The 144,179-nt window shown below is 34.8% G+C and overlaps 3 protein-coding genes across 4 annotated transcripts in view; all 3 read left to right on the top strand.

The window, feature by feature from the left end:
- Positions 1–51,502, top strand: part of LOC308497159 (UDP-glucuronosyltransferase 2A1) — a 56,290-nt gene extending 4,788 nt beyond the window's left edge. The window contains exons 1-6 of one of the 2 annotated variants that reach the window (XM_081047486.1): positions 27,550–28,288; positions 40,866–41,014; positions 43,496–43,627; positions 46,192–46,279; positions 46,747–46,966; positions 49,813–51,502. In XM_081047486.1, the coding sequence (XP_080903612.1) occupies positions 27,565–28,288; positions 40,866–41,014; positions 43,496–43,627; positions 46,192–46,279; positions 46,747–46,966; positions 49,813–50,092 (1,593 nt within the window). In that variant the 5' untranslated portion in view covers positions 27,550–27,564 and the 3' untranslated portion in view covers positions 50,093–51,502. Of the gene's footprint in view, positions 1–27,549; positions 28,289–40,865; positions 41,015–43,495; positions 43,628–46,191; positions 46,280–46,746; positions 46,967–49,812 lie in introns of those variants that run through there. The other variant, XM_081047485.1, reaches the window with a different exon arrangement.
- Positions 51,503–57,579: 6,077 nt separating this feature from the next.
- LOC308499278 (UDP-glucuronosyltransferase 2A3-like) lies at positions 57,580–92,688 on the top strand (the record flags this gene model as incomplete). Its single annotated transcript, XM_081052376.1, has 7 exons — positions 57,580–57,611; positions 65,464–66,203; positions 69,605–69,753; positions 89,836–89,967; positions 91,263–91,350; positions 91,771–91,990; positions 92,409–92,688. The coding sequence occupies 7 exons, from the start codon at positions 57,580–57,582 to the stop codon at positions 92,686–92,688; spliced, it is 1,641 nt and encodes a 546-aa protein (XP_080908502.1).
- A 6,677-nt stretch (positions 92,689–99,365) lies between these two features.
- Positions 99,366–125,719, top strand: LOC308497117 (UDP-glucuronosyltransferase 2A3-like). The gene is made up of 6 exons (XM_081047358.1): positions 99,366–100,137; positions 102,396–102,544; positions 121,768–121,899; positions 123,307–123,394; positions 123,812–124,031; positions 124,457–125,719. The coding sequence occupies exons 1-6, from the start codon at positions 99,417–99,419 to the stop codon at positions 124,734–124,736; spliced, it is 1,590 nt and encodes a 529-aa protein (XP_080903484.1). The 5' UTR covers positions 99,366–99,416; the 3' UTR covers positions 124,737–125,719.
- The last annotated feature ends 18,460 nt before the right edge of the window (positions 125,720–144,179 follow it).

Below are 144,179 nucleotides of genomic sequence, written 5' to 3'. Positions count from 1 at the left end.
CCATTTTATCTGGCAATAAAGCTATTAATATCGGCAAAAACTGTCTCATCTCCTCATGCATACTGTAAACTAACAGTGACATCTGAATATGCGCAGCATCCCAGTTCTTGGAATAGAGGAATGAACATGGAGGATTCCTTGTTCACAATATATGTCTCTCATCATTTATGTCTTTATCAACTACATCTTCTCAACCTTGGAATAATAATTATTATGATTACAATTCTCCTTATTCATATTGGTGAGATTACCCCCAGATAAAACTTCCCTATGCTGGCAGTTCAAATCACACATCCATTGTATTTTGCTTGTAAATTAATGCTTGTAATAAAAACCACACTATTCTTTCAGTCTTAATACAGGAGACTAATATTTCTTAACAATTTGTTCATGGGAATGTAATGAAGATTTCTAAAAATGCTCTTACCGTCTGATTTTGATAATATCATGTTTCTAACCGAATTATACTCTTCTAACTTAGAATGACTATTTAAGTTTGCTTTACTAAAACATGATATTCTTACTGATGTCCAGGGACATGTACACTCACATTCAGGAGACCAGGTAAGAAGTGAAAGTAGTTACGTGACAGAGTAATTTATTTTGTGTTTAAATCTTTGTACATGTGATAAATGAGAATGACAAATGGAACTGACTTGTAAAAATTACTTATTTCCAGTTTGTAATTTGAATTTATCTTTATCTTTAGCTTCAATGCTTTAATCAAAGTCATTGCAATAAATCCATATACACTCAGGTCTCAAATTGTCACACCTGAGTAAATAAATAGTACAGCTTTCTGTAAGATTACTTTTCTACAGTGCAATGCAATAAGAATCTCAGAGTGAGTCCTTAATCTTTGTTAATTGCTAGAAATTGGATATTATATTGTCAAAATCCTTTTTCTTTTTCTTTTTTTTTTTAATTTCAGGCCATGAGTATTTTGTTCAAACTCATGGATATCATTATAGTAATAGCAGTTAACATTTGCTAATCTCCTATGACTAGACACTGTGAAAAGTGCTTCTCATATATTATCTCTTAATCCTTGCAATCAATTTGTAAAGGAAAAACTACTATCACAAAGGAGAATACTGAAGCTTAGAAATATGAAGCATGTTAAAATAAAATCATATAGCTACTAGTTTGAGAAAATGGTTTTCTAACTGAAGTCTTTCTGACACCAAAGCCTCTAGAAAATTTGTTTCTCCTTTTAAAATTTCAGGTACAAATCCAAAAATTATTTAGAATATTTTAGGTTTAAACTTTCTTGGGTGCTTTCTTCTTCCTTTCAATGTATTTTGCTTTTGAAATCTGCTGTTCTATTTGTCACCTATTTCAGTTTGCTGAATGGTGTTTAATTGGGCTATGTTATAACTAGGGAACTTGCTATTCCTATAGGCACAAGTCTCATAGTGACTGTTGCCTGAGGTGATTTGTCTGAGGATAGTTTTCTGGTCCGCAGAGAGCTTCTCTTTAACTAAAAGAAAGAAAAGTCTTCTGCGGATTTCAAATATATTTGTTTCACTTTGAATCTGGTAAAGTTTATTTTTATGTTCATATTAGAAACAAAAAAAGCCACCCAAATTGGGGAAACATTTAAGGAAAGAATAATGTAGCATTTTAATGCCACTAAAAATATTTGTAATCCATAAACATTACCTATTGCTACCAAGTTTTACTCTTTGGCCACTGAAAACAAACAGGTTCTTTTTTGTGAGTAATCTTTATATATTAGATGTATATAAATATAAAGTATTATTATAAATAATTAGGTGAATAATTCCTAAGAAATAATGCCATCTATAATAACAATAGACTATCTTGCAAATATATTAAATTAAATAGCAAAAGACAACAGGTCTTCAAAAAAAGAAAGATTATGACCATAATATTTAGATCTTCCCATGAACTAGGTACTCACAGAACACAGGTAATTAATGTAAAATAAAACGATAGAAATGAAACAAATTTGAGTGTGTATATCTCCATAGTGCTTGATTTACAGTAGACATTTTAAAGGAGGAAAATATGTATTGGAGTCTTTTCCCTGAAGAGTAATATATTTTGGCTTGGATATGTTTTTTTTCTTCCTTTCTTCCTAGTCTTTCCTTTGCTTCCCTCCTTCCTTCCTTCCTTCCTTCCTTCATTCCATCCTTCTTTTCTTCCTTCCACTTTTAAATTTAATTTAATGTTCTTTTGTTAGAACCTTTCAAATCACTGCTGGTAGCATTTCCTTTCCACAATGACTCATAAGCCATGTGACAGCCATAGCATGTCATCCAAGGTGGAATTTGTTGTGGGACATGCACAGTTCCCAGAGAAGGCTATCACACTTTTTTGCTCCCATTCAATGAAAGAGAATGGAGGTTATAATTTTTATGAGTATAATCTTGAGTTTTATATTGTTCACCTAAAAATAAAAGGCCAAAGTGAGAGGCAACAAGCATTTACCATTATTTGTGAAAATGAATAGCTATTTGGCAAGCACTGATTCAGACAGAAACCCAAGCCAAGTAGTGTTCCAATTAGAAGACAAAGGCAAGGGGTATTTATGAGAAAGGGAACGGGAACAATTACATTAGTAGAAGGAAGGCATTTTTTTGGTGTTTTTGTTTGTTTGTTTGTTTACTTTCTTTTGTTTAATTTTTGTTTTTTATTATCTTTTTTTAGTATTATTTTTAATTTTCTGTTTTATTTTAGAAGGAAGACATTTCTGTTGGTGCAGATAAGCTAACATAGGGACAATCTTCTAAGCAATGTTTTTAATTTTCAGTTCAGTGCTTTCTTGCAAACAGTTCTTTGGAACACAATGTTTTTTAGGCCCAGTCCAAAGGTTATTTTGCCCTGTTTTAACATCCCAAAGGTCTGAAACATGTATTGTGCAAGACAGTTCCTTTGGGATGGCAGCTCTGACTCTACTTTAAAGTGGCTCTGTTTATATACATACCTAGATATAGATGATATAGAGATAGATAGATATATTTTTTACAATATTTGTGTATTTCTTAAAATATGTCATTTGTGAACTTTAGTACTAAATACATTGTTAGAAATAGATCATTTGTGACATGACTGGAGACTGAGCATGACTGGTGCTTGAAAAGGAAATTGCAGTGTTTGGGACCATCTGCACTGTGGGTGCAGAAAAATAAATTTTCCTCCTATCCTTCTAAGTTCTTCTGGTTGAACTAATAATCATATTAACATGAGGCAGATTAACAGGAGAAAACAACCAAATTTATTATGTATGTACATACATGGGTTCCATACAATAGGAGAGCTAGGACAGATCTGGCTTATATGCCATCTTTAGCTAAGGAGAAGTGGGGTTAGTGTGGTTTGGGACTTCAAAGGGCAAGAAGGTAATTCACATGGAGACAGAAAAGTGTTTGGTAAATTAATGTTTGCCGAGTCATCTTTAACAATGAGACACAGAGAGCACTTAGATCAAATGGGCCTTGCCAGGTGCCTCCCTGTCGACCACACATTAGTTCGTATTAAACTATACTTTTCTGTGATGATAGCTCCCTACTTGAAACAGGTCTTCTATTTTAATTCTTTTAAGCAGTTAGAGGTGAGATCAAAGTTTTTTCCTTTGAGTTTCCATTTCTTAAAAACAGCCAGCTTAAAATAATCAATATCTCAAAAGGCATATTTTACAGTGGTAAACTGCTTCCCCACAATGGGCCATTGTCGGAGGAGTAAAAGAGAGGAGGTGATGCAATCTGGTTAAACTGGTCATTTTTAAAGTAAGATTTTCTCCCTACAATATCATATATTGCTAACATTTATTGAGTACAGATGCTATCCTAAATAATTAGCATATATTGTTTCATTCAGTCCTCACAGCTATAGGAAATAGGCACCATCATTCTTCCTTATTTTGTAATGAGGAGGCTGAGTAACTTGCCTGAGATTACAATCCAGAAAGTGATGAATCATTTGATGCCACACCCAGGGCTAAAAAGAAAGCTCTAGAAAGATACTCAGTTCATATACAACAAAACAAAGAGGAAAAAATTTGTCTAAATTTAAGCTTTCTAAAGAATTAACTAAATGCCATCAAGAAACTCAAAATTGAAGCACCAATGCAAGGCTAAAACTTGAAGTTACTCAGGATTTGATTACTCATGTTCCTGAGACAGTGTGAAGGCTGGTTCCTAGGCTTTTGTGGCAACTGGCACTGCTTCCAATCTGAGAGACAATGAGAAATGAATCAGCACAATTATATCCTACCCATCCTGTGCAATGTTCAGGGAGCACACAGGAAAAAGAGACCTTCAAGCCAGGGCATGTCTTTGGGGATAAAAAATATATAAGGAAGAACTTCCATGCACAAATGTTGTTTTAAGGATTACTAATTCAAGTTAATAGCGTTACACGTTTTAAAAAACTTTATTCTAATTTAACTTTATACAGATGAACTAGACATTCTTCAGCAATTATTACATACAAAAATCTTATTAAATATGATTCTGAGAACTTTATATCTGTTTTGTTACCCTTTTGAAGTAAACGGATTGAAATAAAAATGAGAACTTGATTCAAAGTACAAGGACAATATTCTAATTAGTGCAAATTTTCTATGACTAATCTATTTTTAACTCATGGTACTCATATATTGATGTTTCAAAGGCACATGTTTTTAAAATTATTTTCTAGGCTCTTTAGTTGTGTTTAAGATGTCAGTTATTAAATAGTCACATATTCAAACAAAATTATTCACAATTATGAAATATAATGTTTTCTCATTTTTACTATTATAAAATGTATCGTAACTATTGGATTTAAAAAGTAGAATACACCAGAAAGAACCAACTTTTCAACTCTGAGTTGTTTACCTCTAGCAACAAGGCGTGTCTTCCAGGTGTAGAAAGGACACCTTTCACAGGAGGGATTTGCGTCCTGCATTTAAAAATACAAAGGAGGATCAAGATACACTTCTAACACTGGCTGCTTGTCAAGTAATTTTAATTCAAAGTAATCAGTATGCCATTGTGGGATATTTGAGATGGCCTATCTTGGGTCACTGGCACTAGCATTGTGACTTTGAGATTATTCAAACCTCTCTTGATCTGTTATCTTACATGTGAAATAGTGGAGTTGCACAAGCTAGACCCAGGATGTCTGCAGAATGACAATCCCACTATCCTGTTTATTCAACCCTTATTTAGAATATCTATTAGTGAACTCATAAAACAAACAAATACATTAGAATTTTAAATTACTGAACTTCATTTTTGTCATGAAATTAAGTATATTTGGTAAGAGTTATTATTTTTTCTGTTGATGGAAATTTAAATCTAAGGTTGTACCTACATAAATCCCCAAACATAATTTATTTTCCATCTTTTTATAGTTTTTGAATTTGCAATAATGAAATATTTCAGGCATACAAGAAACCAGTGAATAAATGTAACAGACACCAATGAGATTAAACACTTTAATATCCAAGAATAATTTGAAAACAAAAAATATGTATTTCAGTTATTAATATAATTATATTATCTCTATTGTTCTTCACTAATTTAGATAATTGTATTATTGTCCTGAAGAGACCACTCAGTGGCAAATTGATTCCTTGAACTCTTCAATTTTTTATTTTTATTTTATTTTATTTTATTATTCAGGGTAATTTAGGGTTGCTGACATCTATTTGATTCTGGGATATATTTCAATAAGCTTTTAAGGGATATTATAGCTATTGCTAGTCAGAAATCCCTAATTAATTATTATATTTTACTCAATAATTAGACAAAGCTAAGTATTTTATAGATAAACTTTCAGTTATGCTTTGTTGTTTTTGTACCCTTATTAGTGGAAGGTCATGACAGCAACCGATTTCTTTATGAAGATATTTCAAATTATTTTCACTAGGCCTATTTTAATGACCATAAAGATTTTTCACACTCTTCTTTTGTTCTTTTGTTTCAAAATCTAATTAAATTTAAAGGCACTGCCTCTACATCCAAATTAAGGCTAACTCTTGAAAGGACACAAATACAATAATTCTAAAAGCATTGTTTCTCTCTCCCCTCTTCCCTTTTTCTGCCTTCCTGGTCCTTTTGTTACTCAAGGGCTTGAAATTACACAATTCAAAGGCAATTGACTGAAGAAAAACCTACCATTTTATTTCTATTCTCAATTCCTGATTTCCATCCCTCTAATCATTTTATTTGTTCTTATTTTCTCTTTTTAATGGTAGCCTCTAATGATTTCAACTTTTAAAATAACATTATTATATGGCTGCCGTTGTTCAGTTTGTCATGCACTAAGAATCTCAAATGATAGATATTATATCCATGTGTATGCAGACAATCTGTAGTTAGCCCGCGGATTTATTCACCAATCTTGAGGCAAATTTATTAAACTGCTAATGTTACTAAACTCTTGCTGTGAACTACGCACTTTGCAAAGATGCTTTGCAGACATTCTTGTTAATCCACAAGGTCATATAACAAAGTAGTATGAGTATCTCTCATCTATACATGACAAAACCAAAGATTAGAGTGTTTAGGGTCACAGAGCTTATAAAAGGAGTGTTTTGAATCTGGGGCTATTGAACTCTAGTACACCTAATTTAATCTACTTACTACACAGTTCTGAGTGAAAAAGCATATGGTTCCTTGGTATCCATGCCATATCTCCTTTGTTTGTGTATGAAGATGTCATATGGAGGAAAATGAAAAATTCCCTACCTCAGGAAGACAATAATCAATTGGCTTTACCAGAGAAGAAAATTATCCTCTATCAAATATGTAGTAATTTACTCTATAATTCAATTAATCTAAAACCATCTTAAAGTGTTTGAGCAAATTGTCCTCTAAGTGAAGCTCGTTTCAAATTGTTTTTCTAAATATGCACCCTGGGAAATGATAATCATGCTGGTCATTGTGCATTGCCAAAATTCCTAAAATGTATAAAGTTAAGGTGTAATATTGTAGAAATCCAGCAACAAGTCAAATGATGTTATGATTATAATCCGAATTCTACTATCTTGTCATATGTTTTTGAGTGTACAACTCAACGTTAGTTTCATTATTCATCAAATGGAGTATATAACTTCTGCCACATAAGATTGTAAAAATAATCAGGCAATGCATGTAAAAATGCCTTGTAATAAAGGCATACAACCTGAGGGTATTATGAGTTTTGGCAAAGCGGCTTTAGCAGTAAGAACCATTATTTTTCGTTTAACTTAATTTTGGAAAGATATGTCAAATTGAAGACATATTTTGTAAATCATAGTTATCATCATAGAGTACACAGATGTCAGGTTAATGACCTGCTTGCTTCTTTTTCTTTAAAATAGGACTGATCATATTCCATTTTTGTTGTTGAAATAATCATATTAATGCACATACGAATTTTAATTATATTGTTTTCCTTTTAATCTATAGATCAATTGACCTATGAGTGAGTGTAGCCATTACATTAAATATTATTTTATTTGAAAAAAAAACCTACCTAATTATACTTTAAAAGTTTCTTTTCATCTGAAAAGAGCTACAGTAGAATAGTTTCCATAATGGATATCATCATGCCTAAGAAGTTTGTCCATTTGCTGGTTTTTAATTTGACTCTGACTGAAATTGTTCTAAGTGGGAACGTGCTAATTTGGCCAACGGATGGTAGTCATTGGTTAAATATCAAGATCATTCTGGATGAGTTGATTCAAAGAAATCACAATGTGACCATACTGGCTTCATCATCAACTCTATTCATCAACTCCAGTCCCGATTCTCCTGTGAATTTTGAAGTGATACCTGTTTCCTTCAAGAAGAGCAATATAGATTCCTTAATTGAACATATGATAATGCTGTGGATGGACCACAGACCAACTCCTCTCACAATCTGGACTTTCTACAAAGAACTAGGAAAACTTCTAGATACCTTTTTTCGAATTAATATACAAATCTGTGATGGAGCATTAAACAACCCCAAGGTAATGTCAAGACTTCAGAAAGGTGGTTTTGATGTGTTGGTAGCTGACCCCGTAACAATTTGTGGGGACCTGGTTGCTCTGAAATTAGGAATTCCATTTATGTACACATTGAAGTTCTCTCCAGCCTCAACAGTAGAGAGACACTGTGGGAAAATCCCAGCACCAGCCTCCTATGTACCTGCAGCCTTGTCAGAGCTCACTGACCAGATGACCTTTGGTGAAAGGGTTAAAAATACCATATCTTATGCTCTGCAAGACTATATATTTCAATCCTACTGGGGAGAATGGAATTTGTACTACAGCAAAGTTCTGGGTAAGTCTAAAATATTATCTTCTTAATGACTCCAGATACCTTATTTATTATATATATGTATATTTTTACCTTATTTATTCTTATTGTTAATACCACAAAATGTTCCCACCCTACTGCATATGCCAAACTGAAGTAAATTATGTCTTCATACAAGTCCTTGATCATTATCTTTGTATAAATTCCTAGAAATGGAATGGTGGTATTAATATGTATGCTATTAATGCAACTAATTTTGTGCCTATTTAAGTAATAGTTTTTCAATATGGAAATCAATGCTCAAATATAAATGGAAGTACCTTTACTAGGATAAATTATGACCCTGCCAAAATATACTTTGCCTAACATGTTGAAGTCATACATGATTTACTTTCCCTTCTTGGTTCTTCATTCTTTTCTTTGTCTGGAGAAAACTTTTAAAAGTCCTGAGTTTATACCATCCTCTACCTCTCACTATCTCTCCATCCTTAGGCTCCTCTGTGCATTTGGGCTAGCACTGTCTCCTACTCAATTTCGTTTTTCTTTTGCTTTTGCTTTTTCAAAGCACTTTGTTAAAATATGATTGACACATAAAAAGCTGTATATATCTAATGTTTACAATTCAGTGACTTTGCGATAAGTATAGATCCATGAAATCATTACCATCATCCAGGCCATATACATATTCATCATCTCCCAAAGTTTCTTGCTGTCGCTATTATTATTATATTTAAGAATGCTTAACATAAGATCTACCCTCTTAGCGAATTTAAGTATAAAGTATAGTGTTGTTAGCTAAAGGCACTATGCTGTGTGGTAGATCTCTCCAGAATTTATTTATCTTGTATAATTAAAACTTTGTAACCTTTGACCATCACCTCTCCATTTCCCCCTACCTCCAGCTCCTGGCAATGACCATTCTCCTCTCTGCTTGATATCCTTTGGCAAGCCTCAAGTTTCCCGGCCTTGCAGATTCCTTATGAGGATCAAACAAAATAATGCAAACTATCAAGGCCAGTTCTGGTTGGCTATTTATATTACCCCACTTAGTGACCTCCATGAGCCTTCTTTCCTTTATTTTTCTTTTTTTTTCTCCTCATTTTTTCCTCCATATCTGTTAGTAGTAACAAGGGTATTGACTAACAGCGGGAATTAATAATTGAGGCTATCAATGGTACTTTCTTACAAAGGCAATATTCAAAATACTGTTTTTTTATATACCTTTTGTTCCCGAACTGAAGGGGTTTGTTTTTCCTGCATACATCAAAGCCAAAGGAGACAGGAACAAGAGCTTGCAGCAAAGAAAGTAGAGAGGTTTTTTTTGTTTGGTTTTGATTTTTGTTTCAGGAAATGGCACCAAGCCTAGAGACACAGGTGAGCTAGCCCTCAAAGACCTGGCTCTCAGACAGTATGTAAGTTAGGAATTGTAAAATACAAGGCAAACTCATAAGACACCGTGGGTTAGGGATTCAAGGTTGTATTGGGAGCTGATTGGTCAGAGCTGAGGTAAGGGTAATGAATCATTTCTTCAGGTCTTGAGGACAGTTCTGAGGTCTTTTCTAGAGTCCTTCTCTCCAGTCTCATGGGAAAGCAGCCAGGGGGGTCATTCAACTTAGGGCTCAGGATCTGAAATATAACTTGTCAAGATGTTATCTTTAGTCTACAGAGGTTCAGAAGGTGTGACCGTTAGTCAGGTTTGGGCTACTGTCTTCTGCTGCCTTGGTGGTTGTTGATTATCTGGGGAAAATGCTAGATCTCTGAGGGATATACAGAGAGAGAGGGATACGATTTCTACAACTAGGATTTAAAGCTAAATTTAATCAGTCATAAGCCCTTTGGTTTCATGTTCGTCCCTCCTCTCCTTTCACTTGCTTTCCTTCCTTTCTCCCTGTGTTCCTTCAGTTATGTTTTTTCATTCATTCCTTCTTCCTTCCCTCCTTCCCTCCTCCCTGCCTTCTCTTCCTTCCATTTTGCTTTTTTGTGCAAAAAAATATTTATTGATCTCCAACCCAGTATCTACAGCTTTCCTAGTTACTGAGAATAGAACAGTTAGCAAAACAGATCAAAATCTCTACTCTATCCCCATAGAGCTTACATTCTAGTAAGAGGAGACAGACAATAAATAAAATAAATATGTAAAATATATAGGATGTTAGACTGTGATGTGTGCTATGTAGTAAAGAAGACTGGATAGTTCTGGGAATAGGGTTACACTTTTAAATAGGATGGCCAGGGAAGGTCTCAAATGAAAGGGTGACATTAGAACAAAAACCTGAGGGCAGTCAGGGTGAAAGCTGAGGGCAGTGAAGTCTCCCTAAAGGAAAAACATTTCAAGCATAGATAAGAGTAAGGCAAAAACCTGTGGCAAGCCAAAGATGCAGGAATATTCTTACTATAACTTGACATTAATCTTACTTTTCACAAGTAGGAATTGCATATATATTTTTTCTTTCCTTGATTTTGGAATATTCTTCATCTAATTTTCAATCACTTAACTTTTAAACTTCTTCATAGAATTTGTCTAGAGAGAAGATATTAAATATATCACACATATAAATAAAACATATACAAAGTAATTAAAATTTGCATATACTTTTGAAGATATGATCATTAGAATTTTGAAAGTAAAATTCTATGTTTTTATACTCTTTGTAATGCAACTTAACTATATTTTCTTTATTTCTGAATTCTAAATTTCCTATGCCTCAAAAACTTTTTGCTATATATTTAGATGTTAGTCACATGATTATTTTCTAATATATCTGAAATGTGTTCAACAATAATTTTCACTGCTCATATACGTACCACATACTGACTATTGCAGGTACTCAATGAAATAACAGTCTAGATGCCTTAAATAAGGGAATTACAAAAAGTAAGATGGTGAAGTGTCTTGAAAAACACAAAAGATTCTGAGTTCAAGTTCCACCTACTAACCGTGTGATCTCAGGCAAGTAACTAAAACTCTGAGTCACAGTGTGTGCTGCTTTTGAAAATGGGTAATTATTTCACCGTACTCCTTAGGAGGATCATATGATACCAGATGTGTGGATATGCTATGTCAATTATAAAGAATTATACTTATGTTGAGTGTTATTTACACAAAACTATACAAGAACTTTGCAGTGGCAAAGCCCTGATTACACTACCATGAAGTTCTGTACATAGAAAGTAGTCAAGTATCTACAGAAAATAAATGGCCTCTGCGATGTACTAAATCTCTTTTTCTTCCCCTGAAAGGAAGCCATGACAAATTATATAATATGTGAAAAAGCCTTTATGAAACTGAATGTTTGCAGCTTCTCATTTTCACAGGATAATAATCTGTTTCAGAAATCCCACATATTGAGAAATTCAGTGTATTATTTACTTAAATTCTTTATGCTCCTCATGTTACTAAACATATCTGAACAACAAATAGTTATCTTGGATATTTTATTTCAAATTGAAATATATTGTCAGGAAGAAATGGTATAATCCAAAATGTCTTTTGTTTGCAATTACATTTTTAAAGTATTAGGGACACCTGGTAACTGTAAGCTAATACTGAAATAGGGCAGGTATCTTATACTTGATATTATCTTTGAACACAAGAGGTTTAATAATGTGTCAAATTTCTGTGGAGTTTCCATTTCAATGACTGTTCTTCAGTTCTGTGGGAAAAAAATAGACCAGAAAAATAGCATGTTTAACAGTGGTAAAGAAAAAAACCCAAATATCTATATTGAAGGAAATAGATGTAAGTAACAAAGAAATATTGAACTGCAATATCCTGTTTTATTTATCAGGGGTGAAAACTTAAATCTTACGGATGAAGCAAATAAAAATGATCATTAGTTCAATTTTAAATATGCTTCTACCACTTAATGAAACAGGCATTTTTGGAAATACAACAATCGTTGCTATTCACATCCAGGAGTGAATCTATTAACAAATGTTGCCCAGGCCAAGAGTTCTGCAGGTCACCTTCAAACTGCACTGAGCTTGATCTCTACCCCAACCCTTGAGAGATCTGCTGTGCCACATGTAGATAATTCTCATTATGGGTAGGATTTGGGACTAGCCTTCGCAGCAGCTATAGGAAAGCATGGGCTTGAACGCTATAGTGAAAATAGTTAAACCGGTTAGGCCATTTGGATGGCCCCATTTTTCCTGTCTTTTGGTTTCCCAGTCTGTCTCCATCTTTCCCAGTACACTGCAGATGAGTAGAGTGAAAAGCTCAGTACTAATCGATGCACCACTTGGCCAGTGTAGCCTACTTTTACCTGTCAGTACCATGTTTGTCTCTCTTTCCCTGCTGCTAAATATTAGATGGATTTCTTAGAACTAAGGCTACCTTTTTCCAGCTCATGAAAAGAAATAAGCCTCTAAACATTTCCCCTCTATCCCACTTGCCTAGACCTAGGTTAGATTACTCACATTACTTATATTTGATCTCTGGCTCCCTTTCTGGGCACAGTATTTTGTTTGTTTTTCTGTGTCCCACTCCCATTCTAATCCCCATTCCCAACCTTCCATTCTCCCCCCCCCCTTTTTTTAAAATTTTTCTTCAATTACAGTTGACATTCAATATTATATTAGTTTCAGGTGTATAGTATACTTGGCCCTCTGATAATCTTCTGTCACATGTGTCTTCTAATTCCTGTCACATGCAGCTTTCCTATGGTCAGTGCTGAGATGTTTTCTTAAATTTTGTGTAATCTTTCTTTTGAAGTAAAACAAAAATCAAAGATTTACAGCTCATTGAAATTTCATAACATGAACTCACCCATGCAATCAGCACCCAAATCCAGAAACAGATTATTACAACCCATAGTAGTCCCTATAACTCTCATCTAAGGGTTAACACTTTCTTGACTTCTAACACCATAGATTTTTCCTGACTTTAAACTTTATATAAATGAACCACACATTATGTACTCTTTTATATGTTGCTTCTTTTACTTAACATTACGGTTTTTATTTTTGTCCAAGTTGTTTCATGTAGGTATAATTTGTTCATTCTCATAGTTATATAGATTCTATTGAATTAATATACCACATTTGGCTTATCCAGTTTGCTGTTGATGAACATGTAGACTATCTTGGTTTTGGTTATTTATGATAAACACTGCTATAAACATTATTTTACGTGTTTTTTAATAAAAATACATGCACCATAGACTTGGATATATACATAAGATTGCAATTGCTAGGTCATAGGACATGCTTAGTTTTAGTGGGTATTATTAAAATCTAGTTTCCAAAGTATTTGTAACAATTAATAATCCCATCAACTATTTACTAGAATTCCAGTTGATCTCCATTCTTACCAACACTTGGAGTGTTCTTTTGCACTTTTTTTTATTTATTATAACCATGTTGTTTATATGTAGCATTACCCCAGTTTTTAAAACTACTACTTAATTATCATTCTTCATTCTTATTCACTTCTATTTTTTTCTTTGTGGTCTTTTTAATTCATCCGGTGATCATTTTAATTGTACAAGTAAGATTATTACATTCCCACTCCAGTTTGTGATCCATCAAGAATCTCTGGTCTATTCTCTATTCAGTGATTCTGCAGCTAATTAATGTCTTTGCTAATTGAACCTCTTATTCTCCGTCACCTTCATCCCCCTTTAAAATTTTTTTCAATGACAGTTGACATTCAATATTATGTTATATTAATTTCAGGTGTACAGCATAGTGGTTAGACATTTATATAATTTAAGAAGTGATCCACATGACTAGTATAGTACTCACCTGGCACTATACATATTTATTACCATATATTGACTATATACTCTATGCTTTATTTTATATTCCTCTGCCTATTTTGTAACTAGAAATTTGTACTTCTTAATCCCTTCACCCTTTTCACCCTGTCCTCCAACCCCTCTCCTATCTGGCAACCATCAAATAGTTCTCTGTATCTATGACTTTGTTTCTGTTTTGTTTATTATTGTTTAGATTCCACATATAAGTGAAATCATATTGCATCTGTCTTGCTCTGTCTGACCACTTATTGAAGGCTTTTTTCTCCATTGAGTATTCTTGGCTTGCTTATCAGATATTAGTTGACTGTATGTGCATGGGTTTAGTTCTGGGCTTTCAATTCTATTCCATTTGTCTGTGTCTGTTTTTATGCCAGTATCATACTGTTTTGATTACTATAGCTTTGTGATATAATTTGAAATTAGAAAGTGTAATGCCTTCAGCTTTGATCTTTTTTCTCAGGATTGCTTTGGCTATTCAAGGTGTTTTGTGGTTTCATACACATTTTAGAATTGGTTTTTCTATTTTTGTAACAATGCCAATTAAATCAAATCTTATAAAGATTTCATTGTACATATAAATTGTTCTGAGTACGATGAACATTGTAACAATTCTTACAATCCATGAACACAGAATATCTTTCTATTTATTTGTGTCTTCTTTAATTTTATTCATCAATGTTTTACAGTTTCCTATGTACAGATTTTTCACTCCCTTGGTTAAATTTATTCCCAAATGTTTTATTGTTTTTGGTACAACTGTAAATGGGAAAAAGTTATTTTTCAGCTGTTTGATTTTTAGTGTATACAAGTAGAAATACAACTCGTTTTTTGTATCCTGCAACTTTATTAAATTCATTTATTAGTTCTAACCGTATTTTGGTGGAGTCTTTATGATTTTCCACAGATAAGATCATGTCATCTGAAAACAGATAATTTTACTTCTTCCTTTCTAATTCAGGTTACTTTTTACTCCCTTTTATTGCCTGATTTCCCCAGCTAGGAATTCCAGTACTATGTGGAATAGGAGTGGTGAGAGTGGGTACTCTTGTGTTGTTTTGATCTTAGAGGAAACACTTTCAACCTTTCACCATTGAGTGTATTAGCTGTGGGCTTTTTGGTATTCTTTCTCCTAAAATATCTAGGGCTGAGAAATTTATTGCAGGAGATTCTTTGGCAATTTCTATACTTCCTGAAATGTAGAAGTATTCTCTCTCTACTCATGTCAATTTGTTTAACGTTAGATAGAATAGATGATTGATAGATAGATAGATGATAGATAGATAGATAGATAGATAGATAGATAGATAGATAGATAGATAGATAGACAGACAGACAGATAATATTATGTTACCCATCATTATCTAAGTTGTCAAGTGTATTTTCTTAGAGTTCTGTGAACTAGCTTCTTAAGTGTCATCGTATCTACTCTTTTTACATTTTTTAAAGTTATTTTTATTATGAATTTTTCTGCTTTCTTATATCTACTCATATGTACAGTCATTTCCCACACTGACTCTAGTCTTGGCTATTTATCTTGCTTTGGCCAATGTAACTTGTAATACAAGGGGTCTCTTAAAAATTGAAGCATATTCTCACTGCTTTGTGAATGTTTGTTTTGTGATCTAACTTATCTAGCAGGCTGAATGGTGAGGGACTCACAGTTCCAAGAGATTCACCCACAAAGTGTTAGCCAGACAATTGCAAAACATATGATGGCCTCTTGGATCAGCTCCTCTCCTGCTGACCCATATTCACATGAACATGAACTAGACCAGCCCAGACAGCTCTGCTTAGCCTAAATCAGAATGGTGAGCAAAATTATGAGCTAAATAGGAAGTTATTGTTTTGAGACACTAAGACTTTGGGTAGTTTATCATTCAACAATGGAAAATAAAAAGACATAGCTTTGATTTACTCCATTTGTTACTCCCTAGAATTCTATCTTGCTTTTTACACATGCGTACTCTTTCCTACATTTCAGTATCCAGTGACATGCCATAAAAATTTAACAACTGGCTTTCCGTGATGAAAGAATAAAAAGAAAAACCAAGTACTTTTGTAGCATTTACTAATATCTGTCATGTAAATTTTCCCACTTTTACTAACTTTATGCTATTGGTGATATAACAGTTAGCATGAAAAAAACTCCTAAATATTAACAATTAACTCTCATGAGCTATGATAACCAGATCCAGATAACTTTTGGAAGATCCATTTATGACATCAGCCTTGATTCATTCACATGTCAAAGTTCATGAACACTAGTTTTATTATACAGAAAAGTGTTATTCTCTTATTCTCTTCAACACATTTTGAAGACTAAGTGGGCCTATATAAATATTAGGCCCAGATATTTCTTCAAATAATGAATATAAGCATATAGAAATTATTTGCTTGGCAAAGCAGAAGCTTCTCTTTTTGGGGGGAATAAGTACCTTCCTCTGTGGTTCACTTTTATAGCTACAGCATACTTTATGTCCACTGCGTATATCATCAATATATGCATTTTCAGCATATATCATTTTTCACTTTTCAGGAAAACTATTACTTTTTAAAATGTTTCTGAAAAGTCAAATGGATAGAATATTTCTATTTTGCCAACATCTTCCCAAGTACTTTTCAAAAGAGTACCTTCTAGGAAAGATGTTTTACTAGGGGGAAAAAATATGTCATCTAACAATCCTCCAGTAAAGAAGTATTGCTTTAGCAATCGACTAATATTGAACACTGCAACAGGCTTGACATTTTAATAAAATGTTTCCAATGTTCTGGATACTTAGAGAAATAAAAGAGAAAAAAAGAAAAGTGACAACTGATTGTTTATCTTATATAATAGTGTTAATTTCTTTTATTTAAATATTAGTAATTCCTTTTAGAATTTAGGATTTTTGAATCAGGCCAATTCTCCAGAATGTCACAGGAATTTTACTACTTATATATTTCACTGACAATGTAAATGTTCATTAAACCTGAAAGTACAGACCATCTGGACACCATCAAAAATGGAAAACATGAAGGCCAGCATGCTTTTTATTAACATTTGACCATAGGGAATCCAAGGAAATACTAGATCCCTGATGTGTCACATTTTTCTAGCCCTGAGTAAAGATAATAGGAATTAGATACCTGACCATGCTCTATATTTCATGAAGGTAATATTCCAAACAGAAGTTTGAAAATATTTTGACTGACATTGTTAATTTAATGGCACAACATTAGAATGATGTTTATAGATTAGAATGGAATTTCCTCCAATTACAAAAAAAAAAAAATTACTACAGTTTAAAATGCAGGTGCTTTATTACCCTGACAAATTCAGTTGTTTTTTTTAACTTTGTAAAATTATGTTGTCTTTCCCTCTTGGATATAATCCATGAAAGAAATTTTTAAGCTGTACTTCATTAAATTTAAAATCTCCTGTGAAAGACAATGTCAAGAAAATGAGACGACAAGCCGCAGAATGGACATAATACTTGCAAAAGACATGTCTAATAAATGACTGTTATCTAAAATATAAAAAGAACTATTAAATCTCAACAGTAAGAAAACATAGAACCTGATTAAAATATGGGCCAAAATTATAACAGACACCTTACAATAGAAGACATACAAATGACAAATAGCATGTAAAATGATGTTCCACATCATTTGTCATGGGGGAAGTGCAAATTAAAACAACAATGAGATACTATTACATACCTACTAGAATGGCCAAAGTCTGGAACACTGACACCACCAAATCCTGATGAGGATGTGGAGCAATGGGAACTCTCGCACATTGCTAGTAGGAATGCAAAATGGTATAGTCACTTTGGAAAACACCTGGCAGTTCCTTACAAAACTAAACATGCTGTTACCATAGGACCCAACAATTAGGCTCCTGACTCTTTAGCAAAGGAAATTTAAAACTATGTCTACACATACAAGTAAATCTTCACATGTATGTTTATGGTAGCTTTATGCATAATTGCCAAAACTTGGAAGCAACCAAGATGCATATACTGTGGTAGATTCAGATAATGGAATATTATTTAGTGTTATAAAAATATGACCTATCAAACCATGAACACATATGAAGGAACTTTAAATGCATATTACTAAGTGAAAAAATCCAATCTGAAAAAGTTACATTCAGTATTATTCAATTATATGACAGTCTGGAATAAGCAAAACTATGGAAACAGTAAAAAGATCAGTGGTTGCCAAGGGTTGGAAGTGAGAGGATACATGAATAGATGGAGTATAGAAGATTATTTGTCCAGAGAAAATACTCTGTCTGATAATATAATGAGGGATTCATACCATTATACATTTGTCCAAACTCATAGAATGTATACACTGAAAATGAGCTCTAAGATAAACCATGGACTTTGGTTGATTATGATGTGTCGATGTAAGTTCATCAGTTGTAACAAATGTACCACTCTGGTGCAGGTTGTTGATAATTGGGCAGACTATGCACGTATGGAGGCAGGGGTTGTTTGAGAAATCTCTTTACCTTCTTCTCAATTGCGCTATGAACTTCAAATTTCTTTAAAAATAGTCTTAAAAAAATGAAAATGGTATCCTTATCTTGGATTAGGAATTGAATTCAACCAATCTTTGTTTTGAGTTCAATTATTATTTCATCCAATACTTCAATCCCAGCATCAGTATGAGCCTACTAGCATGTCAACACTCTTCAACCCCCTGAAAACTTCCTGAGACAGTGACTACACTTATCCTCATGTACAAGTCCTCAAAGTGTAATACCTTCAGTATGGCCAGCTGGGAGAATTAGTGGGCATCCATCAATGCCTATATTCACAATTTTCCTCCCCTTGCTTAATGGGTTGGAAGACACGTCAATGTGACTCATTTGGGGTTAACGCTCTTCACTTCATAAAATACTCTGCATTTCTTAGGAAGCTTTTAGTCATGCCTTTTACCACATTCATGGTTTTATAATGGACATGTTGTTTTCTAAACCTCATCCTCCTTGCACCACATCTTGAATGCCTTCTAACTATCTGGTGCTATTATATGTATTCAACATTTATTGTTATAATCACCTTATTTCTTTTAAACTACTCTATAAGAAACATGTTCTTATTCATAGAAAACTAAGTTTCTCCTTATTTTCTGTATATTCTTTGAAAATATATCTTTCTGATTCAAAAAACATTTCTCTTTCTACAGTGCCACAGAGATTCTCTAGTTTCATTTAACTCAGTACAAACTCTGACTCTCATGGCATAGAGAGAAGAATTTTCATTTCAAAAAATCAAATTTATTGTACCTTTTAAAATCTACTTCTTTGTGTATTCTTCTAGATACTCCATATCTTTCTAAACTCAGCCAACTAAATAAAAGTCAACTTTTAATCTTCATTCTTAATTTAAAATCCCATACTAAGCATTATATTTTTCTTGTCTGTCAATTTTTGTTGATCTTATGATAATATGAATAATATTGTTCAAAATAGTATTATGAACTCTGTTATATTTGGGGATATGGAAATGTCACCACACGATTTCTCAATATTGATGTCTAAGCAATTAATCTGTGGATGACCTACCTTCTTATGGTACAATCTTCAGTATTGTATTAAAATCTATGATGACTTAACCCTCCACTGAAGCATTTTTCTAAATATTAGGATTATTATTATGATTTTTCACAATATGCTAATAAAATGTTATCATTAACTCCATTTTCATGGATGATGAAATAAAAGCTGAGAAAAATTAAGTAACTCTCCCAATCACAAACATCATTTTGTAAACAATATAAGAACATAAGTCTATTTATCTCCAAAGACCACCCATCTAATTTCATTAAATACCTTATAGAGACCCCTGTAGTTCTAGGATTAACTCAAGTTTTAGCTCCCTGCTTTTAGAAAAATAAATCAATGAAAAGAGAAAAGACATCACTTAATACTGAGTCTGGTAACACCGATTTCATTTTTCAAAATAAAAAGTTCCATTATATTCTTTCAAAAGGGAACAGTAGAAACTATGTCAATGTTAATCTATATCTAAAAAGTGGAGACATCCCATACAGAGAGCAGATACCAGTTATTAATAGAATTTAGGTAATATTATTAACTCTGTCAGTCATGCATTCTTTAGTAAACACAACAATGTAATAATTTTTGCACGTACATTTGTGTATATATATATATTAATATATATGTACAGCTGATATATAATGTATGTATGTGCTGCAGTATCAATTCACCAGTGATTTCTGCAGCTATATTTTTGCATTCATGGCTTTGTCCTCAGTACCTCAGTGATACTGTAGTACTAACATAATAAAATATTTGAGATTTACAATTTTCATATGTCCTTATAATCAATGGTTTTAATTTTAACCAGTTTAACTACTGGAAACCCATCTTGTTTTATTTGCATTTCTCTTTTTCTTTTTTCAGATACTTATTTCATAATTCCCAGTTTATAACATTTTTTTACTTGGAGTGAGGGGGATCAATACTGGCTTGTAGAAAACTAGAATAAAAACTGTAAATATCATAAAACCTGCAGAACTCTATTGAAGGTTGCAAAAAGTAGAAGATGATATAGTAAGGATGCAAGTAAACCATGGCTTGTGGTGGATTGGAAAATGGAAAATGTAGCTTTGGCATAGTCATGATAAAACTGTAACACAGAGGGAGTGGGGATGGAGAATTATGGGGACTAAAGACGACCCAAAGCACACCTGGGAAGAAGAAAACTGTGTAAGGGTCTTGAAACATGTGATCCCACTCAAGTTGCCTCAGATATATAGAAGAAAAAATACTGGAAAAATGACCAAGTATAGATGGAGCTATTACTATTGGTAAATCCTCTTTAAAACAAAAAGAACAACAAATGTCTCCAAAAATAGCTGCAACTCTTTAGACTGGATTTGAGCTATGAATTTAATTTTATATAATCCTCAATATCTATGAGAAGTCTCATTTAAATCTGGAAAATAAATTAAAATGAAAGTTTCCATGCTGTATTTGGAATATCTACTGTACTTGCATGTTCAAGATTCAGGGTATGGGGAAAATATTTTACATTGCAATTATGAATCAAACTTTGTTTTGCTACACTATGGTTTACTTATTTTTCTTAAGGTCTTCTGATTCCAAAATCATCAATATTATATACATGTGTGTGTCTATGCTGACATTGATGATGTTTTTTAAAGTTGAACATCTATATATATATATATATATATATATATATATAAAATGGTATATAATACTATATGTACTATATATTATATTCAACTTATAAAACATTACATATGTATAATATGTATATGTATTATGACATGTATATTATATATGTCAATATGTATATGCATACACAATATTTATGTGTAAATATGTTCAAATTTGAAAAATATATATATTAAACATATCTCTATATAATAATATTATGTAATTTATTTTTTATATATGTGTGGGTATATAAAAACTGAAAGTTGTCTCCCTCAGTACAGAGCTGTAATTTGGCTATAGGTTTCTTTCCATTTCAATATAATCAATTTTATTATTTGAAAGTTATGGCCATCTTATATTCTTTTTAATTCCTAGGTATTAATATATATGTATATATGTGTGTGTGTGTTTGTGTGTGTGTGTGTGTGTATATATATATGTGTATATATATATATATATATATATATATATATATATATATACATATATATATATAGTGCTTACTGAGACTTTCCATTTAATATTAAATAGAAGTGGGTAGTCTAGGTCTTTCTCATGTTTGAGTTTAAAGGGAATGTTTTTAATTTTTTCTTTCATTTAAAATGATGTTAAATATATAACCATTCATATTAGTTCTAAGAAGTTTTCTTCTCAAATTTGTAAAAAATTATTTTGTTGAAAATGGAAGATTATGCCAAATGCTTTTTAATCCATTAATGATATTAACAATTTTTTCTCCTTTTATTTTAAACTGCTAATATTGTATATGACATTAAATGTTTTCTATGAAGCCCTCCTTCTACCCTTGAACTAATCTTAATGCAATACTCATATTTTATGTTTTCTTGTTCATCATTGAATCCATTTTGCTCATATTTTGAAGGAGATACTTGCCTTTGTATTCATGAGTGATTACGGATCTTAAATATGTTTCTCCTTCAGTCCTTTTCTCATAAGCTTGTAGTGCTTTTTGGGAGTGAATGAAGTGAGTCTCTCTCTCTCTCTCTCTCTCTCTCTCTCTCTCTCTCTCTCTCTCTCTCTCTCTCCTTCTTTTCCTCCCTCCCTTCCTATCTCTCGCCCTCTGTTCCATTCTCTTTTTCATAGCCTATGGAAGGAAGAAAGATTACTTGGAATTTTGCTAAAATACACCTATAAAATCATATGCATGTAATATTTGTTGTTTTTGTTGTTGTTAAAAAGGTATTTAACTGTTGTCTCAATTCTATTGAGACATATTTATAAGGCAAATACTGTAGTCTAGTTTGCAAATTTAGTTTTTACAGGTCTAGGGGCTAGCAATTCTATCTCATGTGTTTACTAAGAGTCACCAAATAAGTAAATGTATGGTGTTGTTAGGAGACGTGTTTCTCAATGTTGAAGAAAAAACTTAGAAGAAACAGAGAAAGCTAGATAGAAATACTGTGAATATGCATTTATATGAGTATTAGTATGTGCAAGTATATTTACCAGCTTTGTCCACTGAATAAGACTAAACCCCGTGGCAACGAACACACTTAGCATACTCATCTTGATTTTTAAATGCCATTCTCTAACATAATTAACCAGTATTCTTTGGAGAGATATTTAATTTAAAGGTTGGGGCAGTGAAAATAATAGATAATAAATAATAAAATAATAGATCTTGAACATCTTATAGAATCAAAAAAGTAAAAAGTACTTAAAAATGAGGGGACCATATCAAAAAGGCATAGAAACCAATACATAAAAATGTTCCCAAAATCCGTGACCGTTTGAACAATAAAATAATTATAATTTAATAGAATGTATAAAATAAAATAAATTTATGAGTTATACTGATATAAGGTAATAAATTGAATAAACAGGCAATTCCTTAAATTCCAATTAATAAATACAGAAGAAAAATGAACATTTTTAAATTGACCTAGTTTTTAATATTAACATTTTACATAATCATAACAAAATTATCAAAACGAGGAATTCTTATTAAAACATTGTCAAATATCCTGCTAATGTCCTTCTATTTTTCCTAATATGCAATCCAGTTTCTCCCCTTGCATTTACTTGCCCAGTCTCATTACTCTCCTCCAATTTGTGACAGTTCCTAATATTCCTTTGTCTTGCATTTATGAAGAATACTGGTTAGTTATTTTTTGGAATATTCTTCAATTTGGGTTTTACTGATATTTTCTCATGATTAGAATGAGAATATGCATTTTTGGTAAGAATACTAGAGAAGCGATCTTGCGTCCTTCACAGTATGGCTCATCCGGAGGTACATAATTAGATAGGTTATTACTAATAACAATTATTTTGATAATTTAGTTAAGATGGTGTCTGCCAGGAATCTCCCTATTGTATCTTTGTAATTAATATGTATCTTAAAGACAGGTATCATGAGACTATGCAAATCATACTAATCATATTTTTGCACATATTTTTGCAACGCTTTGCAGTAAAATTCTAATAAACAACTGCAAAAGGAATAATGAAATAAAAACTTTATGCAAACACCACAGTAATAATGTCTGCAGGGTATACAGAAATCTCTATACTTCATTTGCAACATTTTTATGTCAAAAATGATTGTTAAAAAAATTAAAAGTAATTAGAAGATTGGGTTAAAATAACATAAATGTAGGGCTTAGTTGTGCAGTCTGGTTTGTAAAAAAGGAGCAAACTTTAAAGAGTGGAAAGAGTTGAGAGAAGAGGTAACAAAGGCAAAATGAACTAGGTTCAGACAACTTAGTCTACTCTCCAGGTCTCTTAACCATTCTATATTTCCTCCTGCATATTTTGTTTATTCAAAACTTAATTCTAAACAATATCTTCAGATTTCCGTTTCAGTCACCGTTTATTTCTACAGCTGTGTCTAATCTACTCATTAATCTATCCACTGAGTTTTACATTAGTTTACTAGAATTTTTAATTTCTAGACATTCTCTTTGGATCTTTAGCAAATTTTCACAACTATTTTAATCTCTTGCTTCATCCTCATATTTTCAGGTTTCTCTTTCATACCCTTAAACATGTTGTATAAAATAAGTTTATATTTTACATTACGTAATAATATTTCAAGTCATTGTCTTATTATTTTTGGTCTCTTGCTTTTGTGGGTTCTCAGTGATGAAGCCTTGTAAAAGGGAGCTGCTTATTTACCTTGGAATTTTATCTGTGGGAAGCCTTTGAAGCTAGGATCAAAGTTTCTATGAAGAAGCTTTTATAGTTTGAACTGAAAATCCATATGAAGGCTGACTGTGTTAAGAATTCCAAGGAAATATTGCCAAGTGAAAACCAGCAATTTTTCTTGCTGTAAAACTTCTGTATAAAGGAATTCATTTGAACAAGTGAGGACAGATCTTGGGAGTCTGGCATTACATGAAAGTATTGTGGGGTGGGGCATCTTGGGCAAAACTTCAGACTTTCCTACTCCCCCACTTCTGCCACATACTGTGTATTCTTCAAGGAAACATCTCAAGTTTTGGTGGAAACTGTACATCAAAATTCCTGGTTTTACTTAGTGTAAGGAGTCTGCTGACTTTTTATTGCCTTGACAAATCAAAAAGGGAGGGGGCAATTTTATATTTCATCCAGAATTTAAATATTTCAATTTGACATAAATGAAATTATGCTATACTTCCAAATGTACTATGCAAAAGAATCCTTCTACATAACCTGAGTTCTACCTTAGTTTTCTCATATAATAAAATAACTTGGAGATATTTCTCTAATAAGAAATGCTTTGAGGTCAATATCTGAGCTACATTATATATCATTGTTCTTTCTTTAGCTTTGTTTAAATTGTTTATAGTGTATCATAAACCTTGTCATAGTGAGGAGATAAATTTATCAGTCTTTTTTTCTTATCACTTCTGGGTTATTTATTCTGTATCAAAGGACTTTCATCCTCTAAGATTATATATAATGTTACCTCAGTTTTGTTCTAGTGGATTTATGGCCCTGTCTTATCTTCCTGTTTCTGACTCTTGTTTGGCCCTGCTTTCTACCACTTACCACCAGAACTTATGCAAAGTCTAATTACTCAACACAGTATAACTCTCCAATCCTTGACCATGGATTCATCTTTGCATCTTCTAAACAAATCTACTCTGAGTTTTCTTTTTAAAACGGAAACACTCTCAAAGGATTTAAAATTTCAATAATGTGTCTGTTTCAAATTATTGAAATGAATATAATTTTATAATAATATAACACTGGATATAACTATGTCACACGTAGAACACAGATACATTAATATTTTCTTTTACTTCCAAACGATACTTTTCAACCAGCTAAATATAAAGACTTAGTTAAAGTATTATTTCTTCATTTCCTTCCTCCACCAAGCAACCTCCTTCATGGGCATAGCCCCTCCTCAATTCATCCTTACCACTTAAGATCCCTACCGTGCAATAAGCATTGATTTAACTGACTTTTCTGCAATAATCTGTGAACTCATTTTGAATTGGAATTGTTATCTTGTCTCTTTATGCCCTGTGTATAGTATAGAATCTGGCACATACTAAATTCTAAAAATTGCTTATTGAAGGTATGAAATATTAAAGGATTTAGAGATGGATGATTGGATTGAATAGACAGATAATTGGACACAAAATCTGTAGTACTAAATTTTACCCCTGCCTAGAGATTTAAGTGGTCGCGGCCAAACCAATATTTCCACAGACTTGTTTAATCATTAACTCATACACTGCAAGTCAAAAGATGTTTCCATAGCTACTTCTTCTTTAACGTGTCATGATTCTGCTAGAGTCATTATCATATTTTCATTGCTCAAACTACATAAACTGAGTACTTCTTTTGTTTTTTAACTACTGGTCACCTCTCATTTCTCATCGGTCATAGATTCTCATTCTGTACTTTCCATTCACAAACCAATATTATATTATCTCTGACACTCTCATCAAATCTTGCTTTCCTAATATTTATTTTTAACCCATTAACCTAAAAATAAAAAGCCAAACTAAGAAGCAACAGCCATTTATTGGAGATTTTAAAAAATGCAATCTGGTGGCATAGATTCAGGCACAAACACAAACTATGTCCCAATTATGGGGTGAAGAAAAGGGGTTTTTATGAGAAAGGAGAGAGAAATAATTGCATAAATAAAAGAAAGGAATATCTATTGATGTTAATAAGCTAAATTGCTCTTTAGCTATATACATGCTGGTTACTGATTAAAAATGTGCATAATTCATCAGTCCTTGTGGTCAGGAAGTCTGCTTTTCTGTTCGCTTTACAAACAGTTGTTTACAAGACAATGTTGGTTTGGCTCAATCCAAAGGCTATTTTGCTCAGTTCAAACGTTTCAAAGGATTTGAAGAGCAAGACATGCAAGGCGTTTCCTCTGGGATGACTCTCCATTTCCATTTTGAGATGTCTCTGTTTATATCAACTTTCTCATGCCTTAGACATTTTTTCTCTATATATAACTCATATCCCATTTAGAGGACAGAATTGTTTTATTAAAGGATACATATGACCATATTCTGAACTTGATTTGAAAATCTGAGTAAACATCTTCTCATGGAGATTAAAACTGAACCCAGACTCAAGTTTCTATGTAACATCTTATTTTAACTAATATTTTCCTTTTCTACACTGTTATGTGTTAACCTCTGCTCTATGCATACTGCATTGATAACAATGTACTTAAATGACCATGATTTCCATATATTTGTTCTTGTTCTCCTTTTCTTCCATTCATTGTCAGAACACTCCTTCTGTCACTTTTGCTTCTGGGCTCATCTGAAATGCCCCCAACCTGAAGCTGTGTCTAATTTTCCTCACATTGTAGTGACAGCATCTTATGGGGTCCTGAAACACTATACCTGTGTATAATATTTAGGATATTCCTCTTGTTATTATGTGATGTATGCGTCTTATCCATATACTAGCATGTAACCAACCTTATGAGAAGACCTACATTATTATATTTCCCCGAATTATCAATCATCTTGTTCCATAAGCTATACCATATTATTTACTAGACCCACTTAAATGGGTTCTTTCATGATATTTAAAAATTTTCAATTAAAAAGTACTATTTTCTATTTGAACATATTTAAAACAAACTCCTTTATAGCATTTATAAATGTTTATAAATAGAATAGAATAGAAAAAACATTTATAAATGTTTGCAGCATTTATAGGAATGCTGCAAACATTTCCTATAAAATCTTTAAATATTTCATATTGCCTCCTGCACAAGTGCTGTGCCCAATCTACAACAATGACAAAGTTCTCTGCATGTAAGTATCACTTACTAACTCTAGAAATTAATTTTTAACTAATCTGTGTATAAACTGCCACTTCACTTCCATGTCCAGCAAATATTCAACCACTGCAGAGCACCGTGTGAAAGAACTCTGTCATGGTATCTGAGAAATGGATTTCAGCAATTCTGCTGCTGCAGCTCTGCTACACTGGCTGTGGGTTCTGTGGGAAGGTCCTGGTGTGGCCCTGTGACATGAGCCACTGGCTCAATCTAAAGATTATCCTGGAGGAACTCACAGAAAGGGGTCATGAGGTGACTGTGCTGGTTTCTCCAAACTCTTTTATCATTGACTACAGCACACCTTCCTCACTGAACTTTGAGGTGGTCCCTGAGCCTCAAGACAGAGAGACTGCTGCAAATACACTAAATGGCTTTTTAGACCTAGCTACTAACGTCATACCAACATTGTCGCGCTGGCAGGCAGCAAGAAAACTGCAAGATTTTCTTCTTCAAGTAACTGGAAATTTCAAACTTCTGTGTGAGAGTGTAGTCTACAACCAGACAATCATGAAGAAGCTCCAGGAAACCAACTACAATGTAATGGTTATAGACCCTATGATGCCCTGTGGAGAGCTGGTGGCTGAGTTGCTGGAAGTCCCTTTTGTGTACACACTAAGGTTCTTTTTGGGTGGCACTATGGAGAAATACTGTGGGCAACTTCCATCTGTGCCTTCCTATGTGCCTGTTGCCATGGGAGGACTAACAGACAGAATGACCTTCTTGGAAAGGGTAAAAAACTTAATGCTTTCCATTTTCTTTGACTTCTGGCTCCAACAATATGACATTCAGCTTTGGGACCAGTTTTACAGTGAAGCATTAGGTAAGAGACTCTGCTTTTCGTTCCAAAGTAGTTACTAAAAGAAACCTAGGAGATTTAAGAAACATCTAGGAAAATTAAAGAAATGTACTTCAAAACTTTCATTTTCACATAAAACTTTACAAATGATAGCAATAAACTGTTATCAATATTAATTGGGGAGGGGAAGCAAGAAATACCTTGCCATGGATATTCTTTCTTTTCAGTCACCTATTTTGTGAGATACCTTGATACTCAGTAGATTGTTATCAAAACAAAACAAAATATAAAACACACTAATAAATGTCAATCCAATGGAAGTTGTATTTTTTTGTCAGATGCAGGATACCACAAATAAGAATATACACTGAGTTTTCATAGTGGAGGAGGTTTGACTTCTTACTGGTACAAAGAGTATAATGTTCCTTGTAAGAGTAAGACCTTCTCCCTGACTGATTCCAGTAATAAACTGAAACCTGACCTATATTAACAATGAAGTTAAATTTGGAATACAATTGACTTTGCCTGGATTTGTTCCACAAATATTGAGAATTAAGGATTATTGCATTCAAAATGTATACCATGTTCCTGTTGGACTAGAGTACCTATCATTCTAGTCTCTCATAAATTTACGATGAAACTTCAATAAGTCTTATGTGAACTGTATCATGATGGCTAGTTATACTGAAAAGTTTCCTAGGATTCTTATACTGCTTCAGGGAGTATTGTACAGAAGCCTGAACAATTAAATAGAAAACTCTAAAAGAGTTTATATTTGAGTTTTGAGGTTTCGAAAGATAGCATACTTTTTTATTTCATGAATTACATATATTCTGTCTACTTTTCATTGCTTGTCCTTCTTAACAAAAAATGGTTTTGCTTTGCAATTTTCACATATATTACTCTCATCTGATTCCATCAACTGAGGCTGGCTGCCACTCCAACTATTTTTGAGCATTGTTAAGGAACATGAACTAAGAAACAAAATATCATATTGAGTATTAGAAATATTAACTAATTTAAGTCCCTGTTTATATTAGTGTTCTAGGGCTGCCATAACTAAATACCATAAATTAGGTGGCATCAAAAACAGAAATTCATTTTCTCACAGTTCTGGAAACTAGAAGTCCAAGACTACAGTGTAGTCTGGCTGGTTTCTCTTGCAGCCTGTCTCCCTGGCTTGTAGACAATGACCTTCTTGTTATATCCTCTCATATTCTTTCTTGTGTATATACACATACACTTCTTATAGGAAACCAGTCATCTTGAATTAGGTCCCACTCTTCTGACCTCACTTAACCTTATTTACTTCTTTAAAAGACCTATCTCTAACTACAGTCAGATGTCAACATATGAATGGTAGAGGAACACAGTTCAGTCCATTACACTGATTTTCCATTAGATGCAAGTTTCTCTGAATTAACATTCAAAGAAACCCATTTAAAAAATCCTTAGCTGTATACATAATTTGAATTTATTCTGCATTGATTTAACAGCAAATAATTAAACAGCCAGTAAGCACCTGTGTATAGATGTGTGTCATAAAACTTGACACTTTTTGTAGAATTTTACATGTGGTTTCAAAATCAATATAGAAGAGCAAAGAGCTAAGAATAATCAATGTACTCTAGAAGAAGAGTTACCAGAGGAGAGGGTGTTATCCTTTTAGATATCAAGAACCAATTGTTAGCAAGATACCAAATAAGGTGACCCTCATGTAATCCTCCCAACAAAAATAATTTAGAATCTATCCACAGTCAAGTGTACCTTTGTGTGAGCTTTGAGATCTAGGTAGGAGACTGAAAGCTCAGGGTAGTCCAAGACTGAGGAAAGACCTCTTTGAAGGCAGGCTTGCAGCCAGGTGGCTCACTCACTGTTTAAAAACATGTTTAAAATTTTTAAAATATTAAAAAAACATAAAATAAGTATGTAAAGAAAATTTGTTTGTACAGCTGTACAATGTGTTTTAAGCTAAGTGTTATTACAAAAGAATTGAAAAAACTGAAAATATTTTAAAAACTTATAAAGTAAGAGAAGTTACAGTAGGCTAAGGTCAATTTATTATTAAAAAAGACATTTTTATACATTTAACATAGCCTAAGTGTACAGTGCTTATAAAGTCAACAGCAGTGGACAGTCATGTTCCAGGCCTTCACATTCACTCACCACTCACTCACTGACTCACCCAGAGCAACTCCCAGTCCTGCAAGTTTCAGTCACAGCAAGAGCCTTATACAGGCATACCATAAAAAAACCCTCTTATCCTGTATTATTACAGTGCCTTTTCTATGCTTAGATTAATTTAGATACACAAATACTATTGTTGCAACTACCTATTCATTACAGTAACATGAAAAATAGGTTTGTAGCCTAGAAACAATAAGCTATACCATATAGCCTAGGTGTGTAGTAGGCTATAACATCTAGGTTTGTGTAAGTATACTCTATGATGTTTGCACAATGAAATTGCCTAACAAAACATTTCTAAGATTATTTATCCATCATTAAGCAAAATATGTAGAAAATCTGAAAGGATAACAACAAAAAACAACAAAAAACAAACAAAAAAACAAAAACCTTCCTGGAACTAATAAGCAATTATAGCGAGGTGACAGTATACACAATTCATATAGAAAACTCAATCACTTTCGTGTATACTAGTAATGAACGAATGGAATTTGAAATTAAAATACAATGTCATTTATATTAGCACCTCCAAAAATGAGTACTTAGATATAAATCTAACAAAATATATGCAAGATTTTTTTTAATTTATTTATTTTTTTTATTTTATTTTTACATCCCTCACACTGTGAACCCCCCTCCCCCTATCCACCACCACCCCGACCTCACACCGAGCCATCACATTATACACATAAAATTATAGCTGGCATTCATTAATGTCCAGCTTCTGGTGTACAATGCCATGACCAGGCATCCACAGCATCCCTGAGGTGGTCTCCCAAACAGGACACATGTCCATCGGACACCCAACAAAATCCCCAAACACTATTGAATAAGTTCCCCAAAGTAATTCTCAAAAAACCCTGAGGCCATCCTGTGGTCACCAGCCGCCCCCCAATCCCTTCACCCTTCCCCCCATCCCCAACTCCCTCCCCCCCGCCCATCTAACAACTCTCGGTTTTTTGTGTCCCCAAAACTGTTTCTGATTAGTTCATACACATATTCTTTTCTTTAGATTCCGCATATAAGTGAGATCATATGGTACTTGTCTTTCTCTTTCTGACTTATTTCACTTAACATAATGTTCTCTAGATCCATCCATGTTGTTGCAAATGATAAGATTTCTTTTTTTTTATGGCTGCATAGTACTCCATTGTATAAATGTACCACAGCTTCTTAATCCAGTCATCGACCGATGGGCATTTCGGTTGTTTCCATATCTTGGCTATTGTGTAAAGTGCTGCAATAAACATAGGAGTGCATACAGATTTTTGAATTGGAGTGTTGGATTTCTCCGGGTAGATGCCTAGGAGTGGAATTACTGGATCATAGGGTAGTTCTATCTTCAGATTCCTGAGATACCTCCATACTGTTTTCCATAGTGGCTGCACTAATCTGCAATCCCACCAACAGTGCACTAGCGTTCCCTTTTCTCCACACCCCTGCCAGCATTTGTTGTTTGTTGATTTATTGATGATACCATTTTGACTGGGGTGAGGTGGTATCTCATTGTGGTTTTTATTTGCATTTCTCTGATGGTTAGTGAGGTTGAGCATTTCTTCATATGTCTGCTTGCCTTCTGTATGTCCTTTTTAGAAAAATGTCTCCTCAAGTCCTCTGCCCATTTTTTAATTGGGTTGTTTGTTTTTTTGGAGTTGAGTTGAGTAAGTTTTTTATAGATTTGTGATATTAATCCCTTATCAGATATATCATTGGCAAATATCTTTTCCCATTCAGTAGGATCCCTTTTTGTTTTATTGATGGTTTCCTTTGCTGTGAAAAAACTTTTTAGTTTGATGTAATCCCACATGTTTATTTTTTCTCTTACTTCCCTCGCGCGAGGGGATATATCAGTGAAAATCTTACTCCGGGTAATGTCCATGAAGTTTCTTCCTATATTTTCTTCAAGATATTTTATGGTTTCAGATCTTACATTTAAGTCTTTAAGCCATTTTGAATTTATTTTTGTATATGGTGTGAGGAGGTGGTCCAGCTTCATTTTCTTGCATGTGTCTGTCCAGGTTTCCCAACAGCACTTATTGAACAGACTGTCTTTACCCCATCATACATTCTTGCTTCCATTGTCGTAGATTAGATTGGCAGATAGGCATGGATTTACTTCTGGACTCTCTATTCTGTTCCATTGATCTATGTGTCTATTTTTATGCCAGTACCATGCTGTTTTGATTACTGTAGCCTTGTAGTATAGTTTGAAATCAGGTATCATTATACCTCCCACTTTGTTCTTATTTCTCAAGATTGCTGAGGCTATCCGGGGTCTTTTATGGTCCCATATAAATTTCAGGATTATATGCTCTATTTCTGTGAAAAACGTCGTTGGTAGTTTGATAGGAATTGCATTGAATATGTATATTGCCTTAGGCAGTATGGACATTTTAACTATATTAATTCTCCCTATCCATGAACATGGAATGTGTTTCCATCTATTTATGTCTTCTTTCATTTCTTTCTTCAGTGTCGTATAATTTTCTGAGTACAGATCTTTTACATCTTTGGTTAGATTTATTCCCAGATATTTTATAGTCTTTGGAGCAATTGTAAATGGAATTGTTTGTTTAATTTCTCCTTCTGATATTTTATCATTGGTATATACGAATGCAACTGATTTCCGAATATTAATTTTATATCCTGCTACTTTACTAAATTCATCTATCAGTTCTAATAGTTTCTTGGTGGAGTCTTTAGGGTTCTCTCTATATAGTATCATATCATCTGCATATAGTGATAATTTTACTTCCTCCTTACCAATTTGGATGCCTTTTATTTCTTTCTCTTGTCTGATTGCTGTGGCTAGAACTTCCAGCACTATGTTGAATAAAAGTGGAGAAAGTGGGCAACCTTGTCTTGTTCCTGATCTTAGGGGGAATGGTTTTAGCTTTTCCCCATTGAGTATGATGTTAGCTGTGGGTTTGTCATATATGGCCTTTATTATGTTAAGATATGATCCCTCTATTCCCACTTTCTTAAGGGTTTTTATCATAAAAGGTTGCTGTATTTTATCAAATGCTTTTTCTGCATCTATTGATATGATCATGTGATTTTTATTTTTCATTTTGTTAATGTGGTGTATCACATTAATTGATTTGCAGATGTTGAACCACCCCTGCATACCAGGGATGAATCCCACTTGATCTTGGTGTATGATCTTTTTAATGTATTGCTGAATTCTGTTTGCTAATATTTTGTTGAGAATTTTTGCATCTATGTTCATTAGAGATATCGGCCTGTAGTTTTCTTTTTTTGTGGTGTCTTTGTCTGCTTTTGGGATCGGGGTGATAGTGGCTTCGTAAAAAGTGTTTGGGAATCTTCCTTCCTTCTGGATTTTTTGGAAGAGCTTGAGGAGAATAGGTGATAATTCTTTTTTGAATGTTTTGAAAAATTCACCTGTAAAGCCATCTGGTCCAGGGCTTTTGTTTGTTGGGAAATTATTGATTACTGATTCAATTTCCCTGGTGGTAATCTGACTGTTCAGGCTTTCTGTTTCTTCTTGAGTTAGCCTTGGAAGGTTGTGCGCCTCTAGGAAATTGTCCATTTTTTCCAGATTGTCAAATTTGTTGGCATATAGTTGCTCATAGTAATTTCTTAAAATTTTTTGTATTTCTGTGGTGTCTGTTGTCACTTCTCCTCTTTCATTTCTGATTTTATTAATTTGGGTCCTCTCTCTCCCTTTTTTAATGAGTCTGGCTAAAGGTTTGTCAATTTTGTTTATCTTCTCTAAGAACCAGCTCTTGGATTCATTGATCTTTTGTATTGTTTTTCTGGTTTCTATTTCATTTATTTCTGCTCTGATCCTTATTATCTCCTTCCTTGTGCTCCCTTTGGGCTTATTTTGCTGTTCTTTTTCCAGATCCCTTAAGTGTGAAGATAAACTGTCAATTAGTGATGTTTCTTGTTTCTTTAGGTAGGCCTGCAGTGCTATGAACTTCCCTCTTAGGACTGCTTTCGCAGCATCCCATAGATTTTGGGTCGTCGTGTTCTCATTCTCATTTGTCTCAAGACATCTTTTGATTTCTTCTTTGATCTGCTGCTTGACCCATTCATTATTTAGTAACATGTTATTCAGCTTCCATGAATTGGTGTGTCTTCCTGGTTTTTTTTCCCTGTAGTTCATTTCTAATTTCATAGCATTGTGGTCAGAGAAGACAATTGGCATGATTTCAATTTTCTTAAATTTATCAAGGCTTGCTTTGTGTCCTAACATATGATCTATCTTGGAAAATGTTGATGTGCACTTGAGAAGAACGTGTATTCTGCAGCATTGGGGTGAAATGCTCTGAAAATATCAATTAAATCCAACTGCTCCAAAGTATCATTTAAGGCTGTTGTTTCCATATTGATTTTCTGTCTAGAGGACCTGTCCCTTGTTGTCAGAGGTGTGTTGAAGTCCCCTACTATGATAGTGTTGCTGTTGATCTCTGTCTTTATGTCCATCATTACCTGTTTTATATATTTAGGTGTGCCTATGTTAGGTGCATAGATATTTACTAGGGTTATGTCCTCTTGTCAGATTGATCCCTTTAATATTATATAGTGCCCATCTTTGTCTTTTAATACGTTCTTCATTTTAAAGTCTATTTTGTCAGATATAAGTATTGCAACTCCAGCTTTTTTCTCGCTTCCATTTGCATGAAATATCTTACTCCAATCTTTCACTTTCAGCCTGTGTGCTTCTTTTGATCTGAGATGAGTCTCTTGTATACAGCATATACAAGGGTCTTGCTTCCTTATCCACTCAGCCACCCTATGTCTCTTGATTGGAGCATTTAATCCGCTTATATTTAAAGTGATTATTGTTAGGTACATAGTTATTGCCATTTTTAAATTTGTAGTAAATTGTTTTCATCTTTCTTCTATTTACAGAAGTCCTTTTAGTATTTCTTGCAATGCTGGCTTGGTTGTAATAAATTCTTTCAGTTCGTTCTTTTCTGGGAAGCTCTTTATCTCTCCATCAACTTTAAATGATAGCCTTAGCAAGGACTTTTTAGATACAACACCAAACCAAAGACACAACCCATGAAAGACATAATGGATAAGATGGACTTTATTAAAATTCTATTTTGTTAAAGACAAGGCCATGAGAATGAAAAGATAAGACAAACACTGGGAAACAATATTTGCAAAAGCCATGTTTGATAAAGAACCATTACCAAAAATATTTTTTAAAAAAATTCTTAAAACTCAAAAATACCATGAAACCTGATTTTAAAAATAGGTCAAAGACATCAACAGAAATCTCACCAAAGAAGATATACAGTTGGCAAATATATAAGCATAAAACACAATTCTGCCTATCATTTGTCATGAGGGAAATGCAAATTTAAACAACAAAATACCACTACACATCTATTAGAATGACCAAAATATGGAACACAGACAACACCAAATGCTGGTGAGTTGTGGAACAGGAACTCTCATTTATTGAAAATGGAAATACAAAATGGTACAGCCACTTTAGAATACACTTTAACAGTTTCTTACAAAAGTAAACATACTCTTACCATATATTGTGCTCCTTGGTATTTACCCAAAGGAGTTGAAAAGATGCCCACACAAAAATGTGCATGTGGATGGTTAGAACAACTTTATGCATAATTGCCAAAACAAGAGTATATGGGAAATATCTCAACCTCCCCTCAGTTTTGCTGTGATTAGAAAATAGGTTTAGAAGACGGCAAAGTAGGTAAATGTTGTGCTTGCCTCCTCTCATGACCACATCAAAATTATAACTAAACTACAGAACAGCCATTTTTGATAATCACTTAAAGTCTAGCTGAATAGTAGTCCTACAACTAACGACATATAGAAGAAGCCACCTTGAGACTGGTAGGAGGGGTGGAAACACGGAACAAGCTGGTCCCACACCCTAGTGTGGCAGTTAAAAATTGGGAGATCTATGTCAGCTGCAGAGGTCCTGCTGGTGGGGTGAGGGGTCCCAGCCCCACGCCAGGCTCCCCAGTCTGGAATTCCCCAGGGAAAGAAGTTCCCATAAGTACTGGCTATGGAAACCAGCAAAAATCGTGGTTGAGTGAGACAGAGGATGGTTGGAGTCCCAGACGTTCCTGTTAAAGGGTCCATGCATGGACTTAATCATAGATGGACTCACCTGCTCTAAGCTCCAGCACTGGGGCAGCAACTCGAGAGGTGCCAGGGACAAACAGGGAGGAACTGAGTTGTCTGGCTGCAGGATGAGGGCAGGAGGGGAAGCTGTCTCCCAGACAGAAGTGCTGACAGACTCCATTGTTCCATTATTGTGCTTTCCCATTCCTGGTGTGCAGAAGCAAGTGGGTGCCATACTTGAGTCTCCATCAACCTGGATAACACCATTGGCCCTGCCCTGGTGATTCCCTGAGACCCCCACCCCACCCAACTTTTGGACCCACCCAACCTTCTTCCAGTGTCTTTGCTGTATAAATGGCCTGTCCTAGCCCATGCTATGGCTTTTCCAAAAATCTCTCAAAGTTTTACAAACCCCAAACAATCACCATCTGGTCTCGGTATTCCCCCATAGGTCTTGCTGAGCAGCCCCAATCCCAGCACTACTGGCAGCCAGCCCCAGTTCACAGCTTAGCCTCTCAAAGCAACTCTAAGCCTAGCAAAGGTGGCTGCCATCTGTTTTCTGCTTTATGGCTCATGCCAGGTGGCTCCAGGCAGGGCACAGGCTGTGGCTGAACTTAACTTGTGGTGGGGTTCCTCCTAGGAGGCCTTGGGGATGGCATCCCTGGTGGTCTGCTTCAGTTGGGACTGAGCCAAAGCACCACTCAGCTGCCTCCAAGAACTATATTTATGAGTCACTAGGAAATACAAACTGACTGCATATTACTGATGGGCTACATCTAAATTGTCAAATACTACAAAGTGAGAATTGTTTCAAAAACCATTCAGCATGATGTTTAAGGACACAATGTGTGTAATATTCTTTGTATCTTTGTATTACATATGTATTTTATCATATGCTCAGTAAACAAAGCTAAAGTGCTTAATCCATCGAAAAAATTAAAAATACAATTTTTACATTCTCTATTTGTCAGTAGACAGGACTCTAAAGGTGAATCTTGAACTCAGAATGATTAGTCAATTTTCAAAGAGAGCCACATAATCAGTTACTCTCGGTAACTGCTGTTCATTGCAGATTGGTGGAACTAGGGTAGGCTCTGATAAAGGAATAAAACCTGTTAAAAGAAATATCCAGGGTCCCTGCAACTATTACCATTCTTGTGGTAGGTCAGTTTGCCACCCTTGTTCTAATATAAAATATTAATTTTTAAATGGTGATTCAGAAATTGTACATACAGATGGTGCCAAAACAATGTATACATTTTAAGAAAGAAAAACTATATTAAAATTGTAATATTCAATATATACTGGTAACAAAAGATGAATACAAGTCACATTTGACTTCTGCAATTTCGAGAGGTGCACAAAGTGGTTACCATCAACATCCAGACACTTCTGATTATGGCAAACTACTGCTTGAGCAATGTTAACCAAAGTGTCCACTTGTATTCATTTTCTTGGGATCCCCAGTATTAATTTTTCTCTCATGCCTTTGGAAAGAATAATTTTGGGAGCCGAGAAATGTTGTCTCTAGATTAACACAGCTAACACGACTTACCATTTAAGGAACTGGTAACTGTCTCCCACTGAATTTCCCATCTCACATATATTTTAAGGCATATTGCCATAAATTCAGGCTACCTCCAAGAATTCTTCAAAATTAAAGCCCTCAGTAGACTCATTATGTAGGATTAATATAATAGATTCAAGCAATAACTATATTGACATGGTAACTCAAATTTAGTAGCCAATTTATTAATTATATATTATTTACCTCATTCTTCACTGTGTTCATAACTCACTTTGTATAATAACATAATTATGAGGGAAAGATTGGTGGTAAATTTTACTTGCACATTTTTGTCTCATAATTTCTCAGTATGACATTCACAATGTCTTATAAAATTATTTACCAATTTTTGCATACTTTTGCTCAATTTCATTCTCTTTACTCTTTTAATTAAAGTTTATTGGGGTGACAATTGTTAGTAAAGTTACATAGATTTCAGGTGTACAATTCTGTATTACATCATCTATAAATCACATTGTATGTTCACCACCCAGAGTCAGTTCTCCTTCCATCACCATATATTTGATCCCCTTTACCTTCATCTACCACTCCCCTCTCCCCTTACCCTCTGGTAACCACTAAACTATTGTCTGTGTCTATAAGTTTTTGTTTCTCATTTGTTTGTCTTGTTCTTTTGTTGTTTTTGGTTTATATACCACATATCAGTGAAATCATATGTTTCTCCGCTTTTTCTGTCTGACTTATTTCACTTAGCATTATAAACTCAAGATCTGTCCAAGTTGTCACAAATGGTCCTATTTCATCTTTTCTTACTGTCGAATAGTATTCCATTGTGTATATATACCACAACTTCTTTATCCATTTATCTATCGAAGGACATTTTGGTTGCACCAGATTCAGAGCACATGTGTTTCAGTTCTGTTTACTCCTGCAGGGATCCACCCAGATAGGTGGGGACAGGGGCAGGGTGGGTTGTGAGAGGTGGCTCAGAGCAATGGCGGCGACCACCACCACAGCCAGTCCTGCTTCCACAGCTCCCTCCCCTTTGCCGGAACTAGTTGGGCTGCGAATCTGTGTCTGTAGTCCACAGTTCTCAGAACAGCAAATATTCTGTTCTTTTGATCTGACACTGCTACTGTTCCACTTCTAGCACCGGGCAAGTGGGGGAGGGGCAAGTGCTGGGAGGGTTGGGAGGGGGCGGCAATTCTCAGTGCCTAAGGCTTCCATTCTCTGCTCGGCAGTGAGGGCTCAAACCACAGTTTTCAGCCTTCTTCCCTCAGTCTTTACCCCGAGCTCTCTACCATGAGCATTGGGTTCAGCCGTGTTATATGCTGCCCCCTCAGCCCTGTGGGCTGTAAGCAGAGCCCTAGCAGTCCGAGTTCTTCCCTCTCCCGCAGCTGCGGTAGTTCCGGGAGCAGTGGGCTCCGAGCACTGAACTAGGTCTGTGTCCTGTGCCCACGCGGCTCTGTCTCCACACTTCTCCCTTCCCTCCACCCCCGCTCGCGGGATACTCACACCTTTAGGTGAATTCAGTAGTGAGCCTCTTCATCTTGTCTGTCTGCTGTGCAGGGAGTCCTTTGTGGAGTTATTGTTGTTCGATTAGTTGTAAATTCCAGGGGAGATTTCCAGAGGCTCACGCCACCTTTTGATGACTTCACTGTCCTCTTCACTTTTGATTGGTTTTATATTTTATACTGTGCATCATCTCTTCAAATATAAAATTTTTGTGAGTACTTTCAGCTAGGTCTTTCCTAAAATGTGGTCTGCAGTTTATGCACAATAATTTCACCTAGGGAGTTGGTAATGAAGGTAGGCTATCACACACATACAACAAGACATCTAAAGGACATAAACATTGGCATGGAAGCTGTGAAGTGGTGTTCTCATTCAATCTCTGGCAATTTCAAACTGTCTTTGTGAAATGCTTCTTCATTACCAAATTAAGGCATTTGGCTATATAATCTCAGACATATATTCAAACACTACAAAATAACGACTAAAATTAGGCTATCTAACCTGAGGTATATATTACCACCAATTTTGATTAGAATCCTTAAAAAAGAAAGATTGTCATCTAAATGTCTCTTTGCTTAGATCAAAACATTTTTTTCTGGGTGTGAAAATGGTTGACTTGGTCATTTGCAAATATTTATTTTTCTTCACAAATCTCCTAAAATTAATACTTAGAATCTGTCCCTTTCAAAAAAAACATTATTTAAAGGTAACAATAAGTGTGTGATATTGGTAATGTGGAATGCGTACTTCACCTTACAAAGAGGGTTGTACTGGGTATAAATTAACCAGGGAATTCCTACTGAGAAAAGGATGGCAAATTAATTGAAGTGATTGGATTTGACTCAGGAAAATAAGATAAACTGATAGTGGTGGAATTCTTCAACATTATGAGTGACCCAGAAACTATAACAAGCTGGAAGGTAGATATACATTTCTGATTAAAAATTAGAAAACTATTGAGAGGTGATTTGGTACTGTTATAAGGGGGTTAATCTATCACCTGCCATCTAATTGGAGGGAAACAATCAGTATTAAATTCATCAGTACTTAGAGTTCTGGTTAAATTTTTTAAGTGAATTTGTTTTTGTGAATTTATTTTTATTTGATTTTGTAGATTTTATTGAATGTAGTTTTATTTTACACATTACTGTTCTTTCACTACCCAAATATCCTCTCCCTCTCTCTTTCCCATATCCCTTCCTCCCTCTTTTCCTCCCTCCCTTCTTCTTTCCCTCCCTCCCTTCTTCCTTCCTTATATGATAATAACTTCCACCCAACTTTCTTTATGTTCTCCAGGAAGACCCACTACGTTATGTGAAACTATGGGCAAAGCAGAAATTTGGCTAATGCGGACATATTGGGATTTTGAATTTCCTCGTCCATACTTACCTAATTTTGAGTTTGTAGGAGGATTGCATTGTAAACCTGCTAAACCATTACCTAAGGTAGGTTTTTATAGTGAAGGATTTTTGTACCTTATGATAAAACTTCTGATTTTCCTTTAAAGTTTATAGCCTAAATAGCAGACATATGCTGCTGGACCTTTTCAGTTTGCTACACCAAATCAATTTTCCAAGTCATATGAGTCACTTATGAATGATATTACTTTTCTTTCTGGACTTTACTTTGATATTTAAACTGAAGAATGAAGTGATTTAAGGAACATATTGAAAATATTAGTGTGTCTGCAGTGTGGGTACTAAATTGAAGAGACAGGAAACTAGAGCTTGGAAGTCCCTAAGGAGACTGCTGTAGTTATCCTAACAATCACGATGGAGTTATGAATAGGAACATTTGTTACAATTGAATGATAAAGAGGCTTTCATGAGAACTCTTGGGTAGATTCCACAGTACTTGGTCATTAAGAAAAAGTAAGTAATGTCAGAAGACATGGAATCACATATGGCTTCTTGGATAGCAGTTAACTTTACTGAAATAAACAATTAGTGGAAACACTTTTTTGAGATGACAATTACCAGTTCAATTTTAAATTTACTGTAAGGAGCCAAAGGGATTTTCAGGTGGAGACTTCTAGAAATAATCTGGGTAATATAAGGTCTCTACCCCAGAAGAGAGCACTGGAAATAGATTGGTAGTCATTTACATAAAGCAGAAATCATAGAACTGGGAGACCCAAATGTTGAATTGGTTCTTTATAACCATGACATCAGGTTTTTTTGGAGTAAAAAGGAAAATTGTATAACACATTCCAAAGTTATCAAAGTATAAATGTAGACTTCCAGAAGTATTGGAAGAAAACAATATTAAGAAGCAAAAGAATAATAGGTAAAAATAGTAATAATATTATATTTAATTATCTTTGTCAATAGAGAGTGAGGAGACAGAAATTCATTTGCCTGGGTTGTAGGTAAACAAAAATAATCTCTGTAGAAGATTGGAAGTTAAATGGTGTTCCCAGGAGAGTTGGTTTCTGTTTAGTGCAAGATGCATATTTGTTTAAAATTTCATTTCAGAAATCTGAATATGCTTTTCTTATCAGCCAAGTTATAGCTGCAGGCAAGCTCTAGAATATTATTACAGGAGATAATGAACCAATATCTAAATAAGATGCAGTAAGAGATATGACATATTCCACTGCTCACTAGATAATACCTTGCCACGCTATTATGTTTATCCTCCCACCTCCACTTTCACACACATACAATTTCACAAAAACAACTCAGACATGTTTTACAAGAGGGGGGAATTATTCCATTTCAAACCCAATTACCAATATAGATATTTGGGCAACGTGAATTCTAATCATGGCTTCTATCTCAGATGAAAGAATTATGCCAGTCACTAAATACACAGAATAAAAAAACAATAAGAGGCAGTCAAATCAAGAATCTGAATCAAACAGGTAGATATGTAAATTTTAACACGTGTGTGTGTGTGTGTGTGTGTGTGTGTGTCTGTGTATACTGCATATGATTTTTTATTCAATCATTATCTGTTTAGGGAGATCAATCAAAATAGTAAAGCCAATTCTTGGGACTTCAGAAACATTTTCTTTACACAGACTAAGCTAAAAATAGTAGCCTAATTTCATTTATGGCATCATCTTCCCCCTAGTAATTTTATTAGCCTTAAATTGAAAAACATCAGTGTTTGCAAGGCAACCACAAATAGTTACAAAAGGAATGCATGTCACATCTCTAGAGGGTTATATTCACATAGATTATGATGTCAGACCTCAATCCCAGACTTTACAGTACTCAACTTGCATAACTGTAAGTAATGAACAAGAGAATTTTATTTTGCAGAGAAGTTTATATTTTACTTCTGTGCTAAGTCTCAAATTAAGGGTATGTAGTCAGTGTGCCACTCTTGTGGGAAGACAGAGAGTCACTGTCTCATAAATGTTATGATTGTAGCAAGAGTTTAACTGTGCTGTCACCTTTTAAACATATTACTATATATCCCTAAAAAGCCCTTTTTAGCCCTATGAATCAGGGAATTAATAAATTTTTAAAAATATTCTAAATACCTAAGAAAGTTAAATCAATTTATTGGCTGTAAACTAGCATGTTAACAATATTTAAAGCCTATTTCAAAATTCTTTTTTGGGCTTCCCTCCAAGAAGTGATTATATGAGTTTGCAACCAAGTCTTTTGGTTTATATATTAAGCTTTGGGAATAATACTTCCACATACCAGGAGAAAATCTGCCTCTTATCAACTATTCCTTAGGTACAGTGGTTTGACTCCATGCCTTTATTTGTAATCACTCATTATATATTTAAGCCATAGTTTTCAGAAACATATTTTCTCTTAAGGAGACTAAATTATTCTATGTGGCAGAAGACAGAACCAGTCTAACAATATGTCTGATACTTCTCTTGACTCTGCCTATTTAGAAGTGTATTGAACTTGTTTCCTCTGAGACCTTATATTTGCATAATAGAAGTAATTTTATCATCGCAGGAAATGGAAGAATTTGTCCAAAGTTCAGGTGAATATGGCATTGTGGTGTTTTCTTTGGGGTCAATGGTCAAAAACCTCACAGAAGAAAAAGCCAATCTCATTGCCTCAGCCCTCGCCCAGATTCCACAGAAGGTCAGTACAACCTCCAATGTTAGTAAGCAGCCACTCTGCCAACTGGAGAGAGAGTGTGGCTAATAGTGTAGTGCTCTTTCCAGATGAAAGCTGAAACTCATTATACACGGAGCACAACTGGCACCACCTTTAATTAAAACATTAAAATGTTGTATTTGGGCACATTTGATCATTTGCCTATTTAGCCTTTGCTGTACTATGAAAATGCAACTTTTAATGAAATCATTCATTTTCAAGGAAATGGAGATAAAAACGTTATGGTCCTAATAACTTCTTACTATTTAAAATCTTATGGCCTGCACTGACTACTCCCCAAACTTTTCCAGTGTATTAGCACCAAGATCCAGGAAAAGAGAGAGGCGATACATTGAGAGGAATCAGGCTCAGGCATATATTTCCTATCTCTAGGTTTTATTAGGACTCTATGAAAGTATATTTGGTTAAGAAGTAAAAGCCTGATCTTTCTAAATTGTATTTTCTACAGTTAAAAAACAATTAAAAATCCTCATATTACTTTCAAACAATATATATTTCTAATTTATGATACTCAGTTAACTTCAATTTTTTTTAAATCATTACAATTCTAGATTTCTACTCTTTATGTACTCTGTTAACCTAAAAAACTAAAAGACCAAAGTGAGAGGCAACAATTGCATGGGGTCAAAAAGGATTGCAATTCTAGGAAGAACTGATTCAGGCAGAAATCCAAATAGTGTTCTGATTAGGTAATGAAGGCAAGTATTTATGAGAAAGGAAAGGGGAATAATTACATAAGTAAAAGGAAATTTCTGTTGGCATCAATAAGCCAAGAAAGGAATTTCTACAGGTGCAAATAGGCTAAGTTATTCTTTAGCTATACATGGTGGTGCTAATTCTAAAGATGTCTGTAATTCTCAGTCCAGTAGTCAGATGTCTGCTTCCTGTTAACTCTGCCAACAGTTGTTTGGAATACAATAAACAGGACAGTTTAGTCAACTAGAGTTAGGAATTAAAAAGCATTAAAACAAACAACACTGTGTAAATTTATTTATGTCAGGAGGCCATCCTAGCTGTCAAGTTTCAAATGTAATGTTTTCCCAAAAATGTAATTAGCTTTAGATTTTTATTGCCTGGTTTTGGGATAATTGATTGTCTTTTCTTCCTCCCTCCCTCCCTCCTTCTTCTTTCTTTCTGTTTTCCTTTCTTTCTTTCCCTTTCTTTCTTTCGTTCGTTCTTTCTTTCTCTCTCTCTCTCTCTCTCTCTCTCTCTCTCTCTCTCTCTCTCTCTCTCTCTCTCTCTCTCTCTCTCTCTCTCTCTTTCTTTCTTTCTTCTTTGTTTCTTTTAGTTTTGAAGGTTTGCTTATAATCCATTATTTTATGAAGTACCTTGTTAGGATGTTGACCTTTCATAACATAGTTTTAAGTGATAAACATCACTTCTAAGTGATAATACTATATACTTAATAGACTATTAGTATAAGTTCTTTCAAAACAGGTAGATGTCAGTAAACTGCTGTATCTCTCAATGTTTGTGAGCTACACCGTTTGTACATTTCTCTCAATTATCACATAAACTAGACTGAGCTACGTGAGTTTTACATAACTCTACAGCCTTAAAATTCCTTATGGAGTGCAGTTTCCCTTCAACCTGAAGATGCGTTTCCCCAGCTAGAGCTGAAACACCAAAGATTCCGCACAACATCGAAGACATTGTGCGGAACCAGAGCAGAGAAAAGCAGAGCAGAGCAAGGCAGAGTGGAGTAGAGCAGGCAGGTACAACAGAGCAGAGCAGAACAGGGCTGTCTAGCCAGAGAAGGCCTCACCCCTGGGCCACCACACAGCCATGTTGTTTCACAGCCCTCCTGCTTCATCATTGGGCTGTAACACTATTGAGCTGTTCCATAGCTGTGGTGTTCTCACAGCCCTGCTATGCCACAATTGAGCTATTTGCACTGAATAATTTCCTTCTTTACCTCACCCCAAATTGGGGATTCCTATTGGCATTGAATTGGTGCCAACAACCATGAGTTGACACACTGAACTGCCAGCCTGCACTGTTCCTACCATTTGAGCCAATCCTTTTAAAGGAATTCCTGGAATCATATTTCAACCAATAGGAACGAGACTTTCCCTGTCCAATTGGAGCTGCACAGCTATATTCTCATTAGCATCTTCTCCGACCAATAAGAAAAGTGCTGTTTAAATCAATCAAACTGCAAGGATTTAGAGTCCTCATTTGTAGACGGAAAGGGCAACCAGGGACCAGAGACAGGGACTTTTCTCTATTTACGACAGCTCCCCTCTGATTCAGCAAGTGTACTTCCCTCCTACATTGAAGATTGAGGGCTGCATTTCCCCTGGCTAGAGCTGAAACGTCAAAAACAGCTTTGGAGCCAAGCTGGAGCCCAGCTGTGTAGCCAGAGAGGAGCCTCACCCCAGGTCTGCCTCACAGCCAGCAGCCATGCAATTCCATAATTGAGTTGTTTGCACTGAATAAAGTTTCCTGCCTCAGTGAAAAAAAGAAAAAGAAAAAAAATTCTTAATGGTGTGTTTTTACATGCAAAATTAAAGCACTTTCTTCCACAGGTTTTATGGAGATATAAAGGAAAGAAACCAGCCACATTAGGAGCCAATACTCGGCTCTATGACTGGATACCCCAGAACGATCTTCTTGGTAAGACTACAGGAAAAAAGTTGTATAGTTGGATCCTGGATAAGTTGAGTGTTTAACAGCAAATAAGTTTAATAAATATTTAATAATATAAAAATTTTACTGCCTATTTTAAAGAAGATATAATTTAAAACTTGGCCATTGCTTATATAATAGATTTCTGCTTCCTCTAGTTCATAATAGAACATTTTCAGTTAAAACTTTGATCACTTTTCAAGATTCAATCTCAGTACAGACATCACTTCCTCAGTAAAATCTTTCCAGACAATGCAGAGGAGTTATTTTCACCTTTTCCTGGGATCACAGTTTTCTAGAGATAGCAACAACCCCTGTGCTCAGCTTCTGTAGAAAATACAGACTTCTTCATTGAGTTATCCCTTAGCTTTTCTCCAACTCTTTCTGAAATTCTGTTAAAATATTATAATGAAATCTTTACCAGCTTCTCACTCCACCCCTCCCCCCCAAACTAGGTCATCCCAAAGCAAAAGCTTTTATTACTCATGGTGGAACCAATGGCATCTATGAAGCTATTTATCATGGAGTCCCTATGGTGGGAGTTCCCATGTTTGCTGACCAGCCTGATAACATTGCTCACATGAAGGCCAAAGGAGCAGCAGTGGAGGTGAACATAAACACAATGACGAGTGCAGATTTGCTCGACGCCTTGAGAACAGTCATTAATGATCCTTCGTAAGTACTACTGCTTTGAAAGGTTTACCATTGATTATGTTACCCATCATATTTGAGAATGTCCAATGTTTCATGCATTTTTAATTGGTATGCTTTCAAATAACCATACCATGACCAATACAAAAACTACTTTATTATTCCATTTCCCAAATTGCTGAAGTGATTTGCTAAAACTGCAAAAGAAAAAAACAACCCTCAGACTTCAAATAACTATCAATGTTTTTCCAACATAAATACTATAATGATTACATAAACTCCCTTAGATTTTTTTTGGATCATTATTTTATATAAATAATAAATATATAAAATAAATATATTTATATATATTTCAAATCTCTTTTTTTTTTTAATTCTGTCTGCCATTTTTTGTTTATTGCCCAATGTTGTGTAAGTTTTTATCAAGACATGTTTTTCATCTTGCTCTCTCAGTATCTGTACTGAATTTGTATAGGTGCCTTATATTTAAACTTGTTCCAGGTTATCTTAGATGCAATTATTTTTATTCAGAGGCAAAAGTTGAAGGCTAGTTATAACATTCCATTCCCATTACTCAAAATTGAAATTCAGGCAGTGGCTGAGAAGGTAAACTCAGATGGAATTTTAAGCAGCTTTTTTCAGTGGAACTATTTTGAATAAAACTATCTATTCAAATCCCTAGAATAGGGGTTTTCTAGACAGAAAGTCAGTGTATTAATTTCTAAGAGAGAGGTACTCAATATTTGCCTTAAGTCCTTGTGAAAACATAAGCCCTGGTTGTCCACTATTCCCTCACTCACATTCCAATCAAATGACTTTTATTAATATGCAAGTTTAAGTCATAATTTTCAGAATATTATAAATATCAATTCAGGAGCTGGGTATGGGGTTATGAGGTTCAGTAAAGCTTACTATAATATTTTTTTAATTTAAATTTTTGTATTAAGTGTCAGGCGTACAGAATAACATAATGATTAGACATTTATAAACCTCACAAGGTGATAACCCCAGCAAGTCTACTACCCAACTGATACCATACATATATGGTATATCTTTTTTTCCTCGTAAATGATGCTCATGATGTCTAATCTATTAGGTTATTACCAGGTTGTTAATTGATGGTAATTTGGTTCATTTTACTAAATATCAAAGTAAGTAAAATCTGTAATTTTTTAAAACTATACTTAATTATATAAAATGTTCATTAAATTTTATTGGTGATTTAAAAACTATTGATGTAAACAATAGAATCACAAATAATTCTTAGAATTTTTCAAGAAAATACCTAAAATTATTTATTTTGAAATACCTTAACATTAACTCTAAATCTAATTATCTGAAATTATCTGGGAACAAAAAAATCTAGTATAGATTTAAATATGCATGTGTTTGTATCCTATTTTATTATTACTTAAAGGAATTAATGAACACAAAATATTATATTTAAATACATAAACCACAGTAATTTCAATTATAATATTTTAAGAGAACAGTCATACAGCATTAGTGTGGAATAAATTATGAAATCATTTTAAATATGAGCATAGTTATTTCTTATCCTATCTCACTTATAAGAAAGAATATTTTTATTTAGATTCACATGTACAAGATTGTCTATCAAGTATGTATGTATTTCAAATATTAAATCTCTATAAATGGTGAAAGACTTGATTTGGAGAGATAAACTTTTATCACATTGCCTAAAATGTATTAGAAAGAAGCATGTGAAATTACTGTTTTGACCCTATCTATATTTTTATCCAATTAAAAGAGTATATGATTATTCTTTCTCATTGTGCACAAAAAAGAACACAATACCCCTTGCTGCTGGATCTGTACCACGTTCACTGGTGAATGAAATCATATCATATTTCTCCTTCCCCAATCCCAACAATGTCCTGCTCACACTAGAACATACCATCAAAAACCTTCCTTTCCATCATCTTTATGTCTCCAGGTTGGAAATTTTATTTCTGTTAAAAAAATACACAGAGAAACATACTAATTCTGTCTCAGCCATCAAGAAGTGTCAAGTGAAGACATAGCTTTCAAATACATACTTTCAAATATATAGCCTTTCAAATATATACTTTATACCCATTGTTGTTTGAGAGGCCCTTTGAGATATTGACTCTATAGCATTGACTATTGTTATGCCACAATGGTTAGGGCTCAAATTCTAGTGAGATATTTCTATTTATCTTCAAAACTCAAATTCCATCTCCGCATCATTTCTAAAATTACCCTAGTACCCTCATCTAATTTTGACATTGCTAATACAGACAATGTCCTTTGTAGAACAAACACACAGTGTGTGCAATGGAGGAATCTCAGAGACCGCAAAAATGACTCATTAATGTTGACAACCAATTTCCTGTGTCTGTCATTAACTAGTCAGACATGAGGGTCCATGCTTATGGACTTTTTAATGGCTATTTTCCCACAATATGGGTTAGCCACAATCTTGGTCTTAGAGCAATACTTGAGATCGTACTTCATACAATATTAAAATTCCTTCTTGAAAAAAGTAGGCTTATTCCTTTTTTATATGTTTACATTTGACCACATTCTATTAAAAACATTTTTCACACACCATGCCCTTTACAACTCTTAAAAAGCTATGCCACCAGCAAAGTTGATATCACAGCAAGAATGAAATGTTTCCTCAACCCATCTATGCCCTTTGGCTAGCATAACATATAATATTAGGTTGGAGCAAAAGTAATTGCAGTTTAAAAGGTTAAAAAAAAAAAAATTGCAAAAAACGTAATTACTTTTGCACCAACCTAATATGTTATACAAATGTATCACATACTTAACCTTTAATAAAAGCAAAAACTCTAATTTCTGTCCATGCTTTTGTCTACCAGGTATAAAGAGAATGCTATGAGGTTATCAAGGATTCACCATGATCAACCTGTAAAGCCCCTGGACCGAGCAGTCTTCTGGATCGAGTTTGTCATGCGCCACAAAGGAGCCAAACACCTGCGGCCAGCTGCTCACCACCTCACCTGGTTCCAGTACCATTCTTTGGATGTGATTGGATTCCTGCTGGCCTGTGTGGCATCTGCTATATTTTTGGTCACAAAATGTTGTTTATTTTCTTGTCAAAAATTTAGTAAAACAGGAAAGAAAAAAAAGAGGGAATAGCTTTTTCTAAGTGTGGTAAAGGCAATCATTCACAATGACCTTAATGAAAACCTTAATTTCAAAATTCCTTATTTTGAAATTAATTTCAAAATGACCTTAATTTCAAAATTCCTATTCTTCTACCTTAGCCTACAAATAAAGCCTAGAATTCAACAACACCATTAACTAGTGAGCATTTTCCATTCTTCCTTTGTCTTTTCCCAGGTGGCTAAATTTACCCTCTTTCTCTCACTTTTCTGACACAGGGACATAAATGGTTTTATGTATATTCTATGCATAATATCAATTTTTTTCTTTATTTTTAACCTGACGTGATATGCTGACTGACAATATGCTAAATCCTGGGGAGCACACAAAATGTGAGCTGAATTTGGTGGATGTAGGGAACATGGAAAAATACAATTTACAAGTTCCCCTAGAACATATAGATCAGGGAAATGTCATAGAAGATTAGTGTGTTTTAAGAAGAATATTGATTTCTTTCTGAATAAAAAATAAGCCCTTCTGCTTGCCCAGTGTTACTGGGGTAAGAGAACGCATTGATAGTGATTGTGATGGCACATCGCACTAGGAACAGTCCACAAATTTCCATTAAACACATAGATAATCATGAGTTAAGTTCCACCTTTAGTCAACAAGTATTCTTGGGTGCCCTTTTAATGCAAGGCTCTGGGTACTACCTTCAAACAAAAGAGATAAATTGAGTCATTATTTTTTATCAAGGTCAGAGAATGTAGCAATATATTAAAGGTGAACAGATCATTTTTAGGGGAAATAACAATACAAAAAACTTTTAGTAATTTTGTGAATTTTTTAGTTAACAACACAATTAATAACCTTACAGTTAAATGTCAATTCACTATATTAAAAATCACTAATGCTCATAATCTATAATCATTTATAATCATAGGTCTAGTTTTCAGTCAAAACAACAAATATTTACTTGGGCTATAAGATCATTATATTATTTTTCAGACTCTATCTTCTACAAATTTAAATTCATCAATTAATTGTTATGCAAAGAAAATATAATAAGATAATAGCAGACCTTCTTGACCAAAAAATATGTTATAGTAAATATTTATCAATGCAAATAAATAAAGCTAAAGACAAATGTTCATATTTCAATCAGCTTTGTATTAATTTAACTAATAAAGACTGAACTTTATCCTGTATAAACTTAATGACATGTGTAAAGATTTAATTTTAGTATTTGATATTTGAGGTAATAACTGAGGTAATCCACTGGCTTACTGATTTTTTGAAATTCTTATTCATTTCAATATAGTATATTAAAAATTACTTCCAGTTTAAAAATAGCTGTATAATGGAACATATTAAGTATTTCTTCTTGACTATGTCCATTATTGAAAATGCAAATAAATTCTACAATGTTTTTTGTGAAGGCTGAAAATGTATTTGTTATGTTATTTTTAAAGGGTGATTCATATTGATGTGTTTTTTATTTTTACAATTTTATTATGTTCGGAGAAGAACATTTTATATTTGCTCTGCCCAGTTTATTTTCTGCAGTTAGAATTCAGTGAATGGCTATGATCCAATGAGAAGTGAGCTGACCATCTGTAGCACTGCGCACTACCCAATTTCAGGCATCCATTTGATTTCTGATACTGGTCACCATTGCACAGGAGACGCTTCTGCTCAATATCCACTGCTCACCTGATTTTCCTCTCCTGCTCTCTGATTATCTGTATATTTCTTCCTTTGCCTGAATGTCATCAGAAGATAGCTGGCAAAAATTCCTGGGTGATACCAACTGCATTAGTTAGTATAACTGCAGCATATACTTGGATTAAAAAACAAAGTATGATAATAGACTTTCCCTACCAGTCATTCATAAACTGTTCAGATCAGGAAATTCTCATCCCTAACACAGCAGAAATCAAGTTCCATCAACCAGAATACTTTGCACAAGTCTTACATTCTCAGAACTTAGAGATGTTCAGGAGGCAAAACCTTATACTTTATTTTGTTCATATATTTTCCATGTGCCCCTTATGCTATGGCAGCATTTCCTCTGTCAGGGTTATTTACTTGGCAAGATGATCCAAATCTTCATGCACTCAAAATCAGTGTGGTAATATATCCCATCTGAATGATTTGTCACAGTTTTCCACTGAACTTTACTATTGGACATCAAAGTATTAAGATGGGTTCAGTAACCTGCTTGATATTAGACATAATTTTGCCTACACTTATCACATGTCGGCAACGTACTCTGTTTCCCCGAAAATAAGAGCTAGATGGACAATTAGTTCTAATGTGTCTTTTGGAGCAAAAATTAATATAAGACCCAGTATATTATATTATATTATATTATATTATATTATATTATATTATATTATATTATATTATATTACAAGACCCGGTTTTATATTACAGTAAAATATGAACAGGTCTTATATTAAATTTTGCTCCAAAAGACATATTAGAGTTGATTGTCTGACTAGGTCTTATATTTAGGGAAACACGGTAGTTTATCTGGTATTTTGAATCATCACCACAGCCAAGAGAGTAACACTTTCTCTCACTGAATTCTAAAGCAGAAGAACTCAGAATAATCAAGTAGCATCTGAAGATCCGATCAAGGTAAACCTCCAAATTGCCTGACTCTAAGTTATAATAATGAAAAACAAACTTGTCTAAGGGAAATGGCTAGGCTGCTTGTTAGAGGATGCATTCTCACTTTCAATCACTTGAACTCTGAACCTATGTATGCAAATTAAATACATAAGGCATCACATAGCAGACCATGATTTCAAGCATAGACTGCATCTTTTAAGATAGCACCTAAAATACATAGGGTATTTTTTCAGCTAAAGCCCTGAAAAGCTTTCATTAGCGAATAGGTAACTTGGTAAAACCAGCAAATTGCTTTGATATTAGACTTTGTCGCATTTTCTTAGCTACAAATATTTCCTAGATATACACAATGATGATATTAATACCATGGTTTTTACTAAGCCTTCATGCCCATGATTTGTGGTATTGGCAAAAATACTATAGAGATCGGGGGTTGAGAGGGTATTTTGTATTTAGAAATTATAACTACTTCTATGGAGAAAATGGAGGCATCCTCTAAGATGGAAAGTGACCAATGCAATCTTCTACCTTCTGGATGGCTTGAACCCTAGGGAGTGGTGTCATATGGAGAAGGAGGTGGAGAAATATCTTCTATTAACTGATTGAGCATATAATTAGCTGGAGTAGCTAGATGAGCCTTGGTGAGGTAAATTCCATGCTGTGCATTCATGTATAGTTTCCATCCCATTCTCCATTGCTTCTCTGTACATGAGTTTTATGATAAAATTCTGGAAGGTCTGGAAAAAGACAGTGGTATACACAAAACTGCTCATCTAGAACACCCTATTATTGAGACATTTGTCTACAACACTTGATTGCTAGAGGAAATTCCAGTTGAATATGAAGGCCTTCATAACCTATGCAAATCCCCAAAAAGTTTATCCATGTAATTCTACTCCAGATCTTCTTGCCTTTAGTCCTCCCTCTAAATCTTCCCAAGTTTTAGACCAGTCAATTAATCCATTAGTCACTTCTCATGAGTCTGTAGATCTGTAAAGCAGGCCATTCTCTTTATAATTCAATGCTTGTTTTATAAGATGGTAATGGCTTCATTTATATAAAATTATATAACTTCCCAATGAATGAAACATTTTGTTATCTTTTTCATTGACTTTCATTTTTGGTAATGTACTTTGAAATAAAATCAATTATCTAACATCAACATAACAACATCTACATTATTTTGTCAAGTGTATATATGACATTTTTCATATATTTACTTTAAATGTTATGTTTCAATGTTTTATGTATTCTTTTTAGTCAGACTATAATTAGACTTTTATAAATTAACTGTATAGATATTTCTAATCACAAAATTTTCACCTATTTTTGTCTATTTGGAAATCACTGCATTTCATTTTCAGTATCTTTTCATGAATTTTCTGTTTTTCTGATTATATTTCCCCATTTTTCTTTTGTTCCTTATAACTGATGGAGTGTTTTCTGCTTTGTGCTTTTCCAATTTAACAGCTACTTATTTGGAAGTTATACACTGTACTAATATTTAGGCATGTCCTCTTTTAACCAATATTATTAACATAATTAATAATTATTAATATTAATAATTATCAATTATTAATATTATTAATTAACATAACTGAATATTTATAATCTAATATGTTTTACATTTTTTCCTGGGGAATTTTATCCAGTTACATTTGCAAGGATAACTGACATATTTTATTGTTACGATCATGTAATCAAGATACTGTACATAAGAATTCAGTAACATGGCCATACCTAAATAGCCTCGTAAAAGCTGTCTCTAGATATCAATCTCCTTAAAATAACACATATCTGGAATATTGAAAATTGCTAACCATTGAAGCACCTTCCCCTTTTGCTTCACCTACAGTAAGGCATTTGCTATGTGCCAAGGCTAATTCCAGAATTCTTTGAAATTAAAACAATCTCATTAGAATTACTATATGAGCTTAGAAAATATAATCATTATATAAAAAATATACACATGGTAACTTTCAATGAATAAAATACAGATTATTAAATAGTTTTATAGATCAATACATTGTATTAATTAGAACTCAATTGTATGTGAATAATGTAACTAAAGGCAATGGTTTTTAGTCACTTATAATTCACTCTCTTGATCCACAATACCTCACATGTAACATTTAAAATACAACTTATGTAATACTTACTTTTGTAAATTTCCATTCTCTTTTATTAGATATGATCTAAATTTATTATTTTGAGTCACTCCTAAATACACAATGTTTGGTAAACAATATATGCTCAGTCATTATTAAAATGTGACCTAAATGTCTTGACACTCAAAATCACCCATGGGTTTGGTAGTGAAGGCAGAATGTGAGGCACATAAAACAAGGCATATGAAGGATATAAACACATTTTATATCCTCTGTGAGTGGGGTTCTCATTAATCACTGAAATCTCATGCTCAGTATCCTCTGGAAAAATTTATTTGTTATAAAATTAAAAGTGTTGAACTGTATGACTTCAGACATAACTATGAACACTAAAATGTGATGACTCTAAAAGGACACTTTTTGCTGTGGGGTGTATTTCACCACCAATATTGATTAAAATCCTAAAGAGAAAAGGATTCTGAGTTTTTCTCTTTAGTTCAGTTGAAAAGCAAGTTTTTTTAAGCATATTAAAAGATTGATGGTTATTTGGAAAGACTTAATCCTAAAGTTAATACTTAGTATATGTTCCCCTTCAAACAACATCAATTAAAGGCAACAGAAAGGAAGCATGCAGCAATTGTTGCATGTACACATGTCCCTCACATTCCAAAGGGATGGTTATCCTGGGCGTCAAATACTAGAATTCTTGCTATGAATATAGTGGCCCTCCAGGAGACCTGATGCAATTAGAATTAGGAGGATAAGATGGAGTAATATTCAAAATCCTTCAAGCACAGAAATCAACCAGAGACCGTAAAAAGATGAGAACCGGGATACATTCCTGACTAGAGTGGAAATTTACTGATAGCGATCCATTGCAAATATGGCTGGAGTGATTTATTATTTTCAATTTAATTGGTGGGGTGTGAGCTTTAAATTCATCAGTAGTTTGGAGATGCGCTTAAATTGTTGGTTGACTTTCTTGTAGTGAAAGTATACTAACATATAACTATTTTTTCTCTACCTTATTCCATCTACCTTTCTCTCCCTTTTCCTTTCCCTCTCTCTCTCTCTCTCTCTCTCTCTCTCTCTCTCTCTCTCTCTCTCTCTCTCTCTCTGTCTCTCTCTCTCTCTCTCTCTCTCTCTCCTTCCTTCTTTTCTTATTTTCTTCACTCTTTCCTTCCTTCCTTCCTTCCTTCCTTCCTTCCTTCCTTCCTTCCTTCCTTCCTTCCTTCCTTCTTTCCTTCCTTCCTATTATAATTTAATTAGAAGATACTGCACAAGACACTTTGAGGTCAATTCAAAGGTTTGGTAAGTGAAAGGGGTTAAGTGTTCAGAAAAAAAAAAGAGTTAAGGTGGACTTCTGGATTTCTATCTAGTGTGTTTATTTGGATACTGATGGCTTTTACAGAAAAAGTAAACAATTGGAGGGACAACTTTTTAAAGATAAATGCACATATGTTGCATTCTCTTTTGGATTTATTCACTTCAAGGAGCCAAAGCAATATTTAGGTCGAGGTTTTTAGAAGTCATTTGAAATATAGTCAATAATATTATAACTACATACGGTGTCAGATGGGTACTAGAATTATTGGGGTTATCACTTCGTAAGTTATATAAATGTCTAATCACTATGCTCTATACCTCAAACTAATATAACATTGTATGTCAACAGTAATTGCACACAATGGAACACTATTCTGCCAGAAGAAAAGATGAAATAGTGCCATTTGCAACAACATAGATAGATCTTGAGATTGTTATGCTAAGCGAAATAAATGAGACCGAAAAAGTTGAGAACCATATGATTTCACTGATATGTGGAATATAAAACTAAAAGCAACAAAGAACACGATAAACAAACAAAGAAACAAAAACTGATAGACATAGACAATAGTTTAGTGGTTACCAGAGGGTAAGGGGGGAGGGAGGTGGTAGATGAAGGTAAACAGAATAAATATATGGTGATAGAACGAGAACTGACTTGGTGGTGAATATACAATATGATACATAGATAATGTATTACAAAATTGTAATTGCACTTGAATTTCAAGTGCACTTTCAATTGCACTTGAAACCTATGTAATTTTACTAACCATTGTACCCCAATAAACTTTAATAAAAATTAATAAAAAAATAAAATAGCTACTTAAAAAATACAAGTCATTTGGATAACACAAGGTCTTAATTCTAGCAAAAGCAAAAAAATAGATTAAGGATAAACAGCATAAAGGAGAGTATGGAAATGAGAGACCCAAATACTGGGTTACTTCTTTACCAACAAGTTGGTTGATTTTTTTAAGTAATAAAGAAAATTATATTACACATTCCAAGTCTTTAAAGGACTATCAAGTGTTAGGAATTTTGGAAGGAAACAGTATCGAGAAGGAAAAGATAGTACCAGATAAATATGGTAATAATGTCCTTAGCAATCCATAGGGACTGAGAAGAGAGACCATCTTTTACTTCGGTTGTAGGCATATGAGCAAAATCTCTTTAGGAAGGTTCCAAGGTACATAGTGTTCCCAGGAGAGCTCTTGATTTCTGTTTTTATCATAAATGTGTATTGATGTCTAAAATTTCATTTAAGATCCTTTGTTCCACCAGTCAAGTTGTAACTACAATCGAACTTACATCGAAAGATACTATTATAGGAGATAATGAATCAATATTTATTAGACATATTGATTAAGACATTTCTATATCATATTTACTCTTCTATTCCCACTTTTCACATGTAAAAACACACATAAGTGCACAGACTCATACCACACAATGAACCATAGTCCTTCACAAAGTCATCTCATGTAAGTGATACAAGATGGAAAAAATTGTTCTCTTCCCCAAAAGGTCATCTGTAATATAAAAGTTTGTGCAAGATGAGTACTCATCATGAGTTACAGCTCTCCTGAATAAAACCTGGGTATAGTAGGAGGTACAAACTGCTTATTGAGTGTTTATGCATAAGTTTCAACTGTATTCCTCACATTTACTATTTTCAGTCCATGTTTCAGATTATTATGATTCCATGTTTAAGTTACTAATACAGGAGTTACGTCATAGGAATGGCAGGAGTGAAGTGGTCTTCTTGAGTTCTCCTCTGGAATTTACCACAAATTGAACATCTATAACCCATGAAAGGACTCTGCTCACCACACACAATAGCCAAGAGACTTGTACAAGGATTACTTGAAGGTGGGCAAACTGGGTAAGCAGGGGAAGAGGGAAGGGAGCGGAGTGGAGACTCAGTCCGCATTCATGATTGCGGAGATGCAGGGAGACCCAGGACAGAAGAGAGACCACAAGAGCCAGGAGGTGGGCTCTTTCCCTGTGTCCCACAGTGGATCTCTACTGTGGAGAGAACAGCATATCCAGTGTTTGAAGCAATAACCTTAGCTAAGACCTCCAGCTAGGCCCTAGGTTGGACAAATGAAGTAAACACCATACCTAGGCCCCTCCCCCCACTCTCCCAATCTTAACCTGCCCTTCCAGAGACACAAGCTGGCCCCTGACTTTAGGAGTAATGTCAGATTACAGAGGGGTAGTAGGACTCAGGATCTGGGAGGACCCCGTTTGCAGCTGCTATGACACAGGGAAGACACTGGGAAGAGTGTGACACTGCTGGGCTGGGAGAGAGAAGATTCCTCCATCCCCAGCCCCCACCTTTTCTGGCCTGCCTAGGGCAGGGCAATTACAACTGCAGAGACACACCAGGGTCACTCTGGGCATCAGGTGGCCGGCTCTGCCGGCACAAGATGCAGAGGACTCTTTGGTACAGCAGAAGACAACCCGGAGATTACTTGGTGGGCTTAAGCCAAGACTGGCGCTGCTTTTTATGTTTTGTTTGTTTTGTTTTTGTATTTTGGATATTTTTGCCTATGTTGAGTGTAGGTTATCGGTTGTTTCCACATGTGAATGTGTTTGTTTTTTTCTTTGTTGTTGTTGTTGTTGTGCTTGGTGATTTGCTTTGTTCTAAAATTGCCCTACACCAGGGCCCAGCCCAAGAGGCACAAGATTCAACACACCCAGAGGCTAACACATTACCAAACCAGAGTATTACTGGGTATGACCTACAAGAGACACACCCAGAGGGAATTCTCTACAGGCACAAGAACCCACAGGGGCCAAGCCTCAATTGAGCGGACAACCCTCACACAGCAGATCATCCACTATGGGCAGAGCCAAGTCTCACAACTAGTCAGCGTAAGAGTCAATCCCACCTAATGACAAGCCAAAAGAAACTAAAGCTCAACTTTAGCAGGACAATATACACAACACAAGTGTCACCTTTGGAGCACACGCACAAGAGAATAGGGAAGTGGTGGAAGTGAAATATAAAGGACACATACTACATAAGATCACCCAGCAAAGACCAAGAACCCTAGGGGATCTGCCTAATACACCGAAGCAAACACAGAGAGTCAGCCAGAATGGGGAAACAAAGAAACATGTCCCAAATAAAAGCACAGAAGAAACTTCCAAAATTGGAACAGAATGCAATAGAGGTAACCAAACTATCAGAGACTGAGTTCAGAACACAGATGATAAGAATGTTTAAGAAGCTTAGTGACAACATAAAAAAGGATAGAGAAATCATAATGAATGACCAGTTAGAACTAAAGAACACAATAACTGAAATAAAGAACTCACTTAAAGGAATTACCAGCAGGTTAGATGAGGCAGAAATTTGAATCAGCAACTTAGAAGACAAGTGAGCAGAGATCATTCAAAAGGAACAACAACAAAAAAAGAGAATAAAAAACAATGAAAATGGTTTAAGAGACCTCTGGGATAACATCAAGGGCAACGACATGCACATCATAGGAATACCAGAAGGTGAAGAGAGGGAGCAAGAAATCGAGAACACATTTGAAGGAATAATGACCGAAAACTTCCCTAACCTGGTGAAGGAAACCGACATACAAGCCTAGGAAGTGCAGAGAGTTCCAACCAGGATAAACCCAAACAGGTCCATACCAAGATGCGTTATAGTTAAAATGGCAAAGGTTAAACACAAAGAGAGAATCCTAAAAGCAGCAAGAGAAAGATAGAGGGTTACGTACAAGGAAACTCCTATAAGACTATCAAATGACTTTTCTACAGAAAATTTGCAGGCCAGGAGAGAGTGTCAGGAGGTATGAAAAACAAAGGCCTACAACCTAGATTGCTTTATACAGCAAGGCTATCATTTAAAATTGAAGGAGAGATAAATGGCTTCCCAGAAAAGAAAAAGCTAAAGGAATTTATTACCACCAAGCCAGCAGTGCAGGAAATATTAAAAGGGCTTCTGTAAACAGAAGAAAGATAAAAACAGTCTAACTACAAATAAAAAATGGCAATAACTATGTACCTAACAATAATCACTTTAAATGTAAATGGATTAAATGCTCCAATCAAAAAACATAGGGTGGCTGAGTGGATAAGAAAGCAAAGCCCTTGCATATGCTATATACAAGAGATTCACCCCAGATCAAAAGACACACACAGGCTGAAAGTGAAGGGTTGGAGTAAGATATTTCATGCAAATGTAAATGAGAAAAAAGCTGGAGTTACAATACTTATATTTGAAAAAATAGACTTTAAAATGAAGACTATATTAAAAGACAAAGATGGACACTACATAATAATAAAAGGATTGATCTGATAAGAGGACATAACCCTAGCAAACATCTATGCACCCAACTTAGGAGCACCTAAATATATAAAACATATTGACTGACATAAAGCCAGAGATCAACAGTAACACTATCATACTAGAGGACTTCAACACAACTCTGACAACAAGGGAAAGGTCTTCAAGACAGAAAATCAATATGGAAACAATGGCCTTAAATGACACATTGGAACAGTTGGATTTAATCAATATTTTCAGAGCATTTCACCCCAAAGCTGCAGAATACACATTCTTCACAAGCGCACATGAAACATTTTCCAAGATAGATCACATGTTAGGCCATAAAACAAGTCTTGATAAATTTAAGAAAACTGAAATCATACCAGTTGTCTTCTCTGACCACAGTGCTATGAAATTAAAATAAACTACAGGAAAACAACTGGAAGACACACAAATACGTGGAGGCTGAATAACAGGTTACTAAATAATGAATGGGTCAACAATGAGATCAAGGAAGAAATCAAAAGATATCTCGAGACAAATGAAAATGGAAACATGATGACCCAAAATCTCTGGGATGCAGCGAAAGCAGTCCTAAGAGGGAAATTCATAGCAATGCAGGCCTACCTAAAGAAACAAGAAAAATCACTAATCAACAGTCTATCTTCACACTTAAGGGATCTGGAAAAAGAACAGTAAAATAAGCCCAAAGGAAGTACAAGGAAGGAGATAATAAAAATCAGAGCGGAAATAAATGAAATAGGGACCAAAGAAACAATGAAAAAGGTCAATGAATCCAAAAGCTGGTTTTTAGAGAAGATAAACAAAATTGACAAACAACCGGACTCATCAAAAAAAAAAAAAAAAAAAAGAAAGAAAGAAAAAAAAAAGAGAGAGAGGACCCAAATTAAAAATATCAGAAATGAAATAGGAGAAGTGACAACAGACACTACAGAAATACAAAAAAATTCTAAGAAATTACTATGAGCAAGTATATGCCAACAAATTAGACAATCTGGAAGAAATGGACAATTTTCTAGAAGCATACAACCTTCCAAAGCTAGCTCAAGAAGAAACGGAAAACCTAAATAGACTGATTACCACCAGGGAAATTGAATCAGTAAGCAACAAGTTCCCAACAAACAAAAGCCCTGGATCACATGGCTTTACAGGTGAATTTTACTAAACATTCAAAAAACATTACAAAACATTCAAAACATTCACCTATTCTCCTCAAGCTATTCCAAGAAATCCATAAGGAGGGAAGGCTCCCAAAGGCACTTTTTATGAAGCCACTATCACCCTGATTCCCAAATCAGACAAAGACATTACAAAAAAAAGAAAACTATAGGCCAATATCCCTAATGAACATAGATGCAAAAATCCTCAACAAAATATTAGCAAACAGAATTCAGCAATACATTAAAAAGATCATATACCATGATCAACTGAGATTCATTCCTGGTATGCAAGGGTGGTTCAACATTTGCAAATCGATTAATGTGATACACCACGTTAACAAAATGAAAAATAAAATAATGTGATCATATCAATAGATGCAGAAAAAGCATTTGACAAAATTCAGCAGCGATTTATGATAGAAACTCTTAAGAAAGTGGGAATAGAGGGGTCATATCTCTACATAATAAAGGCCATATATGATAAACCCACAGCTAACATCATACTCAATGGGGAAAACTAAAAACGTTCCCCTTAAGATCAGGAACAAGGAAAGGTTGCCCACTTTCTGCACTTCTATTTCAACATAGTGCTGGAAGTTCTAGCCATAGCAATCCGACAAGAAAAAGAAATACAAGGCATCCAAATTGGTAAGGAGGAAGTAAAATTGTCATTATATGCAGATGATATGATATATAGAGAACCCTAAAGACTCCACCAAAAAACTATTAGAACAGATAAATGAATTTAGTAAAGTAGCAGGATACAAAATTAATATTCAGAAATCAGTTGCATTTGTATACACCAACAATAAAATATCAGGAGACATTAAGAAAACAATCCCATTTACAATTGCTTCAATGACTATAAAATACCTAGGAATAATTTTAACCAAAGAAGTAAAAGATCTGTACTCAGAAAATTAAAGACACTGAAGAGAGAAATTAAAGAAGATAAAAATAGATGAAAACACATACCATGCTCATGGATAGGAAGAATTAATATAGTTAAAATGTCCATACAGCCTAAGGCAATATACAGATTCCACGCAATTCCTATCAAACTACCAAGACATTTTTCACAGAAATAGAACATATAATCTTAAAATTTTTATGGAACCATAAAAGACTCCAGATAGCCTCGGCAATCTTGAAAAATAAGAAGTGGGAGATATAACAATACCTGCCATCAAATTATATACAAGTCTACAGTAATCAAAACAGCATGGTACTGGCATAAAAACAGACACATAGAACAATGGAACAGAATAGAGAGTCCAGAAATAAATCCATGCCTATATGGTCATTTAATCTACAACAATGGAAGTAAGAATTTATGGTGAGGTAAAGACAGTCTATTCAATAAATGGTGCTGGGAAACCTGGATAGACACATGCAAAAAAATGAAGCTGGACCATCTCCTTACACCATATACAAGAATAAATTCAAAATGGATTATAGACTTAAATAAAGATCTCAAACCATAAAACTCCTAGAAAAAAACATAGGAAGAAAGTTTACAGACATTACCTGGTGTAAGATTTTTATTGATATATCCCCACGGCAAGGGAAGTTAAAAGAAATAAACACGTGGGATTACATCAAACTAAAGTTTTTTCACAGCAAAGGAAACCATCAATAAAACAAAAAAGGATCCTACTGAATGGGAGAAGACATGTGCCAATGACATATCTGATAAAGGGTTAATATCCAAAATTTATAAAAAACTCACTCAACTCAACTCCAAAAAAACAAACAACCTAATTTAAAAATGAGCAGAGGATATGAAGAGATATTTTTCTAAAGAAGACATACAGATGGCAAACAGACATATGAAAAATGCTCAACCTCACTAATCATTAGAGAAATGCAAATAAAAACCACAATGAGATACCACCTCACCCCAGTCAAAAAGGCTATCATCAATAAATCAAACAACAAGGGCTGGCGAGGATGTGGAGAAAAGGAAACTCTTGTGCACTGCTGGTGGGATTGCAAATTGGTGCAGCTACTATGGAAAACAGTATGGGGGTATCTCAAAACACTGAAAATGGAACTAATTTATGACCCAGCAATTCCACTCCTAGGTATCTATCTGGAGAAATCCAAAACTCTAATTCTAAAAAGTGTATGCATCCTTATGTTTATTGCAGCACTATGCACAATAGCCAAGACATGGAAAAAACCAAAATGCCCATCGGTAGATGACTGGATTAAGAAACTGTGGTACATTTATACAATGGAATATTATGCAGCCATAAAGAAGAATGAAATCTTACCATTTGCAACAATATGGATGGACCTAGAGAACATTATGCCAGACAGAGAAAGAAAAATACCATACGATCTCACTTATATATGGAATCTAAAGAAAAGAATAAATGAATGAACTAATCAGAAACAGTCTCAGAGACATAGAGGAAAAAACTGAGGGTTGCTAGATGGCAGGGGAGGTGGGGATACGGGGGAAGGTGAGGGGATTAGAAAGAACAATCAGTAATCACAAGATTGCCACTGGGATACGAAAATCAGTTTGGGGAATGTAATCAATAATGTTGTAAAGATTTTGTAGGGTATCCGATGGACACTTGTCTCATTAGGGAGACCACCTCAGGGATGATGTAGATTCCTGATCACTGCACTGTACACCTGAAACTGAAGCTGAACAAAAATGAATATCAACTATAATTATATGTGTGTGTGTGTGTGTGTGTGTGTATGTATATGTATATATATATATATATATATGTATATGTACATATATATATATATATTTACAAGAAGTGAAGTACAGCATTAGGAATAGAGACAGTGGAAATGTAATGGCTGTGTGTGATGTCAGAGGGGTAGTAGATGGGGGGGTTATCAATCTGTAAGGGATACAAATGATAAATGTCTAACTATTACATTGTTTTGTACACCTGAAACTAATTTTAAAAAGTTACTAATACACATTTGTAATCATTTTCTTCTTTTAAACTCTTGCTTTGTATGCCAATCTATATTTAGCCTCCAGAATTGTTTGCTAAAGAAAATATTTGATCTTGTGACTGCCCTTCTTTAAAAGTTGATTAAGTTTTGCCTGTAATTTAAAATCCAACCCATAGTATATCTATCAAATTTGATTAAATAAATTTTGCCTACAATTTAAAACCCATAGTATATCTATCAAGACTACATATGTCCCCTAGGTCCATCTAACTTTCTCTATAAACTATTACCCAGATCTTTCTCTGTGATCCATGCCCACTGAAGTGTTTTCCAAATGTCCCATGAATTTCTCTCATTCCTCTATTGATTGTGAAATCTGTCCTTTTGCCACATTCTGCCTAGATCCTATCAAGGCTTTATCTTGCCTCATGTTATCTGCTTTAACAAAACTGATCCCAATAATTCCATAGAAAATTAATTGTTTTCCTTTGGAATTCTGAACATCCTATATTCAGATGACTGTTAACAAAATTTTCCCCATAGGCAGCCATGTTAACTTAAGCAAATTATTTTGCTAACTCCACACAGGGAAAACAATGTGCAGCATGTGTTCACCTAATCTCCTGGCACCTTTGAACACAGAGTGGAATGGGAGTTGGTGTGTATGTATGAACTTTAGGGAGTTCTTACTATTTGTTGCCCTTGTTGCCAATCTAGAGAATCAATGTATTTCTAGGTCATTTATTTCATTTTTAAGTTCTAAAGCTGGAAGAATTTTTCTCAGATATATTTGCATTTCTTTTTTAGTCCTTCGATAAATATTAAGCTTTCACACAATGAATAAACGTTTCCCTTTAAAAGTTAATTTTTAACTCACTATGTGTCTTAATTGTTGTTCACCTCTGTGCCCAGCAGAAACACATGAAACTCCTGCAGAGCAGCATGTGAGGGAGCTGCTGACACTATGTCTGACAAGTGGGCTTTGGTGATTCTGCTGCTGCAGCTCTGCAGCACTGACTGTGGATTCTGTGGGAAGGTTCTGGTGTGGCCCTGTGACATGAGCCACTGGCTCAATCTAAAGATTATTCTGGAGGAACTCACAGAGAGAGGACATGAGGTGACAGTGTTGACTCCTGAACATACTCAGCTCATTGACTACAAGAAGCCTTCCCGACTGAACTTTGAGGTATTTCATTCACCGTACGGCAAAGAACTAGTTGAGATTGTAAATGATAAATTTATGAACCTAGTTCTTAATGTCTTACCACTCTGGCAATCCATGATAAAAATGAACGAATTCTTTTTTGAAATAACTCAGATTTTAAAATCCATGTGTGAGAGTACAGTCTACAATCAGACACTCATGAAGAAGCTCCGGGAAACCAAGTATGATGTAATGATTATAGACCCCGTGATGCCCTGTGGAGAGCTGGTGGCTGAATTGCTTGCAGTCCCTTTTGTGTTCACATTAAGAGCCTCTTTTGCAGGCATAAAGGAGAAACACTGTGGGAAACTTCCAGCCCCACTTTCCTATGTACCTGTTCAAATGGTGGGCTTAACAGACCGAATGACCTTTCTGGAAAGAGTAAAGAATACAATATTTTCAATTTTCTTTTACTTCTGGGACAGGTATTGTGACATTCATTTTTGGGACCAGCTTTATACTGAGGCTTTAGGTAAGAGATTCTACTTTGCATTTGTAGCTTGTCATCAAAATAAATTTGAGAAGATATAAGTAAAATCTATGTAAATGAAAGGAGTACATTTTAAAATATCTGTCTTCCATTTAAACTCTATATGTGACAGGAATGTACCGGTTATCAAAAACTAAGTGTAAATGGGAAAAAGAAATATCTTGAGATGGTTACTCTTTCTTTACAGTCATTAAACTATTTCTCATAAGATAGCTTGATAACTGTTAGGTTCATTCCAAAACAATATAGAACACAAAGAAGATGTTAATCCTCTGGAAGTTGGATTCTATGTCATATCTGGATGTTACATATAAGTTTAATACACTGAGTTTCCATATTAGAGGATTCATAGCTAGTTTTGGTAAAGAGAGAATAATGTTTCTTCTAAGAGTAAGATAACCTACTTGCCTGATATCAATAACACACTGAACTATGATCATTATTAGTAAAGATTATATTTAATCCTTCTGAATTTGCTTTAACAGTTTTTGGTAATTAGTGATGATTATACTCAATCTTATACCATTTTTTAATGGAATGGGATGCCCCCCATTCTTATCCCTCTCATAAACTTCAGAAAACCCTATTTGGACTGTTACACCATGGCTGGTCATAGAAATATTACTAGGATGCTTTATACTTCTTGGGGGAGTGCTACACAAAAGCTGAAAGGAATTAAAAATCTGAAAAAGATGTGTCTTCAACAGTAACAGAGAGTTGATTTTTTGCTTTTACTTCACCGATATACACTGATTCTGCTTATTTTTTAATTCTTTGCCTTCTCTGCATAAAAATGCTTTGTTTTGCAATTTCGTATTCGTGGCTGTGATCTGAGTCAGTCAATTCAGACAGGCTTCCAATTTAACTACCTTTGAGAAGTACAGATATGAACTAACAAACAAAAGATCATATCTAACACTAAATATATTACATAATTTACTTCACTAAATATCTAATTTTTCACAGAACTAATGTTCAAAGAAACCTACTTCAAAATTCGTTTGATTTAGACATGATTTGAACTTAAATGCATTGATTTTCTACAATTTTTAACTAATTAATTAGTTAATTGAGTTAATATTCTTTATGCAATGCCTGGGTGCAGACTACATGCTAAGCTTTATAGATTTAGGTAAAAGGTACAAAGATCTTGGCTTCAGGCTACTCTTGGAGGTAACTGAGAACTATAATAGGTCACTGCCACATTTTGGTACAATAGGATTATAAATAAAGACCTGAAAAGACTCCAGTTGAGAACAAGAAGACAGAAGCATTATCAAAGAACAAAGAGGAAAAAAAGAGCATCTTCTATTAAGCAAAACATGTACTTGCCATGCATTCATGCAACCCTTAAGAAGTCTTCAAAATTAAAAACAATCCCACTTGACTCACTGGATACCTTAATATAATAGAGCCATTTGATAATAACACCTATTTGGTAGTTAAAATTTAATAAGCAATTAATTATATATTATTATTATTATTATTATTACTATTATTTTTAGATTTTATTGGCAAAGGGGAACAGGACTTTATTGGGGAACAGTGTGTACTTCCAGGACTTTTTTCCAAGTCAAGTTGTTGTCCTTTCAATCTTAGTTGTGGAGGGTTTTGTTCAGCTTCAAGTTGTTGTCCTTTCAGTCTCAGTTGTGGAGGGCACAGCTTAGCTCCAAGTCCAGGTGCTGTTACTGGTTGCAGGGATCGCAGCCCACCATCCCTTGCGGGAGTCAAACTGGCAACCTTGTGGTTGAGAGTACGCACTCCAACCAACTGAGCCATCTGGGAGGCAGCTCAGCTCAAGGTGCCGTGTTCAACCTTAGTTGCAGGGGGCACAGCCCACCATCCCTTGTGGCGAACCGGCAGCGTTCGGAGTTAGGAGCATGGAGCTCTAACCGCCTGAGCCACCCAACCGGCCCAATTATATATTTTTTTAGTATTATCCATTCTCATTATGACTTAATTTTATATAAATAATACAACTAAAGGAAAAGGGGAATTTGTCAATTTTATCTCACTGTTTTATGTCTGTACTTCCTCATGTGGAACATTTCAAATTATGAAATTATTTACACACTATTATATACTTAAATTCACTTACATTCTCCATGTTTATATCTCCTAATACTCATTATTGTAAACCATGGCTTTAAATACAGGATTTACCTAATTGCTTTAAGCTTTCTTTCTAAAATGAAACCTAACGTCATATAAAGTAAATTACCTAAAGAGAAAAATGATTCAGAGAAATATGGGAATGAATAATAAAAATATCATCTAGAGGTTTGGAATCAAGGCATGATTTGAATCCCAAGAAAGCAGGCATCTAGAACACAAAAACACATTAATTCGAAGCTAAGAGGTGGAGGCCTAATCTTATCTCTAGAAATTTCAAACAAAGTGTCCTGGACCAAAGTTTCTTTATTATCAAACAACAGCATTTGTTGACTTTGGACTGTATGACTTTGGAGATAATTTCAAGCATTAAAAAGTAATGACTCTAAAATGAGGCTTTCCTCCCCTGGGTGTATATCACCGACAACTTTGATTAGAATCCTAACGTGAAAAGGATTCTCATCTCAGTTTTTTCCCTTTCTCTGTTACAAAACATATATATTTTTGTAAATAGAAAAGACCAACTTGGTTATTTGTAATTAGTCATTCTTCTGCATAAAATTTCTAAGATTAACTTTAAATGTATCCTTTTCAAAACACACCATTTAAGATACTAGTAAAGTGTGTGATAATTGTAGTATGTACTCGTGTACTCATTCCTAAAAAGAGGGTCATCATGAATATGAATTAATCAGGGAGTTCTTACTAATAAAATAGTGGCCCATGAATTTAAGTGACAAGAGATTACTCAGAAGGATAAGGTGGACTGATATTGATAGATCCTATAACAATATGAGTAATCTTGAGATTACAACATGTTGGGGGTCACAGACATATTCCTGAGTGAAAGACTAGAAACCATTGAGAGGTGTGTTATGGTGCAGATATTGCAGGGCCAATCTATCATTTGTCATTCCATTGGAGAGAAAAATTAGTAATAAATTCATTTGTAGTTTGAAGATGTGCTTAAATGGATGTTTTATTTTATGTTGTAAAAATAAATGCATATAACTATGTTTTTCTCTCTCTCTCTCTCTCTCTCTCTCTCTCTCTCTCTCTCTCTCTCCCTTCATTTTTCTACTTTTACTCTTTTTCTTTTTAGTTGTATTAATGCCCCTTTTCATTTCATATCTAGTTGCCATACTATTTAGAACAGCTAAACTTCTTTTTCCCTTGATAGCTTATCATTAAATTAGCGGTAAGATCTTCCCATTGAACTTACAGGCTTTTTTTTTTTTTTTTTCACCCAAGTGTTTTTTGCTTTTCTCCAGGAAGACGCACTACATTATGTGAGACTCTGGGGAAAGCTGAAATTTGGCTAATTAGAACATATTGGGATTTTGAATTTCCTCGTCCATACCTACCTAATTTTGAATTTGTTGGAGGACTGCACTGCAAACCTGCAAAACCTTTACCTAAGGTAGGAACATTACATTGAAGGACTTTATGTACCTTATGATATGGTACTTGAATTTTCTTTAAAGATTATTTTCTTAATACAGACACATAATACTGAACATCTCTGATAGGCCACTCCATTTCCATTTTCCATATCAGAGGGGCTCTTGTGAATAATAGACCTATGTCTTTCAGGAATCCTGTTGAGAAATTAGGCTGAAAATGGCACGATTAAAGTGCATCTCAAAATACCATTGATAGGAGTGACAGAAAACTAGAGCCATGAAGATCTCTAAGACTGCTATAGTCTTCCTCACACACATGATGGAGTTATTAACAGGAGCATCTATCATGATGGTAGAGAGATAAACATGAGACACTTTGGGGTAAGCTCCACACAATTTAGTGGGTGAGAGGAGGAAAAGGTAAGGCAGGAGAAGAAAATAAGAAAGACTCCTGTATTTCCCTTTGTAGGCTTATTTGATAGTGATGGCTTCTACTGAAATAGGAAACATGTGGAGGTAAAATTGGTTTTAGATTAATAAAATGCATTCTATTTGGTAACTATTCACTTAAAGGAGCTAGTAGGATTTTCAGGTAGAATTTTCTAGAAGCCATTTGGGTAATACAAGGTTTCATCTCAGCATACAGCAAAGGAAAGATTGGGGGTCATCAGCAAAGAGTTCATGAAAATGAGAGACCTAAACATTGATTCTTCACTAAACTAATGATTTATTTTGGAATTTAAAAAGATGTATATATTATATCCCTGAGCCTTCAAAGAAAAATGTTAAGTGCCAGAGATGTTGGAAGGAAACAGTATTGAGAAACAAGAGGGTAATGCATAATCATTATAAGGATACTATATTTAACTCACTATCAATAGGGATTGAGGAGAAAACTCTCATTTGCTCATGTTATGAGAAAATTAACAAAATCCCTTTGAGAAGTTTGCAGGGTAAATGGTGTTCAGGGCTAAATCCTGATTTCTTGTATGGTAAGATGCATACTGTTGAATGACATTTCATTTCAGGATTATTAAAATGCATTTTCTTAGCAATTGAGCAATAGCTACAATCCAACTCTATTAAGTCTTGGTATAATGAACCAATGTTTAACTAGAGAAATTTTAAAAAGCGGTGACAATTTCTGTGGCTCTCTAGATTAACTCCCATGCCAAACTATGGTTTATCCTACCATTCCCATTTTTACACACACACACACACACACACACACACACACACACACACACAGTAATGAGCCACATAATTTCACAAAATCATCTCAAATAAAATGATAAAAAGAAGCAAACTTTATCTTTCTAAATTCCACTTTCCTACTGATAAGAAGTTCGCGCTGTAACAATATTAATCTTGGCTATGGTTGCTATGTAAAAATTATTCCAGTCACCTGATACACAGATCAAAAAGCAATGAGTGAGACTGCCATCAGCATCATGGCAGAGTATAAAAGGCCCTTTATAGCTTCCCTTATACTTACAACAAATTGGACAACTATAATTTAGCAAACAATCCTCTGCTAAACACACAAATACATCTCAGAGTTGCATGCATCAGTACATCTGAAAGTGGCAGCATTGGAACAAGCCGGGTAGGTGGAATAGGAGGAAGAACAGAGATGGTGGCTGTAGACGCAGTTCAGAGCATGCCGCAACCTGTACTTGTGGACCAGCCAGGTTATAGCTCTCACACTGCAACCCAGAGGGCCATAGAGGCAAAAGCAACATACCTGCCTCAAAAGGCAGCTACCATTAATGCAGACCTGTTGATGGTGGGGGAGATATGTGTCCAACTTGCAGCAATTTTGCTGGCAGACAAGCATAGCCAACCACAGCCTTTATGGGAAGAAAGGCAAAACCTGGTCTTATGACGGCCATTACTAACAACGAGCAAATTGGAAAATTATGAACCTGCCTTCCCATGCTCTCACCATTATACCAGAACCGGGTAGAGGTGGAAACCAGTGGAGGCAGCAGAGACACGTCTTGATAATATAGGGTCTCTGGTGGCCACTGGTTACAAGGGACAACATGTGGATCTCACAGGCATGAAGCCTCAAGGCCAGCAATATCCCACCACAGGAGTGGTGCTCTATGATTGAGGTGACCCAGACACAAAAGGGACACCATCACCCCAGGAAATGCTGGCATATTCCATGACAGAGGTGAGACCACCCCACTGAGATCCTAAGTATAAGCAAGAAACAAAACTCGGGCTATAGCACCATCTCTTAGAAAACAAAAGAAAGACTTCTCCTTGTCCACCTGCTGAATTGTTAAGAGCAAAACAGTTCTGAAAAAGATAAGAGTGGTTACCAGAGGGTACGGGGGTGGGGGGTGGGAGATGAGGATAAGGGGGATCAAATATATGGTGATGGAAAGAGAACTGACTCTGGGTGGGGAACACACAATGGGATTTAAAGATGATGTAATACAGAATTGTACACCTGAAATCGATGTAATTTTGCTAACAATTGTCACCCCAATAAATTAAAAAAAAAAGAACTCACTTTTTCAAATGTGCAGGCAGAGACACAATACATCAAGTACCATGACTAGCCAAGGTAAAAAGGTAGCACAAAAAGAAATTGAAATCTCCAAAGACCAAACTCAAAAACATGGAAGACTATGACTTCTATGACAGAGAATTCAAATAGCTGTTATGAAAAAATTAAATGAGCTATAACAAATCTCAGAAAGGCAGTTCAGTGAACTCAGGAATCAAATTAATGAACAAAAGGAGTACTTCACCAAAGAAACTGAAGCTATAAAAAAGGACCCAACCAAAATTGTGGAGCTGAAGAACTCAATAAATGAGACGAGGAATGCATTATAGAGTATTAGAAAAACAGCAGAGCACATGGAAGAGAGAATTAGAGACCTCGAAGATAGAAACCCAGAAATGACATAGGAGTAAGTAGAGAGAAAATCAAGAGTTCTTTAAAAAATGAAAGAACTTTGTAAGAACAATCTGACTCTCTTAGAAAGAGCAACATGAGAATAATGCATATTCCAGAGGAAGAGAGGGAGAAAGGAACAGAGAGTCTACTCAAGGAAATAATTGATGAAAATCTCCCAAACATATGGGAAGAGTTAGACATTTGTACACACGACACTAACTGAACACCTACCTATCTCGACCCAAAAAGTACTTCACCAAGAAACATCATATTTAAACTGTCAAAAAGTAAAGACAAAAACATGTATTCTCCAGGCAACCAGGGGGGAAAAGATTCATGTACAAAAGAAACCCAAATGGATTATCATCAAATTTTTTAACAGAAAACTTTCAAGCCTGGAGAGGGTATATTCAAAGAAAGAAAACATTCAAAATACTGAAAGAGAGGATCCATGAGTCAAAAATAGTATATCCATTAAAGTTATCCTTTAGAGATGAAGGAGAAATAAAGGCTTTCCCAGATAAATAAAAGTTAAGAGAATTTACCACCCTAAGCCCCCAGTGAAAGATATATAGAAAGTAGTCATTCTACCAGAAACAAAAAGACAAAAGCAGACAAAACTGAGTAAAATGAGAAGCAACACAGACAGAAGCAATACAGTGCAACTTTACTTGAGAATAAAATATAAAACAATTATAACATAAAGGTCAAAGGGGTAAAAGCATTAAAAATAACTATACTGTAATGTGGTAATGAACACACAACATTAAAGGTGATAATCTATGACAAACAAAAATATGAAAAGGGGGGAGGAAAAGGACTAAACATGTAGAAGTGAGTGAAGATAAGTGCAAGGGAAATGTATTATTTAAATATCTGAGACATTTTAAACAAACATAATAATCCACAAAAGAAAACTCCATAGCTGAGATACAACTCATAATGAAAATATGAAACAGAAGGTAAAATAGTAAACCATCAAATCAAATAACAGAGAGAAATGCAAGAGAAACAAAACAAAACAATGGAGAAACAGAACAGCTAGAAAACAATAGATACTTTTGCACAGTGAAAGAAACCATCAACAAAAAGACAACCTATTGAATGAAAGAAGATATGTGCAAATGATTTATCCAATACAGGGTTAATATCCAAAATATAAGGAACTCAAACAACACCAAAACACACACACGAACAAACAAACTAACTAAAACAATCCAATTGAAAAATGGGTAGAGGACCTGAATAGACATTTATCCAAAGGCAACATACACATGGTCAATAATACATACGAAAAAATGCTTCACATTCCCAATTACCAAGAAAATGCAAATTAAATAACAATGAGCTATCACCTCACACCTGTCGGGATGTCTATCATCAAATCAACAAATAATAAGTGCTGATGTGCTGTGGAGAAACAGGAACTTTCATATACTGTGGAAGGGATTGTAAATTAGTGCAGCCACCACAGAAAACAGTATGGAGAGTCCTCGACAAATTAAAATAGAGCTGTCATATGATCCTGCAATTCTACTTCTCAGTATTTATCTGAAGAAAACAGAAATTCTGATTTTAAAAGACCTATGCAGAGCTCTGGTCAAGATAGCTAAGTACATAACTGCTGTGCTTGCCTCCTCTTCATGACCACATCAAAATCGCAACCAAACTACACGACAACTGTCATTGAGAATTACCTTAGCTCTAGCTAAACAGAAGTCCTACCAGTAAGGACATACAGAAGAAGCCACATTGAGTAGTAGGGGCAGAGATGTGAACCAAGCTAGTCGAACACCCACGTGTGGCAGTTGAGAATCTGAAGTGATATCTTAGCTACAGATCCTCCTTGAGGAGCAAGGGTCCCAGTCCCACACCAGGATCCCAAGCCTAGGGTCCAGTGACAGGAAGAGATGTCTTCACAACTTCTGCCTGTGAAAACCGGCAGAGATTGTGGCTGGGTGAGACAGAGAGTGGCTGGAGTCCTAGGAGCTCCTCTTATAGGGCCCACATATGGACTTACTCATTGGTGGACTTGCTCTGTTGCTCTGAGCTCCAGCACTGAGGCAATAGCTTTAAAAGTACCAGAAACACATGGGGAGGAAATGAATTGTCTTGCTTCAGGGCAAGAGCTGGAGAGGCAGCTTTCTCCCAGGTAGAAGTGGTGGCAGAAGCCATTGTTACTTTGTTGAACCATTCCCCCACTCAGAGTACAGAAGCAGTTGGCTTCCATGTCTGAGTTTCCATCAACCTGGTTAATATCATTACCACACGCTGGTGATTCCCAAAGTATTCCACTGCCACCCAACACGTTAACCTACCCAAGCTGCTTCCAGTGGCTTTTCCTTACAGATGGCCTTATTTGGTTAATAATGTTGACTTTCCTAAAGTTTCTCAAAGGTTCACAAACCTCAAATAAGTATCATGTGTCCTCAGTCTGCCCTGTACCTCTTGCTAAGCAGAACAGATCCATAAATATACGGAACAAGTTCATGGTTGACAAAGCAGAAGAGGGTAAGGGATGGGAATAAAATTATTAAATACTTTTAAAAGCTATAAAGGTCTAAATGGTTTACAACTGCAATGCATATAAATTCAGTACTTAGTTTAAAATATGACACTACAGGTGTATATTTATGTCTCAATAATTTATGAGTTGACAGAGTTGAATTAAACATAGATTTATATGACATTGTTTACTAATTTTATGATACAAGGAACTAAAATACTATTTTTTAACAATTCCTAGCAGTATATGTTTCTAAAATGAAACACATACACATACACACATAGATACACTTAGTAGATTAATTCAAACAAGAACTTCAAACTTGTGTTTTCTAAAAGAGCTGATCTAATAGTAAATTATTCTTCACAACAAATGTCTGCCAAACTCAAATTTCATTTATTTCAAACATATGAATTCTCTATCTTCTGGTGTAAGTCAAGCCTCTTGAAAATTCTTCACCAGGAGACAGAAAGACTTCTCCCACAGCTCTCTGGTAGTAAAGTGTTCCCATTAGCCATGGCTCACAAAGAAATTAAAAAGAAAACAAAACTAAAACGGCTGTAGTAGGTGCTAACATATCAATAATCAACATAATTGTAAATGGAACTCACCAATCAAAAGGCAAGCATAGTGAGATGAATTAAAAAACAAGATCCAACCATATGTTGCCTTTAAGAGACCTATCTCAGCTCCAAAGACAAACATAGGCTCAAAGTAAAGGGGTGGAATATGATATTCCAAGCAAGTGGCATCCAGAGAAAATCAAATGTAGCTATAGTTATACCACACAAAATAGATTTCAAAACAAAAAATTAACAAGAAACAAAGGTGAACATTTTATAATGATAAAGGGGGCTAATCACCCAAAAGACATAACACTTATCCATATATATGTACCAAACTTGAGAGTATCTAAATATAATAAAGCAATTACTATAAGACCTAGAAGGAGAAACCAACAAAAATACTATTATAGTAGGGGATTTGAATATGCCAGTTAAAGCAATGAATAGATCATCAAGACAGAAATTCAATAAGAAAATATTAGTCTTAAATGAAATATTAGATCAAATGGACTTAACTAATAGAACTTATATCCCCAAATGACAGATACACATCCTTTTCAAGTGTACCTGAAAAACTCTCAACCATAGACCATATGTTGAAACAGAAAACTAGTGTCAATGAACTAAAGAAGACTGAAATGATACCAAGCATATTTTTTACCACAATGGTATGAAACTGGAAATCAACTTCAAAAAGAAAGCTGGAAAACCCACAAATATGTGAAAATTAAACAACATGCTACTTAACAACTACTAGGTCAAAGAAGACATTGAAAAAAAAATCAAAAGATACATAGAAATAACAGAAATGAAATACAATATACCAAAGTTTTGGGGATGTAGCAGCAGTACTAAGAGAAAAGCTTATGCCAATACAGGTCTACCTCCAGAAAGAAGAAAAGGATCAAATAAAAAAATTGACATTATACCTTAAAGTATGATAAAAAAAAAAAAGAAGAACAAATGAAATCCAAAGTCAGTAGGAGGATGAAAATAATAATAATCAGAGTGGAAATAAATGACATAGAAAACAAAAAAGTAATAGAAAAAAAGTAAAGAAAAGAAGAGCTTATTCTTTGAAAAGAAAAATAAAATTGACAAACTTAGCTCGACTCTCTAAGGGGGGAAAAAAAGAGAAGATTCAAATAACTAAATTCAGAAATGAAAGAGGAGAAGTCACTATGAAACCACAGAAATACAAAGGGTTATACAATACTATGACAGACTATATGCCACAAAATTAGGTAACCTAGAAAATGGACTAATTTTTTGAAGCATATACCTTGTTAGACTGACTCATGATAAACTGACACACCTAAATAGACTCATACTAGTAGGGAAACAATAATCAAATACTCCCCCCCAAAAAAAAAGTCCAGGACCAATCAATTTCACTGGTGAATTTTACTAAATATTTAGATTTAATATCAATTCTTCTTAACCTCTAACAAAAAATGGAAGGGGAGGGAATACTTCCTAACTGATTTTGAGGCCAACATTACCCTGACACCAATACCAGGTCAAGAAATCACAGGAAAAGGAAAAAAAAAAAAAAAATTATAGGCCAATCTCTTTACTGAACATAAATACAAAAGTCTTAATCAAAATACTAGCAAATACAATTCAACAACACATTAAAATACATTATGATCATTGGGATTCATTTAAGGGATGCAAAAATAACTCACCATACACAAATCAATCATACAATCTACCATATCAACAAAATAAAATATAAAAACCATACGATTCACCCAATAGATGCAGAAAAAGCATGTGACAATATATTAACATCCATTTAAGATTAAAATACCCAATAAAATGATATAGAAATATCTCAATATAATAAAGGCCATACATGATGTATACAAATGTAATAGTTAGACATTTACACCCCTCACAAAGTGATAATCCCCACTTATATAGCTGTTACAATTCCATTGACTCTATTGCCTATGCTGTACTCCACATCTTGTGACTATATATATATATATATATATATATATATATATATATATACACACATATATATTCAATTATAGTTGACCTTCAATATGGCTGTATCTCAAAAAACAGGAAATGGAACAACCTTATGACCCAGCAATTACACTGTTATGTGTCTATCCACTGAAATATAAAATGCTAATTCAAAAAAATATATATGCACCCTATGTTTATTGCACCGTTATTCACAATAGCCAAAACATGGAAACAACCCAAATGGCCATCCGTAGATGACTGGATTAAGAAACTGTGGCATACTTATACAATGCAATAATACTCCATAATATGTTTTTGACTCCTTTGTTGAAAATGATCAGTCCATATATATGTGAGTTTATTTCTGGATTCTCAATTCTGTTCCATTGACCTGCACGTCTGTTTCTCTGACAATATCATGCTGCTTTGCTTATTGTTAAGTCAGGGAGTGTGAGACTTCTAGCCTTGCTCTTTTTTCTTAGGGTTGCTTTGCCTATTCAGGGTCTTTTGTGATTCCATACAGATCTGATGATTTTTTGTTCTTTCTTGAAAAAAAATGCCATTGGGATTTTGATGGGGATTGCATTAAATCTGTATATTGCTTTGGGTAATATAGCCATTTTTAAATTGTTGATTCTTCCAATCCATGAACACGGAATATCTTTCCATTTCTTTGTGCGTTCTTCATCTTTTGATAATGTCTTGTAGTTTTCAGTGTATAGGTCAGTCAAATCTTTTTTTTTTTTAAAGTCTATTCCTAGGTATTTTTATTAGTTGTTGTTGTTTTTCGTTTTGTTTTGCAATGCAAAAGGAATTGTTTGTTTGTTTCATTTCTTCTTCTGCAATTTCATTGTTAGTATGCAGGAACACAATGGATTTTTGTTCATTAATTTTGTATCCTGCAACTTCACTATATCTGTTTATTGTTTCTAATAGTTTTTCCATGGAGTTTTCAGGGTTTCCCATAAACAGAATCATGTCATCTGCAAAAAAGTAACAACTTGACTTCTTCATTCCCAATTTCGATATCATTTCTTTCCCTCTCTTGCCTGAGTGCTCTGGCTAAGACTTCCAGTACTATGTTGAATAACAGGGTTGATGGGGGTATCCATGTCTTGCTCCTGATCATAAAGGAAAAGCTTTCAGTTTTTCACCATTTAGTATGATATTATCTGAGGGCTTATCATACATGGCCTTTATTATGTTGAGATAGTTTGCTTCTATAACCATTTTATTAAGTGTTTTAATCATAAACAGATGTTGCATCTTATCAAATGCTTTTTTGCATATATCCTGTATTTTATGTGGTGTAAAATAAATTTCACTTACACTTCTAACATGAAGATTCAAGGGGATTGCCAGAGGCATGGTTAGACTGTTTTTATCTTTTGACACCTAGAGTCACTTAGCCTCTTTAGAAGGAGGTATGTGTTTAAAACCTGTCTTTAATATGTAATCATTGATTAGTGAATTGCCATGGAACCAAACCATTATACAAAGGATTAGATGATAAAAATACAATACTTTTCATGATTGATGGGCAGTGTGACTCACCAGGTTTAATTTTATGAAAGTGATTAGTGATGTTAGACACATGGCAGTGTGAGGGTTCCACTTTGATCTCTCCCCTTGAAGTTACAACAAGTTGAACAGCCATAATTTAACAAAGGAGTCCCTGCCCAAAACAGAAACACATCTGAGATAACTGTATATTGAGACATCTGAAAGTGGTCAAATCAGGGTGAACATGGGAGGAGGGAAGGGAAAAGAACAGAGAGAGGTGTGTGGATGCAGCCCAGAGCTCACTGCCACGGACACAGCTCAGAGCTCATTGGAGGTCCTGGGTAAAAGGAGGATGCAGTCTGCAGTTGCACTCTCTTTGGTCCCCAATGTTCCTGCCCTAGTGGTCAGCATATAATATCGCTGAACCCAGCTATGGGAGCAGAGACTTTGGGGAAGAGGCCAAATACAGAAGTGTGACAGCTGTGATGTAGTGGCCCTCACTGGCAATCAGAAAACAGCCATGAGCCTGGTCGCCTCCACCCTCCCTACCAGAGTTTGCCTTCCTATACCCTCCCAGAGCTAGAAGCAGGCCCCAGAAGTACATGTAGCAGTTAGTGTAGGGTTAAAGAACAGAACATCTACAGCTCTGAGAACTGGAGAGTTTCTCAGTGGCGGACACACAACGCAGCTAATCGCAGTGACAAGGGTAGAGATATCAAAGTGAGACAGCTATGGTGTCACCATTACTCTGATGAGAACAAAGCCACACACACCAGCAGGCACTCTTAGCACACCCCAACCCCACCTTTCACTGTTGATCCCAGTGGGGGCACCTACGACTGCTCAGTCTGTACAGCTCTGCATCTGGTGGCAGGGGCTGCACTGGGATTTCAGGTTTCAAAACAATGTTGCCCACATTCTCCCAAGGTGGTGGTGCCGGGAGATTGACGTGATCTGATCAGAGATGAGATTCCCAGCTCCTCAGAAAATGTACATACAAGAAGCCAGAACAGGGTAAGAGAAAATAAAATGCTCCACCACCACATAGTGGGAAACAAAAGAAAACTCTCATATCAATCTGCTACAGATCTCATTCCTATAAATGCAGAGGAGGAGAAATAAACTATAAGATACCATGAACAACAAGGTAACAAGGCAGCTCAAAAAGAAAATGAAAAATCTCAAGAAAATAAAGTTAAAGAAATGGAAATGTGTGACTTAAATGACAGAGAATTCAAGACTGCAGTTCTGAAAAAAACCTCAATAACAACACAAGAAAACTCAGATAGGCGTTTTAATGGGTCAGAAATAAAATCAAAAAACAAAGTACCAAAGAATTTGACATTTTAAAAAAGAACCAAATAGAAATTCTAGAGCTGAAGAACTCAATAAAAGAGATGAAGAATGAAATATCAACCTTAGGAAATAGAGCTGATCAGAGGGAGAAAGGAATTAGTGATATTGAAGATAGAAATCTGGAAATGATGCAGATGGAAGAAAAGAGAGACTTCGATAAAAAAAAAAAATGGCGGCGTGAGGTGAGCCTCTGTAACGCTCCCCTGGAATTTACAACGAATCGGACAACAATAACTCCACAAAGGACTCCTTGCACAGCAGACAGGCAAGACGAAGAGGCCGACTACTGAATTCACCTCCAGGTGGGTGAATCGCGCGAGCAGGGGAGGAGGGAGAGGAGAGGTGCGGAGACGGAGCCGCGCGGGCGCAGGACACTACCTAGCTCAGTGCTCGGAGCCCGCTGCTCCCGGATCTTCCGCAGCTGCGGGAGAGGGAAGGACTCGGACTGCTAGGGCTCCACTTACGGCCCACAGGGCTGAGGGGGCAGCATACAAAACCGCTGAACACAACGCTCGGTCTGACCTCGGAGCAAAGACTGAGGGAAGAGGGCTGAAATCGGTGGTTTAAGCCCTCACTGCCGAGCAAAGAATGGAAGCCTTAGGCACGGAGACTAGCCGCCCCCTCCGTACCCTCCCAGAGCTCGCCCCGCCCCCACCTGCCCGGTGCTAGAAGCGATAAAGTAGCAGTGTCGGATCAAAGGACAGAATATTTGCTGCTCTGAGAACTGTGGACTGCAGACACAGATTCCCAGCTCAACTAGTTCCGGCAAAGGGGAGGGAGCTGTGGAAGCAGGACTGGCTGTGGTGGTGGTCGCCGCCATTGCTCTGGGCCACCTCTCACAACTCACCCCGCCCCTGGCCCCACCTATCTGGGCGGATCCCTGCAGGAGTAAACAGAACTGCTGCAACAAACGGGCTCTGAATCTGGTGCAGAAAGAGCTTTGGAACTCCAAAAGCTCTTCGCATACCTATCAACCTGTTGCAGAAGACACTCCTGTATGTCTAGGAAGAGAAATAGTAAATCAGTGATTGCAATGAATAACCAAGGCAACAAGATAGCTCAGAAAGAAAGTGAAAAGTCTCCAGAAAAGGAACTTAGAGATATGGCCCTTTGTGATTTAAATGACAGAGAATTCAAGATCGCAATTCTGAAAAAACTGAACGAGATGCAAGAAAACACAGAAAAGCAGTTTAATAAACTCAGAAACACAATCAAAGAACACCATGAGCATTTTACAAAAGAGATTGAAATCTTGAAAAAGAACCAAATAGAATTTCTGGAGATTAAGAACTCAATAGAAGAAATTAACAATAAAATCTCCAGCTTAGGTAGTAGAGTTGACCAGACGGAGGAAAGAATCAGTGACATCGAAGATAGGAACCTGGAATTTACACAGAGGGAAGAAGAAAGAGACTTGAGACTTAAAAGAAATGAAAGAACTCTCCAAGAACTTTCTGACTCCATCAGAAAGAGCAATATAAGAATAATGGGCATACCAGAAGGAGAAGAAAGAGGGAAGGGAACAGAGACTATATTCAAACAAATCGTGGATGAGAACTTCCCAAACTTGTGGACAGAACTGGATCCTCGAATCCAAGAAGCAAATAGAACACCTAATTACCTCAATCCCAACAGGCCTTCACCAAGGCACATTGTATTGAAGCTGTCTAAAATCAATGACAAAGAAAGAATCCTCAAGGTAGCCAGGGAAAAGAAGACGGTAAATTACAAAGGAAAGCCCATTAGATTATCATCAGATTTTTCAGCAGAAACTCTACAAGCTAGGAGGGAATGGAACCAAATATTCAAACTATTGAAAGAGAGAAATCATGAGCCAAGAATAATATATCCAGCAAAGATCTCCTTTAGATATGAAGGAGGAATAAAGACCTTTCCAGACATCCAGAAGCTGAGGGAATTTTCTAATACACGACCTGCACTACAAGAAATACTAAAGGAGGCTATTCGACCACCATCAACAGGGACAACTTGTGGCAACCGAAACATAAAAAGGGGGAGCGTAAAGGCCTGAACTGGAATATGGGAATAGAGAAAGTAAGCGTACTGAAGAAACTGGAATACTCTAAATATCAAACTTTCTTTTACATAAACTCAAGGGTAACCACTCAAAAAACATCCAAATCTGAAATATATACTGTAATAAAAGAAGAAACAGAGGGAAACATCATAGAATACCACCACAAAGAAATAACAGACAACAACAAAAAGGCAAAGAAACAATGGAGACACAGCCTTACCAGAAAACTAAAGACAGAATGACAGAAAATCCTCACATATCAATAATCACCCTAAATGTAAATGGACTGAACTCACCAATAAAGAGACACAGAGTAGCAGATTGGATCAAAAAACTAAACCCAACCATATGCTGCCTACAAGAGACACATCTCAGCTACAAGGACAAGCATAGACTCAAAGTGAAAGGGTGGAAATTGACACTTCAAGCAAATGGTACCCAGAAAAAATCAGGTGTAGCCATAATGATTTCCGATGAAACAGACTTCAGGGTGAAAAAGATAACAAGAGACAAAGATGGACATTTCATAATGGTAAAGGGGACTATACAAAAGAAGACATAACAGTCATCAATATTTATGCCCCCAATCAGGGAGCACTGAAATATACCAAGCAACTACTAACAGAACTAAAGGGAGAAATTGACCAAAACACAATTATACTAGGGGACTTAAATACATCATTGACAGCTATGGATAGATCATCCAAACAGAAGATAAATAACGAAATCGCAACCCTAAATGACACATTAGATGAATTGGACATAATTGACATATATAGAGCACTTCATCCTAAAACATCAGACTATACATTCTTTTCTAGTGTACATGGAACATTCTCAAGGATAGACCATATATTGGGACACAAAATCAGCCTCAGCAAATTTAAGAAGATTGAAATCATACCAAGCATATTCTCTGATCACAAAGCTTTGAAATTGGATATCAACTGCAAAAAGAAAGCAGGAAAAAACACAAATACATGGAGATTAAACAACATACTTTTAAAGAACGACTGGGTCAAAGAAGAAATTAGAGGAGAGCTCAAAAGATACATAGAAACAAATGACAATGAAAATACATCCTACCAAAATTTTTGGGATGCCGCGAAAGCAGTTTTAAGAGGGAAATTTATATCATTACAGGCCTATCTCAAGAAACAAGAAAAATCCCAAATAAATAACCTCATGTTACACCTTAAAAAACTAGAAAAAGAAGAACAAGCGAAACCCAAGGTCAGCAGAAGAAAGGAAATAACAAAAATCAGAGCAGAACTAAATGAAATAGAGAACAAAAAGACAATAGAAAAAATTAATGTGACAAAAAGCTGGTTCTTTGAAAAGATTAACAAAATCGACAAACCCTTGGCTAGACTCACTAAGATAAAAAGAGAGAAGACACTAATTAACAAAATCAGAAATGAAAAAGGGGAAGTTATCACGGACACCACAGAAATACAAAGGATTATCTAAGAATACTATGAAGGACTATATGCCACCAAATTTAATAACTTAGAAGAAATGGACAAGTTCTTAGAAACATATAGCCTTCCAAGGCTGAATCATGAAGAACTGGAAAATCTTAACAGGCCGATCACCAGTAACGAAATTGAATCAGTCATCAAAAACCTTCCCAAAATCAAAAGTCCTGGACCAGATGGCTTCACCAGTGAATTCTACCAAACCTTCAAAGAGGATCTAATACCAATCCTGCTCAAACTCTTCCAAAAAATTGAAGAAGAGTCAGTACTCCCTAACTCATTTTATGAGGCCAACATTACCCTGATACCAAAACCTGGTAAGGACAACACAAAAAAAGAAAACTACAGACCTATATCTCTGATGAATACAGATGCTAAAATCTTAAACAAAATTCTAGCAAATCGAATACAACAATGCATTAAAAAGATTATTCATCACGACCAAGTGGGGTTCATCCCCGGGGCACAAGGATGGTTCAACATTCGCAAATCCATCAATGTGATACATCACATAAACAAAATAAAGGACAAAAATCATATGATTCTATCAATTGATGCAGAAAAAGCATTTGATAAGATACAACATCCATTTATGATTAAAACACTTACTAAAATTGGTATAGAAGGAAAATACCTCAACATAATAAAGGCCATATACGACAAGCCCTCAGCTAATCTCATAATTAATGGTGAAAAGCTGAAGCCCTTTGCTCTACGTTCAGGAACACGACAAGGTTGTCCCCTATCACCTCTGCTTTTCAACATAGTGTTGGAAGTCCTCGCCAGAGCTATCAGGCAAGTGAAAGAAATAAAAGGCATCCAAATTGGGAATGAAGAAGTTAAATTGTCACTCTTTGCAGATGACATGATGCTATATATAGAAAACCCTAAAGACTCCACCAAAAAGCTGTTAGAAACAATCAATGAATACAGTAAAGTTGCTCGCTACAAAATCAACGTACAAAAGTCCATTGCTTTCCTATATACCAACAATGAAATCTCAGAAAAAGAGATAGAAAAAACAATTCCTTTTGCAATTGCAGCAAAAAGAATAAAATACCTACAAATAAACTTAACCAAGGATGTGAAGGATTTATATGCTGAAAACTATAAGACATTTTTGAAAGAAATTGAAGAAGACACAAAGAAATGGAAAGACATTCCATGCTCATGGATTGGAAGAATCAACATAGTTAAAATGGCCATATTACCCAAAGCAATATACAGATTTAATGCAATCCCCATTAAAATCCCAATGGCATTTTTTAAAGAAATAGAACACAAAATCATCAGATTTGTTTGGAACCACAAAAGACCCCGAATAGCCAAAGCAATATTAAAAAAAAAGAACAATACTGGAGGTATCACACTCTCTGATTTTCCCTTGTACTACAGGGCTACAATAATCAAAACAGCTTGGTATTGGCAGAAAAACAGACACATAGACCAATGGAATAGAATTGAGAACCCAGAAATAAAACCACATAAATATGGACAGATAATTTTTGACAAAGAAGCTAAAAACATACAATGGAGGAAAGACAGCCTCTTCAATAAATGGTGCTGGCAGAATTGGATAGCTACGTGCAAAAGAATGAAACTGGACTGCTATCTGTCACCATGTACCAAAATTAATTCAAAATGGATCAAAGACTTAAGCATAAGACCTGACACAATAAACTGCATTGAAGAAAACATAGGTACTAAACTTATGGACCTTGGGTTCAAAGAGCATTTTATGAATTTGACTCCAAAGGCAATGGAAGTAAAAACTAAAATAAACAAATGGGATTATATGAAACTGAAAAGCTTCTGCACAGCAAAAGAAACTATTGACAAAATAATGAGGCAACCAACTGAATGGGAGAAGATTTTCGCAAACAGTTCCTGTGATAAGGGGCTAATATCCAAAATATACAAGGAACTCATGAAACTCAACAACAAAAAAACAAACAACCCAATTGAAAAATGGATAGAGGACCTGAAGAGACATTTCTCCAAAGAGGATATACAAATGGCAAATAGACATATGAAAAAATGCTCAGCATCGCTAATCATCAGAGAAATGCAAATGAAAACCACAATGAAATATCACCTCACCCCAGTCAGAATGGCTTTCATCAACAAAACAAATAGTAACCAGTGTTGGAGAGGCTGTGGAGAAAAAGGAACTCTCATACACTGTTGGTGGGAATGCAGACTGGTGCAGCCGCTATGGAAGGCAGTGTGGAGGTTCCTCAAGAAATTACGAATAGAATTACCATATGACCCAGCAATCGCTCTCCTGGGTATCTACCCCAAAAATATAAAAGCATTTCTCTATAGAGACACGTGTACGCCAATGTTCATTGCAGCTTTGTTTACGGTGGCCAAGACATGGAAACAACCAAAATGTCCTTCGATAGATGAATGGATAAAGAAGTTGTGGTACATATACACAATGGAATACTATTCGGCGTTAAGGAGAGATGATATAGGAGCATTTGTGACAACATGGATGGATCTCGAGAGAATAATGCTAAGTGAAATAAGTCAGACAGAAAAAGCAGAGAACCCTATGATTTCACTGATATGTGGTATATAAACCAAAAAGAACAAGACAAACAAATGAGAAACAAAAACTCATAGACACAGACAATAATTTAGTGGTTACCAGAGGGTAAGGGGGTGGGGGGTGGGTGATGAGGGTAAAGGGGATCAAATATATGGTGATGGAAGGAGAACTGACTCTGGGTGGTGAACACACAATGGGATTTATAGACGATGTAATACAGAATTGTACACCTGAAATCTATGTAAATTTACTAACAATTGTCACCCCTATAAAATTAATTAAAAAAAAAAAAGAAAAGAAAAGAGAGACTTGAGCATTAAAAAAAGAATGAAAGAAATTTACAAGAACTATCTGACTCCATCAGAAAGAGAAATATAGGAAATAAGAAGAAGAGAAAGAGAAGGGCACAGAGAGCCAATGCAAACAAATAGTCAATGAGAACATCCCAAACCTATGGAAAGAACTAGATGCTCAAATCCAAGAAGCAAACAGAACATCTAATTATTTCCATCCTAAAAGGCCTTGTCCAAACCACATTATGTTGAAACTGTCAAAATTAATGACAAAGAATTCTCAAGGCAGCCAGGGAAAAGTAGACAATAATCTACAAAGGAAAGCACATTAATCATTAGATTTTTCAGCAGAAATTCTGCAAGCTAGGAGGGAGTGGAATCAAATATCCCAACTATTGAAAGACAGAAATTACCATCCCAGAGTATAATAATATATCCAACAAAGTTATCCTTTAGATATTAAGGAATAATAAAGATCTTTTCACATGTACAGAAGCTCAGTGAATTTTCCTCCATGAGGCCTGCATTACTGGAGGGTTATTCTACGTGAAACAAACAGAAAAAGATACAAAATTCTGAGTAAGATGCCTAACAGACCGATAGAAGCAGGGAATGGCATTCCTGATTCAGAACTGGGCATTAAGTGTAAGAATACACTTAAATATAACACAAAGATTCAGCAGATAAAACAATGAAAAAGAAAAAGAGAAGAAGACAATTTCTTAATGGAACTCAGAAATGAACTCACAGCATAAGTATATACTTTGTGACAACAAAAACATAAAAGAGGAGGGGGAAAGTTTTGATTTTAAAGGAGGAATGGAGATCAAATGCATACTGAAGAAAATGAAGTACTGTATATATGAAACTTTCTTTTACATAAACTTAAAGGTAAACACTCAAACAAATCCAGAACTGACGCACTTAAAAAAAAAAAAAAAAAAAAAAAAAAAAAAAAAAAAAAAGGAAACAGAGGAAAAAAGTCATAGAATATACCAAAGTAAAATAACAGACAGGGACACAAAGGCAAAGAAACAATGGAGACATCAAGCTACTAGAAAACAAAAGATGAAGTGGCCATAGGAATTCCTTAGATGTCAATAATCACTCTAAGTGTAAATGGACTGAACTCACCAATACAAAAGCACAAAGTTGCAGATTGGATCAAAAAACAAAACCCAACCGTATATTGCCTTCAAGAGACACATCTCAGCTGCAAGAATAAACAGACTCAAAGTGAAAGGGTGGAAAATGATACTCCAAACAAATGGCACCCAGAGAAGAGCATATGTAGCTATACTTATATCTGATGATATAGACTCGAAAATAAAGAAGATAAGAGACAAAGATGGACATTTCATAGTGATAAAGAGGACAATACATCAAGAAGACATAACAGTTATCAATATATATGCTCCCAATCAGACAGCATCAAAATATATAAAGCAACTACTAATAGACCTAAAGAGAGAAACTAACAGAAACACCATTAATTTGGGTAACCAAACACTACATTGACTGCTATGGATAGATCATCCAAACAGAAAATCAGTAAGGAAAAATCAGCTTTAAATGATACATTAGACAAAATGGACATAATTTACATTTACAAAGCCTTCCATCCTAGAACACCAAACTATACATTCTTTTCTAGTGCACATGGAACATTTTCAAGGATAGACCATATGTTGGGACACAAAACTAGCCTCAATAAATGTAAGAAGATTAAAATCATACAAAGCATATTCTCCAACCACAATGCTTTGAAATTGAAGATGAACTGCAAAAAGAAAGCAAGAAAAACCACAAATACATGGAGATTAAACAATGTGTTCCTAAAGACTACTGGGTCAAGGAAGAAATAAAAGAAGAGGTCAAAAGATACATAGAAACAAATGAGAATGAAAATACAACATATCAAAATTATTGGGATGCAGTAAAAGCAGTTGTAAGAGGGAACTTTATATTATTATAGGCCTAGTCCAAGAAACAAGAAAAATCCCAAATAATCAACATTTCATCTTAAGGAACTAGAAAAAGAAAAAGAAATACAACCCAAAGTCAGCAGAAGGAAGGAAATAATAAAACTTAAAGCAGAATTAAATGAAATAGAGACCAAAAAGACAACAGAAAAAAATTGATGCAACAAAGAGCTGGTTCTTTGAAAAGATTAATGAAATTGACTACCCCTGGCTAAACTCACTAAGGAAAAAAAGAGAAAAGACAAAAGATATTCGAAATAAAAGAGGAGAAGTTTTCATAGATACCATAGAGACACAAAGGATCATGCAAGAATACTATGAAAGTATGCCACTGAATTTAATTACCTAGAAGAAATGGACACATTCTTAGAAATACATAACCTTCCTAGACTGAATCATGAAGAACTGGAAAATCTAAATGACTGATCAACAGTGGGAAATTGATACAATCATACAAAACCTCTCCAAAAGCAAAACTCCATTATTAGATGGATTCACTAGAGAATTTCATAAAAAATACAGATGATTCAATACCTGTACTCCTAAAAGTCTTCTGAGAAATGGAAGAAGAAGCTATATTTCTTAACATTTTATGAAGTCAAAATTACTCTGATAACAGGTAAAGATAACACATACAGAAAAACTATAGAGCAATATCTCTGAGGAATACAGATGCAAAATAAACTAAATACTAGCAAATCACATACAACAATGCATTAAAAAGATTATACATCACAATGAAGTGGGGTTCCTTCCAGGGAGCAAGAATTATTCAACTTATGCAAATTAATCAATGATAACTAAATATATAAACAGTCTAACAATGTCTCTGGCAATCCCCGTGCATCTTCATGTTAGAAGTGTAAGTGAACTTTATTTTATTCCCTGTGATGCTGTACCTTTGTAAACCAGGAATGTTTTCTCTCCAGGAAATAGAAGAATTTGTCCAGAACTCAGGTGAAGATGGTATTGTGGTATTTTCTCTGGGTGCAACTATCCAAAATCTCCCAGAAGAGAAGGCCAATCTTATTGCTGCAGCCCTAGCCCAGATTCCACAGAAGGTTAGTACAATCTTTGGTCCTTCTCAGCAGCTATTTACCAAATGGAGAGAGAATGGGGCTAATGGTGTCTTTCCAGGTGAAAGTAGAAACTCATTTTATAGTTATTATATCAGGTAACAATATAAAGTAAAAATTTCTTGACCTACACAATAGTGAGTTTTAGACTTGACTTCTGAGTACTGTTGTTATTATGGAAACACATCTCTTTGGAATCATGTTTTTAATAAAATAAATTGAAAAATTAAGTCCATTGCTCATTTTCTAGTATTTGAAATCATAAAGTCTCTTCCGACTAGAGCCAAAATAGTTTTGAAGCATAAACACTCTAAGGACCAGGAGAAGGGAGAACTGAAATGACAGAGATAAAAATGAAACATGCTCAAGAATATCCTCCACATCTTTGGTTGTATTAAGACTTGATCCATTATAGCTGAGCATCAGAGTAGAACCCTAGATTATTTTAGTCTTAGTCTTTTTAATTAGAGTTTTCTAGAATTAAAAGGCCATAGAAAATTTAATTTTCTAGTCTATCAATTTGTATGTTATACTTATGACATTCAATTATTTTTTATGTTATCACAACAAATCTGGATTTTCACTCTTTATATATTTCTATTTGTTAAATATTTAAGAGTCCCTTTATTTTTATATTTGGTTAAATTCCATGAAACCATATAAAATTCCATATAAGAGAAATATGCTAATTACAGAAACAAAAGAAACAGGGTACTTCATTGGAAAATGAAATATAAGCAAATGTACTGCCTCATTCTTACTTTAAAAAAAAGAAGAAGAAAGAAGTTGTGTGGGGATAAAAAAGAAAGTAGAAAGAATAGGATTGAAGGAAAACCAATGACCCAAATAAACAAGTAGAAAAAATCTAAAGGAAGATTATTTGTTAAAACACGAAGTTGAAGATAAAGCTATGATCTTGGACATAAATTTATGTAGGAGTAATATGGTCAGAAAAATTTTAACTTCCACATTCTAATTGAATAGGGCAGTACTGCTTAATTTTCTACTTCTTCACTTATGACCTCATTCCCAGAACCTTTTAATTAATAATAGATAAAATAATAGTATAGTTAATAGGCAACTACCACAAGTGCTTTAAAAATGGTGGTTGTAAACAAAACAGTCCCACTATTTATTTCAGTGTCTACAAGGTATATCTATATACCTTTTCCACCATGACCTAGAGTAGGATAGATGCATGATTTACAAGTAATTCTACAACCTGAAAATGTTATTATCCTGTGGTTTTACTTGTGAAATATATGCATTGTGTTCCACAGGTTTTATGGAGATACACAGGAAAGAAACCGGCCACATTAGGAGCTAATACTCGGCTCTATGACTGGATACCCCAGAATGATCTTCTTGGTAAGACTATGGGGGGAAAACGCTGTGTAGAAGTTCATGAAGAAGTTGATTAATTCTTAAACAACACTTGATTAATTAATAGTTAATGTAATATAACTAATATCAACAAATATTTAACAATTGTAAATATTTCTCATTTTACCTTAAGTTTTAAAAGATATAATTAAAGATTTGACCATTACATTTATAGATTCATACTTGCTATGATTCAGATAAGAATTTCAGGCTAAATAGTGGGAATTAGTGTCTCCTTTTCCTGGGAGAACAATTTTCCGTGGTGGCAGTGCCCCATGTGCTCAGTTTCAGTAGAAAATACTGCCTTCTTCAGTAACTTATCCCACAGATCTTCCCCTTCTCTAACATTCTGTTAACGTGCTATAATGACGTTTTCACGTGCTTCACATTCTATTCCCAAACTAGGTCATCCAAAAACCAAAGCTTTTCTTACTCATGGTGGAATAAATGGGATCTATGAAGCTATTTATCATGGAGTCCCTATGGTGGGCCTCCCCATATTTAGCGATCAGCATGATAACATCATTCACATGAAGGCCAAAGGAGTGGCTGTGGAGTTGAACATGAACACAATGACCAGTGCAGATTTGCTCAGCGCCTTGAGAACAGTCATTAATGATCCTTCGTAAGTACAATTGGTTTCTAAAGGATTACCACTGGTTGTGTTGGGCCCCACACAAGAAAATGTTAAAGACCATGCTAATATTGGACACTTTCCCGATCTTGAGTCATTCACCATCTTGGCCTTGGAAATCTCCTGGGAAGAACAGTTCAGACAATGTCACACGTCCTTCTTGGTAAAATTAGTCTTGAATTAACAACCAGTTTATTCTGAGTTTTCCTATGTCTGCATTTAACCACATTCTATTAAGAATATATTTCTTTTTCAATCTCCCTACTATACCTATGAAAATCCTATACAATGATCAGAGTTAATATAACAACAATTTCTAGAGCACTTAGATTGTTTAACTTTTATAACATGTATCATACAAGTAACAAAACAAAACCTCATTAATATTTCCTTTGTATTTGCCTTCCAGTTATAAAAGGAATGCCATGAATTTATCAAGGATTCACCATGATCAACCTGTAAAGCCCCTGGACCGAGCAGTCTTCTGGATCGAGTTTGTCATGCGCCACAAAGGAGCCAAACACCTGCGGCCAGCCATCCACGACCTCACCTGGTTCCAGTATTATTCTTTGGATGTGATTGGATTTCTATTGGCCTGTACAGCATCTGCTATATTCTTAGTCACCAAATGTTGTCTGTTTTCTTGTAGAAAATTTGGTAAAACAGGAAAGAAGAAAAAGAGGAAATAGATCCTTCCAAATTTGGCAAAGTCCTAAGTGGACAATCCTGTTCATTTCAGCCACAAAATGTTTAATAAGAACACCGCCCCTCCTTCTTGTCTCAAATTTTTCCATTTCTCTATTTTAGCCTTAACAGAAAGCCCAGAATTCCCTAAGACCATTAACTAGTGAGCATGTCCCATTCTTTCTTTTTTTAGTCCCAGCTGTTCTTACTCTCTTTGGCTTTACCCAATTTCTATCACAGGGACATTAATAATACATAGCGTATTGTCTCAACTAAAATCCTGAAAAGCTTTCATTAGCGAACAGGGAACTTGGTAAAATCAGCAAATTGCATCGGTATTAGATTTTGTCGCATTTCCTTAACTATAAATATTTTTCCTAGACATACACAATGGTAATATCAATACTATTGTTTTTACTAAGACTCCATGCCCCTGGTTTGTGATGTTGGCAAAAATACTACAGAGACCGGGGATTGGGATGGTACTTTGTATTTAGAAATTACAACTACTTCTAAGGAGAAAATGGATGCATCCTCTAGGAAGGAAAGTGACCAATGCAATCTTCTACCTTCTGGATGGCTAGAACCCTAGGGAGTGGTGTCATATGGAGAACAAAGTGGAGAAATATTGTCTATTAACAGACTGAGTATATAAACAGCTGAAGTAGCCATATGAGCCTTGGTGAGGTGAATTCAATGCTGTGCATTCATGTAGAGTTTCCATCCCATTCTCCATTGCTTCTCTATGCATGAGTTTTATGATACAATTCTGGAAGGTCTGATAAAAGACAGTGGCATACACCAGACTGCTCATTCAGAACACCTTATTATTGAGACATTTGCCTACAACAAGTGATTCCTGAAGGAAATTCCAGTGAATTATGAAGACCTTCATAATCTATGCAAATTCCAAAAAAGTTTATCTACATAATTCTACTCCAGATCTTCTTGCCTTTAATCTTCCCTCTAAACCTTCCCAAGTCTTATACAAATTAATTAATCCATTAGTCACTGCTAATGAGTCGGTAGTTCTGTAAAGCAGGCCATTCTCTTTATGATTCAATGCTTGTTTTACAGATTTTAAGATGGTAATGGCTTCATTTATATAAAATTATATAATGTCCCAATGAATGAAACATTTTGTTATCATTTTGTATTGACTTTCGTTTTTGGTACTGTTTTTGAGGTAAAATCAATTATTTTCTAATACAATATAACATCTACATTCTTTTGTCAAGTGTATATATGACATTTTTCATATATTTAAATGTTCTTATGTTTCAATGTTTTATATGTTTTCTTTTTAGTCAGACTATAACTAGAGTTTTATAAATTAACTAAATAGATATTTCTAAACACAAAATTTTCGTGTACTTTGTTTATTTGGAAACCACTGTATTTCATTTCCAGTATCTTTTCATGGATTTTCTGGGTTTTTTTATTATATTTCCCCATTTTTCTGTTGTTTCCTAGAACTGATGGAGTTTTTTGTTTGTTTGTTTTGCTGTGCATTTCCAATTTGTTCATCTACTTACTGGAAGTTGCACACTGTACTAATATTTAGGCGTGCTTCTTTTAACCAGTACATAATTGAATACTTATAACCTAACATGTTTACATCTTTTACTTAGGAATTCTATTTAGTTACATTAGCAAGGTAAACTGACATATTTTATTTTTATGACCATGTAATCAAGATATTGTACACAAGAACTCAGTAACATGACCATACCTAAATAGCCTAGTAAAAGTTGTCTCTAGATATCCATCTACCTAATATAACTCGGATCTGACATATTGATAATTGCTAACAATTGAAGCAATTATCTACAGGAAGGCATTTGATATGTGCTAAGGCTAATTCCAAGATTTCTTTGAAATTAAAACAATCTCATTTGAATTATTTTGTGAGCTTAAATATATAATCATTACATAAAAAATGCACTTTGTACCTCTCGAAAATAAACTACCAATTATTAGTTTTATAGATTAATACATTGTCTTTATAACTCAATTGTATGTGAATAATATAACTAAAGGAAATGGTTATTAGTCACTTATAATTCACTCTTTTGATCCACAATACCTCACATGTAACATTTTAAATAAACTTCATGTAATAATTACTTTTATGAGCTTTCATTCTCTTTTATTAGATATGTTCTATATTTATTAATGTGAATAACTCCTAAATACACAATTTTCATAAACATTATATGCTCAGTCATTCTTAAAACGTAACCTAAAGGTCTTGAAAATCAAAATCACCAACAGGTTTGGTAGTGAAGGCAGAATGTGAGGCACATAAAACAAGGCATATGAAGGATATAAACACATTTTATGTCCTCTATAAATGGGTTTCTCACTAATCACTGAAATTTCATGCTGAGTGTCCTCAGGAAAAATTTCTTTGTTATCAAATTAAAAGCGTTGAACTATATGACTTCAGACATAACTTTGAATGCTAAAATGTGATGACTCTCAAAGGAGACTTTCAACCTTGGAATGTATTTCATCACCAACTTTGATTAGAAACTAAAGAGAAAAAGAATTCTCATCTGAATTTTTCTCTTTAGTTCAGTTGAAAAGAACATTTTTGTGCATATTAAATAGTTGATATTTATTTGTAAAGGCTTTATCCTAAAATTACTAATATGTGTTTGTCTTCAAACAACAACAATTAAAGGCAGCAGTACAATAAGCACACTGCAGTTGTTGCATATACACATGTCCCTTACATTCCAAAGGGATGGTAGTCCTCAACGTGAATTCTTGCTATGAATATAGTGGCCTTCCAAGAGACCTGATGAGACTTGGGAGGATGAGATGGAATAATATTCAAAATCCTTCAAACATAGGAGTTAACCAGAGACTATAACAAGATAAGAACTGGGACATATCCCTGACTAGAGTGGAAAATCACTGATAGGGATTCCTTGCAAATATGTTGGGACTAATTTATTATATTCAACTTAATTGGGGGGGTGGAAATGAGCTTCAAATTCATCAGTAGTCTGGTGCTTTAATTGTGGATTGACTTTTTTGTAGTGAAAGTACACTAACACATATCTATTCTTTCACTACCTATTCTCCTTTACACCTTGCTCCATCTTCCTTTCTCTTTTTCCTTTCTCTTTCTCTCTCCTTCACTTTCCTTCCTTCATTCCTTTTTCTCTTCCTACCTACCTTCCTTTCTTCCTATTAATTAGTTCCACCTATTTATTCTATTTATATCTATAAACCATAATTATTCTAGAGGACCTAAATTTATGATTTTTTCCTCAAATGCTGCATCAGTAAGTGGTGTAATTTTCCCATTTAAGTTATATATAAATTGGTTTCACTCAACCATTCTTTGTTTTCTTTAGGAAAAATCACTACATTATATGAGTGATGGAGCAAGTGGATATTTGACTAATCTGAATATATTGGGATATTGAATTTCTTATCCATACTTAGCTACTTTTTAGTTTGTTGGAAAATTGCACTAGTAACCCACCAAAATTTTACTTAAGGTACGCCTATTTCAGTGAAGTTTTTATATCCCTTATGATATGACACCTGATATTCCCTTAAAGAATACAGCCTCAATAAGAGTGACATGCTACTGGACATTTTGGTTTGCAACTCCAAGATCATTTTTTATATAACAGAAGATCTTCTAAGCAATATAAGCTCATATGGACATATCATTGAGAATTTTAGCTGAAGCATGACACGAATGAACTGGCATCGTAAAATGCCAGTGGAATTAAAGTGTAGTTAGTGGATTGTAGGCATAGAAAGTATAACCACACAGATCACTAGAGAGACTGCTTTAGTAGTCCTGACAAGCACAACTGAGATCAGGAAAAAAAAGGGTATTTATCATTATGGTAGAGAGATAAAGATACTTTCACAACACACTTTGAAGTCAATTCAAAGGTTTGGTAAGTGAAAGGGATTAAGTGTTCAGGGAAGAGAAGGAATTAAGGCAGACTCCTGGATTTCTATCTAGTGTGTTTATTTGCATATTAATGGCTTACTGAAATAGGAAACAATTGGAGAGACAACTTTTTAAGATGAATATGTTGTATTCTCTTTTGGATTTATTTACTTCAAGGAGCCAAAGCAATATTTAGGTGGAGATTTTTAGAAGTCATTTGGAAAATAGTCAATAATATTGTAATAACTACATATGGGGTCATATGGGTACTAGAATTATCAGGGTGATCATTCGTAAGTTATAGAAATGTCTAAACACTATGTTGTACACCAAAAACTAATACATCAACTGTATGTCAACTGTAATTAAAAAATTTTTTAAACAGTTATTTTAAAAAAACAAGTCATTTGGATAACACAAAGTCTCAATTTTAGCAAAGGCAAAAATGTAGATTAAAGATAAACAGCATAAAGGAGAGTATGGAAATGAGAGACCCAAATATTGGGTTACTTCTTTGCCAGCATGTTGATCGACTTTTTTAAGTAATAAAGAAAACTATATAACACATCCCAAATCTTTGAAGAAATGCAGAGGGTTAGGGATTTTGGAAGGAAACAGTATAGTAAAAGAAAAGCCAGCAATATAAATATAATAATAATGTGCTTAGCTACCAATGAGGACTGAGAAGAGAGACCATCTTTTACTTCGGTTGTAAGCATATGAGCAAAATTATTTAGGAAGCTTGCAAGGTATATAGTGTTCCCAGGAGAGTTCTTGATTTCTGTTTTTATCATAAATGTGTATTGAGGTTTGAAATTTCATCCAAGAATCTGACTATCCTTTTTTTTCTCCTAATCAAGTTATAACTGCAATCCAACCTCTATTAGGAGATATTATTGGAGATAATGAATCAGTATTTATTAAACATACAGATTGAGATATTTCTTGATTCTCTAGATAATCTCCCATTCTATCATATAATATTGACTCTTTTACTCCCACCTTTCACACATACGTGCACACATACCACACAACGAACCGCAATCCTTCACAAAGTCATCTCATGTAAGTGATGCAAGATGGAAAAAGTTGTTCTCTTCCCCAAAAAACATCTGTTAATATAAAAGTTTGTGCAAGGTGAATACCCATCATGAGTTACAGCTCTTCTGAATAAAATCTGGGTATAGTAGGAGGTACCAACTGCTTATTGAGTGTTTATGCAAAAGTAATTACATTAATGTATATTAATTATTAATGTAGAGGGATAGACAGATGAGTAGAGGATGAATGATTACCCACCACTTCATATCTTGAAACTTTATCACCTGCCTAAATATGAATATCCCAGGGGCATATAAACATTTCCATAGAGTTGTCTTATTAAAGCAATCACTTCAGGAAAAAAAAATCTGATAGATCATATTGATTCCTAAATTGCTGCCAATTTTGTGTATCATATTTCACCTAATGATACTATCAGCCTTTTGGTCTTTAAGGCAGAAATCCTATTTCTTTACATCTTTCTACGAAACCACAACTTTGCTCTTAGCATTGTTTCCAGCTTCAGATCTAATCACTAATCACAAGTTTCAACTTGAAACTGTCCTTACAGTTTCAACTGTATTCCTCACATTTACTATTTTCAGACCTTGTTTTAGACTATTAATATTCCACGTTCAAGTCACTAATACACAACTTTAATCATTTTCCCTTCTTTCACATCCTTGCCTTTGGGGTGGCAGGATGACTCAGTTGGTTAGAGCTTGAGCTCTTAACAACAGGAATGCCAGTTGGACTCCTACATGGGCCAGTGAGCTGCGCCCTCCACAGCGAGATTGAAAGACAATGACTTGGAGCTGATGGGTCCTGGAAAAACACACCGTTCCCCAATATTCCCCGATAAAAATTAAAAAACAACAAAAACAAAATTGTCTTTGTATGCAATCTATATTTAGACTCTAGAAATGTTTGCTAAAGAAAATATTTGATCTTGTGACTGCCTGTCTTCTAAATTTGATTAAATATATTTTGCCTATTTTAAAACCCATAGTATATCTATCAAGACTACCTATGTCTCCTAGTTCAATCTAACTTTCTCTATAAACTATTGCCCAGATCTTTCTCTGTGATCCATACCCACTGGAATGTTTTCCAAATGTCCTATGAATTTCTCTCATTCCTCTATTCATTGTGAAATCTGTCCTTTTGCCACATTCTGCCTAGATCCTACCAAGGCTTTTATCTTACCTCATATGTTATTTGCCTTAATAAAACTGGTCCTAATAATTCCACAGAAAATTAATTGCTTTTCCTTTGGTTTTCTGAACGTCCTTTATTCAGATGACTGTTAACAAAATTTTCCCCATAAGCAGCCATGTTAACTTAAGCAAATTATTTTGCTACTCCACACAGGGAAAACAATGTGCAGTATGTGTTCACCTAATCTCCTGGCACCTTTGAACACAGAGTGGAATGGAAGTTCGTGTGTATGTGTGTGCTTGTGTGTGTGTGTGTGTGAACTTTAGAGAATTCTTACTGTTTATTGCCCTTATCACCAAACTAGAGAATCAATATATTTCTAGGTCATTTATTTGAATTTTAAGTTCTAAAGCTGGAAGAATTTTTCCCAGATATATTTGCATTTCTGCTTTAGTCCAATAAACATTAAACTTGGTACGCAATGAACAAACATTTCTCTTTAAAAGTTAATTTTTAACTCACTATGTGTCTTAATTGTTGTTCACCTCTGTGCCCAGCAGAAACACATGAAACTCCTGCAGAGCAGCATGTGAGGGAGCTGCTGACACTATGTCTGACAAGTGGGCTTTGGTGATTCTGCTGCTGCAGCTCTGCAGCACTGACTGTGGATTCTGTGGGAAGGTTCTGGTGTGGCCCTGTGACATGAGCCACTGGCTCAATCTAAAGATTATTCTGGAGGAACTCACAGAGAGAGGACATGAGGTGACAGTGTTGACTCCTGAACATACTCAGCTCATTGACTACAAGAAGCCTTCCCGACTGAACTTTGAGGTATTTCATTCACCATACGACAAAGAACGAGTTGAAATTGTACATGATAAATTTATCGATCTAGTTCTTAATGTCTTACCAAATGTAACACTCTGGCAATCCGTGATTAAAATGAAGGAATTCTTTGTTGAAATAACTCAGATTTTAAAATCCATGTGTGAGAGTACAGTCTACAATCAGACACTCATGAAGAAGCTCCGGGAAACCAAGTATGATGTAATGATTATAGACCCCGTGATGCCCTGTGGAGAGCTGGTGGCTGAATTGCTTGCAGTTCCTTTTGTGTTCACATTAAGAGCCTCTTTAGCAGGCATAAAGGAGAAACACTGTGGGAAACTTCCAGCCCCACTTTCCTATGTACCTGTTCAAATGGTGGGCTTAACAGACCGAATGACCTTTTTGGAAAGAGTAAAGAATACAATGCTTTCAATTTTCTTTGACTTCTGGGTCCAGGATTATGACATTCATTTTTGGGACCAGTTTTACACTGAGGCATTAGGTAAGAGACTCTACTTTACATTTTAAGCTTGTCATCAAAATAAATTTAAGGATTTAAATGAATACTATGAAATGAAAGGAGTACATTTTAAAATATCTGTCTTCCATTTAAACTCTGTTTTTTTATTTCACTGATATACATTTATTCTACTTATTTTTAATTTATTCTCTTTTCTACATAAAAATGCTTTGCTTTGCAATTTCATACTCTCTGCTCTAATCTGAATCAGTCAACTCAGACAGGCTTACATTTAAACTGTCGTTAAGAAATACTAATATGAACTAATACACAAAAGCTCATATCTGACACTAAATACATTATTTAATTTATTTCACTATCCCATTTTTCACCAAGCTACTATTCAAACGAACCCACTTAAAAATTTATTGATTTAGGCATGATTAGAACTTCAATGTATTGATTTTTCTATAATTATCAATTAATTAATTGAGTTAATAGTCAGTATGCATTTCCTGGGTGCAGACTGCATGCTAGACTCTGTAGGTAAAGGAAAAAGCACATGGATCTTGACTCAAGACTACCCTTGGAAGTAACTGAGAACGAGAATAGGTCACTGGTACATTTTGATATAACAAGATTAAAAGTAAAGACCTGAAAAGACTCCAGTTGCGAAAAAGAGGACAGAAGCATTATCAAAGGAGAAAAGAAAAAAAAGAGCATCTTCTATTAAGCAAAACATGTACTTGCCATGCATTCATGCAACCCTTAAGAAGTCTTCAAAATTAAAAACCATCCCACTTGACTCACTGGGTACTTAACATAACAGAGTCATTTGATGATAATAATATCTACTGGATAGCTCAAATTTAACAACCAAATAATTATATACAGTTTTAGAATTGTCCATTCTCATAATGATTCAATTTTATATGAAAAATACAACTAAAGGAAAGGAGTATTTGTCAATTTTCTCTCACTGTTTTAGGTACGTAATTCCCCATGCGGAACATTTCAAATGCAACCTATTTTTATACTTAAATTCACTTCCATTCTCCTTCTTTTATACCTTCTATCCTCATTATTTGAGTGATTGCTTTAAATATAGAATTTTTCCTAATTGCTTTAAGCCCTGCCTTTCTAAAATGAAACCTATGGTCATATAAAATAAATTACCTAAGGAGAGAAATTATTAAGAGAAATATGAGACTGACTGATAAAAATATCATCTAGGGGTTTGTAATCAAGGTAGGATTTGAGTTCCAAGAAAGTAGGCATCTAGAGCACAAAAACACATCAATTGGAAGCTAAGAGGTGGAGGTCTAATCTTATCTCTGGCAATTTCAAACAGAGTGTCCTGGACAAAGTTTCTTTACTATTAAATTATAACTCTTAGACTATTACTTTGGATATAATTTCAAACATTAAAAAATAATGACTCTAAAATGAGGCTTTCATCCCCTGGGTGTATATCACCACCAAATTAGATTAGAATCCTAACATGAAAAGGATTCTCATCTCAGTTTTTTCCCTTTCTCTGTCACAAAATATACATATATTTTTGTAAATAGAAAAGACTGACTTGGTTATTTGTAATTAGTCATTCTTCTGCATAAAATTTCTGAGATTAACCTTAAATGTGTCCCTTTCAAAACACATCATTTAAGACCGCAGTAAAGTAAGTGTGTGATAATTGTAGTATGTACTCGTGTGCCTAATATACTGAAAAGAGGGTCATCATGAGTATGAATTACAAAGGGAGTTCTTACTAATAAAATAGAGGCCCATCAATTGAAGTGACGAGAAGTATAAGTGACTCAGAAGTATAAGGTGGACTTATATGAACATATCCTATAACAATATGAGTAATCCTGACATAACGTGCTGGGAGTCACAGACATATTCCTGACTAGAAACCATTGAGAGGTGTTTTGGTGCAGATATTGTGAGGCTAATCTATCATTTGCCATTTCATTAGAGGAAAAAAAATTAATAATAAACTCATTTGTAGTTTGGAGGTGTGGTTAAATGGTTGCTTTATTTTATATTGTAAAAATAAACTTGCATATAACTATTTTGTTTCTTTTCCTCCTTTCTTCATCTTTACTATTTTCTCTCTTTCTTTTCAGTCCATATATTCTATTAATGCACCCTTTTATTTTACATCTAGAAGCCATATTATTCTAGAATAGCTAACTTTATTTTTCCCTTGATAGCTTATTATTAAATTCATGGTAAGATTTTCCCATTGAAGTTACAGGCCATTTTTGTTTTACCCAACTTTTTTTACTTTTCTCTAGGAAGACGCACTACATTATGTAAGACTCTGGGGAAAGCTGAAATTTGGCTAATTCGAACATATTGGGATTTTGAATTTCCTCGTCCATACCTACCTAATTTTGAATTTGTTGGAGGACTGCACTGCAAACCTGCAAAACCTTTACCTAAGGTAGGAACATTAGAGTGTTTCCCTGAAAATAAGACCTAACCAGATAATCAGCTCTAATGCGTGTTTTGGAGCAAAAATTAATATAAGATCAGGTATTATATTATATTGCATTATATTATATTATTATTATAAAGACCCGGTCTTATATTATAGTAAAATAAGACCAGGTCTTATATTATATTTTATATTATATTATGTTATGTTATGTTATATTATATTATATTATATTATATTATATTATATTATATTATATTATACTATATTAAAGACCCTGTCTTATAGTAAAATAAAACCAGGTCTTATATTACTTTTTGCTCCAAAACACACATTAGAGCTGGTTGTCCAGCTAGGTCTTATTTTCGGGGAAACATGGTACATTAAAGGACTTTATGTATCTTATGATATGGTACTTGAATTTTTTTTAACGATTACAGTCTTAATAACAGGGACTTGATGTGAACATCTCTGATAGGCCACTCCATTTCCATTTTCCATGTCAGAGGTGCTCTTGTGAGTTATAGACCTATGTCTTTTAGGCATCCTATTGAGAAATTAGGCGGAAAATGGCACGATTAAAGTGCATCTTAAAATACCATTGATAGGAGTGACTGAAAACTAAAGCCATGAAAATCTCTAAGAAGACTACTATAGTCTTCCTAACAAGCATGATGGAGTTATGAACAGGGGCATCTATCATCATGGTAGAGAGATAAATATGAGACACTTTGGGGTAAGCTCCACACTATTTAGGGGGTGAGAGGAGGAAAAGTTAAGGGAAGAGAAGAAAATAAGAAAGACTCCTGTATTTTCCCTTTGCAGGAAATTTGGTAGTGATGGCTTCTACTGAAATAGGAAACATGTGGAACTAAACTTTGTTTTAGATTAATGAAATGCATTCTATTTGGTGACTATTCACTTAAAGGAGCCAGTAGGATTTTCAGGTAGAATATTCTAGAAGCCATTTGGGTAATACAAGGTTTCAATCTCAGCATGCAGCAAAGGAAAGATTGGGGGTCATCAGCAAAAAGTTCATGAAAATGAGAGATGAAAACTTTGACTGATTCTTCACCAAACTGATGGTTTCTTTTGGAATGAAAAAATAAATGTATACCATATCCCTGTATCCTCAACAAAAAGGTCGAGTACCCCGGATATTAGAAGGAAACAGTATTGTGAAACAAAAGAGGGTAATGCATAATCATTATAAGGATACTATATTTAACTATCAATAGGGACTGAGGAGGAAACTCTCATTTGCTTGTATTGTGGCAAAATTAACAAAATCCCTTTAGGAAGTTTGTGTGGTAAATGGAGTTCTGGGGCTAAATTCTGATTTCTTGTATGGTAAGTTGCATATTGTTGAATGACATTTCATTTCAGGATTATTAATATGCATTTTCTTAGCAATTGAGGAACAGGTACAATCCAAGTTCTATTAAGTCTTGGTATAATGAACCAATGTCTAACTAGAGAAATTTTAAAAAGAGGTGATAATTTCTGTGGTCCTCTAGATTAACTCCCATGCCAAACTATGGTTTATCCTGCCATTCTCACTTTTACACACACACACACACACACACACAGAGTAATGAGCCACATAATTTTACAAAATCATCTCAAATAAAATGATGAAAATGGGCAAACTTTATCTTTCTAAATTCAACTTTCCTACTGATAAGAAGTTTGTGCAGTAACAATACTAATCTCGGCTATGGTTATTATGTAAAACATTCCAGTCACCTGATACACAGATCAAAAAGCAATGAGTGAGACTGCCATCAGCATCATGACAGAGTATAAAAGGCCCTTTATAGCTTCCCTTATTCTTACAATGAATTGGACAACTATAATTTAGCAAACAATCCTCTGCTAAACACACAAACACATCTCAGAGTTGCATGCATCAGTACATCTGAAAGTGGCAGCATTGGAACAAGCCGGGTAGGTGGAATAGGAGGAAGAACAGAGATGGTGGCTGTAGACGCAGTTCAGAGCATGCCGCAACCTGTACTTGTGGACCAGTCGGGTTAGAGTTCTCACACTGCAACCCAAAGGGTCGTAGGAGCAAAAACAACATACCTGCCTGAAAAGGCAGCTACCATTAATGCAAACCTGTTAATGGTGGGTATGCCCAACTTCAGCAATTTTGCTGGCAGACAAAATAGCTATTCACAGCCATTATGGGTAAAAGGCAAATCCTGGTCTTCTGACAGCTATTACTAACATAAAGCAGAAAAATCATGAACCTGCATCTCCATGCTTACACCATTGGTGCAGAAGCGGGTAGAGGTGGAAAAAAGTTGCGGCAGCAGAAACAGGTCTTGGCCACTGGTTACAAGGGGCAACACCCGGTGCTCACAGGCATCAAGCCTCAATGCCAGCAATATCCCACTTGGAGCACAGGAGTGGTGCTCCAAGACTGAGGTGACCAGACCCAAATGGGATGCCCACCTCCCAAGGAAATGCAGGGCATCTTCCACTGTAGAGGCAACACCACCCCACTGAGATCCTGGAAAAGCTGTGTGTGAGTTTAAAAAAAAAAAAAAAACTTGCACTATAGCTACATTTATTAGAAAACAAAAAAGATTTCTACCCCTCAACCTGCTGAGTTAAGAACAAAACAGTTCTAAACAAGAAAAAGTTCACTTTTTCAAACGTGCAGGCAGGGAAACAATCCATCAAGTACCCAAAAAAAGCAAGGTAATAAAGTAGCTCAAAAAGAAATTGAAATCTCCAAAAATCAAACAAAAACACATAGAAGACCATGACTTCAGTGACAGAGAATTCAAATGGGACTTATTAAAAAATTCAATGAGATATAAAAAATTTCAGAAAGGCAGTTCAGTGAACTCAGGAATCAAATTAATGAACAAAATGAGAACATTACGAAAGAAATTGAAGCTATAAAAAAAGACCCAACAGAAATTCTAGAGCTGAAAAACTTAATAAATGAGACAAGGAATGCATCATAGAGTATTAGAAAAAAAGCAGAGCATGTGGAAGACAGAATCAGCAACCTTTAAGATAGAAATATAGAAATGACACAGAAGTAAGTAGAGAGAGAATCAAGAGTTCTTTTAAAAAATGAAAGAACTCTGTGAGAACTATCTGGCTCCATTAAAAAGAGCAACATAAAAATAACATATATTCCAGAGGAAGGGAGAGAGAAGGAAACAGTCTATTCAAATGTATGGAAAGAGTTAGACATTTGTACACACTACACTAAATGAATACCTAACTATCTCGACCCAAAAAAGACTTCTCAAGACACATATTACAACTGTCAAAAAGACATGAATTCTCAAGGCAACCGGGGGAAAATAAGACTAATCTCAAAGAAAACGCAATTTGATTATCATCAGATTTTTTAACAGACTACTTCCAAGTCTAGAGAAGGTAAAAAATATATATATATATATATTCAAAATATTAAGCTAGAGGAACCATGAACAAAAATAATACATCCAACACAGGTATCCTTCAGATATGAAGAACTAAAGGCTTTCCGAGATAAACAAAAGTTAAGAGAATTTACCACCCTAAACTATACAGTGAAAGATATGTAGAAAGTAGCTATTCTACCAGAAACAAAAAGACAAAAGTATACAAAACTGAGTACGATGAAAAGCAAGACAGACAGAAGAAATACAGTGCAAATTTACTTGAGAATAAAACATTAAATTATAACATAAAGGATAAAGTAAAACCATTAAAAATAACTATATTGTAATGTGGTAATGAGCACACAACATCAGAGATGATAATTTGTAACAACAAAAATATAAAAAGGAAGGAGGAAAATGACTGAACATGTAGAGGTGAATGAAGACAAGTGAAAGCACAGGAAAATGTATTATTTGAACCTATGAGACATTTTACACAAATCTAATGGTATCCACAAAAGAAAACTCCAGAGCTGAGATACAAATCATAATAAAAATAAGAAACAGAAGGTAAAAATAGTCAACCATCAAACTTAAATATCAGAGAGAAATGCAAGGGAAAAAGACAAAACAATGGAGATACAGAACAACCAGAAAACAAAAGATATTTTGCACAGTGAAGGAAACCTTCATTCAACAATTGGACAACCTATGGACTGGAACGAGATATGTGCAAATGATGTATCCAACACAGGGTTAATATCCAAAATATAAGGAACTCAAAAAACACACATACAAACAAACAAAAACAATCCAATTAGGGGGCGGACGGGTGAGCTCTGGGCAACAAGACTTCCAGTTTGATTCCCACATGGGTTAGCAAGCTGCGCCCTCTGCAACTAGAATGAAGACAATGAGCTGCAGCTGAGCTGCCACTGAGCTCCCGGGCAGCAGGATGGCTCAGTTGGTTGGAGCGTGTGCTCTCAACCAGAAAGTTGCCGATTCCATTCCCACAAGGGATGGGGGCTGCGACCCCTGCAACTAATAACAACTGGACTTGGAGCTGAACTGTACCCTCCACAACTAAGATTGAAAGGACAACAACTTGACTTGGATGGAGGTGATGGGTCCTGGGAAAATCACATTGTTTCCCAATAAAAAAAAAACAAAAAGTAAAAAATAAAAAATAAACAATCCAATTAAAAATTGGCAAAGGACCAGAATAGAAATTTCTCCAAAGAGAACATACACATGGCAAATACATATGAAAAAAATGCTTAACATCCCTAATTATCAAGAAAATGCAAATTAAACCACAATGAGGTATCACCTCACACCTGACAGAATAACTATCATCAAATCAACAAATAATAAGTGCTGGTGAGGCTCTGAAGAAAAAGGAACCTTCATATACTGTGGTTAGGATGGTATATTAGTGCAGGCCACTATGGAAAACAGAATGTAGATTCCTCAAAAAATTAAAATAAAGCTGTCATACGATCCTGCAATTCCACTTCTGGGTATTTGAAGAAAACAAAACCACTAATTTGAAAAGACACATGCAGAGCTCTGGTCAAGATTGCAAAGTAGGTAAATGTTGTGCTTGCCTCCTCTTCAGGACCACATCAAAATTGCAAATAAACTACATAACACCCTGCACTGAACTCTAGCTAAACAGAATTCCTAAGGACATACAAAAGAAGCCACACTGAGATGGGTTGGAGGGCAGAGATGTGAATCCTGCTAGTCCCATACCCACATGCAGCAGTTGAGAATCAGAAGGGATATCTTAGCTACAGATGTCCTCTTTGAGGAGTAAGGGGTCCCAGCCCCACACCAGGCACCGAGCCCAGAGTTCCAGTGCCAGGAAGAGAAGTCCCAACCACTTCTGCCTATGAAAACCAGCAGAGATTGTGGCTAGGTGAGATGGAGGACAGCTGGAGTCCCAAGAGCTCTCCTTAAAGGGTCCACACATGGACTTAGTCACTGATGGACTCACCACTCTGAGCTCCAGCACTGAGGGCTCAGCTTTAAAGGTGCCAGGGACACATAGGGAGGAACTGAATTGTCTGGCATCAGGTTGAGAGCTGGAGGGGTAGCTTTCTCCCAGACAGAGTGGTGGCAAAGCCGCTGTTTCTTTTTTGAAGCATTCCCCCATCCAGAGTACAAGTGCAGTTAGCCACCATATCTGAGTGTCCATCAACCTGCCTAACACCATTAGCCACACAATGGTGATTCCCTGAGAACACCCCAGTCAAACATGAAGACCCACCCAAGCTGCTTCCAGTGTCTTTCCCATACAAATGGACGCACCTCACTCATGCTGTATACTTTCCTAAAAAAAGGTTTTCTAAAGGTTCACAAACCCCAAAGGAACAGCATCTAGCATCAGTGTGCCCTGTACCTATTGATAAGCAGAGACAGATACATAAATATACAGAACAACTTGATGGGTGCCAAAGCAGAAGAGGGCAGGAGATGGGAATAAAATTATTAAATATTTATAAAAGCTAAAAAAGTCTAAGTGGTTTACAACAACAATACATAGAAATTCAGTATTTAGTTTAAAACATGACACTACAGCTATATATTTATGTCTCAATAATTTATGGGTTCACAGAGATGAATAAAGCATGGATTTGTATGACAATGTAAACTAATTTTATAATACAAAGAATTAAATTATTTTTTTACCAATTCCCAGTAGTACATATGTCCAAACTGAAATACATACACATACACACATACATATACTTAGTAGATTAAGTCAAACAGGAACTTCAAACTTGTATTTTCTAAAAGAACTCATCTACTAATAAAATTTTCTCCACAACAAATATCAGCCAAACCCATACTTCATTTATTTCAAACATGTGAATACTCCAACTTCTGGCTCACAGTCAAATCTCTCAAAAATTCTTCACCCAGGAGGCACAAAATCTTCACCCATAGCTCTCTGGAAGCAAAGCATTACCATTAGCCATTGGTTAACAAAGAAAAGAAAAGAAACAAAAATAAAAGCGCTGTAGTAAGTCTTAATGTATGAATAATCACCCCAAATATAAATGGAATTCACAAATCAAAAGACAAGAGTAGTGGGATGAATTAAGAAACAAGATTCAACTATATGTTGCCTTCAGGAGACCCATCTCCACTCCAAAGACAAACATAGGCTCAAAGTAAAGAGGTGGGAGATGATATTCTAAGCAAATGGCATCCAGAGAGAATCAAATGTAGCTATACTTATATCACACAAAATAAATTTTAAGACCAAAAAGTAAAAGAGACAAAGGTGGACATTTTATAATGATAAAGGACCTATTCATCAAGAAGATATAACATTTATCCATACGTGTGTACCAAACCTGGAAGTATCTAAATATACAAAGCAATTATTACAAGACCTGGAGAGAAAAGCCAACAAAATACAATTACAGTAGAAGACTTCAATATGTCAGTTACAGCAATGGATAAATCATTCAGACAGAAAGTCCATAAGAAAATTTTAGTCTTAAATGAAACATTAAATCAAATGGACTTAACTAATATTAATACTACTTCCATCCCAAAACGACAGATACACATTCTTTTCAAGTACACCTGGAACATTCTCAACCATAGAGGATATGTTGAAACAAGAAACTAGTCTCAATGAACTAAAGAGGACTGAAATGATACCAAGCATTTGTTTTGTGTGTTTTTTACCGCAATGGTATGAAACTGGAAATCAACTCCAAGAAGAAAACTGGAAAACTGAAACATATGTAAAGATTAAACAACATGCTATTTAACAACTACTGGGTCAAAGAAGAAATTGAAAAAGGATCAAAAGATATATAGAAATCAACAGAAATGAAATACGATATACCAAAGTTTTGGGGATGTAGCAGTAGTACTAAGAGAAAAGCTTATACTAATACAGTTCTCAAGAAACAAGAAAAGGATCAAATAAAAAAATCTAACATTACACCTTAAAGAATGATAAAAATAAGAACAAATGAAATCCAAAGTCAGTAGGAGGATGAAAATAATAAAAGTCAGAGTGGAAATTAATGAAATAGAGAACAAAAAACTACCAGAAAAAATAATTAAGGAAAGAAGATCTTGTTCTTTGAAAAGATAAACAAAACTGAAAAACTTTGAGCTAGACTTACTAAGAGAAAAAAAAAAGACAACATTCAAATAACTACATTCAAAAATGAAAGAAGAGAAGTCACTAGGACAACACAGAAATATAAATGATTATATATAACAGGATATATGACACAAAATTAGATAACCTAGAAAATGGACTAGTTTTTTTAAGCATATACCTTGTTAGACTGAATCATGATAAACTGAAACAACTAAATAGACTCCTCACTAGTAGGGAAATTGAAACAGCAATCAAATCCACCCAAAAAAACAAAAATCCAGAACCAAATGGCTTCACTGGTAAATTCTATCAAATATCTAAAAGATTTAATACAAATTCTTCTGAACCTCTAATGGAAAATAGAAGGGGAGGGAATACTTCCTAACTCATTTTTAGGCCAACATTACCTTGACACCAATACCAGGTCAAGAAATCACAGGGGGAAAAAAAGAAAAGTATAGGCCAATCTCTTTACTGAACATAAATACAAAAGTCCTAATCAAAATACTAGAAAATACAATACAACAACACCTTAAAATACATTATGACCAAGTAGGATTCATTTAAGGGATGCAAAGATAACTAACCATACAAAAATCAATCGCATAATCTACCACATCAACAAAATAAAATATAATATAAAAATTATACAATTCACTCAACAGATGCAGAAAAAGCATGTGACAATATATTAACATCCACTTAAGATTAAAACATCCAATAAAATGATACAGAAATAAAATATCTCAATGCAATAAAGGCCACACATAAAAATCCTCAGCTAACAGCATACTCAATGGCAAAAAACTGAAAGCTTTTCCTCTAAGATCAGGATCAGGAAGAAAAATGCCTACTCTCATCATTGTTATTCAACATAGTACTAGAAGTCATAGCTAAAGCAATTAGGCAAGAAAAATAAATAAAAGGCATTCAAAATGGGAGTGAAGAAGTAAAATTACCAGTACTTTGAGATGACACAATTCTATAATACAACATCCTAAAGATACCATCAAAAAACTGTTAGAAACCATAAACAAGTACAGCAAAGTTGCAGGACACAAAATCAATATACAAAAATCTTTTGCATTTGTATATACTAACAAAAAATATCTTAAAAGGAAATGAAGAAAACAACCCCATTTACAAGCCCATAAAAATAAATAAAATACCTAGGAATAAACTTAACATAGGAGTTGAAGAAACTGTACACTGAAAACTACATGACACTGTTGAGAGAAATTGAGGAAAACAGAAAGAAATACAAAGATATTTCATCTTCATGGATTGGAAGAATTAGCATTGTTAAAATGTCCATATTACCCAAAGAAAACAGATTCAATGCAATCGCTATCACAATCCTAGTGGCATTTTTCACAGAAATTGAACAAAAAATCCTAAATTTTGTATAAACCACTGAAGACCCTAAATAGGCAAAGCAATCCTGAGACAAAAAAAAAAAAAAAAAACAGAGCAGGAAGTACACACTCCCTGACTTGTAACTGTAATGAAAACAGCATGGTATTGTCAGAAAAATAGACACATAAACCAATGGAACTGAATTTAGAGCCCACAAATAAGCCTACACGTACATGGGAAACTGCTTTTAAACAAAGAATATGCCATGGAGAAAGAAGTCTCTTCAATAAATGAAGTTGAAAAAATTGGACAGCCTCATCCAAAAGAATGAAACTAGACTAGTATCTTACACAGTACATAAACATTAATTCAAAATGGATTAAAAACTTGAATGTGATACCTGAAACAATGAAATATATAGAAGAAAACATAGGCATGAAACTTATGGACCTTAGTCTCAGAGATTTAGTGAATTTGACCTAAAAGGCAAGAAAAGCAAAAGCAAAAATAAATGAATAAAACAACAGCAAACTAAAAAGCTTCTGCACAGCAAAGGAAACCATCAACAACAAAAAAAGGCAACCAAAAGAATGAGAGAAGATATTTAAACAACATCTCTGATAAGGGGCTAATATCCAAAATATATGAAGAACTCACACAAGTATATAACAACAACAAAGACCCCAAACAATCCAATTTAAAAATGGGTAGACGATCTGAACATTTTCCCAAAGAAGACATACAGATTGCCAACAGACATATGTCAACATATTCAACATCAATGGTTATTAGGGAAATGCAAATCAAAATCACGAGATACCACCTCACACGCATTAGAATGGCTAGCATCAAAAAGTCAAGAAAGATTTTGGATGACTGATTCAATTTCATTACTGGTGATCGGTCTGTTTAGATTTTCTAATTCTTCATGGTTCAGCCTAGGAAAGCTATATGTTTCTAAGAACTTGTCCATTTTTTCTAGGTTATTGACTTTGGTGGCATATATTCCTTCATAGTATTCTTGGATGATCCTTTGCATTTTGTTCTCCAAACAAATGTGGAGTAAAGGGAACACACATACTCTGTTTATGGGAATGTAATTTAGTGTAGACACTAGGCAAAACAGTATGAAAGTTCCTCAAAAACTTAACAATGTAACTAGCATTGTCCCAACTATTCCTCCTCTGTGTATTTACCCCAAAATATACAAAAATTCTTGTTCATAAAGATGTAAGTACCACTATTCTCATTGTAGCTTTAACTACAATAGCCAAGACATGGAAACAATGTGTCACATTGACAGATGATTGGTGAAAGAAGATGACTGAATACAGAGGGTGCCAATAAAATGTATAGACATTTTAAGAAAGAAAAAAGTTCATTAAAATTGTGATACTAAATATATACCGAAAACAAAAGATGAATACAAGTCACAATTGACTGCTGTAATTACAACAGGTGCTCAAAGTTGTTACCAACAGCATCCAGACACTTCTGATTACAGACATTGTTTGGTAGACTTCTGTGGTGAGTGTGTAAACTGTTCCACCAACATAGCAGAAGCAGCAGGACTTATTGCTATGCAAGGCCTCCTGGATCTTCCCTTGTGTACATCACGCACAGTACCAGGCATCTCAAACTTATCACGAATTCCTGCAATTGTTAGGTGTGTTGGAGTTTCTGTTGCATACTCACACCTCCATTGTCACTGTACTTCCACAACGTTCTGGAATTTCAAATACCACTTCAAAATGGTCTTGCGCTTCCAAGCTTCCAAGCAACAATCGTGCTTCCACCATTTGCTTTGACTGTCCTGGCTGTTGCATAGTAACGCTAGTATTCATTTGATTAATGCCATCTTTTAAACATTCCTACCACAATTCAACTCAACTTCAAAAAGTAGTACATAGATAACATCTCTTAAAATGTGTATACATTTTTTGGCATCTTCAGTGTGTGTGTGTGTGTGTGTGTGTGTGTGTATACATATATATACTTTCAGCCATAAAAAATGAAATGTTACCGTTTCCAACAACATAGATCTTGATAGTGTTATGCTAAGTAGTAAGTCAGACAGAAAAGGACAAAGAACATGATTTCACTCTTAGGTGGAATATTTAAAAAAAAGTAATAAACTAAGAAAATAAAACAAACTTACACATATGGACACAAATGGTGGTTAACAGAGGATAAAGAGAGTGGAAGGAGGGTTAAAGTGAGTAAAGGGTGTACAGTGCAGTGGTCAGGCATCTACACCGTACATGAAGTGGTCTCCCTAATAAGACAAGTGTCCATCTAACACCCTACCAAATCTTTACAACATTATTGATTATATTCCCCAAATTGTCTTTCATATCCTCATGGCAACTGAAACTAATATAAATAAGTAAATAAATACATGCATAAATAAACACATAAATAAACAGTGAGTAAAGGGGGTCAAATACATGGTAACAAAAGAAAACTAGACTTCAGGTAGGGGCATGCAATCAAGTACACAGATATTGAATTCATAATCTTACACAGCTGATAGGTATGTAACATTATTAATCAGTGTTACCCCCAATAAATTTAATAGAATATGAAGATAAAATAAAATTAAAAATTTATACCTAAAGAAAACAATAGCGATTATAGGTCCTCCAATCAAAAAGCCAAAGAATTTAGTGGGTGTGCATGTGTATATACATATAGTATATTATATATAAAACATATATGCATACATTCACACACATGTATATATACGCACATACACACATATAAATACATATATATACACATATACATATATATATATATTCAAAAGTTTATTCAAATTCCATGTGTTTGGAAAGATGAATAACAATAATAACACAATAATTTGTGTGATGTCAGACATGTTCTAACGTTAATGAAGCTAAAAATTCAGTTACTTTCAACTTTGACATCATCTCTTGTCTAATCATTTAACAGCCTTTTATTGGGGAACATAGTGACTCCAGAGCTGCCACAAAAGATTTCACAAGAAATACATGACAAATCTAGATGATGCCATTCTCACAGAATATGATCTGATTGCGACCAACCCCAGAGTCCATGGACAACCTGCACAAGTCTAAATGGTGAAGCAGGGGTTTAATTTACAGAAGTCACTACATATCAATTGTGTGCTAAGGCTCAAATTTCGAACATGCGGCTTGTGTCAACTGAGATTCAAGTTTTACACACCAGGAAGACAGGCAATCACTGTCTCCTAAAATAATTTATGATTATTGAGTAGTTTAAATATGTTATCTCCTTTTACAATACATCATTATGTGTCACAATTCTAACAAATATCTTCCTAGCCCTCTTAAGAGAAAAGTTAAACACAAGAAAATTACCATGGAAGTTATGTGTAAAAAACAGGCAGATCAACACAGTGATGATTTATTTGATGTAAACTGTTACACCTAATTCAGACCCATTTAAAAATTTACATTTGAGGAATATTTTCATGAGTTGCCAACCACTCAGGTTTTTGTTGTTGTTGTTGTTGTTGTTGTTGTTACTATTTTGGGGGCTTTTTGTTGTTGTTTTTTCAATTTTTATTACATTTATTGGAGTGACAGTGGTTAGTAAAATTAAATAGGTTTCAAATGTACAATTCCATAACACATCATCTATATATTGCATTGTGTATTCATTACACAAAGTCAATTCTTCTTCCATCACCATATATTTGATCCCCCTTACCCTCTTCTACCTTTCCCATCCCTCCCTTACCCTCTGGTAACCACTAAAGTGTTGTCTGTGTCTATGATTTTTTGTCTTGCTCGTTTGTTCCTTTTAGTTTTATATGCCATGTATGAATGAACATTGTATGACTTATTTTGCTTAGCATGATAATCTCAAGATCCATCCATGTTGTCACAAATGGCAGTATTTCATCTTTTTTTAATGGCCCGGGGTTATTCCATTGTATATATGCACTACACCTTCTCTATCTAATCATCTATCAAAGGACACTTTGTTTCTTTCCTTGCCTTATCCACCATAAATAATGCTGCAGTGAACATAGTGGTACATAAAGCTTTACAAATAAATGTTTTCAGAATTTTGGGGTAGATACCAAGAAGATGAATTACTGGGTAGTATTGTAATTTTGTTCTTAATTTTTGAGGAACCTCAATACTGTTTTCCATAGTGACTATACAAATTTACATTCCCACCCACAGTGTATGAGGGTTCCTTTTCTTCACAGACTCTCCAACATTTGTTATTACTTATCTTGTTGATAATAGCCATTCTAACAGGTGTGCGGTGAATCTCATTGAGGTTTTGATTTGCATTTTCCTAATAGCTAGTGAATTTGAACATTTTTTCATAAATCTGTTCACTGTTAGTGTGTCTTCTTGGGAGAGGTGTCTGTTCAGGTACTCTGACCATTTTTTAATTGGATCGTTTGATTTCTACCGTTAAGTTACATGGGTTCCTTATATATTTTGGATATTAGCCCCCCTATCAGAGGTATTGTTTGCAAATATATTCTACCATTAGGTTGGCTGACTCTTTGCTTTGTTGATGGTTTCTTTTGCTGTGCAGAAGCTTCTTAGTTTGATATAGTCCCATTCATTTATTTTTGCTTTTACGTTCCTTGCCTTTGAGATCAAATTCCTAAAATTCTCTACAAACCTAACGTCCATAAGTTTAGTACCTGTGCTTTCTTCTATGCAATTTCTTGTTTCAGGTCTATGTTTAGGTCTATGATGCACTTTGAGTTAATTTTCATATATGGTGACATGTAGCAATCTAGTTTCATTCTTTTGCATTTGGCTTTCCAATTTTCCCAGACCATTTATTAAAGAGGCTCTTTTCTCCATATATGTTTTTGTCTCCTTTGTCAAAAATGATCTGTCCATATAGATGTGCATTTATTTCTGGGTTCTCAATTCTGTTCCATTGGCCTGTGTGTCTGTTTCTCTGCCAATACCACAATGTTTTAATTATTGTCGATTTGTAATATAAATTGAAGTCAGGAAGTGTGAGACCTCCAGCTTTGTCCTTTTTTCTTAGGATTTTCTTAGCTTTGGCTATTTGTGATCTTTTGTGATTCCATACAAATCTAATTATTTTTTGTTGTCCTTCTTGAAAAAAATTCCATTAGGATTTTGATGGGGATTGCATTAAGTCTGTATATTGCTTTGGGTAATATGGCCATTTAAAAAAATGTTGATTCTTCCAATCCATGAACACGGAATATCTTTCCATTTCTTTGCGTGTTCTTCAATTTCTAATAATCTCTTGTAGTTTTCAGTGTATATGTCCTTCACACCTTTTTAAAAGATTTTTCCTAGGTATTTTTATTTTTTTTCATTTCCAATGCAAAAGGAAGTGATTTTTTAATTTCTTTTTCTGAAATTTCATTGTCACTATATAGGAACACAATGGAAGCTTGTAAGTTGATTTTCTATCCTGCAACTTTATTGTATCTACTTATTACTTCTAATAGTTTTTTGGTAGAGTTTTTAGGGTTTTCTATGTAAATAATCATGTCATCTACAAAAAGAGACAATTTGACTTCTTCATTCCCAATTTATATGCCATTTCTTTCTCTCTCTTGCCTGAGTGCTCTGGCAAGGACTTCCAACACTATGTTGAATAACAGGAGTGAGCGGGGGCATCCATGTCTTGCTCCTGATTACACAGGAAACGGCTTCAGTTTTTCACCATTACGTATGACACTGGCCAAGGGCTAGTCATATATGGCCTTTATTATATTGAGGTACTCTGTTTCTATGCCCATTTTATTCAGTGTTTTATTTATAAATAGTTGTTGTAGCTTCTCAAATGCTTTTCCTGCATATATCCTGTATTTTATGTGGTGCATTACAATGATTAATTTGCATAAATTGAATAATTCTTGCACCCCTGGAATGAACCCCACTTGATCGTGATGTATAATCTTTTCAATGTATTTTTCTATTTGACTTGCTAATATTTAGTTTATTTTGCATCTATATTCCTCAGAGATATTGGTCTATAGTTTTCTTTTTTGGTGTTATTGTTACTTGGTATCAGAGTAATGTTGGCTTCATAAAATGTGTTAGGAAATATTGCTTCTTCTTCCATTTGTCAGAAGACTTTGAGGAGGACAAGTATTGAACCATTTGAATTTTTGGTAGAATTCACTAGTGAAGCCATCTGGTCATGGAGTTTTGCTTTTGAGGAGGTTTTGTATGATTGTTTCAATTTCTTTACTGTTGATCAGTCTATTTAAATTTTGCAGTTCTTCAGGATTCAGTCTAGGAAGGTTATGTATTTCTAAGAACTTGTCCATTTCTTCTAGGTTATTAAATTCGGTGGCATGCTTTCATAGTATTCTTGCATGATCTTTTGTGTCTCTTTGGTATCTGTCATAACTTTTCCTCTTTCACTTCAGATTTTGTTTTTCTTTTCTCTTTTTACCTTAGTGAGTTTAGCCAGGGATTGTCAATTTTATTTATCTTTTCAAAGAACCAAGCTCTTTATTGCAGCAATTTTTTCTATTGTCTTTTTTCTATTGTCTCTATTTCATTTAATTCTGCTCTAATTTTTATTTTCTTCCTTCTGCTGACTACGAGTTTTACTTCTTATTCTTTTCCTAGTTCCTTAAGATGAAATGTTGATTACTTGGGATTCTTCTTGTTTCTTGAGGTAGGCCTGTGATGATATAAATTTCCCTCTTACTACTGTTTTTGCAGCATCCTAATAATTTTGATATGTGGTATTTTCATTCTCATTTGTTTCTATGCATCTTTTGATCTCTCATTTTATTTCTTCCTTGACCCAGTAGTTCTTTAGGACCATATTGTTTAATCTCCATGCATTTGTGGTTTTTCTTGCTTTCTTTTTGCAGTTCATCTCCAAGTTCAAAGCACTGTGATTGGAGAATATGCTTTGTATGACTTCAATTTTCTTAAATTTATTGAGGCTAGTTTCGTGTCCCAAAATATGGTCTCTCCTTGAGAATGTTCCATGTGCACTAGAAAAGAATGTATAATCTGATGTTGTGGGATGAAAAGCTTTGTAAATGTCAATTATGTCCATTTCATCTAATGTGTCATTTAAAGCTGATATTTCCTTATTGATTTTCTGTTTGGATGATCTATCTACAGCTGTCAATGGGGTGTTTATTTCCCCTACTATAATTGTTTTTCGGTCAGTTTCTCCGTTTAGGTCTATTAGTAGTTGCTTTATATATTTTGGTGCTCTCTTATTGGGAGCATATATATTGATAAGTGTTATGTCCTCTTGATATATTGTCCCCTCTATCACTATGAAATGTCCATCTTTGTCTCTTATCTTCTTTATCTTCAAGTCCATATCATCAGACATAAGTATAGCTACACATGCTCTTCTCTGGGTGCCATTTGTTTGAAGTATCATTTTCCACCCTTTCACTTTGAGTCTATATTTGTCCTTGCAGCTGAGATGTGTCTCTTGAAGGCAATATATGATTGGTATTTTGGGTTTTTTTTTTTTTTGCTTTTTTTAATCCTATCTGCGACTATGTGCCTTCATATTGGTGAATTCAGTCCATTTACATTTAGGGTGATTATTGATAGATAAGGAATTCCTATGGCCATTTCATCTTTTCTTTTCCGGTAGCTTGAGATCTCCATTGTTTCTCCTGCCTTTGTGTTTCTGACTGTTATTTTAGTTTGGTCATATTCTATGATTCTTTTCCTCTGTTTCCTCCTTTTTTATATATATTATGTGTTGCAGTTCTAAATTTTGTTGTTGTTGTTGAGTGGTTGGCTTTAAGTTTATGTAAATAAAGTTTCATACACACAGCAGTTCATTTTCTTCAGCATGCATTTGATCTCCATTGGTCTTTTAAAATCAAACCTTCACCCCTACTCTTTTATGTTTTTGTTGTCACAAAGTATCTACTTATGCTGTGAGTTCATTTCTGAGTTGCATTGGCAAAGTATGTTCTTTTTCTTTATATTTTTATCTGCTTTATTCTTTATGTTATATTAAAGTGTATAGTGCCCTATTCTGAATAAGCATTGCCATTTCCTGCTTCTGTCAGACTGTTATGCATCTTATTCATAATTATGTATCCTTCTGTCTTTGTTTCAGGTAGAATAAGCCCCTTCCTGTAATGCAGACATTGGGGTGGAAAATTCCCTCAGCTTCTGTATTTCTGGAGAGATCTTTATTATCCCTTCATACCCAAGGATAAATTTGCTGGATATATTACTCTTGCCTCGTATTTTCTCTTTTTCAATAGTTTGAATATTTGATTCCACTTCCTCCTGGCTTGTAGAATTTCAGCTAAAAATCCTGATGGTAATCTAATGCACTTTCATCTGTAGGTTACTATGTTCTTTACCCTGGCTGCCTTGAGAATTCTTTGTCATTAATTTTTGGCAGTTTCAAAATAATGTGGTTTGGAGAAGGCTTTTCAGGATTGAGATATTTAGATGTTCTGTTTGCTTCTTGGATTTTAGGATCTAGTTCTTTCCATAGGTTAGGGATGTTCTCATTAACTATGTGTTTGAATGGGCTCTCTGTGCCATTCTCTCTCTCTTCTCCTTCTGGTAACCCATATCTTCTATATTGCTCTTTCTGATAGAGTCAGATAGTTCTTGTAGAGTTCTTTCATTCTTTCTTTAATACTCAAGTCTCTCTTTTCTTCCATCTGCATCATTTCCAGATTTCTATCTTCAATATCACTAAGTCTTTCCTCCATCTGGTCAGCTCTATATCCTAAGCTTGATATTTCATTCTCCATCTTTTTTTATTGAGTTCTTCAGCTCCAGAATTTCTACTCAGTTCTTTTTTTAAAATTTCAATCTCTTTGGTATTTTCTTCATTGATTTTCTCAGTTCATTAAAATGCGTATCTGAGTTTTTCTGCATCTCATTAAGTTTTTTTTCAAAACTGCAATCTTGAATTCTCTGTAATTTAAGTCACACATTTGCATTTCTTTAAGTTTACTTTCTACAGACTTTTCATTTTTTTCTGAGTTGCCTTGTTACCTTGGTTGTTCATGGTGTTCAAGGGTTTATTTCTCCTAGGCATTTATGGAAATGAACTGTGCTGCAGATTGATACAAAAGTTTTTTCTTTTGTTTTCCAGTAGGTGGTGCTGGAGTATTTTATTTTATCTTGCCCTGTACTGGCTCATGTTGTAAGATTCCCTGGGGAGGTTCGCGTCTCCTCCATGACCATGTCACCTCCGTCTCAGGGCCATGGGAGTATGTCGTGGGCAATGGTGTTCTGAACCCCTAAAATCCCAGTACCACCCCTGTAGCCACAAGCTCAGCTGTGCTGTCTGAGCAGTCCTAGGTACCCCTACTGGGATCAGCTATGAAAGTTGGAATCATGGTGGGCTGGGAGAGGCTGCTGATGTCTTTGTGGCTTTGTTCTCCTCAGAGTAATGGTGACTTCCAGACAACAGTTGCCTCACTTCTATATCTCCACCTTTGTCACTGGGATTAGCTGCAGTGTATCTGCCACTCAGGAGCTATCTCTCCAGTTCTCAGGATTATAGATATTCTGCTCTTTAACCCTATACTCACTGATACATGTTGTTCTGGGGCCCACTGCTAGCTCTGGGAGGGTAGAGAGAGGCAGCCAGGCTCAATGGCTTTTTTGTGACTGGCAGTGAGGGCCACTGCATCACAGCTGTCACACTTCTGTATTTGGCCTCTTCCCTAAGGTCTCTGCCCCAATTGCTGTGCTCAACTGTATTATATGCTAACCACTCCAGGAGAAATGCTCAGGGCCACAGAGAAGGCACCTGCAGACTGAATTCTCCTCTCTCCTGCGACCCACAGTGAGCTCGGAGCTGTGTCTACAGCAGTGAGCTCTGGGCTATATCTGCACACCTGTCTCTGATCTTTGCCCTTCCCTCCTCCCATGATCACCCCAGTGTGCCTATTTTTAATGTCCATATCTCTCAGATGTGTGTCTGAGTGCACAGGAAATCTTCTGTTGAATTATAGCTGTTCAACTTGTTGTAACTTCAAGGGGAGAGATCAAGGTGGACCCCTCACACTGCCATGTGTCTGACATCACTAATCACTTTCATAAAATTAAACTGGGTGAGTAACAGTGCCCATCAATCATGAAAAATATTATGTTCTTATCATGTAATCTTTTTGTTTAATGGTTTGGTTCCATGGCTATTCATGAATCAATTATTATATATTTAAGGCATAGGTTTTCAACACATACTTCTTCCTAAAGAGACTAAGTGGCTCTAGGTGTCAAAAGATAAAAACAGTCTAAACATGCTTCGGGCAATCCCCATGAATCTTCATGTTAGAAGTATAAGTGAACTATGTTTTATTCCCTGTGATGCTGTACCTTTGTAAACCAGGAATGTTTTCTCTCCAGGAAATAGAAGAATTCGTCCAGAAATCAGGCCAACATGGTATTGTGGTATTTTCTCTGGGTTCAATTATCCAAAATCTCCCAGAAGAGAAGGCCAATCTTATTGCCTCAGCCCTAGCCCAGATTCCACAGAAGGTTAGTACAAACTTTGGTCCTTCTGGGCAGCTATTTACCAATTGGAGAGAGAGTGGGGTTAATGGTGTCTTTTTTGGTGAAAGTTGAATCTCATTTTACAGTTAATATATCAGGTACTAATATCAAGTAAAAATTTGTAGACCATCACAATAGTGAGTTTTGGCACACTTGAGTCTTGACTTCTAAGTTTTGCTGTTACTATGGAAACACGTCTTTGGAATAATTTATTTTAATAAAATAGAGATGAAAATTTTAAGTCCATTGCTCATTTTTTAGTATTTGAAATCTTAAAGCCTGTTCTGACTACTCCCAAAATAGATCTGAAGTATAATCCCTCTAACACCAAGAAAAGGGAGAACTGAAATGACAGAGATAAAGATGAAACACACTCAAGAATTTTCTACACATCTTTGGTTGTATTAGAACTTGATTCATTATAGCTGTGCACAGAAGTAGAAGGTTAGATCCATTCAGTCTTTCTTTTTTTTGCGGGGGGAAGGTGCAACTCACAGCCCATGTGGGATCTAAATGGCAACCCTGGTGTTTTTAGCCCACTGCTTCAACAAACCGAGCTAACCAGTCATCCTCTATTCAGTCTTTTTAATTCGCTTTTTCTAGTATTAAAAGGCCCTAGAAATTTTAATGTTATACTCTGTCAATTTGAATATTCTAATTTATGATATTCAATTAATTTTATATGTTATCACCACAATTCTATATTTCAACTCTTTTTATATTGTGCTTGTTAAATATTCGAGTCCTTTTATTTTTATATTTGGTTAAATTCTGTGAAACTATATAAAATTCTATATAAAGGCAAATGTGCTAATTATAAAAAACAAAATAAACAAGATAATCATTGGACAATGGAATATAAGCAAATGTAATATTTCATTCTTAATTAAAAGAAAGAAAAAGAATTTGTGGGAGAAAAAAGAAGATAGAAAGGAGGATGGTAGGATAACCAAACATCCAAGTAAACAAGTAGATAAAATCTAAAGCGATAGTATTTGTTAGAAGCACTAATTTAAAGATAGAGCTATGATGGTAAGGGACATAAATTTACACAGAAGCAATGTAGTCATAAAAATTTTACACATTCTGATTGAATAGGCCAATACTGACGAATTTTCTACTTCTTCATTTATGGTCTCATTCCCAGTAGCTTTTAAGTGGTAATAGACAAAATAATAGTATACTTAATGGGCAACTACAATAAGCTCTTTAAAAATGGTGGTTGTAAACAGTCCCACTATTTCTTTCAGTGTTTACAAAGTATATGTTTACACTCCCTTTTCAACCATCACGTAGAGTAAGGTGGATGCATGATTTACAAATAATTCTACAACCTGAAAATGTCATTACACTGTGGTTTTACTTGTGAAATATATACGTTGTTTTCCACAGGTTTTATGGAGATACACAGGAAAGAAACCAGCCACATTAGGAGCCAATACTCGGCTCTATGACTGGATACCCCAGAATGATCTTCTTGGTAAGACTATGGGAAATAAACACTGTATAGAAGTTCATTGAGAAGTTGATTAATTCTTAACTAACAGTTGACTAATTAAGTTAATGTAATATAATTAATATCAACAAATATCTAACAATTGTAAATATTTCTCATTTTATCTTAAGTTTTAAAAGATATAATTAAAGATTTGACCATTAAGTTTATAGATTCATACTTGCTATGATTCAGATAAGAATTTCAGGCAACGTAGTAAAATTAGTGCCTCCTTTTCCTAGGATAGCAATTTTCTGTGGTGGCAGTGCCCCATATGCTCAGCTTCAGGAGAAAATACTGCCTTCTTCAGTAACTTATCCCACAGATCTTCCCCTTCTCTAACATTCTGTTAATGTGGCATAATGACATTTTCATCTGCTTCACATTCTATTCCCAAATTAGGGCATCCCAAAACCAAAGCTTTTCTTACTCATGGTGGAATAAATGGGATCTATGAAGCTATTTATCATGGAGTCCCTATGGTGGGCCTCCCCATATTTAGCGATCAGCATGATAACATCATTCACATGAAGGCCAAAGGAGTGGCTGTGGAGTTGAACATGAACACAATGACCAGTGCAGATTTGCTCAGCGCCTTGAGAACAGTCATTAATGATCCTTCGTAAGTACAATTGGTTTCTAAAGGATTACCATTGGTTGTGTTGGGCCCCACACAAGAAAATGTTAAAGACCATGCTTATGAACTTAATATCGGACACTTTCCCAATCTTGAGTGATTCACCATCTTGGTCTTGAAAAACTCCTGAAAAGTATAGTTCAGACAATGTCACACATCCTTCTTGGTAAAATTAGTCTTGAATTAACAACTGGTTTATTCTGAGTTTTCCTATGTCTGCATTTAACCACATTCTGTTAAGAATATATTTTTTTTCAATCTCCCTACTACACCTATGAAAATCCTATACAATGATCAGAGTTAATATAACAACAATTTCTAGGGCCCTTATATTGTTTCATTTTTATAGCATGTATCATATAACTAACAAAAACAAAACCTCATTAATTTTGCCTGTATTTGCCTTCCAGTTATAAAAGGAATGCCATGAATTTATCAAGGATTCACCATGATCAACCTGTAAAGCCCCTGGACCGAGCAGTCTTCTGGATCGAGTTTGTCATGCGCCACAAAGGAGCCAAACACCTGCGGCCAGCCATCCACGACCTCACCTGGTTCCAGTATTATTCTTTGGATGTGATTGGATTCCTGCTGGCCTGTACAGCATCTGCTATATTCTTAGTCACCAAATGTTGTCTGTTTTCTTGTAGAAAATTGGGTAAAACAGGAAAGAAGAAAAAGAGGAAATAGATCCTTCCATGTTTGGCAAAGTCCTGAGTGAACAATCTTGTTCAATTCAGCCACAAATTATTTAATGAAAACACCACCCCTCCTTCCTGTTTTCAAATTTTTCCATTTCTCTATTTTAGCCAAAAGAGAAAGCCAAGAATTCCATAAGACCATTAACTAATGAGCATGTCCCATTCTTCCTTTTTCTAGTCCCAGCTGTTCTTACCCTCTGCTTTACCCAATTTCTGACACAGTGACATTAATAATTCTAAAAGTTCTATTTATATTAACACTATTTTAATTGTATAACCTTAAGTGATATGGCGATTGCTGGAAAGAATAAAATATGAGCAGAATTTCATGGATATAGGAAGCTTAGAATGGTACATTTTACAAGTTGCAACAGATCATATGAATCAGGAAAGTATCCTCAAAAATTAGTTTGCTTTGAAAAATATGATTTCCTTTTTTAATAAAAGTATGCCTCTTTACTTGCCCAATATTACCAGTATTAGGCCAAAATTGAAAATAATGATGATGAGATATTCTGCTTTGAAAGGTTTACAAAATTTCAACTCATGGCCTTTCCTCTGTGCTCTCAAAGTGAGAAAAAGATGCTTTGTGTTTCTTCCTCTTCTTACAAGGATGCAAGTCCTGTGGGATTAGAGTCCTACTCTTATGACCTGATTTCATCTTAAATACTTTGTTAAAGGCCTTCTCGCCAAATATAGACACATTGGGGTTTAAGGCTTCAACATATAAATTTGAAGGGGGTGGGGACACAATTCAGTGCATAACAAGCTTTACCAAGCAATCATGGCCTATGTTTCTGCCTTTAATCAACAAATATTTTTTTGTGTGACCTTTATGTACAAGGGACAATTCTGAGAATTTTTTTAAAATAATAAAGATAATCAATGGAATGATTTTTTTTTGAGCATATGAGGATGTCAGTACTGTTTTAAATGTAAACAGGTTACTTTAGGAGAAATAAAGAATCATTGAAAAATTATTTCACTAATTCTAATGAAATTTTTAAAGACCAGTACAATTGATAACCTTAAAGTTAAATGTTAATTCATTATATTTAAAAATCTGTAGTATTCTTAATTTAAATAATTCCATATAATCAAAGAAACAATTTCCTACAGAAAAGCCATATACTTTAAATGTAAGATCATTTGTACCTTCTACAAACGTAAATTCATCAATTAGTTGTTATTTAATAATATAAGGTATTAGAAGACCTGACTCACCAACACATGGCATATTAAATATTTATCAATGTAATTTATCAATTTATCTAATGTAAGGTTAATATTCATATTTTAATCAGCTATACATTACTTTAACAAACATGATACATTGCAGTAAGTTTGCCCTCTCATACTTTCAATCATATATCTACTTGATCTTTTATTTTCCATAGTTGATAGGAAAGATAAATTAACTCCATGGACTTAGTAAATACTTTGAAATTCCTATATATTTTAATATGGCATATTTATAAACTACTTTCCAATTTTAAATACCTATATAATGAGAAAATATAAGTACTATTTCTTGAATGTCAGGTGACTAAAAGTGCCAATAGATTGCTGCAAAAATTTTTTGAATACTGAAATTACTTATGTAATGTGTAAAAAAAATATGAAAGTACTTCATATTTACATGTTTTGACTTTTACAATTGTGTTGTATCCTGGAAAGCTATTTATATTTGCTTTAAGGTAAGTCTGTTTACTGCAAACAGAATGCAGCAAATGGCTAAGATCTGGTGAGGGGTGGCCTGCCATCCCTAGAGCTATGCCCTGCATACATTCATGCATCCTCTGGACTCTGACACTGGCCATCCTGTCATAAAACATTTGCTGCCCCGCAATAGCTGCTGTTCATACTTCTTCCCTGTTGAATTAAGTTATAATCAGACATAATTTGGCCTTGTAGTACTGTCTATACTTGCCAACAAATTAACAGTCTGATACAAAAGGTATAAAAAGAGCTCCTTTTGCTATGCACTAAGTTTTATATGTCATTTAGAAGTCCAAGCAGACAGATCAAGTCTAAAATTTAGAAAGGCATTCTATTCTAAAAATATAAAATTGTATATCTCTACGATATAGCCTTAATATATTCTACCATGGGACTAGATAAGATCATATGTAAAGAGAAATTAAGGTCTGTGTATCTATAATATTATTATCCAAATAGGAAGCAGAATTAATTCAAGATAATTAAACTATAGAGACATTAGTGACTATCAGAAATGTTGGCATAGACAAGGGAAGAAACAAAGGATGATGAGTGTCCAAAAGAAACTCATCCCAGTGTGGAAAGGACAGGGAGAAACAATATTATTATTAAACCCCAGAAAAACTAGTCACATCGCAGACACAGGGTCTTAGTGACACAGTTACTACCAGAGAAATAAGGCCAAAACAGAGAAGTAGTAGGGAAGATACTAACAGATTTCTTTCCTCTTGCCCTGATTATCTGTAGGTCTCTCCTCCGGCTGAATCTCAGTAAACTCAGCTGCGAAAACTCCTGGGTGATACAAACGGCATTAGCCGGAGTCCATGGAGCAAATATCAGGATGAAAAAGGCTGAGAATGGAATTCCCTTAGCAGTCATTCTTATAGTTGTTCAGATGAGGAAACTCTCATCCATAACTCTCATCTCAAAGCAGAGCTTATCAGCCAGAGGACTTTTGTGCAGGCTTTACAATCCTAGCTCCTAGAGCTGCTCAGCAGGCTGAAGTTGATCATTTAACTTTTTTCCCCATAACATTACATTTGTCCTTTATACTTGGAAGCTCCTGCAGTGTTTAGGATTCTTTAATTGGTTGTATAACCTAAATCTTTATTCACTCGGAATCAGTGTAATGATCTGTTTTTGTTTGTTTGTTTGTTTGTTTGTTTGTTTGTTTCACCTTTTCACTAACTTATTCAAAGTATTTTCACTAACTTATTCGGACATCGGAGTATTAAGTGGTACCTTAGTAATCTTCATCTCATTCATTCAATGTCTACTAGAGCTCAATGTCTACCAAACCCAGGAGCTGTTTCTCAAATACAGAAGAGTAGTCAGGAAAATATAGCGTGGTTTCACTCCAAAATCCTAGATTTTTAATTTATTTTTTATTGAGGTAACATTGGTAATAAACATTATAAAAATTCCAGGTTTACAGTAACATTAATGATTGCTATATTAAATTTTCTATCATTTAGATTATAATCTTCCATGACTTTGAGATTATAATTCCCTCCAAATGATTCAAACAGGGAAATTTCAATAAAGATAATACTTACATATGGACAAGTTCTTAAAAACATCTAACCTTCCTAGACTGAATTACTAAGAATTGGAAAATCTAAATAGACTGATCAACAGTATGGAAATTGAATCAGTCATCCAAAACCATCCCAAAAGCAAAAGTCCAGGACCAGATGGCTTCACTAGGGAATTTCTGGAGAACTGTAATTTTCTTTCTGTATTACCATGTTACCTTGGTTAGTTGATACCTGGATGGGTTGTTTCTCTGATGGCACATTTGAAGTAGCAAAGATCTTTCTTATTTAGGTACCCTTTTGATTTTTCTCTTATCTGCACTTCTTGTGCCTCAGGGGTTGTGGATTGTGTGGAGGTAGCTTGTTGTGGTCATGGGAGTTGACACCTGGGTCCGACGTTATGGATGCCCTCAATGTGTTAGAGTTGCCTTTTCTCGAGGCATACCACTGTGATGAAAATGTGGCAGGTTGGGAGTAGCTAGGTTAGTGAACCTGCCAGCCAGCTACCTGGTTTCCTATGGCTTCTGGCACCATTGTACTATGACCAGAATGCCATAGACAAATCTCCAGGGTCTCAAGTAATATGAGCACCACTGCAATCAGGGCCAAAGCTGCTGGTGCTCCTCTGACCAGTCCCTGACACCTCCACCCCTACGCATTCACTGGGGTTGCAAGCACATCTTATCTGTAGCAGCTATGGAACCAGGATTGTGTGTACCATCTCCATCCTTCCCCTATCCTGTCTCCTCTGCATTCCAATACAGCCACCTCCAGATCCACCAATGAATGGATTCTGCAGGTGTCCTGGCATGCTGAGGAGAGGAACCTTGGTTAGGTTACAGATGACCAACACATTGTAGACTAAAGGGAAAATATAAAAAGGCCGTCTATTCTGCCATGATGCTGACATCAGTCTAGAATTTCTGTCATAGAGCACACGAAGTCACTTTTTCTGAGTCATAATGAGTGTCACTGTGTAGCATGTAATTCAGCCTGGACATATACTAGATACTATTCATGTCCTGGATGAACTGAAAAAAAATTTAACTTGTAGGTTACTTCTTAAATAGGTTATGCTTACATACCATATATGGAATCGTTTTCCCATTATGCAAAACGGGCCTAATAAGCTTAGAGCCCTCTTTTAACATGATGGACAATTTAGTGGTGCATTAAATTGTTAATCACACTAAAGAGAGTATTCCAACTCAATATAACTCAGTTTACCTATGGATAACAAAACTCACTCCAAATGATTCAGAGAGAAATTTTAATAAAGATAATACTTACATGTGGACAAATTCTTAGAAACAAATAGCCTTCTTAGACTGAATCACAAAGAACTGGAAAATCTAAATAGACCAATCAACAATAAGGAAATTAAGTCATCCAAAACCTTCCCAAAAGAAGAAGTCCAGGATCCAAACGGCTTCACTAGTGAATTCTACCAAACATTCAAAGACGATCTAACACCTGTCCTCCTCAAAAAATTAAACAAGAGGCAATACTTCCTAACTCATTTTATAAGGCCAACATTACCCTGATAACAAAACTGGGTAAGGATAACACACACACAAAATGACAGACCTATATCTCTGATGAATACAGGTGCAAAAATCCTAAAAAGAATCCCAGCAAATCGAATACAACAATGCATTAAAAAGATTATACAACAAGATCAAGTGGGGTTCATCCCAGGGGCACAAGGACTGTTTAACATACAACAAATCGATCACTGTGATACATCATATAAACAAAATAAAAGATAAAAACTATATGATTATACCAATAGATGCAGAAAAAGCATTTGACAAGACACAACACTTATTTATGATTAAAACACTTAATAAAATGGGTACAGAATGAAAATATCTTAACATAATACAGGCCTGCATTTCTGCTTTTAGGGTACCAATATTTATTGCATGCCCTATACCTGCTTCCATACCTGCTTTACTCTCTTATAATCTTAATGACATATCTATCCACTTTAAATTTTAATTTTAGTATTTGATGTATTAAGCTGGTAAGTGGCATCAATTGACGCTGAAAATTGAAATTTTTTATACATTTTTATACATTTTAATATGGCATATATACAAATTACCTTCAATTTAAAAATAACTGTATAAAGGAAAAATGTAAGTATTTCTTCTAGTGTGTGCATGTGTCTAAAAATGCAAATAAATTTACTAACTAAATATTTTTTTAATTTTAATTATTCATATTAATGTATATTTTGACTTTTACTGTTTATGTTTGCTCTACATCCAGTCTGTTCTCTAGAATGCAATGACTAAGGTACTGTGAGAGGTGGGTGGCCATCCCTGGGGCAGAGCTTGCATACACTCTGGGGTTCTCTCTGGTCTCTGACTGCCTCTTGCTCAATAGCTTCTCCTTGCCCTTTAATCTGGTATTGCATTTTGAAACCAGCTGAAATTAGAATCCACCTGACCTTGTTGTATATTCTGTCCTTACCACCTCCTCTGGCACCAGGATTCTGCCTATGTTGGTTCTCTCTTTCCTGTAGGGAGCTCCTAGCCTCAAGTTCCCATCACAGAGTTCTAAACACCATGGTGAAGAGAGAAGGGAAGAGTGATGGAGAGGCTTTTTAATGATAGATTATTGTTTTCATATGTTATCAGTGAGGAAAGCAGAAGGATTTACATTTCTAAGATAGATAGATAGATGATAGATAGATAGATAGATAGATAGATAGATAGATAGATAGATAGATAGATAGACAGATAGATAGATGATAGATAGATAGACAGATAGATAGATGATAGAAGATAGTGATATAAAATGAGTTTTATGTTTGTCAAATGGTTAAGGTAGTAGTTTCCATATTTTGCTGCATATTAAAACCACCTTGGGCACTTTAACAATACCAATGCCCATTTCCCATACAAACAAAAGTGGAATTTCTGGTGTTTAGACCAAAATTTAATATTTTTAAGAGATCCCTAGGTGATTCCAATATGCAGTAAAGTGTGGAAAACACTGAGTAAGGTCTAGATGAGCAAAGAACAAGGTTATTATTTCTTTTTGACCCATAATTTAAGAAAAATTGGGGGGATGGTTTATTCAATTAAGCATCAGTCATCCTGTTATTGTCTAAATTAAATATCAAATATTTGTGTCTTTAAAACCTACTAATAGGTTTAACCAAATTTGTGTCAAATAACTAACTAACTAACTAACTAACTAAATAAATAAATAAATAAATAAATAAATAAATAAATAAATATTTTATAAAGATTACTTCCAAAGTAATACTATGCAAAAGACTGGCACCCCTTATTTCCATGTCATTGATTGGTGCCAATGAATTTAGGCACATTCTGTTTCCACATTCACCAGGCCCTATTTGGTTAATCTTATCTAGCCCAAACATGTTATCTATTGGCCAGAAGAAAAATGAGTTTATTTAATGTTTCTTTCTCAGAAACAGCTTTCTGTGATAAAGTAGAAGTAAGGAGCCTATATTATGAGTGTCTTACTCCCTACTTCCCATTCATATTCCATTGTAGGTTTTTTATCCACCTCAAACAATCTTATTCATGAGTGGCCAACTTCTCTTTAAAATCTATTTCAGCTTCCAAATTTCTGCTTTCTGCAAAATAATATTGCTAAGTTTCAACTTTATTATTTCTTTTTCTATTTTATTATCAACAAATATGCTACTAATACTATGTTGGAGATTTAATAATATCTATCATTTTTGTACCCAATGCAATTTAACAGCAACCATGTTACATGATTTTCACACACTAAGTTGTAATTCTTAGTGATTCCATGTGGTTGATATTATCATTGCAATGTGGTTGATATTATCATTGCACTTTATAGATGACATTAACAGGCTCAAATGTCCTTAGCAACATGCTATTCTGGGCCTTCAATCAGCACATTAGCATATTAATCATGAAAGGTATTACACAGGAAGGACTTAGGTCATATACCTGGACATCAAAGACAGGTCTTCTACATTGCTTTACTCCGGCATCAATTCGAAATATAACCTCCTCTAAAAATAATTTAAGGTATATTATTTAATGATTGTGTTTAAGCATTAATTTAAATCTGCAGCTACAGTATGTTCCACAATCATTCAGTATTTACATGTTGAAATTTTGGTATCTTATCACTTAGGCAAATATTTATATGACAAGTTGTTTTCTATGAGAAAGAGAGAGTCTAAATTCCGAATTACTAAGCAAACCTTTAGACCATATCCACATTGCACCACTAGCTAAAAAACAGAAAATGGCAAGTGTTGACAAGTAAGAGGATATAAAAGAACCCTAGTGCACTATTAGTGGAATGTAAATGGTGTAGCCTCTACAGAAAACTGAATAGAGGTTCCCCCAAAATATAAAAATTGAATTGACATATGATCTGGCAATCCCACTTATGAGTGTGTGTGTGTGTGTGTGTGTGTGTGTGTGTGTGTGTATGAAATTTACAATAGCCAGGAGGATAAAGTAAGCCAAATGTCCTTGAAAACATGAATAAAGAAATGGGTATGTACATACAAAAGAATGTCACTCTGCCTTAAAAAAAAAGGAAATTCTGTCACTTGCCAGAACATAGAAGAAATGTCAGTACATTATACTAAATGAAATAAACCAGTGACAAAAAAATCGGTAGTAAATTAGAGTATGATTCCTCAAAGTACACACCTAACATCACACCAATATTAAGAAAATACCACAGTGACAGAAAATATTCTATTCAAATAAACATTCAAATGAATCTCAAGAAAGGAACCCAAGCAATCATATTTGAGCAGGCAAGGCATGATGGTGGACTTTTTTATAGACCCAATTAGATATTACTTTGATTTGTGTTTAATTCCAAGCACTTAAATTACTAGCCTCCAAATGTAGCTATTAGGAAGCTTTTGGTAGTTTGAGCTATGTTGCTCAATTTGATTGACCTTTTAGATCAGAGTAGCTACACATTCAATTTCAAACACTGGTATTGGCAGGCTATTCAAAGTTCATCCCCATTAACTAATCATCAGTTGAATGAGAGGTTGAAGCATGGAAAACACTTATCATAACTCTGGATTCTGACCTTCCTGTGCTTGAGCTGAGCTCAGGTTTAGTTACAGCGAAAGCTTTTCAAAAGAAAAAATTCAAATGACTTTTGGAGCTTCCTCTGAGATGTAGTCTAGTTAGGGCATGCCATTGTTAGGGAATTACTGCTGGGTATAAATGAAAGGAATGCATGCACACACACACACACACACACACACACTACATATATACACTTTTATTCATAATGCCAGAATGTCTATACTTAAGTGTTTTAAAGTAATTATAGCAATATAAGTAGAAACCTCGGTTTTCTAACATAATCCGTTCTGGAAGACTGTTTGAGTTCTGAAATGTTGGAAAACAGCTGACAGGCCTCAGGATCTTGCACTCAGTGGAAGCCACAGGACATGTTCCACTTCTGAGGCGTGTTCAAAAACTGAAGCATTTACTTCTGGGTTTACGGTGTTGGCAAACTGAAATGTTCGTCAACAGAGACGTTCGAAAACCGAGGTACTACTGTATATTATATTACATTATATTAATATCAAACCACAGGAGGATCTGGAAACATCAATTTTTGTAATTAGTTTTACACTGTTGGTCATTTCTGGATCCTAATATTTCTCATTCATTAAAGTACAAAGAATGGATTTACTATATTGTGGTAATAATTTTACTCTTCAAAAGTGAAAGAAAACAATAAAATGTCTGCCCTGTCAGGTCTTAAAAAGAGTTCTGTTTTCAACTCATTTTTTCCTACCCAGCAGCTAGTACTGCCATCATATTCTTAAAGATTAATCTTTATTCAAACCACAAATACCTCAAAAATTGCTTGAGGAAAAAAATATACAGCTTCACTGGTTGACAGCTTTTCTCTAAATGTATTCTATAACATAACTTCATGATAGATAAACTTCCTAATTCAATCACCAACACTCAATTTGCTTCATGATGAAGTCTCATATAGCTTCACCTGTATTTTTCACCTGAGATACATTCTCACTGTAGCTATTTTTTTGCTGTAACAAATTCTGCTCTGCAAAGAATTCTGTTTTTAAATGTAATCCTTCATTATAGAATTTAGAATGTGAACATGATGCTGAAGATATAATTAGCTCAATACAGAATACAATGAACTATTGTTTGCTACTAAGGAAAGATCTATTAGTATCTTATGAGACTCAGTTCAAATTCTATAGTTATCAAAATGCTCAGAGCTAGGCCAGCGATGTTGGCAAAATAGCAGAAGAGGAGGTCCCTCACTTGTATCCACCCATAGCAATAATAATTTGGTAGCCATCTATGGACAAAAGTGTTTTTGTAGGAGATTAGGGATCCATGTAAGAAGTGGTGAAACACCAATGGAGCCCAAGACTGAGGAGAGCCATTTTAAAAAGGCCAGCCTGCACTCAGACTGACAAACCATCATCCTAGCTTCAGACCCCATACCCCCGCGGATTTGACTAGAACTCTGACTTGCCTTGGTCCTGCTACTAGCATCATTGACTAAGGGCCACACCTGCCTGAACCTTGGGTAACAGACCTGCAGAACTTGGTCCCTATTGCAGATCAAGAAGCACCTCTGTATCTTAGCTTCGGCCCCTCTCAGCATTGATCTAAGAACCCCTGCCAGCCCTGGGATCCAGTGGGAGACATGCCCATCTGTATTCCTGGAAGCAGGTCTGATTATCTCAGTACAACTGCAGGTCCTGAAGCAACCGTTTCATTCTGATATAACCCCTCCAAGTTATGGTCCAGGAGCTGTCCTGCTTGCCCGGGGATCCCACAGGAAGATGCCTAGCATGTCCTACAGTCCGTGGACCTGTCTGTGGACCTTAATGCAGCTGTGTGACTCAGTTCTAGCCCCACTTAACTGTAGTTCAGGGCTAATCCTGCCTGCTCAAGGACCCACCAGTGATCAGTGGGAATCTGCCCAGGGACCTGGGGGAAATCATGCCCACATAAACACCGGGTAACCAGCCTGCCATATGAGGATCCAAATATACCGTCTTAGAAAACTAATAATTAGGATAATATGGTATCAGAGACAGGCAGATTGAGCAATAGAACCAAACACAGGACTCAGAAAAATATTTATGCTTATATAGATATTTGCTATATGACAGAGATGATTAGAGACATCAGAGGGAGAAGGCTACACATTTCATTTTATTGCATTGGGACAACTGCTTATCTATATAGGAAAACAAAATGACTGCCCTCTTGCCTCACAACATATACAAAAATCAACTGCAAAGTATTAAAGACCAAAATGTGAAATGCAAAACTATCAACTATTTTTAAAATACATTACAGAACATTTTCATGATCCCAACATAGAGAAGTGCTTTAAAAACAAGACAGCAATAGCATTAATCATAAAAAAGGAAAAAAGATAAATTTAAGCAAATTAAAATGAAGAACCTCTACTCATTAAAAACATAATGAAATGAGTGAAATAGACAAGGCACACAGAGTGAGCAGAGAAGTTTGCAATGGATTTTATCACTCAGAAGTACCTGCCTAACTGAAAGGTGGAATGGCTAACTGATGACTAAGTCACAACAACATTTTGGAGGCAAGATCCTGAAAGAATGGCGTTCTGGTTTATAGGAGGCAGTGTATGCTTTGATTCAGAGACCATTATATGGAACTGTCTCCCCCTAGCCAGAATACATGGGTGCAGGGATCAAGGAGTAGAAGTGAGATTACACTATTACAGGTGCAGAATTTGTGTTTCCCATTCCAGTATTTTATCTTAATCCTCAGTGCGAAATGCTTCCCCCAGGGGACATTATAATGGTTCTATTGAATTGGAAAGTGAGACTACCACCTAGCCATTTGGGGCTTTTTAAATCACTAAACCAAAAAAAGAAGTTAATCCAGGTTAATCTACTGTATGGAGTGATTCATTCTGATTAACAAGTGTAGTTGTTGCTACACAATGGAGGTGAACAGAACTATGTCTGGAGCCAAGGGGATTCTCTGGAATGCCTCTTTTACTTTCATTCCATATTATAAATGTTAATGGAACACTAACAACAACCAGAATATGGAAAGATGATTAAAGACTCAGACCTTTCAGGAATGGAGATGTGGGTCACTGCACCAGGTAAAGAACCCAGAGAAGTTTCTGCCTGAAGAGAAACAAAGTATGAAAGTGGCACTAAAGAAGGAAGTCATAGATACCAACTATGACATGGATAATTTATGAAATGAGGACTGTAGTAGCTTTGATGTTCTCTTTGCTTGACATATGAATGCATTATTTGTATATATAACCATTTTCTTCTTTCTCCTTCCCATTTTATTTCACATATAAATTGTTAGAAGTTAACTCACAATATAATCTTTGGCTGGCAGAATATTTATTGGGATCATAATGGAATTTGAAGAGAGCTTTTTTAACATTGTTTTTGTGGAAATTATACATCCACGAAGACAATTATTTATATGTATTTGAATGTAAAATTTAAGTGAACAGAAGCCAGTACACAGAATAAATATAACAGGACTAAAGTAAGAATATTACCATTTGCTGAATAAGTCTAATATTATAAAACCATTACCTCTACTGATTAATAATCTTGGTTACATATCTCCATTTGGGAATCAGATGGCATGTTACTAGTTCTGTGATTTTAAACAAGATACTTTTTATTACTTGTAAAACATGAATGGCTTAGGGTTGTTATGAGGGTAAAATAAGATAATGTACACAAAGAACTCAATTCAGTGAAATTTGTAGATATTCAATAAATGTTATATTTTGCAAGTCATCCATTAACTCATTTATTCATTCAACTAGTTTATCATGCATTTACAGTGGGATAGGCAGTGTGCTAGGTACCAATGCCTCTTTTCATAGAAACTGAAGTCTTTTGCAGGAGGGGATGACAGATATTAAACTCCCATTTTAACAATTTTTATCTAAACTTGTCTCACTTCTCTATCTCTGTTTCCTTTATAGCACTTGTAGTCATTTATCCCTTTCTTGCTTTTTCACATCTCCTCTTTTAGACTGTAAACTCGAAGCAGGGGTCCTTCCTGACCTGTCTCTTTCTCTTTTTATCACAGTGCATAGCATAGTATATAATACTGCCAATAATTAAAATAATTAAAATCGAGATTTTAAAATAAACAGATTATCATTCTAACACAAAATTAAAGGTTTTGATAAGTACTCTAAAAGATAACAAGAGACTTGAAAAAATAATAACCAACAGAAGGAACAAGTGAGAAGAAAACAGAAACAAAATAAGACATCAAGGTTCCCAACCCAAAAGGGAAGCCAGAAGAATGAGTTTTACAGTTCAGGTCTCCCAGAGGCACTATTACTCAACCACTGGAAAAGCTAAATAAAAACGCTTTTTCTAAAGTTCACAAATGTGCTGTGTGCAGCTTCACCACAATAAACCTCCTGCTGGTCTATGAACACATCCTGAACACAAATCGGCTGGCTCTTCTTACCAGTGCCCAAATGTGGCCTCTGCTGTATGTCCTGTGTCTCTCTGTCTAGGCACCTCTTCCTTGTGCACAGGTTAAAGGAATCTCAGCCAGCGTGCAAGCAGAATGGGTTTGAGAAACATAACAGACAGGAAAACAAACACAGGCACAAGCATAAATCATCTGAGGCTGTGGTGTCAGATAGAAAATGCAAAGTGTGCGCAAAAACTTCCGTCCAGGAATCTGCCTTAAATACTCACGTGGACACATGCCATGACCTTCATTAAATCAAAAGAATGAGTTCAACTGAGAAACAGCCACAGATGTCCATAAGGAAAACCTCTGTCCATACTGGAACTTTAAAAAAAAAAAGGCATTTTTGTTACAAAATGTTTGTAGCATAATAGAGTTAATAGTACTATCTAGACTGTTGCAATATATTCTCGTTCAGCGTACTATCTTCATCTGATATATGTCCTGGATGAGAATTAAGAGTATTTTGGTTTAAAAAAGTGCATATGTTGTATATATTTAAGTGAATAACATTTTATACCTTTCATTACATGTTTATATCAGTATTTAATGAAAAATGTTTTGAGTTCTTTAGAGTTATTATTATTTTATTTTTTACTGTTTACAACAGAGTTCTTAATAACAAGGGCAGCTTCTAAATTCAAATAAACCATTTTGTATGTTACAAATATTAATGGGTTAACTAATTATAGGCTAAGATAATGCCATTTGTAGGGTTTTTAATTTTTAGGTCTGCTGTTTAAATTACAGTTTGTTGCAGGTCTCAAAAATGCTAGGAATTTTTAATTATCTTAGCACTGCTCTCAGTGTACCTGCTTAAAGTAAGAGTGTGTACATTTGAGACATAAATGCAGTGATAAGGTCACCAGTTTTTTTCAGGCCATTGAGGTTTTTAAAGCAGATTTGCAAGAAGTTCCCTTCCCAGTGGTAGATAAAAACTTAGGCTAAGAATCTAGTAATGAATATGGATTTCCTTCACTTCACCCCCAGGAATGGGAATGAATGACATTATAAAGAAAAAATGGGGACTGGTTGTTTTCCAGGTAAATTTGCAAGGCTGGTTTAAAGAGCACCAGGACAGAAATTTACAAAAGGGCTGGACTACTGTAAAAACTACAAATATGTAGGTAGAGCAATACTTTAATATAGTCAGGTTTCTGTAATGTATTTTATTTACTATTACAGCGAAGCAATAAGGAATATCAAGTAATTCTGACTCTTCACAGTAAATCACAACTGACTTAACCCAGTGCTGTTGAAAGAATTGGCATTTCCCGTTCTGGGTGCTACTGCCAAACATTCTGGTACTTTGAGTTGGTATGCACAACTACCAAACACTGACTTAACAATGCAGCAATCTGAGTTTTGCAATTGGCTGTTAGGTTAAGCACTGAGCCACCTGGGTTTAGTTCACTAACTTCAATAAGTAAACTTCAATAAGTTTAGTTCACTAACTTCAATTTGCTGCTGGTAGCTCAACTTAATTAAAGTGCTACAAAGGTACTCTTTTGTCTCTTCCATTTGTAGTTCTCTGGGAGAGTTATACTGTTTTTGTTAGTTTTTGTGGGTCAGTATGTGTATTTTATTTGAAATGTTTTATGTGTATTTATCCCTAAAAATGTTATGTATTAAAAAAAAACACAAATTTATTTGTATGCATATAGATGATAGGTATCTTTTAAAAGGTCTCCTACTCGATAAAATAGTATATCAAAGAAAAGTAGTGGTGTTGTCTTATATAATCTTAGAAAAAAGCACTAGGACAGAGTGAGAAAGATAGTATAATATAAGAGAGAATCACGGTATGAAGACAAATCAGGAAGCTATTGAAAATGTATGGGTCAAGCATAATTAGTATCTAGCAAGTACGGTGATTTATTTACCAATGGTCAACAATAGATGGCAGTAAAGAGAAAGTCTTCAATGAAGAGTCAGTCACATTGTAGCAACACAGATTTACTTTCCTTCAGACCCTATCCCTCTCAACTCCCTGGCCCAGTTGAAACCTTTTAGTGGCTTTTCCACAGAAAAAGGTGGCCTCAGCTTGCACTGAGGAAAGTGTCCAATTGAAAGAATGAGGAAACATGTCCAATTGAAAGAACTGGACAAAACTCCAGAAAAAAAAGAAACTAAACAAAATGGAGACAACAAATATAGCACCTATAGCATTCAAATCACTGGTTATAAGGATATTCAATGAATTTAGGGGAAGAGTAGATGAATTCAACGAGAACCTCAACGAAAGATAGGAAACATAAAAATAGAGATAGAAAACATTAAAAAGAACCAGTGAGAAATGAAGAATAACTGAAATGAAGAATACATAACAGGGAATCAATAGATTAGATGAAGCAGGGGAGCAAATCAGTGATTTAGAAGACAAGGTAGCAGAAGACTCAATCAGAATAACAAAAAGAAAAAAAGGATCCAAAAAATTAAGGACAGTTTTAAGGGGTCTCTGGGGCAACATCAAGCATAATAACATTCACATCATAGCAGTACCAGAAGGAGAAGAGAGAAGGAATTAAAAGGAATTGAAAATCTATTTGAAGAAATAATCACTGAAAACTTCCCTAATCTGACAAAGGAAATAGACATATACAAGTCATTCCAGACAGCGCCGAAGTCCCAAACAAGTTGAGCACAAAGAGGCCTATACCAAGACACATCGTAATTAAAATGCCAAAGGTTAAAGACAAAGAGAAAATCTTAAAAGCAGCAAAAAATAAGCAGTTATCTATAAGGAAGCTCCCATAAGACTGTCAGCTGATTTCTCAACACAAACTTTGTAGGCCAGAAGAGATTGACATGAAATATTCAAAGTGATAAAATGCAAGCACTTACAACCAAGATAATTCTTCCCAGCAAAGCTATCATTTAGAATCAAAGGACAGACGCAGAGCTTCCCAGTCAACAAAAAGCTAAAGGAGTTCATCACCACCAAACCATCATTATTAGAAATGTTAAAGAGACTTCTTTAAGATGAAAAAAAAGATCAAAAATATGAATAATAAAAATGGCAATAACTACATATCTATTAACATTTACATTAAGTGTAAATGGACTACATGCTCCAATCAAAAGACATAGGGTGATGGAATGGATAAGAAAAAAAAAACCCTCCTTACATATGCTGCCTACAAGAGACTCACTTCAGATTGAAAGACACACAGACTGAAAGTAGAAGGATGGAAAAAGCTATTTCATGAAAATGGAAATTTAAAGAAAGCTGGGGTAGCAATAATTATACCAGATAAAATAAGCTTTAAATAAAGGCTACAAGAAGAGACAAAGATGGACCCAGTGATCCCACTTCTAGGTATTTAGCTGAAGAAACCCAAAACACTACTTCAAGAGGACATGGGGATCCACATGTTCACTGCAACATTATTTACAATAGCCAAAATTTGGAGGCAACCTGGTTGTCCATCAAAAAATAAATGGATAAAGAATAGGTGGTACCTATATACAATGGAATATTACTCAGCCACAAGAAAGAATGAAATCTTGCCATCTGCAACAACATGGTTGGACTACAGGGTGTTGTGCTGAGTGGAGAAAGTCATACAGAGAAAGACATGTGGCATCTGACTTCACTTATAAGTGGAATGTACAGAGCAGAATAAATGAACAACAACAAAAGCAACAGAAACAAGCTCACAGATACAGAGCACTTTGATGGTTGCCATATTGGGGAATGGGGCTGGAAGGATGGGTGAAGTGGGGGAGTTGATTAAGCGGTACAAATTGGTAGTTACAAAATAGTTATGGTGATGTAAAGTACATCATGGGGAATATAGTCAATAGTATTGTAATAATTATGTATGGTATCAGATGGGTACTGGACTTATTGGGGTGATCATAAGTTATGTAAACATCTAATCACTGTGTTGTACACCTGAATCTAATATGTCAACTTTAATTAGAAAAAAGAATTTTTTTAAGTGGTACATGTACAATAGATTATTACTGGGCCATAAATAAGAATGAAATCTTACCATTTCAGAAAACATGGATGGACTCTCTGGAGGGTATTATACTAGTGAAATAAATCAGAATGAGAAAGACAAATACCATATAATTTTACATATAGGTGAAATTTTAAAAAATAAATGAACAAACAAAACAGAAACATCTCATAGATACAGAGAACATTTTGAGAGTTGCCAAATGGGAGGGGGATTGACAGGATAGGTAAAAAAGAGAAGGGATTAAATGTACAAATTGCCAGTTATAACGACACTGGGATATAATGTACAGCATAGAGAATATAATCAATTATATTGGAATAACTATGTGTGGTATCAGATGGGTACCAGACATACTAGGGTGATCACTTCTAAGTTATATAAATGTCTAATCACTATGCTTTACACCTGAAACTAATGTAATTTCATATGTGAAATGCAATTGAAAATTATGAACCAAAAAAGTGTCATTGTATGTCTAAATCTTTTTTTTAATATCAAAAAAATAATTTATTTGTAACACAGCCCAGTTCCCATCACTTCAGTACATCACAGGAGTAGAAAAGAGTCACACTGCAATCATCATGTAGTCTAAGTTAGAGCTCCATGTCTCTCAAGACAGCAAGCCCATCTTCCCACAGAGGACCAAAAGAATATCATTGTATGTCTCCAGGGACTATTTGGAGACTGTAAATGGAGCAACAAGACCGAAGATGTCTGTTTCCCTAATAACAGCCATTTACTGTCTACCTGTTTAATTTTTCCATGATGGAGAAATAAACTTTAACTTTGCTTAAGGCACTGAAAAAAAAAAAAGGAAGCTATTAAAAATGCATGGGTCAGCACTTCATGGACGGTGTAGGTGCCTGACTGCTGCAGTGTACACCTAAAGCTGAAGATGAATAGTGATGGGTATCAACTGTTGTATATATATGTATATATACATACATATGTGATATATATATGTGTATATATGTGATATATATATATATACATATACATATATATATATATACATATATATATATACATCACGGGATGTGGAGTGCAGTGCAGGGAATGGCGTCAGTGGAACTGTGGCTGCTGTGTGCGATGTGGTAGATTGGGGGAGGGGGGTTGTGATGGGTGTAAATGTCCAACTATTACATTGTTTTGTACACCTGAAATTAATTTTAAAAATTTATAGGTAAGGCATAATTAGCATCTGGCAAGTATGGTGATTTATTTATCAGTTATCAACAACAGATGGCAGTAAAGTGAAAGTCTTCATTGAAGAATCTGTTACACTGAAGCAACAACAGGTTTAATTTCCTGAAGTACTAAAAACAGTATACATTCTATTCCATGTGTCAAACAATACCAGAACCAGGATTTTTTTACTAGTCCTGTGTTAAATAATACTGAGACCCTGCAAAAACAGCTTAGTAATTTATCCCAAGATAACTAAACAACTAAAATATTGTACTTATTAAAACACTGGCTTGCTCACGAACACAAGATTCAAGACCTCACCTTACTGTGCCCAGCAATTCAAAATTATGTCATAAACTTTATCCAGTTCCAACCAGTTCCCCACTTTACAAAGGCTTCCTCGATATCACCAACCCAAGCCCCAACACCTTAGAATTCTCTTCCTCTAACTTCCCTCTTCTGATATAGTAATAAAGCCCTGTCAAGCCCCTATTCTCCTTTCCTGCAATAAGTCAAACTTACCTTTGCTTGATTAAGAGGTTTGTCTGGGGTGTTCTGTTTTATTTTGGTTTGTTTTTGGGGGGCTTGTGTGTGTGTTTGTGCATATGAGTGTTCTTTTGAGGAATTAACAGGTGACTAAAGTATTCAAAAGGATCTGACAGAATTCCTTGAAGAAAGTGAAATACAGTCTGTAACTAGTTTTCTTAAATGTATGTCACCCTATGTCCAATATATTTATTGCTGAATTGATACACTTTTCTTCTTGGCAGTTTTCAGGAGGTCTGTTTTGGCATGTGGCTTTCCTGGTTATGAAGGCTACATATGATAATATAACCTAATTATTAAATTACATATAATTGCTTTACTAAAAGAAGTAAAGTGCTCTTGTTAAATCCTCTATATGTACACAAATAAAAACCCTCAATTTATTAACCTCAACTTTTACTGGTGTTTCAAATTCTCACTACCAGTAGGCTCCCTAAATTAAGCCTCAGAGGAGATTCTGATCTATTAACCTAAATTGCATTCATGTATATTAATGTTATTTTATATAGAATGGCTAAATATTAATACAAATTGATTTTATTTCTGATCCTGGCCCAGATATTGTAAGGGGACTAAAGCCATGATTTTGTAATGAATGTCACTAATTTAGCCTGTTAACTATTTTGGGGGGGAAATTTTTACTCTCAAAATCTACTCAAAATAAATGAGCTAATGAATAAATATATCAGTGAGTAAAATATTTGATCAATCTATCTATGAACTAACTGGGGTCCATGACAAACTTATGGATAATCTTCATTTATATTTCTAAATCTGTGGTCTGTGTGCAAGCTAACATTATACCAGGTGCTTCCTCCTTGATTTCTTACTTACTATATTTGTTTTCAAGCCTAGCCAGTGAGATCAGGCAATTTAGAAGTTTGAAAAAGAATTATATCTTAGCGAACTTATACACTACTGAATGATTTATAATATACCACTATTACTA

The sequence above is a fragment of the Rhinolophus hipposideros genome, assembly GCF_964194185.1.
Source record: "Rhinolophus hipposideros genome assembly, chromosome: 1".
Classification (NCBI taxonomy): Eukaryota; Metazoa; Chordata; class Mammalia; order Chiroptera; family Rhinolophidae; genus Rhinolophus; species Rhinolophus hipposideros.
This window is presented reverse-complemented; position numbering and strand designations above follow the sequence as displayed.

Excerpts from the sequence above, each read along its gene's own strand:
- LOC308497117 (XM_081047358.1), top strand. The coding sequence starts at position 99,417 with ATGTCTGACAAGTGGGCTTTGGTGATTCTGCTGCTGCAGCTCTGCAGC. Across the intron at positions 102,545-121,767 it reads CTGCAAAACCTTTACCTAAG|GAAATAGAAGAATTCGTCCA; the intron begins GTAGGAACATTA and ends TTTTCTCTCCAG. Across the intron at positions 123,395-123,811 it reads ACCCCAGAATGATCTTCTTG|GGCATCCCAAAACCAAAGCT; the intron begins GTAAGACTATGG and ends TTCCCAAATTAG.